The following is a 113,896-nucleotide window of genomic DNA, read 5'->3' as shown; positions in this document are numbered from 1 at the left end:
GACTTTATTATAATTTGTTTTAATTTAAGTGGTGCTATAATACTCCAGGTCCTATTTTTCATGTCTGCATCTTTGTTGAAGGTGCTTGAATTTTTCAAAAATAATATTTTTCATAAAGTGAAGTGGGTGTAAGCTCTTGACATACACAGTTGTGGTATTGAAGCCTGTGCCTCTGGGATAAATGCAAATCTCCTGTGTATATTTTGTGATTCCCAGGTTCAATCCTGTGAAATGTTAATTTATGTCTTATTATCAAAACAATGTTAGAGTATGTTTACATACAAATATTTTGTTCTTTCTGCTCAATGGTTTTAACTATTTTATTGACTCATACTGCACATCCTCAACAGTCTAAACTGGAGCATGAAGACAGTGGATGAAGGGAAAGCAGGCCCACTTCCAGCAGGTTAAAGTCAGAGCAGACTAAACCTTTGTTATAAGTCACCTAGATCCCAACGAAAACACTTTCAATCACCCTTTTTCTCCTCTGTGCTTTAGTAAAAGGCTTAATCAACATAATGCACCCAGTGGAGGAGGTGCCTATCTGATCTTGTCCAACTCACTTGAGCCCATTTCCTACCTGACCTTGACATCCAGCTGGCATCAAGCTGACATCTGTCCTGCTCAAGGACAAAACATGGCACCATGATTAAATGCAGTGTAAACAGGCTAAGTTGGGACCCGGCAGAATGTGATTTAACTATAAAAAAGTAATTCATACTTCAAATTAAGGAAATTAATATGGGGAAATAAAATGTGTTTAAGATTATTTGTGTGAAGCTATTATTATATACTATTATTATGGCTATGTTACTGAATTGAATAATATAAATTTACCCACATCGCCCACTTTATGTCTGTTTGGACCAAGATGAGTGTTTGTGGATGTTTGCAGGACGGCAGTCATTGTTATGTTGTATCTATTGTTTGAATAAAAGTGACACTGTTCACAGTAACACAGGTTCAGATGGCATATCAAATAGCACAGAATATGCGTCTGGGAATTAGTGTTCGTGATGTTATTTCCAGGGTTTTAGGTAGAGGCGGTGGTCTAGTGGCAGAAACTTGGACTATGTGCAGAGAAGGTCTCTGGTTCGTCTCTGGTTCGACTCCACGGATAGACAACAAAGGACGAACCTGGATTGATCTGTCCAAAAAATCCAAGAGTCTCCCTACCCTGTCTAGTACCCCTGAGCAAGGCACCTTACTCCCCCAACATCTGCTCCCCGAGCGCCGTACATGGTCACTCACTGCTCTGTGTGTCCTGCACCAGATGGGTCAAAAGCAGAGATTAAATTTCCCTAACTGCATGAGTGTGCCTTTGCATGTCTGTACATGTGTTTGGGACTAATAAATACATCTTAATCACTAAATTTTTCAAAATTTAAAATAGTTTTTTTCATTTGTCAGACCTCTGTGCTAATTGAGATTTTTGAGTTATATTTTTGTTTAATGTAAAGTATATTTTAATATATAGATAAAATGATAATCATTGTTTATCACTATGAGACAATTAAAAATCATAGCCAGCACTAAAACACCAGAGGTTTGAGTAACCAAGTGTGTGGTCACAACCAAACTAAGCTAATAAAAGAAACACAGTTGAGCCAAGTATACACAAACATTTATTGGCTATGTAAACTCTCTTAAGATGATATGACAAGAAATAATAGTGTGGATGGGAAAGTAGGTACAATTAATTAAATAAAAGTAAAGAGGAGTAATACATACATGCTTAATAAATACTAATATAACTTGTGTATTATAGGGCACATGATAGGGCTGCAACTATCGACTTTTTCTTTATTGATTAATCTCATAATTATTTTTTATTACTCAATTAATATAGTTGACAAGTAAAATAAAGTAAATACAATTCAATAGTATTTAACAATGTTTATTATCAATTTTCACACTGAACTGAAGTAATAAAATAATAAATAATAAAATAGATATTATTTTATTATTTAAACTAAGATAACAAATAAAGGGCTTTTGAAAAAGGAATCTTTTTTCTAAGTATATATATACATTTCAAATAGAAAACAATCTCGACAAACATAAACATCTAAGAAGCATTAACTTTCCCCTTTGTTCACAAATTTTCTTGTTCAGTGAAATAAACTCTACCGTGCATTGCCAGGAACGTAAAGACGGAAAAAAAGTGCATAGCTGAGTCTATGCCTTGACTGTGCACAGCCATCTTCCTTACGACACGTCAATGCACGTTTATTTCTTTGTTTAATTGCATTTTATTACAAAAAACGAAAAGCACATTTATTCATAAATGTGATTTTACAGGGATAAATGACAAATATTAACCATATATGCTGTTTATAGTGCTTGTAATTGGGATAAAGTTAACATCTGTTAAGTATTTTTACATATTTTGATGTAGCTGTATTGATTGAAAGACCGAATAATGCGGTGGGTCCACCAGACCCACGAACATTGGCTGAGTGACCAAAACACAAACACCACACAAGGGTTAAAGAAAGGAAACCCACAAAAGTGATAATAAATACAAATTTACAAAAAAATTTACCTATGAAAATCAGACATTGCTTATGAATTGTGGTTCAAGAGAATCATTTAAAAAAACAAACCAATGAAAATGGTCTGGACAAAAATGATGGTACCCCTGGAAAAATTAGTTTGGCCATATGGACATGTTAAACTAAGGTGTGCCCTCTAATTAGCATCGCAGGTGTCTTCATACTTGTTATCAGTTAGTCTGCCTATATAAACGGTGAAAAGTAGTCACTTTGCTGTTTGATATCATGGTGTGTAACACACTTAACATGTCATGGACCACAGAAAGCTAAGGAGTGACTTGTGTCAGGAGATTAGGACTGTAGCCAACCTCCCTGGACGTGGCCGCATGAGGAAAATTTATGACAAAATGAAGAGACTGATAATACGAATGGTTACCTAAGAGCCCAGAACAACTTCCAAAGAGATTAGAGGTGAACTCCAAGGTCAAGGTCGTCAGTGTCAGATCGCAGCATCTGTCGCTGTTGGACTTCATGGAAGATGACCAAGGAGGACACAACTGTAGAAAACAAATAATAAAAAACGAGACTGGAATTTGCCAGAATGCATATTGAAAAGCCACAAACCTTCTGCGAGAATGTCCTTTGGACAGATGAGACAAAACTGGAGCTTTTTGGCAAGTCACATCAGCTCTATGTTCACAGATGCAAAAATTAAGCATACAAAGAAAAGAACACTGTAACCACTGCGATACATGGAGGAGGCTCGGTTATGTTCTTGGGCTAATTTGCTGCATCTGGCACAGGGTGTCTTGAATCTGTGCAGGGTACAATGAAATATCATGACTATCAAGGTATTCTGGAGCAAAATGTGCTGCCCAGTGTCAGAAAGCTTTGTCTCGGTCGCAGGTCATGGGTCCTCGAACAGGATAGTGAACCAAAACACACATGTATCCTTCAAACTTGAGACAGCTGGAGCCGTTTGCTCACAAGGAGTGGGCCAAAATGCCTGTTGACAGGTGCAGAAGTCTCATTGAGAGTTACAGAAACCGCCAGAGGTGGGACCAAGTCATTTTTTTGCAAGTCCCAAGTAAGTCTCAAGTCTTTGCCCTCAAGTCCCGAGTCAAGTCCCAAGTCAAGACAGGCAAGTCCCGAGTCAAGTCCAAAGTCAAGACTGACAAGTCTCAAGTCAAGTCCAAGTCCTGCAGTTTGAGTTTCGAGTCTTTTCGAGTCCTTTTGATCACTGAGTAATAATATATTTACACAGATCATGTATGCTTTTAAAATCTGTATTTATTTATTTATTAAAACAAGTGCAATTGAAATTACAGAAAAAAATTGTGCCAACATTGCACTTCCCTATTGCACTATTAACCAGTCATTTTTAACATTTAACTCATATTTTGCTAGAATATTCTTCATTTTAAACCACTCCTACAGAATGAACACATTTGAAAAAACAAGTGCAACTGTAATTATTTGTACAAAAGTGCTAACATTGTATTTTGCATTTTAACTAGTTCCACAGCAGTTTCTGTCCTGTCCTGTGTTTATCTCATCTCATTTATCTCACCTCATATTGTCTGTGTGTGTGTGCACATGTGAGAAACATAACAAATACATGAACATGAACATTTCTGTCCTGTCCTGTGTTTATCTCATCTCATTTATCTTACCTCATATTGTCTGTGTGTATGTGTACATGTGAGAAACATAACAAATACTTGAACATAACAATGAACAGGGTTGTGCTTTTAATATGTCAGGGCCCTATGCTGACTTGCATTTGCAAAAGACCAAATTGGCCAAAAGTCTGTCAGTCATTTGTGCACGATGTGGACGTAGTATGATTCCACCCAGTGCCGCTGCGAGCCATTTTGGTGCCCTAAGCATAACTCCTCTATGATTACATTAAATAATCATCAATAAGTACAAACAAGAATAGTCAATCTTCTTTAACTTTTTTTGAGCAATTTAATATATCTCTTGTTCTGCCTTTTTTGTGATATACATGGCTAAAAGGTACCTAATATTTCTATACTGAAATAATATCGGCATTATAATTGTAAGCTTATTTATTTAATGACGTTATTGTTGAGGGTTGATTTGTATTTCCGGTTTTAAGTGGGTTGTTGGTAGTGACTCTTATTTTGAAAGGGGGTTTTAAAGGAAGTGGGTGCTGTGATGAGTGAAGTTGTAAAATGAACGGAGAATAAACGGGTGTGCTGTCCCGAGCGCATGACCTGCTCTCGTGTCCTTTGTCGGCTGAAGCCGGACTTATGATACAACCAAAAGCTCGGCTACATAATTATAATAACTATGATAATTTTTCAGTTACTTTTTTTTGGTGCCCCCTCAGGACTTGGTGCCCGACGCACAGCGCGTAGTGGGCGTTTTGGGAGCGGCGGCGCTGCACACACAGACGCACACAAACACGATGACAGATACAGAGCGCTCCTTAATAACATACTTTTTAATCTTTGTGTTTGGGAAAGGAGCAAGTCTTATCAAGTCAAACGGCTCAAGTCCAAGTGAAGTCACGAGTCATTGATTTTGAAGTCCAAGTCGAGTTGCAAGTCTCTTTACATTTTGTCAAGTCAAGTCTAAAGTCATCAAATTCATGACTCGAGTCTGACTCGAGTCCAAGTCATGTGACTCGAGTCCACACCTCTGGAAACCGCTTGATTGCAGTGACTGCCTCAAAAGGTTAAAGGTGACATAATATTAAAAGGTGACATACTATGCCAATTTTACCACAGTTGATATGGCTCCTTGGGGTCTTAATGAGGGGTCTGTAACATTTTTTGATCAAAATACGACAAGGATCATTTAAAACAGCTCCTTTTTACCCTGTCTAAAACAGCCCTCCTCAGATCGACCTGTTTTGAGTGACCCCCCCCCCCTCTCACCGCTCCTCTCACCAACAACCTCCCCACCCTTCTCTCCGCCCCGCCCCCGCCACACACACACACACACACATACACATACACACATACACTAGGGATGGGCATTCGATTAAATTTACTTTTGATTAATCATTAATATTTTTATATTAAAATTCACTATTTATAGGCTATATAAAAATTCAGTGAAATTCGAAAAAACACAGCGTGTTTCCTCATTGAGATCTTTATAACAAGATGAACAACTCTTGTGGCAGTTAAACGTGATCCGTTCAATGGTTACACTTGAAAATATGCGCTGCTTTACTCTCTAGCCCCGATGAGAGACCAGCTAGCCGCTGAGAGCTAGCTCGATTTGACGGTTCTCGGCGTCTCAGTCAGGTTGTCCGTGTGAGGACATGAAGCCGAGCGAGCAGCGGAGGCTTAACTCCGGGCTGCTTCGTTCAGCTGCTAACGTCCTTGCTGTGCTGCGTTAAGGGCAACTCGGATATCCCGACATCCTGCCACATAGCGAACATGCAATAGTTTTCATCGATGAAAAAATAATGTCATCGACGAAATTCTTAATGATCAATTCATTGATCATCGATTGATTATGATTATGATAAAGATTAGGATTAAGATGCATTTATTTGTCCCAAACACATGGATAGACATGCACAGGCACACTCATGCAGGTAGGGAACACGTTTCGGTGCTATTTTCTAACAAAGCTCCACCAAAACAGCTGTTTTCTATTTATGGGTGCAACATATCCCTGCAATACTTGCAACCATTCCAGAAAGTGCTGCAACTTTAAACACAAACTAGCATTAAGCTAGCGTTAGCTCCCAACAAAGCTGTTTTCTATTTATATCTGCAGCTTCTACTGGGGCGACACAAACACACAGAGGCAACGACTCGGGTTAGCCTCTGAGAGCATTGTTTCTCCACACCGGAACCAAAATGAGATCTCCTCCCCCACCTCCAAGTCAGATGCTTCCCAGTTGGGGTGCCAACTATCCCTGCAATACTGCTGTAAATACGTGCACAAGCAACCATTCCAGAAAGTGCTGCAACTTTAAACACAAACTAGCAGCAAGCTAGCGTTAGCTCCCCACAAACAGCTGTTTTCTATTTATACCTGCTGCTTCTACCAGGGCGACACACCAACACACAAGCTAACGTCAGCTCGCTGATACAAGCACCAAATTTGGCATGGTGGTTCCAAAGGGTCTACTTAACCAATCTACCTTACTTGCCATTCAAAAATCCAAGATGGCGGCCATTTTTCAAGATGGACGCCGAATGCACCATGAGTCTGAGACTCCATTGTCAATAATTTCCAACTTATAAGGGACATTGGTGCATCTATGTAATCTGCGATGATGTCGTTCAGATGGGCTGTGACTACCGGGTATAAACCTAGGGGCTCCCAGCCTCCCCACCAATCATGTCAGGAATTCAACCTCCTATTAATATTTGTATTTGACTTATCATAGTTTTGCATTTACTAATCCATTTGTCATTTCAGAACTCAGCCACTCCCCTCCTGCTCTGCACTTCCTGTCACAGATCCCTTTACCGGCCCCACCCTCAGACACACCTGCCTTCCATCAACTCATTAGTCTCCCCAGTATATCTACCTGCCTGTTTCCTTTGTCCTCGGCCAGAGGGTTTAGTGTGTTTGTACCTAGCCTTCCAGCATTTTCCCTCCTGACTTATCTTTTGCCTGATCTCCATTGTGACCTGCCTGCTATTTCCCTGGGCTTCCCTGCTCCTTGTCGGACTTGTTTGCAACAGGACTGGCTGCCTGGCTCCTGACCCCTGCTACGTTTGATCCTGGACTTCCCTTTTGCCTGCTCCTTGTCCGATTTGTTTGTAACTGGACTCACTGCCTGGCTCCTGACCCCTGCTACGTTTAATAAACCAAGAACTTTGCTCATTCCCACTCTGCTTTAGTTTCATTGCTTTTGGGTTCACGCCTGCCATTCTGCCAGCCCTGACAAATCGTCATCCTTGGCTCGTGAGGAGCAATGGGTCTATGGCGAGCTGGCCAGGGAGGCTTTGGTTCCCAACACTCCTTCACCTGGTTCAAGGTCAACCATGGGCCCTGCATATCAGGGCAGACCTCATCTCACAGGCAGAAGGTATGATATGGCACACAATGATTAGACATCCTGCAGCTTTGGGCTTGGCCCCTTCTCAGTACCTCTCTCAGGGGTTAGATGAGGCTGCCCTGAGGACCATAGACAAGGCCCAGGCTCCCTCTACTCAGGCTGACTATGGCCAAAAGTGGAGGGGGTTTTCTACATGGTGTCACAACACACAGGCCAGCACCATTAAGGTGCTGGGCGAGGATGTGAGGCGGTGGAGCCTTCTGTTCTTAGCAATCTTGAGGGCATCATTAAAGGTAAAGATCGTGGTGACGGGCAACATTCGGTCTCATAGATCCATAGTTATAGTCATGACTTACGTTCTGAGTTCAGTGAGGCAGTCGGCAGGCCAAAAAAAGGAGAGTGACGCCGGGTTCACACCGGACATCGAGGAGCGGCGCCACGCAGTGCCAAGGAAAGCTGTGCGCCTCATTTCCGCCCCCATGTTACTCAATTGGGCTGTTTACATCTGCTGCAATGCCCCACGCTGTGTAGAGAGCAGCTGATGCTCTGCACAGATGGTTTCGACGTCTTGTCTATTTTGTCTGCTTGCTGCAAGCATATCGCGCCAGCAAACACCCTGAAAATGTACTTTAAACTTTATAAATGATATACTATATAACGATGATATAAATTAGTGGCTACGGAGGCAGCTGCCCTCAAACAGTGTGGCAACAGATCGCGGCAACTGCCTTAACAAATCAGTGTCAGATTCTGTGGCCACTGGAAATGCCTCTTCCAGCTGCCACTTCCACGATTTGAGCTAGCCTTTACTTTCCAGGTATGGATACACTGTGATATTTTCCATTACCTGGCATAGTAAGTTATTGCTTGTGACGTGGATAAGGTGATGTGGCAAGACACTAGCACATGATGCGACACCTCAACCACCACCCCATCACTTCAATATAATGTTAAAGTATTCGTGTCAAAACTGTAATGGCAAAAATAAAGCTGCATATATTTTTGAGTAGATTTACTGCACTGGAATAATCTGTAACAGAAGCCTGTATGAGTAATGATTAATTCAAATGGTGCATATATGTATGATTTTGTTGCAAAAAAGGATTGTTGGGTTTTGATTACAGACTTTAATTTTGACATAAAAGTGAGAGGTTCAGCTTCAAGTGACTTATTTGGCATGTATATATGAAAAAACATAAAAGACACAGACAGATAACTGCCAGTTATATTACACAGTCATAAAACTCTATTCCCCCTCAGTGGGTTAAGGTCATGTGACCTGGTCAGATGGCTATTATCCATAAATGTAAGGTGTTAAAAACCAAGCCTCTTTATAAAACTATCTTTAAAAACTATATGCATAATTTTAACTACACATATATGTTTGTGTGAATATATAATGGGCCCTTAGTTTATAACCACTGAAGTTCATAGCAGTTGGTTTCTCTTTGTTTCTGTTTTGTTATTTCATGTGTTCCTTATTTTGTATTTCTAAGGTGGCGATTATGAGATAAGAAAAATGTCCTCACCATTTATCTCAAAAGACGATGTGACGTATGTCCACCCCTATAACCGCCGGCAGATCACGTCGGCGTAAAAAGTCAGACACAGACCAAGTCGAACACACCATCAAGTGACCCGATCGTCATCTGCCACATGTATTGTGGAACATGTAGTTTCTCGCACTGTTTTACTCTGTATTGGCAATGCATATGTACTCTCCAATAGAACTACAAGTCCCAGAGTTCAGTGCGAGGTAGAGCGTGATCTACGCGTGTAGGCAATCCACGGTGTGGTACAGTTCTGTGACAGGCTAGCATCAGAAAATATCCCCGGACAGACGCGTCTGCGCACTGATATCTGCTGCCAGCGACTGCAGGCGACTCAGAAAGATGGGGTCCCGAATAAAGTAAGAACGTCCATCCCTTACTCTCCACGAGGTTGTCAGCATCCTTCTGCTATTGTAGCTTTGTTGTCGGACGTCAGTGGGGAAGATGCAGTCCAATGCAAGGCCTTGACTTGTTGCGACACCCTCTAAAAACGCTGGTGGCACTATCTTATTCTGTCTAGATCAGAAAAACAATGCATGTGAAATGTCCCCGTTGGTTTGAGCTCCGCTAGTCATTCAAAACTGTAACGTGCCAGTGAGATACGCGTTAAGATAGTCGTGAGTTATGACCATTCAGCTCGGGTAAACATAGAAACAGTCACGTTTTAACACTGAACCTCCTAATATTTCTCAGGGCTGAAGTGCAGAACAGATGTATCTATATGTATCTGTGCTTGTCTGTAGCCGAAAGTCAGTCCACTGATTGACGTTGATACGAAAGGGCCCAGGCTTAACAGTCACTACCTGGTCATGGGAGATACGTTATGTGTTATTAAAATGAAATTAAATGGTGAATGGTCTATATTTTTATAGCGCTTTTCTAGTCTTGATGACCACTCAAAGCGCTTTACTGTACAGTTTTTTTGCCATTCACCCAATCACACCTATTCATAGAATGCATCTATGGGAAGCACTGTATGAAAGAATGAGGTACAATTTGGGATTCAATATCTTTTCCAGGACACTTAGGAAAGGCTAAACTGCCAACCTTTTAGTTAGATGATGACCGCTCTACCCGCTCAACCCCACCACTATGCTGCTTCAATGTCACCTGTGTCCCACCAGAGTTATATAATACAGAGAAGATTATTCGGTTTTTATGAGGCTGTGAATTTGGCTACTTCATCTCACTGCTGAGGGATAGAAGCACTGCACAAGAACTGACTGAACTGAGTTAAAGAAAGTACACACTCTTCAGACAATGACATGCTTTCCGAGTCAGCACGTTGTCCCAGTTATATTAGAGGGCCTGCTGTAAGAATCCCAAATTTGTGTGAGACATTTTGTTCATTAAAAATGGGATTCATCAAACCACTTACAAAGTAATATCAGACTGAACCCCATATTGAAAATTGGCTCCTGATGACTGGACAGATGTGGTGCGAAAACAAAAAAGAAATATGCGGTGAAAAACCCAATCTCATGGATAAAAGCAACGCATTTTATACAAAGACCGTTATTCAGCTTAGTAAAGTGCAATAACAGGTGCAGCCAGGGTCAGGTTAGGGACAAAGAGGATGACAGCTTTACCTCCAGCCAAAGCCGCCACAATAATATGATATTAAAGAGTTTTGGAGTTAATATCATCGCACAATAGGCTCCGAATTTTTTGAAAAACTAAAGCAAACTGAATTTTGGGTTGTTGGCTTTGATGGACCAATAGACCTATCAAGAATGGAGCAGGAAATTGTTTGTAATGTATCAGGGCCTTGTAGGGGTGTAACTGAACCGCAGATTTCCGGTACGGACCTTTTGGTTCGTTATACACGTTTAACGAATGGAGCGAGTCCACGTGCGGAATTTATTTTTGTGTGTCTCTAATTCCGAGGGAGAACTTTACGAAAGGACCGGATGTGCTAAATGCTCTTGGTAATGGAGAAGACCCTCCCTCATCATCAACGTCCACTATGCGGGACCACTTCAGTGCCACAGCCACTGTAAAGACGACGGACAAAGACAAGCGGATCGTACAAAAGACAACATTGCGCAGCTGCTATCAGATATGTAGCTGGTAGCAAATTCAACATCCCGACTCGTTGGAAACAGCATCACCAGAGTGATGTCCAATAACATTTGGGAATAACACTCGCATTAGTTGGACGAGTACTAAACGAGTTCTCTGCAAACACAGCTCCACGCAACATTAAAGTGGCCGCTTGCAAATAATTCAGACCGTGCCAAACAAAATAATGAGTGATATATGTGTTTTTATAGCAGCAGACATGCAACTGCTTTCTGTTGTTGAGAAACACAGGGTTCAAACTTACACTGAAAGCAGTGTTAATTTTGGCAGCTATTTTTGATTTAGTCTTAGTGTTTTGACGAAAATGCATATTAGTTTTAGTAACATTTAGTCATTTTTATCCTTCTTAGTACATTTGAGTCTAGTTTTAGTCGACGAAAACAAATTACATTTTAGTCTAGTTTTAGTCACATTTAGTAGCCACATTAAACACTTTTCTTCCCTTCTCAGGCCCAGGGACCCTGTGTTCTGTCTACAACTGCATAATAGTCTACCTTGTAGTACTTAGGTTGTCCATTAGATATCCCTCCTAGCATAGGTCTATAGCAGGGGTCGGCAACCTTTACTTTCAAAAGAGTAATTTTGCCCCCTCTTCCCCCAAATAAAATTTGTCTGGAGCCACAAAACGTATTTGATAACAAAGCCAATAAAGTTTAATATAAAGTTATACTATACTAAACTATAGTTTGTTGCATTTACGAAATTAAAGAACGACAATAAAGAAAACTCTTGACATTTTATTGCTATTTGTACCTGTTACAATAAAGGAAAACACTGAACACTTATGAAGGGAAGAAAATACACAGGCAAATGTGAGCCTACTTTGAAATAAATTAAACACAGACCTTTGTAGGGCTATTTGAGTCCTCCCCGTATTTGTGGGAAATGTATGAAATAAGAAGTACCCTATTTTGAAATTAATAAAAACGTATAGCTGCAGCCTAATAGCTTAAAAAGATATATTTAGTTTTAAATGTGAAAACAAAAAGTGAGAGCAGGTCAGACTTGAGGCGAACACAGAAACTGTAGCTCGGTAGAAACCACCTGCCGCTTCTGCTCTGATCAAGAAGCTGCTGCCCTGATCTCTAAGCAGCTGCTTGATCAGAGAAACTCTGTTTTCAATGTTTCCACTGTTAAGAAGCAGCTGGTGAGTCAGCTAGCGGCTGCATCACGTGAACGAGCTCTGATCTTGTGTCTCTGAGCGAGTGAGCGGGGGGCAGGGGGCGGAGCCTCAGGACCGGTGCGCTATCTGGGGCACATACACACACATACACACACACACACACATACAAACACTCGCCCACTCCTGATACTTCATGGCGGCCTGATACGATGATGTTTTAAAAAATTATTGTGACTTAGTCAACCACCAACATTTTCGTCTCGTCTCGTCAACGAAGGTTAAAATAGAAATGGGAAAAAGTTTGTTAACGAATACTTTTCTTCATAGTTTTCGTCAACGAAATTAACTGACTGAAAGTAATCGAGCCCTGTTACAAAGTATCCTCTCCATCCGCATTTCAGGCTTAAAGTCACAACAGCCCTTTATAAACCTCTGTCCCTCGAGTGAGAGTTCTCCAAAGCAGAGACATGTTAGTACTAGTAGGGCATCAAATCTTTGCAAACAATTTGAACAAGTATATATTTTTTTATGAAAAGAAAAATGTAAATACATATATTGAATAATGACAAGCATTAGGGATGGGCATTCGATTAAATTGTCTTAATCGATCGTCAGGAGAATTAACGATTGATTTTCGATTAATCATTATTTTTATATTAAAATTCACTATAGGCTATATTAAAATGCAGTGAAAATAGAAAAAACACAGCGTGTTTCCTCATTGAGATCTTTATTACAAGATGAACAACTCTTGTGGCAGTTAAACTTGAAAATATGTGCTGCTTTAGTCTCAAGACCCAATGAGAGAGCAGCAACTAGCCGCTGGGAGCTAACTGGATTTGACGGTTCTCGACCTCTCAGTCCGGTTGTTGTAACGTCTTCACTCCCGGAACCCCTCACCCAGACCCGGGTCTGTCCGGGTTCCCTTCCCCGTGGACTGAGGGTCCGTGTGCGGACATGAAGCCGAGCATGCAGCGGAGGCTAGCTTCGGGCTTCTTCCTCCAGCTACTAACATCCTCACTGTACTGCGTTCAGTGCAACTCGGATATTCCGACCTCCTGCCACATAACAAAATCCATTTTTTTCGTCGATGAAAAAATAATGTCATTGACGAAATTCTTAATGATCAATAATCATTCGTCGATTAATTATGCCCATCCCTAATAAGCATCCAATCAATTAGTTAATTTAATTGCTTCACCAGGATATTTATCTGACTATTTCTATTTATTAAGTTAATAGAGAGAATGTTTATTTTGTTATTTTTCTTAAGTGAAATTTACTTAGGTTAATGACAGCTATAATTCACCAAGGTTGAATAAAAAGAAGAAACAATATTTTCTCTTCCTTGTAGGGTTTGGCGATAGGGTTCAGCCGAATACTTGGATGAAAGGAGTATCCGGTACAGATAATGTACTTTTACGAGCATGAGTACCATCCACGTAAATTGTGTCAATATGTGTATTGGTGATGAATGAAAATCTTCATTGGATAGCTGTTTCCACATCATTCCTTGATTAAGGATATAGATAATTAAGTTGGTTGAACAGATACTGATAATAGTGTACTTACTCATCCATAGTGGGCAATAAATGACATATGCTTGATGTATCGCGGTTTTTACCACGTGCAATGTATAAAATTACTGTATCGCGACCATCAAGTATAAATTGTCACGAGAACGTTTTAAGCCGTCGGCATGAAAGCTCTAGTTTCTTGTGTGTACTGTAGCAAAAAACTTTCCAAATTGTGAACTTGAATAACCGAGTTACGTACTAAATCATGATTTTTTTTTTTCTTTTGCAGTTTAGAGTTTTCCAAAAACATGAATCATTAATTCAGATATGAATTGAGCAGCACAGGACATCGTGGATGATGTTTCACATTTGTGGCCCATTATATTACCTATGGATGTCATCCAGCTAGACATTTCAACTTAACAGCATATTTATAATTTTTTTTACTGTACGGCCTACTGCTTGTTATATCCTTATGGAATATAATAATCTTTTCATGAACATGGCTCTGACTCATCTGTGTCACACACATTGAACTTCTTCTGAATCTCTGCTGACCTGGTTGTTCCTGTGCTGATTGTGGTACATTTTTTAAGCAGACTAACTTTGCAGCCAGCAGAGCACCAGTCCTTAAACCTGTCCCCAATGCTGTTAACAAACTGACAATTAGTATATTCCAGGATGAAATTAGGACCTAATCTTCAGCTTTCCTGCATTGAATAGAGAAATTTAGTGCCAGATTTTAGGTATATTTCCATAATTTGTGACTGATCAAAGCAATGGAAGGCTATTGTGTGCACAAGTAAGACCATCTAAGTCTAAATCAGCAAGTGTGGAGTAAAACAAGTCTTGAACCGTGTAAAATATTCACCGGGCCTGATGTGAGCCTTCATTCTGTTTGGAAATTAATTGAGTCAGATTTAATTAAAAAAATGTTAAAGGTTCTTTGCCGACTAAGTGACTCAATATCTGGGAAAATAAAATCACTCTAATTACAGGTGTTTGTAAAACTGTTACAAATTGTAACTGGTCTGTATTGATGTAGCACATATTAAGTTCTCTATGAGAAGGTGCAACTTTGGGGTCAGTATGTTGCCCAAGGACCCTTCGGCATGCACATAAAACTGTCCATTGACTGGCAGAAGGCAACATCGGGTTGCAATCTGGCTGCCATATATTAGGACACCTGCCCATTAGAGAAATTGGCTAAATAAAATCACAAAAGCATTTTTTTTTATGGAAGACTTTACTAAACAATAAATTTGTCTTTAATTTGCAAACAACATAATGATGAAATGTGTTCCTCTATTCCAGGGAGAGCCCAGAGTCCACCTTTGAGGTGTATTTAGAGGTAGCCCATCCAGGCTCACACAGCTCAGGTAAGTTTGATCAAGGCTTGAGCCTCAACTAATCTTTGAACATATGCATATTTTAAACAAGTCTCAAAATACAGTCAAGGATTAGCTTATGTATCATGCCTCATTTCAACCTTCAGTCTTTTGTCCAATAAAAAACAGTTGAACAAGGATGTTAGTTGACAGGAGGTTTGTGTACCTGATGATCAGTGTTTGCCATTAAAAACCTTGTCTATGATGGCCGACCATAATATGAACTTTATTTGTATAGCACTTATCTAGAAGGTTACATGGAACATATTAAAGTCAAGACCTAAAATGTATAGAGAACCCCCAAAGTTCCCACACACACACACACAGACACACACACACACACACACACACACACACACACACACACACACACACACACACACACACACACACACATCCGGACACTTAAGGAAGTCCAATCTTAGTTGGTTATTTTCAGGGCTGATATAGATTATTAGAAATTAAGTAAAATCATCTGTACTGCACACAGTTTTCCATTAGGCATTTGCATAAAACAGAGAAATATTGAGATTATTATGACAAGTGTAAAATATTAAACTGGTGGGACAACTGAGACTATGTAAGCCGATTTCAAGCTTTGATGGTGGTGAAACCTCATGTTCTATATTTTTTTATGCTACTATAAGCATATGTATAAATTAACCGTTTGTCAGTCACCTCCAGTCAAGCAGGTGAAGATAAAAATACAGGTTGCAAATGGGAAGACTCAATTATAAAGAAATTAAATGTAGCTGTCATCAGGGGTGTTTTTTTTACATTTGCAGCCGTGAAACTATTCAGAAAGCTCATGTGAACTCTGAAACAGTGTTAATTTTGGCAGCTATTTTTGATTTAGTCTTAGTCTTTTGACGAAAATGCAAATTAGTTTTAGTCACATTTAGTCATTTTTAACCTTCTTAGTTTTAGTCTTGTTTTCGTAGACGAAAACTAATTCCATTTTAGTCTAGTTTTAGTCGACGAAAAATAATTTCCTTTTTAGTCTAGTTTTAGTCAGCTACGGACCGGTGCGCCATCTGGGAGCGCACAGGCACACACACACAAACACACACAGACACACACATAGACTCACTCACACATAGACTCACTCGCCCGCTCCTGATACTTCATGACGGCCTGATACGATGATGTTTTAAAAATTATTGTGACTTAGTCAACCACCAACTTTTTCGCCTCGTCAACGAAGGTTAAAATGGATTTAGTCATAGTTTTTATTTTCAAAGATTAGTTTTCGTTAAGTCTTCGTCTCGTCTTCGTCATGGAAAAAAGTTCGTTAACGAATATTTTTCGTTATAGTAACGAAATTAACACTGCTCTGAAAGAGTAACTAGTAGGGATGAGCGAGTACAGCATTATCTGTATCTGTTAACCATATGAATTATCTGTATCCGTAGCCGTACTCGGAGTGGGCGGGGCCTGACCCGGAAGTGGGTGTGATTTAACCCGGGAGTGTGTGAGTGAGTGAGTGTGTGTATGAGTGTGTAGCTTAATTTGTAATATTTTTTATACCACTACTACCTAGAATGTGTCAGACACTCAGTGCGTGAAGTAAAATAAAGCTGGTTAGAGCCAACTGACGGTTTAAAAAAAAAGAAAATGAGAGAGAGAGAGAGAGACGCTTTCTACCAGTCCCACGTTTAACAGAACTCTACTGGTTAATAAGTAAGTACAAACTGAAATAAAAACAGACTTCAAGCTCAAGAAACCCTAAACGTTAACGGAAAAGACCCGCGAACCTGAGTGACTGAAAGACAGAGAGCTGTTCTGTGAGTGAGCAGAGCGGTGTGTGAAGGGGAGGAGCGCTGTGACGCTGTGTGAGGAATTTCATTCAGTCCGAGCACAGATATTGACTCGTATTACTCGTATAATACTCGTGCTCGGCAAAAGTGCTTTATCCGTACCGGATACTCGTTTCAGCCGAGTATCCGGCTCATCTCTAGTAACTAATTCAAATGCAACATTTACTATGGAGACGTAGTAAAACTACGACTAAAGGTTTATGCCTGTTAAAACGTTTGTAAACTTGATTTCAACTGCGAAAAAAATTGCAAGCTGATCTACTAACAGTGCACATTGAGGTTTGTGTGCAGAATAACTTGCGCTGTCTATTTCGTACGTTTGCCTTAATGAATATGCAATATCAGGCGTTTTCTACCAGAGTGCAATAAATATTAGGCGGCTTAGATGCATATACTTTAATGGAGCACACGCTATGTGATTTACAAAGCCTGAACATCATGCAGTGGTTATGACTTCACCTATATTTAAATACGTTTGAAAGCTAGCTGCTAATCAGCACAGCGTTGCGCACAGATGGCTGCTCAATATTGGTCAGAGAAATCTCTTCCACGGGCCCACAACCTGTTATATTGGCCTTTTCTTAAGAGAAGAAGTCCTGCCATCTTCTCTTAATTTCATCGGTTGTCCTTTCTGTTTTACCCACAACATTTAGTTTCTTGCAGATACTCTCCCATATCGCGTTTCTTTGAGTTATATAATAATAATAATAATACATTTTATTTCACAGCGCCTTTCATGTCACTCAAGGACGCTTTACAATTTAAAACAGGAGCAAACAAATAACAAAACAATTAAAATTAAAAGTGCAAGTAAAAACAGCAGATTTTACTAGAGAGATGTCACTAGAACCGATACTTACGATACCCTTGGATGCTAAAATAACAAAACGCAGACGAAGCCCATTTTTTTGAAGCAACGTTAGCACCTTGAGCGCCGATGCCAGCTGTTAGCATATATACGTTCAACATATATGGCTGCACTGTTATATCCACTGTTTTGTTTTGCACTGTTGTTGTTTTTGCACAGTACCTTTTGAAAAGATGCCACAAAGTCTGGAATGTGTCTGGGGACACTCGTTGTTGCACTGTGACCATTCATTGCACTTTATTATGTTGTGCTATGCTCTATTGCACATGTTTTGTTTGTCTTATGACATTTTTCAGTTTTTCAAATATTTTAATAAAGAAGTTCATGTTTCAAGTTCAAGTACATGGTGCTGTGCAATAGTAGGAGTAGAATTGACGTTGGCTAATTATTAATAATCATGAAATATGATTATTAAAATAACAATTATTTATTAAAAATAATCTAAAATGATAAAGCTATTAATTAAGAACAGTAACACATTTAATTAGAAATGATACGGTTATCCATTAATAATAGTTAAAATAATTAATGAAAACAATAAAATTATCAATTAAGAATAATACAAATCTGTAATCATTGCTTATTGTCGCGGGGCACCACCCTGGTTACAGGGACCAACGAGTCAATCTATAAAATATCAGTCTCATAATGATAAATGTCAAATCAATAATCTCAATATTTAATATTAATAATTATTGAATTAACAGTGAAGGCTTCTAAGTTCGAGCACAGGCAATCATAATCCAGCTGTAATCACATACATATGCACAAATAATCACAGACTAGAGGTACTTTCATTACAAAAGCGTTTATTAAAGGGGAAATAAAGTTATAATGTTATTCAATGATTCATCATTTTAACAAGCTCCGATATTTCAAAGATAAACATAGCAGCAGCACTTCACAATTCAGAAAATACATGTAAAACCGGCGGTCTACCTATGTATGTCTGTCTCGGTGTGTGTGTGTGTCTGTGTCAAGTGTCTCTCTGTGTGTGTGTCTATATGTGTGCATGTGAAATACAGTTAGTGTTATTTAATGATTCATCATTTTAACAAACTCCCATATTTCAAAGATAACAACAGCAGCCGCGTATCACAATTTAGAGGAGAGGGAGAGAGGAGGCGTGGCAATAATAGCCTCAAAATGGTGGTTTAACTTGCTTTATTCAAAATGGAGTCTGTTAATGACACCATGTGGCCGGCACGGACGTAATTTGGGGGGGGGACACAGGGGACATGTCCCCTGCACTTTTTCAAAAGGCCGTTCTGGTCCCCTGCAGTTTTCACCGTCCGGAAACCATGTTACGCTATGAATCGGTGTGTGTGTAAATGCAAACATGGTATTTACTTAAAAATAGTAAATTGACTTAAATCAGTTTTATCAAAATGCTATTAACACTCGCTTTTAGTAAGTTACTTGTAATTTGTGGTTGGAAAATCTCACCAGCTCAGTCTGCTTGAGCTGGATTGATTTAGAAAAAGTATGTTTTTGATAACTGTGCTTATTTTCTGTGTTGGAATGTAGCTAAGTACATTTACTCAATACTGCACTACAGTACAAAGTACTTTAAGTACTTGAGTTTTTTTTCATATTACTTTCTACTTTTACTCCACTACATTTCAGAGGGAAACATTATATGTTTTACATCACTGCATATGTTATGATATACGTGATATATAATAATAATCACAAGAGCCATTTTCCTCTATTGAGTATGCTACTTTTTACTTTTAATATTTCAAGTATTTATTTTTGTGGTCATATGTTTTTACTTAATTGAAATTTTCACTCCAGGACATGTACTTGTTTTGTAACAGAATAATTTCACGGAGTAGTATTAGTACTTTTGCTTTGTTATGGTTTGAAAACTTCGCCCGCTTTTAATTTTTTTTTTCGATCTATCGGCATGCGCAAATCCGTCCTCTCTACCGTTGACGGTACATGCCCGCAACGGACGACGTGTACCTGAGCTGTATGGCGCCGGACCGGTTGAGCTGGACCGTATTGAGCTGCAACGGCACTCGTGCTTTATCAGCCTTCGTGTGCTTGGCACACTCATTTGGTGAGTAATATTTTACCCTTGTTTTGAACGTTTTCTTTCTGTAAGTAACCGCCATGTTTTTCGTGCTTGCTAGTAGCCTAATGATGTGTATAGTAATGTCGGCTAACGCTAGCTGAACTAGCGTTAGCTAGTTCGGCTAACGCTAGTTCAGCTAGTTGAGGAGAAACTTTTTAGTGTAACGGTCGCGGGCGTGCTCGTCACATGCACGAGCACACGTGGTTTTTTTTTTCTGAGGCAAATGATTTATCGATTACTGACTCACGATGAGAGAATGATTCCGGCGGTTTGTGAGTTTCCATGAACAGGAGGGCATTCACATGGCAGAACATCAGAGCAAGTCTTGATGTATCATTTTAGTTTAAGCTAGGCTGCTAAGTTTGGTACTATGCTAACTTAGCTAAATTTAGCCACCAACAATAACAGTCTGTGCTTGTCAAAGACAGGTGTGTGACTGGGGATATCACCGCAGTCAACTAACTTAATGTTATTTTATTGAACCTGCTCACTTAACACTAGTCAATATTTGTAGCTGTGTCGTTTCCATGGTTACCACGTGTAGCGCGCCCACTGTCAGTCGCTCAGTCTGATTCACGAGGGAACGCAGTGAGAGCCCACAGATCAGACTTGGTACAGACAAAAGTGTCTCCCTATCTGAAAAGATCTTAACACCCAGTTTATCATAGGCAAACTATTTGCTGGCATACTCAGTGGCCTAAGTTATTCTTTATGTACATTATAATACAGTCTTTGTGGGTAATAGGCCGATAATACAGTTTTTACTTGTACTGCACTCAAGATGTTTGTGAGTTGTGGTGAGCTTTGGTTGTGTTAAATTGTTGTATTCTTTTTAACTGTCCCCTTACAGGCTCAGGCAGATAGTGGTCAATCCACAGTTCCCTTGATGTCTAGCCACAAAGGTGAGTTGTTTATCATTTACCTTTTGGTAGCTGTTCTTGTCTTAAAGAAGTTCAATGATTAAAAGCTTGACATTTAGATACATTTTTTGCAAGGATTTTTTTTCTATAGCTCTGGTATTTCAAATCTGATACTGCATGTTAGTGTTTTTTTCTTTCTATTTTGCTGGCCTTGGTGCTAAACTTATCTTTTCCTCCCTTTCAGATTTTTAAGAAGACAAAAAAACTTCCTATGCAGTGGACGTGTAAGTACTGCACATTCATCTCACAAATGATGGACCAATCATTCCCACTACGCAGACAAGAAATTGTAAAAAAGGAGCCTGCTGTACACAACATGGTTGAACGATGGCCAGCACTCTTCACAGAGAGACAGGTAAGATATTTTTGTTCTCAACCAATAAAATAATGCCAGTCAAAAATAAATTTAAGGTGTGTGGCTAGAACTCCAAACACACTTGTTGGAATGTTAACACCTCTGCCGTCTCTCCATCTCTCTACTTTTTAAGGTGTTTGCCGAGTTTAATAGAATCGCCAGTAAGAATCTTGAGGGAGACTTCTTTGAGGCTCTGGACCAGTACACTCATCGAAATTTTCAGAACAAAAAAGGGAACTGTTGGCCGGAAACTCAGTGAGCTGATGCAGCACATGAGCTGGATGGTAAGTAGGTTCATTTTGCTTTTGATCTGTATGATAGTTTATCAATCAAGTTCTAAATGAGATGATTCAGACCAACCTGTTCTATTTTCTGTCTGACCTGTTCTTGTGCCAAATAACTCTGTTAACTGGTCTTTTCTCTCTCTCTGTATCATTAGACATCAGACGTGACAGTACTTCGCTCTGTTGTCCTCAAAGGCATTCCAATTTTACTTGTTGACGACTCCAGTGAATTCTTCAAGACATGCTCTGTAAGTACTTGCACATAAGGAAAAGTTTGGTGTGCATTAATATTATATATATTTAATATTAATATACCTGTGCTGACAGAAGATGTAATCCTATCTGCACAATATACAACATACATTTTGTACTCCACTGCTAATATGAGAGGTATTTAAATAGCCCGTACATAAAAATGTACATTAATTCATTTTAAATCTAAGGAGCAGAAGTCTAGTTTGAAAGGTCGGTGTCACTGTTCAAGAATATATGGACCTTGTGGACCATAGCTTCAGTTTAACCATACCAAATTTATTTTGTTGGACAATCCATGTGAACACATATTTAAAACCATATTCTCTAACAAATGCTTTCAACACTAAAAATGTATGTTTTAGAAAAGCATAAATTGCCAATACTGAAGAATGTGTGTGTGTGTGTGTGTGCGTGTAGGATACAGCAAGAGACGAGGCCCTAGAATGGATCACTGTTGGTGTGCTGACAGTTGTCAGTGAAGATAGTCCTCACGAGTGTCCAAGTTCAGTGGACCTCCAGCCCATCTCCACTGCCATCATTCTGGAGGGAATCCATTCAAGTACCATGTTATGCTGTTATGCTAATAGTGGAAATAGTGCCAAGTTGTGTTACAAAGAGTTGTTGTTAGATAATGTTGTCAACAGTGAACCTAGCAAGGTTGACCTGTTTAAATTTTGTTTTGGGAAAAGTTTTAATACTTGTTATGTAGTAAAATACAAACCCCAAGGATTGATGTTTTTAACCTTGTTTAAACCTTGGACTGATGCCCGCTTTGGGACACAAAAGCATTTGTTGTACTTTCAGTTTTGATCAGAAATGCATTCATTTTCATGCACTGAAGTCCTGTAGTTATCAGGTGTTTACCTGTTTAATATTGTGAGACTGTTACATGCATAGAATTAGTTCACAAAAATGTGGGTTTATTTTTGACTTGTCCATGTCATGGTACACAGTCGTATCAAACCACAAGTTTGTTGTTTAGCTGCTGTTTTGTATTTGAATGTACAAGAAAGTGATACTTGGGAACAGAACACTTGAGGCTGAATAATAGATGTAATGCACATTGTTATTACAATAGCTTAACATAGATCACACTATGAGCAATTTTACAATTAGCTTTAAAATACATTGAATATGACAAGAGGATGGAGAACAGTAATTTTATTGATTATTGTAAGGTTATTACATGAGTAATAATGATTCCATGGAGAATTGGAATCAAAAGTAATAACAGTATCAAATGTTTATTGTTCAGCCTAGATCTGTAAATGATGCAATTTATTTTTATTTTTAATAAATGTTGTAATGCAGCTGAATCAACCCGGTGAGTGTTCTTTTAAAGTATATTTTTGTGGTGTTTTTGCCTTTATTAGGTAACAACAGCTAAAAATAGATAAGAAATAGGGGTGAGAGAGAGAAAAAGGACAAGGACCCATTCAAGGTAATTAGTTTGTTTAATTTAAGTGAACTTGAAAAATTAGTGAGTAGTAAGTTGTAGGTATTTAGTAATTCTAAGTGGGGTTAAATTTGTATCAAGCAGTCCACACAAAATGAAAAAATTGACTTAACACTAAGCATGGTTATTAAGTTACATGAACTTAATTTTTTTGTTTCTGTTTTACTACTTGATTTAGTACTGCACACTTAAAATTAACAAGCTTTTGTAACTCACTAATCTTAAGATTACTTTGCTTAATTTTTTTGAGGCAACGAGTTTGCATACTTTTTTTAAGTAAGGTCAACTAATTAGACTTTACAGAGTGTAGGCGCAGCCAGGATGTCTAAAAAAATGTGTTTGGAAGCTTCATGTAGCTGAGAAGCCGCAAATATACTAACTGAGGCTGGTGGATCTGTTAAACTCGCCACTGTGTGAAAGAAACAAAGAGATAACAAATACAGTGTTATCAGACAAACCGTGTAATTATAAATATACACCCTTTCACACCTTAATTGCCACGATCATCTTGTAAGGCTTAACAAGACAAGAAACTACTATAACTGCCTAAAATGACAGCGGTTCTGTGCTACATTAATTTTAAATAAATTTGATCACTTGTCTACTTACACTGAATTATGGACATTTTATTCAATTTCTCCCCACCTGTGATATTCCTGCCAGTTTGACCTGCCCACCACTGGGTAGTGCTATGTAAATGAGGTCTGTTTACCATATATTCCAAAAATAAGTGTAAAATTGGTGCTACTGAGATGGAGTGAAGTTGACTAACAAGGTGAAACACAGAATTGGGTGATAATGTTTTGCTACATGCTTTACAACCAGACAAACCAAAAAAGGGAACAGTAAACTTAAAAGTAGCAACAGAAAACTAGAAGAACTACTAGAAAACACAGTGAACTGAAGAGTTTTATAAAAAATATTTGTGTCCCCCCCACCTCTGAAATCAAAGTTTCGTCACTGGTGGCCGGAGCTCACACTGGTGGTCGTCACATGAATTACACCAAGGGATTTTCAGACAAAGATAATTCTTTGTCTCTGCTTTAGCGTTCGGCCGCATGGCTTCCAGATGTGTCCAGCCTCTCTGAATATAGATTTAACTATGTTACATGAACTGTATTCTAAATACAGGTCGGATGTGTGTATAGGTCGGTTTAGAAGGAGAGAGAGGGAGAGAGAGAGAGAGAGAGAGAATACAAGGAGAGAGCAAAGCTCTTAAAAGCACCGTCAGAGACAAGTTACATTTACTTTACCACTCAGCACCCAAGCGGCGTGTGTGCTGAGGTTTGACCGGTAAAGTATCTTTAAAGTTGTTCAAACGGTCACAATGAGCTGGAGACGCTGCTCACGGCGCTTAAAAAACTATGGCACAAGGCCGTAACCGGAAACCGGAAGTGGTGAATCGCCGCTAAAACACTGGAGACTCGGCGGTCTCATACAAAACAAATACATTCAAGTATTAAAACAATACGCTACGTATTAGATTAACATCTGCCCAGACAATAAAGCCTCTTACTTTACCACCCTCGCAGTGTGCGTGCGCGTCGGGCCAGTGAATCACGTGGTCTCTCAAGCGTTCTTCGGCCGCTGGACCGGACAAGCAGCGGATTTTCTCGTGCTGCCTCGACGGGATGAACGTCGTCCTTCTTCTTCAGGGATGTGGAGCTCGTGCTCCTCAGCGGAATGAAACTCGCGCTTCTGCAGGGGACGGCTGTGGAAGCCGTTTGTAGATCGTTGGGAAAAGAAAAGTAAAGTCCGTGGGGAAAGTGAAACAGTCTGAGATTGTTCCGCGTGCAATTTCCTGTTTGGTCTTTTCAAGTTAAAAGAGCAAAAGTCCTTTTGAAAATAAAAACGTCGACTGAGATAAAAGACAATGAAAGAAATGAAAGAAAATAACTCTGGTTGCCCCCTTTAGCAACTAAATCATCTGGAAAGACCCGGAGGGGTCTGTTGACGTCTTCAGAGCAGGGAAAATGGCAGCGATTATTGATGTCTCAGTGGTTTTATTCTACCTGAGAGGTCCTGCCTCCTTGAGGTGCTGGTCATGGGATGATGCTGGCTTTAAGCCAATTGAGTGTCAGAGGTCAAAGGAGAGTGGGAGCGGCCAGGAGCAGAGCAGGGGTTTCTGGGTTTTCTTAAGTTAACACCAGAAGATACACTCTCCATGCTGGATCTTAGAGGGAGACTTTAGCTGGCTTCATCTTGGCTCAAAGGCCACACTTTTACGACCCATTGTGTGTGGATCCCACCACATGGTTAGTTCTGTAGGGAATCTTGCCCAACAATGGTATCTTAGAAAATCATTTTTTTTACCGTGGTATCGAAATTGGCATCGAGAATCGTGTTATTTTACTGGTATTGGAACAGACTACTGAATTTTTTGGTATCGTGACATCCCTAATATTAACACTTCTTTGCTGTAGCTCAACAACATGTTTGTTTGCCTCAACCACTAACACCTCCAATTCTATGGCATTCAATTTCGCTTTGTGCTTGCGGCCACTCTGCTCTCCGTAATGCTCTTGCAAAACACTCCTCATTTAAATACTGCTGCCTCTACCAAGTTTGCACCTGTTATCATTTATACAATTATTGTAATTTAGCACACTTTATTCAGGATCTTTCTAGATAATGCCCAAAGTGCTATATTTCTGGCTTTATATACCAAAACAGGTGCAAACATAACAACGTTCAAACTGACATATTCAAACGACAATTATTTATGATAAAATTAAATTGTTTTTTTTTTCCTTTTATTTCTTTTTAGCAATGCCACTTCTCAAACAGTTTCAGACTACAGTGAGGCAGAGGGCTGAACATCAGAGGATTTATATTTTCATGCTGTGAGGTTTCTCTTTTTTCCCACTTGATAGCAGTATTGGCACATCTTCTAGTCTTTTGTGGCTCTCACACTTGTACCTGTGACGACTGTGGCTTAGGGGTAGAGGGTTCGTCCTCCAACCTGAAGGGGGAAAGAAGAAAAAGACCTGTGTATATATAATATTTTCTAGTTTATGAAACAACATCGACTTATCAGGAGAGGGAGGGTTGTCCAGCAACCGGCAACGTAGGATAGTAGCGTGACGGAGAACGGCTTCTTGTCACTTCCTGGATTCCGTGACAAGAGGTGTGGGACTATGGCTCTGGACCAATAAGGGAGAACCAAAGTGATTTGCGGTGGCTCTCCTCCAATATTTTAAACCAATCACATTAAATCTACTGTTATAATTATATCTAGCCTCTTCTGTTCGGGGTCATTATTGACTACCTATTGCTAACTGATTTAGCCTAGGCTGTGCTAATTGTCCATAGCTATGTTTTTCATCTTTAATTGCGTCTCAATAAATACTTGAATTGGACCAGTCCGGCTCATCTCTTATTTACGATAAACCAACACGCCTGTCACTAGTTAATGAAAGCTCCCTAATTGGCGAAATGCAAGGGGCTGTACTGACATAAAAAAATCATATCCTTATCCACCAGTCAAAAGAGGAGTTTTATCATTTGAACGCGAGTTGCACGTACGCTTCCGAGTATAAAAGTAACCGCAGGCATTGTCAGCATTGCCTAGCACAGCCTTATTCATTATTCGTGTGCAAGTCGCTCAGAGCCACACATACAAACGCACTCACAAGATCACAATGTTGCAATTAGAACTTAACTAACTTCAATCACACTGTATCAGCAAACAAACACAGCTATGGACAAGTTTCTGATTCGTTAAAGTCAGGCAACCGATGCGCAAGCTGCGAAGAAGCCAAAGCTTCGCAAATATGACGAGCTATTTGCAGTTGGGTGTCACCGTCACTGGCACGACGGTGACTAGTAACGTCCTCAGTGTGTTTTTTGTCCCGAGGTGCTGGCAAATGAGAACATGAAACCATGCTTTCGAGTCAGTGCTTCACCGGGCTGTGAAAATAATTAACCATATTAAAGCTTGTCAACTTAACTCCCTTTTGTGTGGGGTCCTCTGCCAGGAGATGGGTTCATGGCACGAACAGCTGTTGCTGCACACTGAAGTTCACTGGCTCTCCAGGGGGCGGGTGTTACAATGCAGTATGAGCTGCGAGAGGAGGTAAAGTTGTTTTTGACTGAAAGTCAAACAGATCTGGCGAAGCACCTGGATGATGCCATGTGGCTTGCCTCTCTCTCCTATTTAGTGGATATTTTTGACCGGCTGAATAACCTTAACCTGTCTTTGCAAGGCCGCAAATCTAACGTTCTGCTCCTCGCTGATAGAGTGAATGCCTTCACACAAAAATTGCTCTCTGGCATGGTCGCATCAGTTCTGGAAACTGCGACATGTTTCCCAGCCTTGCAGACTTCATAGCGATGATTGTGGCACTGATTTCTCCTCTCTCCTCCAATCAGCTGCTGATCACCTTTCAGCACTTAAGAATCAATCAATCATTCAAATTTTATTTGTATAGCCCAGATTCACAAATTACAATAAGTCTCATAGGGCTTTAACAGGGTGTGACATCCTCTGTCCTTAACCCTCAGCAAGAGTAAGGAAAAACTACTAAAAACCCTTTTTAACAGGGTAGAATTACATAGAAACCTCAGACAGAGCCACATATGAGGGATCCCTCTCCCAGGACGGACAGAAGTGCAATAGATGCCACGTGTAGGAAAACATCATCCAGATTAAAGTTTTTAGCAGAATTGATGAGGGTAAACATCCCGAAGGACAACCCCAACATGACATGTCAAGCAGTCCCGCTGCAATCAAAGTCCCTGGTCAGCAACCAGCAGGACCACAATCCACCATCCAGACCAGGCGCCACTCCAGTCCTCAGTCACCGTCCGCTGCCGCCCACCACGAGCCTCGGTCCTGGTCCATCGCCCGTACCCAATGCCAACGCGACACAGGTTCCGCCACCACGATCAGCCAACATGACACAGAATCCGCCACACTGGATCAACCACCGCGACCCTCGATGCGCGATCCAAAAACCGCAGCAGAGGGGCTTGATGGCTAAAAGGTCTGGCTCCTACTCTACTTTTAGGGTTAGGGTTAGGGTTAGTCTTTAGGGATGACAAGTAGGCCTGAATTCTGGGATCAGAGTGCTCTAGTGGGTTTATAAGGTACTAACAGCTCTTTAAGGTAAAAAGACGCTATATTATTAAGGGCCTTAAAGGTGAGGAGGAGAATTTTAAATTCTATTCTAGATTTAACTGGAGCCAGTTTAGCGATGCTAATACTGGAGAAATGGGCTCTCTTTTCTTTGTTCTCGTCAGGACACGTGCTGGACAAGCTGTAGAGTCTTTAACGACTTCCTGCTGGAGCCTGATAATAATAAATGACAATAGTCCAGTCTCGATGTAAAAAAGGCGTGGACTAGTTTTTCTGCATCTTTTTGCGAAAAGACAGGTCTGATTTTTTAGATATTACGCAAGTGGAAAAAGGCGGTCCTAAAGATTTGTTTTAAGTGACTTTTAAAGGATAAATCAGGATCGAAGATCACTCCTAAGTTCCTGACTGTTTTGTTGGAAGCAAGGGCAATGTCATCTAGCGCAGCTATATCATTAAATAATATATCTCTAAGGTGTTTGGGGCCAAGTATTATAACCTCTGTTTTGTCTGAGTTTAATAAGAGAAAATTGCGGGTCATCCAGGTTTTTATGTCCTTGAGACATGTTTGAAGTTTAGTTAATTGATTACTTTGTTCAGGTTTTATTGACAAGTATAACTGGGTGTCATCCGCATAGCAGTGGAAATTTACCAAGTGTGTCCTGATAATGTTTCCTAGTGGAAGCATATATAATGAGAATAAAATTGGGCCGAGCACAGAGCCCTGTGGAACACCATGGTTAACTTTGGTGCGCACAGATGACTCATCATTAATTTGCACAAATTGGGAGCGATCAGAAAAATACGATTTAAACCAGTTAAGGGTGGTTCCATTAATGTTAATTAACTGTTTGAGTTTTTGTAATACAATTTGATGATCAATTGTGTCGAATGCTGCACTGAGATTTAACAGAATGAGGACAGACACAAGTCCCTGATCTGAGGCCATTAAAAGGTCATTCGTGACTTTTGCCAAGGCTGTCTCTGTACTGTGATTGGCTCTAAACCCTACTGAAAGTCTACATATATATTATTTTCCTGGAGAAACTCACACAGCTGATTGGCTACAACTTTTTCTAAGATTTGAGACATGAAGGGGAGATTAGATATTGGTCTGTAATTGGCTAAAACCTCTGGGTGACTGTAACAAACTATTAATTAGGGGCAGAATTTCTTTAAGTAATTTTGTAGGAATGTGATCTAAGATACAGGTTGTTGGTTTAGAACCTGAGATTATTTTGGTTAATTGATCACGGGTGATCAAAGAGAAGCTTTCTAAGTAATGGGTAGGATTCTCAGCCGTTTGTGAGATCTCTGTTGCAGGGAGGGTATTAGTGCCAATTGAGGGCAGGAGATGGTTGATTTTATTTCTAATAGTTAGAATTTTATCATTAAAAAAGGTCATAAAGATATTGCTATTTAGGGATTGAGGAATACTGGGTTCGGTGGAGGTGTGACTCTCTGTCAGCCTGGCTACACTGCTGAAGAGAAACGTGGGGTTGTTTTTATTCTCTTCTATTAGTTTTGAATAGTAGGCAGCTCTTGCTCTGTGGAGAGCCTTTTTATATTCTCTAACACTACTCTTCCAGTCTATGAGGTTGCGCTGAGCGCCACTTCCTTTCTAGTTTTCTTGATAATTGTTTTAACTCATTGGTCTGGGAATTATACCTCGGAGCTTATTTACTATGTTTGACATGCTTCTTTTTTAGAGGGGCTTTTGAATCTAATGTTAATCATAATGAGTCTGCAGAGCTATCGAGTAGGTGGTCGATCTCAATGGAGCTTGGGTTTTTTAAGAATTTGTTCTTCATATCTACGGATAATACGGGTTTAAATGTAATTGGAATTATTTCCTTAAATTTAGCTACAGCACTATCAGGTAGACATCTAGAAAATTTGTTTTTTATTAGTGACATATATTCACGGTATTCAAGGTTATTAAATTATGGTCTTATAGAACTGGATTGCGCGGAAGTACTGTTAACTGTTCAATTCTGACACTGTACGATAATAAGTGAAGTGTGTGGTTACAACAGTGAGTAGGTTGGTGTACACACTGACTGAAACCAATTGAGTCTAGTATCGAAATAAATGCTACGCTAAGGCAATCTTTTTTACTGTCAACATGAATATTAAAGTCACCAACAATAATCATTTTAACGGTCTTTAGGACTAAGTTTGATAAAAACTCAGGGAATTCCGTTAAAAATGCAGTATAAGCCCTGGGAGCACGCTTAACTACAGCAAATATGATTGGCTGTTGGTGTTTCCTTGATTGGCGTGGATAATTAAGAACCAGACATTCAAATGATTTGTAGCTGAGTTTAGGTTTAGGATTAATTGATAGACTGGAGTTAAAAATAGTAGCAACTCCACCTCCTCGCCCAAATTCTCCGGGAACCTGTGAATTTATATGACTGGGGGGAGTAGATTCAGTTAGACTGACATATTCATCAGGATGCAGAGACGTCTCAGTGAGGGATAATAAATCTATATGGTAATCTGAGACTAGTTCATTAACTAAAATAGCCTTAGTTGACAGTGATCTAATGTTTAAAAGACCACATTTAAAAGTCTTAGTTCCCTATGTTGTTTCAGAGGTTGTTTTAATTTGTATTAGATTTTTGTGTGGAGTTCTCACTCTGTTATTGTTTAATTTCAATAATTGAATTGGACGGTGGACAGACACAATCTCTATGGGGCTTTGTGACTGATTCAGAGGGAGTGCAGAGAAGTGTTTAGCACTGCAGCTCTGCTTCCTGGTCCCAACTATGTGTTGTCATGTAATAGACTGTGTAATATTCCTAGGTAAGAGAGCTGCTCCATCTCAAGTGGGATGAATGCCATCTCTCCTAACAAGACCAGGTTTTCTAAAAAAGTTAGACGATTATCTACAAAGCCCACACTGTTTACAGTGGCATCAAACTTATATGCCATGCCACGCACTGCATGAAAAGAAGAATTTGTGTCAGTCAGTCGCTGCAAATTTCAGGTTAATGGCTGTTTACAGGAATCCTCAGGCAGCACAGAAAATTGCCACAAACTGCCGGGAATTGACTCAGGGTTATCCCACTGCTCTTAGGCCTAGTGGAGGCTTTCACATGTAAATGACAATGCTGTGAGCTTTACAAATGCAAATCAGATGCAACGGTAACACTTTTTTCTAAAAGGAACTAACTAAGGTACCAACTAAAATATCTGATGTAAGTACACCAGACTTAAAGTAAATATAAAATATGAAATCGTAGCTTATATAGTTTTTCTGTATGTAAGTAATTTGGCTATAATGAATTACATTGCATAGCATAAGCAAAGGTGAATGTATGAAAACAATTTGAAAAAGTGCAATTTATTTCAGCATTTGACTGTCAAGCTCATCCAAGATAATATGTTTGAATGGAGAGAGTGGCACCACCGCACAGTTTTCTGCTGACACCAAAACACTGTGCTTCACATAAAGCGTGTCAGTTGTGTCATTGCGTGTCAAAGTTCAAACCATTTGGCCTCCCAAAATACTGCCGCGGGCCCAGTATGGATGAGTCGAAGTGGATAAGACGGGCGCACAATCCCCAAATTACGGTAAGAGCTAAGCTACAGAGAGAAGCCACTGCTAACTGCTAAATTAACTCTTAGATCTGAATAGCATGTTAACAACTGAGGGATTAGCGAGAGAGTTGCTAAAAGAGAGAGGGCATTGAGAGCTTGAGTAGAACTAGTGCATATTTAAGCATGTATGAACTTGTTTTTTCATTGACGTAACTTTTTGTCCTGATGTATTTTATAGGAAACTGACCGTCTATTCACACCTCTGAGGCAAACAACTGGCGCCACGAACCGGAGTGAGGGTAAGATTAAAGAAGAGATGCACTGTGCTGTATAAAATACACTGTATACGTTTATATACATACACACACAGACAGACACACAACAAGGCAGTCATTGCACTTCTGTCCATCCTGGGAGAGGGATCCCTCACATTTGGCTCTCTCTGAGGTTTCTACGTATTTTACCCTGTTAAAAGAGTTTTTAGTAGTTTTTCCTTACTCTTGCTGAGGGTTAAAGACAGAGGATGTCACACCATGTTAAAGCCCTATGAGAGGAATTGTGATTTGTGAATATGGGCCATACAAATAAAATTGATTGATTGACTGCAGAGACTCTGGCTGCCAGTCCGGATTTGCAGTGTGGAAAATGAGGTCATTGAATGTAAGTAACTTTTTAGTAATTGTGTTTTTTTGCTGTGGATCGTCCAACGGAGGCTAATTCCGTTTATTAATAATATACTTATTTTACGCATGTTATTTTCCAGCGGCGTATACTATGACGTACTATGGGCCAGAATGAAGGAACTTCCTGTAAATCCAGCCGGACTTGGCAGTTCTTGCAGTAGCATTGAGAAGTTCAGGAGTCGACAGAGAAGAAAGAGGGTAAGATTAGATTCATTAGCTTATTTTTCATTTACATGTACAGGTGTATGTTGTCATTGAGCTGTGGTGATTGTACTGATTGTGTTTACAGCGGATTGAAGCGGAACAAATGACATGGTGCCATCCTTCCACAGCCAGGAGCTCACCGACCTGTTTGCCACTCTTCAAATAAGACTTATTTAAGATAAGCTATACTGAATCTTACAGCTACACCACAGATGTCGACACAAAGAACTTATGACCCAGAGGCGGCAAAGAGACATTTCAATCTTCAGCTGATTAGGTTTTCACTGGCTAGACCATTTGTGTTTTTACAATATTTTTTGCTGAATGTAAATAAAGCTTTGACTCAAATGTTTGTTAATGTTTTTTTCCCTCTAAAATATGTTCAACATATAACATCAAGCCTCACTTGAATGAATGTAAAGTCTTCAGTAACTGCAATGCTTTTGGTAAAGGCTTACAAATAATTAATAATATATATTAATTTATAATATATTTAACATATTTATTAATATATAAATTATTAGTAATAACTATATATTTATTATTAATATAGTGTGGGAGAGGTTTAGCCATGTGTCACTTATAATGACACAGGGTGACCAATAGCAACAGATCTACAAGCCAATCACAAGTGACCCTTGATTTCAATGGTCTGTGGTTTCATCCAATGGTGAAGTGAGATAAGTTCTCACAAGCGATTTGACTGCAATTCATATACTAATTAGATCACATCTTCGCTTCGCGACTCCAGGGCAGCACTCCCCCATCCCCAGCCCCCACCACTGTGATACCGGGGGTATCTTTCTGTCCGTTTGTGTCACCGGTGATTGCGGAATTCGCATCCGGTAAATATAGTTGGCAGGCGTTTGCAGTGGCGAAAGTTCAGCTTTTTTCATACAGTGACATTTTTTTCTGTCCGGTCATAATACACGTGTGTACCAAATTTCTAGAAGATTGGTTAAACCAGATGGAATTGTGTTTTAAGAGACGCTGTTATTTTACCACGCCCATTTCAATTTTTTTCAGAATATGCCTAAAAGTCAAATGAAAAGCAACAGGGCCTTCTGACTGTGGGTGGAGGTTAAGATCCTCGACGTGTGAGGTTATCGGTCCTATTGCTCTAAATATTTAAATTCTGCCATGACACTCTGGCATTATGCACGCCAATGGAAGGATGAGAAGAAAAGGAGGGTTTAGCGATCACAAAGGTTTTTTCCTATGACGATGAGTGATCAGCTGATATAGATTCTGAGTCGAATATCACACGGACTGCCCGATGGAACCGAACCATCCCAGTACAAACACAAGCATTTCAATTTAATTCTGTTAAATTTGATAGATTGGGGACATCACAGCTACTCTTTATTTAATAATCCCGCAGTTTTGGAGTATTCAAATATGAACAAGTGATAGAACAAGGTACCTCACATTCAGACACTGTGAAGGGTTTATACAGTGTGAAGCCTCCACCTTTCAATTATATATGTTTTTTCAGGCTCCGTTCTCTCTATCGCACTTACTTTCACTCACTGTATTAACAGCAGTGACGCTGTTGTATTTTCTTTATCATGACCACTGCTGTCCCATAAAAGTTTTGCTTCCTCTTCTCATCGTTTGATGCGTTGACTCTCTGTGGAAATTGGTCAGCAGCATGATTTAATATTAATGAGGTGCTGCATAATAGTGAGATTTATTTATTTTATTAACAATAATTAATAACTCCACCCATGTGGAGAGTGGGTCACCAAAATCAATACACACATAATTATGCTTCTTTATTCGTTGCACTGTATGTATTTACTTTGCAGTCTTTTTCAGGATTATTTTTTACCAATCCAAAGTGAAAAACCCTAACATGTGGGAATGCCTTATTTTGTGCCATAGGTAGAGTTCATACAACATGACTGACAGGCAAATGGGGTCTGTAAGAATGCCCGAGCGGCCGGGGGTCCAGAGAGGAAAAACATACGCTATTTTGTTCACACTTGATAAGCATCGACACAAATCCTCAGACGTTGTAGTACTTCATCTTATTGGTATCTTGTATGCCACAGATTATTTATTAGAACCTCAAGAAAAAATGGCAAATTGTGGAAAAGGGGCATAATATATTTCATTTAAATTGCCAGGTAGTCCTGATTTGTCAATAGATGTTTTACAGCCTGATAATGAATTGAGGCTATATCAGGCTCGTTTATTAATGGTTAGAACTTCCAACCTGCTTGTCTAGATATGAATTTTGTATATATTTGTCAGAGATATAATGAATGTGCTCCATTCTGTGCTGATCACTGCTACATAACCTTTTCATATTTTTACAACAGGGCCAAAAGTGCGAAGGCAGTTCCCTGAGGTCTACACAGACCAGGTTTGAAAGAAGTTATTTTTCTTGCCCTCTTCACAACTATCTTCCCTACTGTAGTTCTTGCTATGTACACCAAATCACTGTTGTATGCTGTGTTTGATTTACACATATGGAAAACCTAAGCAACCTGGATGTGATTCCATTAAATTATATATATCATTTTCCTTTGTTTGTCTTATCCATAACATAAATTTACATCACAACATTTATTACAATAGCTGATACCTGAGGTAGCTGTGCCTGAGGGGGAAGAGCGGTTGTCGTCTAACCAGAGGGTCCCAGTCTACCACATTCCGCATGCCGAATGTCCTTTGCAGTAAACTGAACTCCAAAATTGCCCCTTCTCATAAGTAAATGTTAAAATGGTCTGTATTTATATATCGCTTTTCTAATCTTGATGACCACTCAAAGCACTTTACAGTTTGCCATTATCTCATCCCACACACACTCGTACAGTGCATCTATGGGCAGCACTTTTCTTTTTCTATGAGGGGTTAAGCGTCTTGCCCAAGGACAATTCATCATGCAGATGGGGAAGACTGGAATCAAACGGCGACCTTCTGGTTGGAAGACGACCGAATTTTTTTTATGAAAGGTGAATGGCAAAAGCTCTACTGTAAAGCCTCACACACACCATTTACCATTCACCCTTTAAGTGTATGCCTCCACACTGGCGACAGCCAGTGGCCGGAGCCATTATGTTTTGAGATTGTTTCTGTCCCATTGTCGTGAATGTGATAAGTCAAGAATAACATCAGGGAATTTCTTCAATTCTTTTGCAAATATTCACTTGGACTCAAGGATTAACTAAAGGTCAAGGTCATGGTAGCCTCACAAACTAAGCTCATAAAGCACATTTCTGCTTACTGAAGCTGATATCTCACCTGATATGAATGCCTTTCACATTTGTGACAAACATTCACTTGACCCAGAGGTCAAGCATCAAGCTCAAACTGACCTCATGTTTGTTTCTATGAAATTGATTTATCAACACTGCCCATAAGAAATTTCATAAAACCTGGCACAATTCACTTGGACTCAAAAATGAAATGATTACATGTCAGTGTTGAAACGAAAAGGTCACCATGACCTTATATGAATCTGGAAAAAATGTCTTACATTATTAATAAATACATTTAACTTCTTTCATCGGTATGTCACAGGAAACTCTTCAGACCTTGCCCAAGTTCTGCTTCCCCTTCGGCATGGACAGGTACGCACACACATACAAACACACACCCCTTGACAATACAGCAATTTTTTTTATTGTAGGGCAAATTTTATAAGACAATTGGGTGTTAACCACTTTTACGATAACTGCAATTTCAGAACATCACGATTTCAGAACTGTAAGAATTGTAAAACTACAATATCTTACTATGGTGTCCTGCCTCTATTTCTCCCAATGCGGGCCAAAAAACTCCCGTAGAGAACATCACCGCGTTGGGAGAAATGTAATGTCTGAAAGTGTGTAACATCCAGCAGCGTAGTTGCAAATTGCCCCAACAGCCCCCAGTTCTATCTCTGAGCCATCTCCATGCCTACACGCTTATGTTATCTTAACATAAAGAAAGAACGGCATAATTAAGAAAGTAGCAGTCAGACACAGTGATGTATCTTTCATATTCCTTAAGGCTTAACTGTAGTTTTAGAGAAATCACCACCAACAGATCTTCCATTTACAGGCTGTGCACATATGCTAAAGTTAGCTTATGGTAAGTAGCCTGTGTTTATCACTCCTACCCGTGGCAAATCAGAACATTCTTGTGTGGTCGCAAGATGAGTGTAAAGGGAACTCGAGACCGTAAATCTTGCTCTGCATTATAATCAATGAAGCTTTATTGGCAGACGTGATCATAATGTTGGACAGCAAACAGACTAATCAACAAGTAGACTAATATTGATATAATAATAGTAACACAAATTACAATGGTAATAAAAAATATAAATCTTTTTTCTATTGTCAAACAGAATGCAATGGTGTATGATGGCGCCGACGACGGCTGCTGTGACGCAAGCTTCCCACAGCTCTGTTTTTTTTTCAGTTTTTTGGTATTTATTCTGCACTGTGCACAATGACAATTTCTTTACATTAGGTCGATGGTTGAAAATACTTTTTCACCGCCACCAGCAAACAAATGGTAATACCTATGGCTACGTTTCCCTTTTACTCCAGGAGAACGGAAGCGACAAAGGAAACAAGTCCGCAAATTTTAACAACACCAGGATTAGGAAAGTCTATCGAGATACCTTCAACACATCAGCTGTCCTAAGCGTGGTGACAACACACTCGACCATGTTAACACTTGCTTCCGGGATGCATATAAGACCCTCCCTCACCCCCCTTCGGCAAATCAGACCATCTCAGTTCTTTTGCTGCCTTCCTATAGGCAGAAACTAAAACGTGACAGACCGGTAATCGGACCATTCAGCGGTGTTCTGACCAGTCAGACCTGGCACTTCGGAACTGCTTCAGTACTACAGAGTGGTGCATGTTCTAGGACAACAACATCAACACATACTAGGACGAGGTCATCTGCTACATCAGCAAATGCATCGATGACGTCGTACCTAGGATTACTGCAAGAACATTACTAAACAAAACTTCTGGAATAATTGTGATGTCCATGCAAAACTTCAAGCATTGGCCACACCTAATATTCAGGTGATCAGGAGTACAGGAAGTCGAGGTCTAGCTCCTGAGTGCTATTAAAAGTGCCAATAGACAGTACAGGGACACTCCCCAAAGAAAATGGCTTAATGATAACATCCCGACTCCGCTGTACATCTGGAGCAGCTAACATGCTATAGAGCGGACAGAGCCCTCGTCAACGGAGGTAAACAAAGTGGTGGAGGAGTTTGTGTTTACACACGTGATGCGTGGTGCCAGGACGCTGTGGTAGTATGCAGACACTGTTCACCACTGGCGGAGTTCATGATCATAAAGTGCCGTCCTTTCTATCTGCCGAGGGAATTCACTGCGGTTTTAATAATCGCGGTATATATCCCTCCAACCTCCAGCTGCAGTGACAGGGATGCGGCACTTTGTGAACTTTATCAGGCTATAAGCGAACAACAGACTGCACACCCAGATGGATTTATAATCATCGCTGGAGATTTTAATCATGCTGATCTTAAAACCATCTTACCAAAACTTCATCAGCATGTTAATTTTCCAACAAGGGAGAAAAACATCTTGGACCTGGTTTATACCGCACACAAAGGAGCATACAATGCCTCCCCCCTCCCCCACATCGGACTTTCCGACCACATCACTGTCATGCTAATGCCAGCATATATGCCCAGAGTGAAAGTGGAAAGACCGGTCCGGAAAGAGATTACAGTGTGGCCGGATGGATCAAGGTGTACTCTCCAGGACTGTCTTGCGACAACAGACTGGGATATGTTCAAGCAAGCAGCTACATACAACAACCACATAGACAATGAGGAGCTTACAGACACTGTTCTCTCCTACATCCGCAAATCCACAGATGATGTGACCCACACAAAGACCATCATCACTCGGGCTAACAAGAGGCCATGGCTGACAGGAGCTGTCCATCGGCTGCTGAGGGCCAGAGACAAAGCCTTCAGAGCCCGGGATAGAATTGGCTTGAGAACAGCGAGAGCCAGCCTGTCCCGTGGCATCAGAAGAGCAAAACAGGACTACTCCAAAAAGATAACCAGCCACTTCAAAGACAGCAGAGACACGCGCAGCCTGTGGCAGGGCATCCAGACCATCACAGAATACAAACCTGCATCACAGACGACGACGCGACGACAACATCTCTCTGCTTAACGACCTCAACAGCTTCTTTGCACAGTTCGAAGCAACAAACAACACAAGCCCACAAACCCCCCCCCCCCGACCAGGTTCTGTGCCTGTCTGCCGAAAGTGTGAAGAGGGCACTCTCCACTATCAACCACAGGAAAGCAACAGGCCCAGACAACATTCCAGGCCGTGTACTGAGGGACTGCGCAGAGGAGCTTAAAGACATCTTCACGGATATCTTCAACACTTCTCTGAGTCAGGCTGCTGTTCCATCACATCTCAAGACCTCCATCATCATACCTGTGCCAAAGAAACCGGCTCCATCCTGCTTCAATGACTATCGCCCTGTAGCATTGACCCCCATCGTTATGAAGTGCTTTGAACGGCTAGTCATGTCTCACATCAAGTCCATCCTCCCCCCCACCCTGGACCCCTTTCAGTTCGCATATCGGGCTAAACGTTCTACAGAGGACGCAATCTGCTCTGCTCTCCACCCAGCCCTCACACACCTGGAAAAAGCAGACTCACATGTTAGAATGCTTTTCATAGACTTTAGGTCAGCGTTTAACACCATAATCCCACAACAACTCATCTCTAAACTGGACCAGCTGGGGCTCAACACCTCCTAGCAATTGGATTCTGGACTTCCTCAGTGAGAGGCCACAAGCAGTACGGGTCGGCAACAACACCTCGAGCAGCATCACACTCAGCACAGGGGCCCCACAAGGATGTGTGCTCAGTCCCCTGCTCTTCACCCTGCTGACTCACGACTGCACATCAACCTACAGCACAAATCACATGGTAAAGTTTGCGGATGACACAACTCTGGTGGGTCTCATCACCAAGAACGATGAGACCCACTACAGGAAGGAGGTCAACCTCTTGACCACCTGGTGCAGAGACCACAACCTCCTGCTGAATGTCAGCAAGACAAAGGAGATGGTGGTCGACTTCAGGAAAAGCCTCACTGAGCACCCCCCACTGACCATCGATGGTGCTGCTGTGGAGCGAGTGAGCAGCACCAAATTCCTGGGGGTGCACATCAGCGAGGACCTCTCCTGGGCCACCAACTCTGCATCACTGGTGAAGAAAGCCCAGCGACGCCTCTACTTCCTCCGCAAACTCAAGAAAGCGAGAGCTCCCATACCCATCCTGAAAACATTCTACCGGGGCACCATTGAAAGCATCCTGTCCAGCTGCATCACTGTGTGGGGCAGTAGCTGCACTGCACACAGCAGGAAGAGACTGCAACGCATAGTCACCACAGCTGGTAAGATCATTTGTGCCCCACTCCCTTCCGTGCAAGACACTTACACCACCCGCCTCACCCGGAAAGCCACCTCGATCGTGAGTGACACCAGCCACCCCGCACACGGTCTCCGTTGCCGCACCACCAGACTCGGAAATAGTTTCATACACCAAGCTGTCAGGAAGCTAAATTCTCTCCCCTCACTCCCCCCAGTCATATCCTCTAGTCTGACTGGAGGCTTAAATCCCCCCCACTAAACTAAAAACACTCAGGACTCTGCAGCAAACTGTCTCTTGTACTTATTGTACTGTTTGCACTTTATCACTTAAATCACTACGTTTACACTTTTAGAGAACCTTATGCTGCTGTACTTAAAAATTCTGTATGTTTACTTCTGCAACAAACTGTCTCTTGTACTGTTTGCACTTTATCACTTAAATCACTACGTTTACACTTTTAGAGAACCTTATGCTGCTGTACTTAAAAATTCTGTATGTTTACTTCTGCAACAAACTGTCTCTTGTACTGTTTGCACTTTATCACTTTAATCACTACGTTTACACTTTTAGAGAACCTTATGCTGCTGTACTTAAAAAATTCTGTATGTTTACTTAGTATTAGGAAATGTCTTGTGTCTTCTGTTGTGCCTGTGCACTTTATATGTCTCACTGTGGGAGAGTGGGAAACGTTGTATCGATTCCTTGTATGTTCTGAACATGTTAAGAAATTGACAATAAAGCTACTTTAACTTTAACTCAACTACACCATCATGAAGTGTTTTGTGCTATTAGTCAAATCCTTCATCACCTCTTCCCTCCCTGACCCACTGGACCCACTTGAGTTTGCCTACAGGCCAAATATGTAGACTGCCATCTCCCTCAGCCCACACACTTCCCTCTCCCACCTGAACCAGAGGGACACATATGTGAGAATGCTGTTCATTGACTACAGCTCAGCGTTCAATACCATCGTGCCCCTAAAGCTTGTGACCAAGCTCAGAGACTTGGGCTCAAAATCGCCCCCTGTGATGGATCCTGAACTTCCTGATTGGCAGACTCCAGGCTGTGTCAATAGGCAGCACCACTTCCTCCACCCTGACTCAACACTGGTGCCCCCTAGGGCTGCATGCTCAGTCCTCTCCTGTATTCCCTGTTCATGCATGAATGCGTGGCCTACCATAGCTCCAACTCCATCATCAAATTTGCTGATGACACGACCATCATAGGCCTGATCACCAGCCAGAGAGGAAGTCAGAGCACTTCAGGTTCCTCGAGGTTCACATCAGTGATGACCTGACCTGGACTTACCACACAGGCTCCAACAGGAAGACTGCCAGATAGCAGCTCTTCTTCCTCCGCTGGCTGCAGATGCTCAATATGGATGCCAGGATTCTCTGCAACTTCTACAGGTGCACCATAGAGAGTATCCTTACTGGCTGCATCACAGCCTGGTATAGCAGCTCCACCGCCCTGAACCGTAGGGCTTTATAGAGGGTGATGAAGTCTGCTCAGCACAACATGGGAACAGAGTTGCTATCCATGGAGGAACTCTACACCCAGCGGTGTAAGAACAACAACCGGATCATTAAAGACCCATATCATGTCCATGAGCCATAAACGGTTCATTCCTGCCGCTGCCTTCAAAAATCGTAAACTCTCCCAGGTACCTTACTAAAAATAACAAAAAAAATAACAAGTTATGTTAGACAGAACTAAAAACTAAAAGAACAAACTGTAGGTTTTAGACCCTAAAGAAAACAGTAAATATCTGTAGCCCTCACTCAATGTTATTATTCTGATACCTTATTAAGCCAATTTATAAGTTTAAATGAAATTCTGGGTTCTTAAATTACATTTATTGAGGCCTACAACAAGTCTTAAAAAGCATTAAATTTGACTGTAAGAACAGTGGTTTAAGCCGAAGACCAAAGTTAAGTCAGAGTCAGATAGGGTATTCATTGTAGGGTCTCCTAGAGAAATTATCATATTCTGACTAGCTGTATCAGGTGGTCGAAGAGACAAAATCTGAGAAAGCAGGCACAGCTGATGGGCCAGGCGATTCTGCCTGGTACTCTGGGGTCATAGTCGCAGCTTGACATGGTATGAGCTTTGTGGGAAAAGACTCAAAGTCTGGCTGGAGTTTTGACAAGGCATTAGTCATCTCAGTGAGTTGTTTTACATTGACATTGAAAGTCAGGACCTTAAAATTATTTAAAGAGAAACCCACAGCTCCCACAATGAGTAAGCACTTTGGCGACTGTGGAGAGAAAAATAACTCCCTCATGAACTGGAAGATGCCTCTAGCAGAACCATACTCAATGAGGGGGGCCATCTGCCTCGACCTCGAGGTGGAACTCAAAATCAATGCAAATGACCAGATCAAGGTGCATTACAGAAAGTGAATTACCAAGGAAAGGCTCTCTGTTTGATTCAAGGTTTAGTTGGAAGAGATCCGATTTTAGTTTGCTGAGGAAGATTTGTAGAATTTCGGCTATCCTGATGTCTTTGGGAAGCGCATTCCACCATTTAGGAGCAAGGACAGCAACAGTAGTGATTTTGTTGAGTGTTTAGCTCGTAGTGAGGGAGGAACAAGCCGATTGGCAGATGCAGAGCTGAGTGAACTGGCTGGGGTGTAAGGTCAGACCATATCCCGGATGTAGACCTCACCCGATCCGTTTGCAGCATGGGGCGGAGTAGTGTGAGTGAATTTAGGTAGGTTAAAGACCAGTCGAGCTGCTGCATTCTGGATGAGCTACAGAGGTCGGATGGCACTAACAGGTAGACCACCCAAGAGGGTGTTACAAGTCTAGGCATGAGATAACCAGGGCCTGAACCAGAACCTGTGCCGGCTTCTGAGTGAGAAGGGTTGATTCTCCTGATGTTGTGCGCATGTATCTACAGGAACGTGTTGTTGCAGTAATGTTGACAGTAAGGGAGAGTTGACTCTCGAGCGTCACACCCAATTTCCTAGCAGTCTGGGCGGGGGCTAACACAGAGTTGTCGAAGGTAAAAGTCAGGTCGTGGGTGGGAGAGCCTTTCCCTGTAAGGAAAAGTAGTTCAGTCTTGTCAAGTGGTGAGCAAGAATCCACTGAGAGATGTCAGTGAGAAAGGCAGAGCTTCATGCTGCTACCTGTGTTTCAGATTGGGGAAAAGAGAGGATTAGTTGGGTCTTCAACATAGCTTTGGTAAGAAAAGCCATGTGAGTGATTGACAGAGCCATGAGAGTTGGTTTACAGAGAGAAGAGGAGGGGACCCACGACGGCCCCTTGAGGGACCCCAGTAGTGAGAGGACAAGGTTCAGACACAGGTCCTCTCCAAGTTACCCGGTAAGAGCGGTCGTTGAGTTAGGATGAGAGCAGGGAGAGAGCAGAGCCTCAGACACCCAGGTCCTGAAGGGAGGAAATAAGGATCTGGTGGTTCACTGTGTCAAATGCAGCAGAAAGGCCAAGAAGGATACGGACAGATGAGGGACAGGCTGCTATAGAAGTGTGAAGTTGCTCAGAGAAAAAAAGGAGGGCAGTCTCAGTTGAGTGGCCTGCCTTGAAACTAGACTGGTGAGGATGGTACATAAATCCACGTACCCACATTCCCAGTTTGACTGTTATTTATAAAGTGAACATTACCTTCAGGTAAGCGTGCGCACAGTTTTAGAAATGTTTTTGGTCTACTCCATTTTTGGCTTTTGTGTGCAATGATGCTTTAAATATGAATCCTTAGCACTGTTTGAAAATGAGGTGCCAGTCCGTATGTTTCTGCGTTCAACTGGAACTTACTTCCTAGTTCAGAAGGATGGAAAAAGTAGAACAAGATCATGAAAATAAAACAGAGACACCACCTATTTATCTTGGAGAGAGAGGCCAGGATCACCACAATGAACAAACTGAACAGCAAGTTCTCATTTATAAAAACACATTATCTTTGAATGAAGAATTTAGTTTTACAGCACAACTATCTTCCAACTACATTGATTTATTTAAATGTTTTTTTACTCTCTTTCTCCCTCTGTCTGCCGACTGATCCTCTCTCACTCTGCAGCCCAACGGTCACCCAGGTTGGCCAGAACTTCACATTTGTATTGACTGACATTGAGAGCAAACAGAGATTTGGCTTCTGTCGACTGTCCTCAGGTGCACACACCTGCTACTGCATTCTCAGGTGAGTGTGTGTCTGTGTGTTCATTTGTCAGTGTAAATGGTGTGTGTATTGTGTGTTTATATAGCTATTTACTAGTCTTGATTACCACACTAAGCGCTTTACAGTATAGTTTGCCATTCACCCGTTCACACAGTACATCTATTAGCAGCACTTTATTGTTCTATGAGTGGCCCAAGGACACTCTGCATGCAGATGGGGAAGACTGCTGATCGAACTGCCGACCTTCTGGTTGAGGGACGACCGCTCTACCCCTCAGCCACAGCCACGTCTGTGTTTGTGTTTATTTACAGCCGGTAGTCCAGTGGTATCCAGAAGTAAGGATCTTTATAGAAGAAAAAATGTGAAAGAGCTACTTAAGTTCCTTGTTTTAGAGAAAATCAAACATATTAGTCCATGTATTTTAAACAATAAACTACAAAAGTGGTTATAGTTTTTTTGAATCGAGACGCAATGCTTTGATTATGTCACTGATGATATCACTATCCAGTTTTGTGGGGATCTGTTGATCTTGAGAATCAAAAAAAGACAAATATTGAGGGACAGTTGGGTAGGGCTCATAGAGGATCATCTGTTGTGTGGGAGTATTTTAGACAGAGAACCAAGCTTTACAGAGTCAAAAACAATTTATCACAGCTAGGGCTGGGTATTGGAATTGGCATTGGGACCTATATAGAACCACCGGACTGAATCACAACACAGATTTTGTGAGAAAACAGCAGGGGATCCTTGATTGATTAAGTGGACGTATTAATGACGTTTGTAACATAGAACAGATGTAAAAATAAAATTAACAAGCAAAAAATAACATCCCATGATGAAACAGCAGTGGCATACACATACAAAACTCAGATGAATATGTAAAGAAATATTTGGACATTGACACAATTTTCATTATTTTGGCTCTGTACACCACCACAATGGATTTGAAATGCAACAATCAAGATGTGCTTTAAGGGCAGACTTTCAGCTTTAATTTGAGGGTGTTAACATCCAAATCAAGTGAACGGTGTAGGAATTACAACACATTTTATATGTGGCACCCCCCTTTTTAAGGGACAAAAATAATTGGACAATTGGCTGCTCAGCTGTTCCATGGCCAGGTGTGTGTTATTTCCTCGTTATTTCATTGACAAGGAGCAAATAAAAGGTCTAGAATTAATTTCAAGTGAGGTATTTGTGTTTTGGAATCTGTTGCCTTCACCTCTAATTATGAAGTCCAAAGAGCTGTCACTATCAGTGAAGCAAGCCATCATTAGGCTAAATAATCAAAACAAACCTATCAGAGAGATATCGGAAACATTAGGTGTGGCCAAATCAACTGTTTGGTACATTTATAAAAAGAAAAAAATGCACTAGTGAGCTCAGCAACACCAAAAGACCCGGAAGACCACGGAAAACAACTTTGGTGGATGACAGAAGAATTATTTCCCTGGTGAAGAAAAACCCCTTCACAACAGTTGGCCAGATCAAGAACACTCTCCAGGAGGTAGGCGTATCTGTGTCAAAGACAACAATCAAGAGAAGACTTCACCAGAGTAAATACAGAGGGTTCACCTCAAGATTTAAACCATTGGTGAGCCTCAAAAACAGGAAGACCAGATTGGAGTTTGCCAAACGACATTTAAAAGAGCCTGTACAGTTCTGGAACACATCCTATGAACAGATGAGACAAAGATCAACTTGTACAAGAGTGATGGGAAGAGAAGAGTATGGAGAAGGGAAGGAACTGCTAATGATCCAAAGCATACCATCTCATCAGTGAAGCATGGTGGACATAGTGTTATGGCGCGGGCATGTATGGCTGCCAATGGTACTGGTTCCCTTGTATTTATTGAGGATGTGACTGCTGACAAAAGCAGTAGGATGAATTCTGAAGTGTTTTGTGCAATATTATCTGCTCATAATCAGCCAAATGCTTCAGAACTCATTGGACCGCACTTTACAGTGAAGATGGACAATGACCCGAAGCATACTGCAAAAGAAACCAAAGAATATTTAAGGCAAAGAAGTGGAATGTTCTGCTATGGCCAAGTCAATCACTTTGCCTGAATCCAATTGAGCATGCATTTCACTTGCTGAAGACAAAACTAAAGGGAAAATGCCCCAAGAACAAGTAGGACCTAAAGACAGTTGCAGTAGAGGCCTGGCAGAATACACCAGGGACGAAACCCTTTGTCTGGTGATTTCTATGGGTTCCAGACTTCAGGTTGTCATTGACTGCAAAGGATTTGCAACCAAGTATTAAAAGTGACAATAACATTTATGATTATGTTAGTTTGTCCAATTACTTTTGGTCCCTTAAAAAGGGAGGGCCACATATAAAATGTGTTGTAATTCCTACACCGTTCACCTGATTTGGATGTAAACACCCTCAAATTAAAGCTGAAAGTCTGCACTTAACGTTCATCTGGATTGTTGAATTTCAAATCCATTGTGGTGGTGTACAGAGCCAAAATAATGAAAATTGTGTCAATGTCCAAATATTTATGGACCTAACTGTATATATTTTTCGATTTCAGTGTCCTTATGCTAATGAGAAAGGTCCCGAGCAGGATTGGTCAACTGAGCTACACACACACACACACAGGTCCCGGGGCTCCGCCACACACTCGCTCAGAGACACAAGCAGGGAGATCTGAGCTTGTCACCGTGAAGCAGCCGCTCAGTGACTTTGTAAAACAGTGGAAACAGAGTTTCTCTGGTCACATCTGCTCAGAGATCAGCTGCTTCATGGGCAGAGCAGAAGCTGCAGGTAGTTTGTACCGAGCTGGAGTTTCTGTTTCCTCCTCCTCTTGGCTCGCTCATTGTGCTCAGTAGACACGAGACGTGGCGCTCACAGTCAGGACTACTGACACCTGAATCATCCCAATAAAAAATAACTTTAACTAACCCTCAGAACTTGAACTAGTTAATTTTAAGTGTGAACTGGCTCAACGCTGCAAACAGCTACTGGACACCAGTCAGCATTGAGAGGCAGAAGTAGTAGGGCAGGATCATTACACTCCTGTGACCAATCCTGCGGTTAGGCCCGCCTTCTCATTAGCATAAGGACACTGAAATCTAAAAATAAATCAGGAAATAAATAAATAAATGTGGAAATATATTTAAGACATTTATTTCTGTTGTTATTAACGTATTTATTTATTTATTTCTGTATTAATTAATTAATTTCCTTTTTTATTTATACGTTTATTTAATTATTTATTTATACTTAAGTCATGTATGGTCCTCCATAGGAATGATGGTGTAATGGATGATTTATGTTCATGAACAAAACCCTACTCAATATCTCTCCATGCCAAACAATAAATACAGCAACTAAAGTCCGAACCGTTGCTTACATATTAATGCATCCTCTAGTTTAAGAAGTAATTCTTCAGGCCTTCCTTTGGTCCTGTTCACAAAAAATAGAATTAAATACAGAACAATACACCGCTTCTATTAATTTAAACAAGCTACTTACAGGTTCTGTGTTATGGTTCTATCTGCTTGGTAACAATATCTCTTGGTCTGTTAAGTCAGATATAAATTAAATAGGGATGCACTGTGTTTAAACATTCTCTAATCATATAAGACAAACAGACAAAAATACTGGTGTCGCAGCATGGTCTCAAACAAAGGGATAAGAAAAGGACAAACCCAGCCCTAATATAGCTTCCCCTTCACTAGTTTCCTCCCTTCTGACAGGTCTCATAGAATAGACATTTTGGCTTGAGATTCTTGAACAGCAGTGTAATACATCAGACACACGATAAAACTCTTTAAGAGGATGTTATTTCAATTTAGTGGTTATTTTGGAGGATAACAAATTGTGGAGCTGTTGAACTGAACTGGATTGTAGTACTTTTGGTTGACAAAATTTTAAAACGTCACTCAGTATGTGAGGTTCAACAGTTCAACAAATTACTATTTAAATGAATTGACACCCCTTTCGAACAGCCACAATGAAAACTAAACATTTTAATCAAAATGAAGGAGTACTTAAGGCAAGACTGCATTCGTTTTATGTAGGTTTGGCTAAGATAGAAGGCATGTTAGTATATGTGTCACTGCAATCTTTTTGAATTTGCAGTCCAGGATTTACTGATCAGGTATCTTAATATTATAATTTATGTCATAAGCAGTGACTGGGTAATTTTTGTAAACACTGATTTATTCATTGTTATGACCCGGCTCAAGGGAAGCAACATAGAGGAGTCAAACAACAACTAAGCTATGCAAAAACTAATGTTCTGTAACATAAAGTTAACAACAAGCATAGAGTGGTGGCTAATAGCAATGCTGCTGATCCTGGCTACAAAGACAGACAGAGAGAGAGAGAGGGAGAGAGAGCACTGGAAGCTTCTCAGGATTTTTAAAGGCCAGTCAGCAGGTGCCAGGTAACGAGGGCAGACAAGGGAAGGAGGAGCTCCAGGTCAAGTTTATTAACAACAAAGTTGTTTTAAATGGGCACTGCACTGGTTTGCTTATAATACATAAAATTCAGTTAAAAACAATAAACCAAAATATAAGAATGATGCAGAACACTGACCGTATCAGCATTATATTTAATAGTTATTAATTTGCTATAACTCCTCTCAAGCATAGTGTTGATTATATTAAGCAAATGTAGCCATTACAATTCAGGGATCTTAAAATTGTTAATAGTAACTAAGTAATTTAGATTGTTAAATATAACCCAGTGATACCCTTCTCCATTACAACATATTAAACAGGTACATTCTGATGTTGCCTCACTGAGTTAATCTTAAAATAGATTGTGAGTATTAAAGATTTAAGATTGACAAATTAAAAACCTGTAAGATATGTGATTAGTCAAGTGTTTAGTAGTAGTTTAGTAGTTTTTCCTCACTCTTGTTGAGGTTTAAGGGCAGAGTGTTTCAAACCTTGTTAAAGCCCTATCAGAGAAATTGTGAATATGGGCCATACAAATATGTATTGATTGATTGATTTAAGTGTAGAAGTGTAATGCTCAGCTTTGTAACATGTACAACACATTTTTTCTTTCAGCTACCTGCCCTGGTTTGAAGTGTTCTACAAGCTACTGAATATCCTTGCAGATTACACAATCAAAGGCCAGGTAAATTGTGACAGGTGTCTCATTGCAAAACATGTGATTTTGAACAGGTCAGTTCTGAACAGTTTTTCTAGTCAGTTTCGTTATTTTGATTAGCTCCAGTATTTGGCCTGATTTGTCATGTTGGCTTAAGATATGGAAAACTTGATAATAGATTTTCAAATTTTGTACAACATTGAATAAACAACACTAACTCCTATCAGTCTTTGAATGTATCTATGGAAGTTAACATAATAAAGTGACCCAGCATTATAATCAATCAGCCTTTTGTCTGATGAAGACATGACCAAGAGATTTGGAATGAATTATAATGTGGATTTCTACAAATTTTTCTGTGCATACTTTGTAACTTGTGTTCTTACTAGGGCTGGGCAACGATAAAAAGTTTTAATCACGATTAATCCCATGATTTCCCTGATTAATCACAATTAATCGCATTTGTATACGCAAAATCCAATAGTGAATTCAAAAGTATTGAATAGTGCACTTTTATTTTAAATGTTCTGTCGTATGAACGAAAGTGCCATAACATTTGTTGTGCAATCACTTTTAACATCAGCATTTTAATACAGTAGCAGTTGAATGAAATATTCAGTGTAAATCTCAACTTAAACAATGTTATCAAAGCAAATACAAAATTAAAGCTCATTGCAACTGACAGGGCATTAATGTTATCCTGTTCCTTATGAAAAAGAGAAAAACTGGCCACAAAATCCTGAGCCACAATCATATCATTAAAACAGGCAATTTCTGAGGTAACAGCACGTTGTAAAGTTGTCGCTTTTGCAGGCCTCTCCTTTTCATACAACTCGTGTATTCTTCGTGTGATGGTGCATCTTGAGGCCATCTCAAGACGTCATTTGCCATCATTTGTTGCGTTTCTCAAAATGTTGCTCAGACCGACGTCTTCCACAACACTAACCGGCCTGCAGTCTGTAGCTATGCACTTTGCTATGGCATTTGTTAGCTTCTCTTGCCGTTGTTTACAAATAACCTTGGTTCTGTTGACTCCAACGTCTGGAAGAACTTTAAAATGAAAATGGCCATGTAAAAGCTCCGTACCCTTCTCCATGTTTGTTTATTCGCCAATTCTTTTCTTTTCCGGTTCCGCAGCAGTCAGCAACAGACTTTCACAAAATAAAATTCGGACTTTCACAATAATGCAATAAATAATAAAACCTGCGTTAATTCGCGATAAAATAATTGTCGGCGTTAAATAATCGATTACCCAGCCGTGGTTTTGAGTTATTTACTTGATGTTGAAGTTGGGTTATTGTGTCCTGCATGACAATGTGACCATGCTAGGATTGTGGATCTACAATATGTTTCAGGAAAGCCAATGGCAAGAGCTCCTGGTATCACTTCATGTGCTACCCATTCCTGAGCCAGGGGTCCCTGTTCATCTCGGTGTGGTGAGTCTGGCTCATTTTAAACTAGAAACACTGCAGGTATTGATCTTAATTTTTTCCAAAGAAAAACAATTCTACTAATAGTTCGGCTTAAGAACCTTCAGGGATGGCCTAAAACAAATATCATAATACAAAAAACTCCTAATAGTCCACAGGAAGTTGCTAAGCTAGCGGACATTATAATTACGGACGGGCCCTGAATGCACCTCTTCGGAAGATATCAGCAGATATTAGGGCTTAAAACACAATGTATATATAATATAATCTAATATAAATGTTGGGGCTTGCCTTCAGATCATTGAACAGCTATGGATCATATTGGAAACTGTGTTTTTTAATTGTTTGTTTCCACTGTTCTTCAACAAAGTCACTGACCTGCTGCTTCACATGAACACATCTCACAACACACACATACAGACACATAAAAAAGCATCTTATTTTGCTGGAGTGAACGGCCATTCATGTTCATCATTTGTAAATTCATAAACTCGCTGTGATAATTAGGGCCCGAGCACCGAATGGTGAGAGGCCCTATTGAAATTGTAAGAATTATTCTGAGCGTTTTTCAACGTGATCAAAAAGTTTTAAAGTTTGCAGAAATTCAGAAAGTGGTGAAAATGTACGTATTCTGGAGTATTTGGAAATGGGCGTGGCAAAATGGCTCCACAGCGCCACCTACGGAAAAGTAGGTCAAAGTTTGATGAAACGCCATCAAAACATGAGCTTCTGTATCTCAGACATATTTGGTCCAATCGACTCCAAACTAGACATGTAAGACAAGAGTCGCGACCTAAAGACATCTACACCGAAATCGTGTCTTAAAATCCCAGCGCCGCTTTGTGGTAGCAGGAAATGTCTTGTTTTTGGTACGTCTTACACTTGGATGTAATTCTCCTCATCCACTTTGCGAAACCATGTCAAACCCAGTCAAATGGGTCTCAAGACATTGATAATGTAGCCATAAGATTACTGTGACTTTCCATCATGCTGATTATTAATGGCGTGTAATCAAAGTTCATCAGCTCGCCATGACACGAAATCCCTAAAACTTCGATGTTCAATGTTCAACCTCCCTCAAACTACATGTGTGTATCAACAGTCCCCTCCCTTGAAGATATTCAGATGGTTTAAGGAATAGGTGTGGCAAAATAACTGACTAGTGCCCGCTAAAGGGCAGACCCGGCACCACGATTGGTCTACATCTACAAATTGATAGATACATGTGTCTTTTCATGACAAAGAAATAAGTCTCTTGGATAGATATGCTAGACCAAACATGAAGCCCACAATTTTGGATTTAGTGGCCATTTTGGCCATATTCCACATTTTTACTTTGAACTACTTGTCCCAGGGCTTTCATCAGATCAACTTTAAATACAGATGAGTGTCATCACAACAAGATGGAGATAAAAATTGATTTAGAGATTGAATTTTCGTCACACCGTTTGACAGTGGCGTGGCGCCAAAGTTTGATTAAACAGCATCAAAACACGAGCTTCTGTATCTCAGACATACACCGTCCAATCGAGACCAAAACTAGACATGTAAGAAAGGGGTCCCGGCCTGATGACATCTACACAGAAATTATGACTTGTAATCACAGCGCCCCATAGTGGCTACAGGAAGTGACATGTTTTATACTTTGATGAATGTTCCTGGCTGCTTTACAATATACAGCTCAAAAAAGCTCAAACAAGTCATTAGATCAAGGTCAGAATTGTGACATTTCCTCAAACCGTGTAAACATTGATGTGCGGCGAAGGATTTTCCTGCGCCAAAGAACACGATGTTTTCATAACTCCACTGTGGATTGTCCTATCACTACTAAACTTCTGTCACATGATAAGAGTACAAGCTTGAACAGGTCTATCTGTCAATATTTCCTCAGTGTCATAGCACCACCTACTGATTCGCCATGAAACAGGAAGTACTTTGTTAATCCACTCTGCATTATCTAACCGGCTCCAAACTACTGACCTATGGTCACAATTGTGCTCCATACATGAATATTATTTCAGGGTCATGGCGCCACATGCTGATCAGTGTGAAAATTAAATTGTGTTAACATTGTCCAATTGACACAAAATTGCTCACGCTACATCAGAGCGCCTACTTCCATAGATCTATGTTTGTGCGTAATAATAGTGCTGGCGCTACTTATTGGCAAAAGGAAGTAAGCTTTGTTTTACAACTATAATTCGATTTACATAACATTTTTCAGTTTGATGTGCAAGTGATAGTGTGGAATATAATGAGCAATTAGTAGGCAAGGATCGACATCACTTGACGGAAGCAGGAAGTGAAGCGTTTATCTTTCCGCAGTGCGCAAAATGCATGCAACGCAGAGACTTGCGCTTGGTCATCGATCGCTCTCTCCACCAATCGCAACAGGCTTCAACGTGCGGGTGCTCGGGCCCGCCAGTTCTACAACGAAGCCCTAGTTCACTTTTGCTATCTCATGCTCTCTGAGTTTCTTCCCTCCTGATACAAATAGTTAACTCCCTTGCCCATTCAGAATTATCTGGGAGTGAACTGTCGGCTGTGAGAGGGGCATGAGAAGAGAGAAGCAAGAGAAGCGAAACTCAAAGGGAATTTTTTGCTACTTAAAGGGGACATATTATGAAAAATCCACTTTTGTAGTGCTTCTACATGTTAATGTGGGTATCTGGCATGTCAACCGTCCCAAAAATTCTGGAAAAAAACAACTTCCCGCGATTTGTTGTGGCTCCTCTATGTAAGAAACTATACGATAGAGTGCGTCGAATGGGAATACGACCAGAATTGACGTCATAGTCGGTCTACATGCATAGCCCCCCCCCCCCCCCCCCGGAGGCGGAGATCTGGTGGAGGAGGAGACCGGGGTTACAAGCCTAGCACGGGTGTTACCTGGGAAGCTATCCGAGGGGGGACGCTTACCAGCCGGTGAGCAGGGTGAGAGGCGGAGATCTGGCCGAGCAGAGTCGGGGTAAGTCACGAGCCCAAGCCCCCTCAGCCCGGGCTCGCTATGTGATGTCGGGTTGCTGGCTCCATGTCAGCAGCTTGCTTCTGGTGGACCTGTCGGTTTGTTTTTACGGTTAGCAGCAGGGAGCTAACGCTAGCTTGCTGTTAGTTTGTGTTTATAGTTGCAGCACTTTCTGGAATGGCTGCTTGTTTAGTTTTTACAGCAGTATTGCATGTGGCAGCCCACCCGGGAGGCAGCGGAGATCTGGCCGAGAAGCAGAGCCTGTGGTCAGGGTAAGTCACATGCCCAAGCCCCCTCAGCCCGGGCTCATTATGTGATGTCGGGGGTTGCTGGCTCCATGTCAGCAGCTCGCTTCTGGTGGACCTGTCAGTTTGTTTACGGTTAGCAGCAGCTGCCTGACTGATCTCCCATCGGACAGGGGAGTGTTGACAGTGCGTGTTTCGTGTCGCAGTGAGTGTCTTCAACTAGAAAAGCTGATGTTTTGTTTCGGTAATTGACGGTGACAAGGTGACATGTAAGCTAGCTGGCGTTAACCTCATAGCAATCAGTGCCCGGGTTGCCGGCCAGCTTCGGCGGCAGCCGGCTGCTCGGTGGCGGGTTGGATCCCGGCTGTACCCGGGCGGCTCACTGCGAGGCTGGCGATGCTCCCGCTGACTTCACACACCTAAGAGCCGGACACGTCTCACCAGCTCAGGGTCCCCCACGTCTGCAGGGTATGTCTCATTTTCATCATTGATCATTATCGATCTGTGACAAATCTCCAGCCTGTGTGTCCCCTGTGTGTGTCCCGCTATGGTTAGCAGCAGCGGGCTAACGCTAGCTTGCTGTTAGTTTGTGTTTAAAGTTGCAGCACTTTCTGTAATGGCTGTATGTGAACATATTTACAGCAGTATTGCATGTGGAACCCCGGCTGGGAAGCATAGGACTGGGAGGTGGGGGGAGAGATCTGTTGCTTCTGTGTATGTGTTTCGGCCCGGTAGACGCAGCACCTATTAATAGAAAACAATTCACTCGGAGGCTAACCCGAGTCGTTGCTTCTGTGTGTGTCGCCCGGTTGAAACAGCAGGTATAACTTAAAACAGCTGTTTGTTGAGCTTTGTTAGAAAATAGCACCGGAACGTGTTTTGCGCGTCTACTTGTGGCTTTACGGTAAAACAGCATGGTTGGGTGAAACGGCTTTACCGCTTTACCGTATGAGGCACTAGTAGACGCGCAACAAAAACCCGAGTGGCGACTAGCTTCCCAGATGACGGCTCACTTTACTGCAGTCCCGGTCTCCGGCTGCATTGTAGCCGTGCTTTGGCGCTCGCTCAGCGGACAACCTCTCCTGTGATGCCAGGGCGGCGAAGAAGAAGAGGAGGAGGAGGAGGGGGGGGAGAGAGCTGCGCCTTATAACTTTTGTGGCCGGTACAGATTTGCTCCACGCACCCCGAGCTGCACGCACCGGTGCCGGTCACCATTAGCTCGTTGCCATCTCCGTTGCTCAATAAACTCATACCCGGGGTTTTAAGTGCATTTCTCCGCAAAAGTTGCAGCAGTGTTAGCCTAATGAGCTGTAGCCCCTCCAAGATCCGTGTGTGTGTGTGCGCTCAGAATATATGCCCTCTATGAATAAGTATACACATACAATTATATAGTGTATACACACATATCTAATGCATGTATTTAAATAATGTACATCTTTATCAGAAGGTGTAGTAGTTTAAAAGTTGTAGCTTCAATGAAGAAACACAACAAACAGATACAGAAATATATGTGTAGGACAGTGACTTAAAACTATTTTAACAACCTTAAAAATGCTAAGGGTAGATTTAAGACGTGAAACTGGATGTGTTTGCGTGTGTGTGTGCGCTCAGAATATATGCCCTGTATGAAGAAATGTACACATATAATTATAGTGTATACACACATATCTAATGCATGTATTTAAATAATGTACATCTTTATCAGAAGGTGTAGTATTTAGAAAATTGTAGCTTCAATGAAGAAACACAACAAACAGACACAGAAATATATGTGTAGGACAGTGACTTAATTTTTTTTTAAGAACCTTAAATATGTTAAGGAGAGATTTAAGGTGTGTGTGCAGGTCAATCTGAGGTAGGCTGTTTTAGAGAGGGTAAAAAGGGTGCTGTTTTAAATGATCCTTGTGTTTTTTTGACCAAAAAATGTTAAAGACATTTCATTAAGACCCCAAGGAGCCATATCAACTGTGTTGAAATGGACATAATATCTACCCTTTAAAACATTCACGTTACAATTTATACTTGAGGGTCACGATATAGTCAATTTATACATCGCAAGTGGTTAAAGCATTGAGTATATAGATAAAGTTGAGTGATTCTTGAGAGTGTATTGCTGCATATTTCCAGACAGTTTCCATTGCATGTTATTAATACTGTTTACACTTAATCTTTCTCCAGCATTCCTTCTTTACTGTGCCTGACACGAGGGAACTCCCAAGCATACCTGAGAATGTAAGTGTTGTTTTTTTTTTTAATATTTCTTTGTGAGGCTAAATCCATACAATTACATTTTCATTTGAAAAACATAAATTCTGCTGTGGATAACCCTGGTATGCACACTCCTGTCATTCATTAGATCCTGAGGGAAATCACAATCCTACCTCTAAGCCAAATTAGTATTTTTATAATTACAACAGCAAAATAATTGGAAGAGTAGTACATTAGGAAAACATCACAACTTATGTGTACATTTCAAGTTCAGCGACAAAAGCATGTTCACATTGAGGACAAAACACCAAGGCACTAACAGAACAATGTGCTTCATGCAGTCCAATACAACTAGGATGCACAGACGACCTGCCTGTTTAACATAATGACTCAACACAGGCACAGACCTAAATGCCTGAAACCTTGCATTAGTCAGTTAGAACTGAAGAGGTGAAATGTCTTCAAGAAACACAAGCAAGTCCATGTACACTTGTACAGCTTCTGGAGATAAGTGGTAGCCATTTACGAAGTCCAGATCTTTGCTTTCATGGCTTTACCATCCATGGTTGGGATGCTATCACATGCCTATGTGGTGGCTACACACAGACAAGTAGTAATTACTGCTGTGCTACATCAAATACCACTGCCCTTTAAGATCAAACACTCACTCACTCACTCATCACTCATCGTCATCCGCTTATCCGGGGTCGGGTCGCGGGGGGGAGCAGCTCAAGCAGGGGGCCCCACACTTCCCTTTCCCGGGCCACATTGACCAGCTCTGACGGGGGGATCCCGAGGCGTTCCCAGGCCAGTGTTGAGATATAATCTCTCCACCTAGTCCTGGGTCTTCCCCGAGGTCTCCTCCCCACTGGACGTGCCTGAAAAACCTCCCAAGGGAGGCGCCCAGTGGGCATCCTTACCAGATGCCCGAACCACCTCAGCTGACTCCTTTCTAAGTAAAGGAGCAGCGGCTCTAATCCGAGTTCCTCACGAATGACTGAGCTTCTCACCCTATCCCTAAGGGAGACGCCAGCCACCCTTCTGAGAAAACTCATCTCGGCCGCTTGTACCCGCGATCTCGTCCTTTCGGTCATCACCCAGCCCTCATGACCATAGGTGAGGATAGGAACGAAGATCGACCGGTAGATCGAGAGCTTTGCCTTGTGGCTCAGCTCTCTTTTCGTTACAACGGTGCGGTAAAGCGAACGCAATACCGCCCCCGCTGCTCCGATTCTCCGGCCAATCTCACGCTCCATAGTACCCTCACTCGCGAACAAGACCCCAAGGTACTTGAACTCCTTCACTTGGGCTAAGGACTCATTTACTACCCGGAGTAAGCAATCCATCGGTTTCCTGCTAAGAGTCATGGCCTCAGATTTAGCGGTGCTGATCCTCATCCCAGCCGCTTCACACTCGGCCGCCAGCCGATCCAGTGAGTGCTGAAGGTCACAAGCCGATGATCCAATGAGGACCACATCATCCGCAAAAAGCAGTGACGAGATCCTCAGACCACCGAACTGCAACCCCTCCCCACCACGACTACGCCTCGATATCCTGTCCATGTATATCACAAACAGGATTGGTGACAAGGCGCAGCCCTGGCGGAGACCAGCACCCACTGAGAACGAAACTGACTGGCTGCCGAGGACCCGAACACAGCTCTTGCTTTGGGAGTACAGAGATTGGATGGCCCTGAGGAGAGACCCCCTTACCCCATACTCCCGCAGCACCTCCCACAGTTTCTCCCGGGGGACCCGGTCATACGCCTTCTCCGGATCCACAAAACACAAGTGGACCGGATGGGCATACTCCCAGGCCCCCTCCAGGATCCCTGCGAGAGTGAAGAGCTGGTCCGTAGTTCCACGTCCGGGGCGAAAACCGCATTGTTCCTCTTCAATCTGAGGTTCGACGATCGGCCGAACCCTCCTTTCCAGCACCTTGGAGTAGACTTTACCAGGGAGGCTGAGAAGTGTGATACCCCGGTAATTGGTACACACTCTCTGGTCCCCCTTTTTGAACAGGGGAACCACCACCCCGGTTTGCCACTCCTTTGGCACTGTACCCGACTCCCACGCGATGTTGAATAGGCGTGTCAACCATGACAGCCCCTCAACACCCAGAGCCTTTAGCATTTCTGGCTGGATCTCATCAATCCCTGGGGCTTTGCCACTGTGGAGATGTTTGACTACCTCAGTGACCTCCACCAGGGAAATTGACGACGAAACACCATCAACCTCGAGCTCTGCCTCCAACATAGAGGGCGTGTTATTCGGATTCAGGAGTTCCTCAAAGTGTTCCTTCCAACGTCCGACGACCTCCTCAGTTGAGGTCAACAGAGTCCCATCCTTACTGTACACAGCTTGGATGGTTCCCCGTTTCCCCCTCCTGAGGTGCCGGATAGTCTTCCAGAAACACTTTGGTGCCGACCGAAAGTCCTTCTCCATGGCCTCTCCGAACTTCTCCCACACCCGCTGCTTAGCCTCCGACACGGCAGCAGCTGCAGCCCTTCGGGCCTGTCGGTACCCTGCAACCGAGTCCGGAGTCCTCCAGGATATCATATCCCGGAAGGCCTCCTTCTTCAATCGGACGGCTTCCCTGACCACCGGTGTCCACCACGGTGTCCGAGGGTTACCGCCCCTTGAGGAGCCTAAGACCCTGAGGCCACAGCTAGCCACCGCAGCTTCAGCAATGGAGGCTTTGAACACCGCCCACTCTGGCTCAATGCCCCCAACCTCCACAGGAATGCCAGAAAAACTCCGCCGGAGGTGTGAGTTGAAGATACCTAGGACGGGGGCCTCCTCCAGACGTTCCCAGTTCACCCGCACTACTCGTTTGGGCTTACCAGGTCTATCCGGAAATTTCCTCCATTCCCTGATCCAACTCACAACCAGATGGTGGTCGGTTGACAGTTCCGCCCCTCTCTTTACCCGAGTGTCCAAAACATGCGGCCTCAGATCAGATGACACAATCACAAAATCGATCATCGATCTGAGGCCTAGGGTACTCTGGTACCAGGTACACTTATGAGCACCCTTATGTTCGAACATGGTGTTTGTTATGGATAATCCATGACTAGCACAGAAGTCCAATAACAAATGACCGCTCGGGTTTAGATCAGGAAGGCCGTCCCTCCCCACCACGCCTCTCCAGGTGTCTCCATCGTTGCCCACGTGGGCGTTGAAGTCACCCAGCAGAACTACGGAGTCCCCTACTGGAGCCCCATACAGGACTCCATTCAGGGTCTCCAAGAAGGCCGAGTACTCTGAGCTGCTGTTTGGTGCATACGCACAAACAACAGTCAGAGTTTTCCCCCCTACAACCCTTAGGCGCAGGGAGGCGACCCTCTCGTCTACCGGGGTAAACTCCAACACCGCGGCGCTCAGCCGGGAATTTATGAGTATCCCCACACCCGCCCGGCGCCTCACGCCCTCGGCAACTCCGGAGAAGAATAGAGTCCAACCCTTATCCAGGAGTACGGTACCAGAGCTGAGACTGTGCGTGGAGGTAAGCCCCACCAGATCTAACTGATAGCGCTCCACCTCCCTCACAAGCTCCGGTTCCTTTCCCCACAGCGAGGTGACGTTCCACGTCCCCAGAGCCAGCTTCTGCCGCCCGGGTCTGGTCCGTCGAGACCCCTGATCTTCGCTGCCACCCATGTGGCTGCGCACCCGACCCCAACGGGTCTTCCCACAGGTGGTGGGCCCATGGGATGAAGAGAGGGGGGGTGCCACGTAGTTTGTTCGGGCTATGCCCGACCGGGCTCCGTGGCAAACCCGGCCACCAGGCGCTCGCCATCGAGCCCTCCGTCTGGGCCTAGCTCCAGACGGGGGCCCCGGGCTTCCTCCGGGCTGGGTCACATCTCCTCTCCTTCCGTTATTCATTGAGGTTTTTTGAACCATTCTTAGTCTGGCCCCTCACCTGAGACCACTCTGCCATGAGAGACCCTACCAGGAGCACAAGGCTCCAGACAACTCAGCCCTCAGGTTCATAGGGACACGCAAACCTCTCCACCACGATAAGGTGACGGTTCCAGGAGAGAAGATCAAACACAGCTAACTATTTTCTAAATAAGACCCACATTCTCACACATGTTGGAGGAGGAGGAATGGATGTGACAATGTCAAATGGTACATACCATGAACACTTTTTGAGTGTAAGGGGTAAACAGCGTTGCGGCCGAATCCAATACAAGAAGTAATAATAACAATAATTCATTTCATTTATAGAGGCTTATCATAAACGGAACAAAAAAAAACAACAATGTATTAAAAAGACCAATAAAATAAACTAGGGCTGAAGGGTTTGGGAAAATAATCTAATGCGATTTCCCACCCCCAAATATTGCGATTTAATATTCGATTTTTTTATTTTATCCTCTTTTCCCCCCAAAAAAACCCATAATGAATGATTTAAATATGACCAACACAATATTAGATACATTTACTGTACAATATTATTTCCACGGCTTGCTTTTCCGGGGAGCGATCAAGTCCAAAATATGTCCTTCAGACTGCGTGTTAAGGCAAAAAGTTAAAGTCCGTAGTTAGAGCTTTGTTGATATTGTCCATATTTATATTAATATATCATTTGTATTGGATTTAGCTAGAAAGCTGTTTACCCCTTAAACTCCAAACGTGCTTTGTGGACTCAAACATTCGCCCACCCTTTTATCAGCATAGTGTTGAGTAGATAATGAGTGAATTTTTGTTTTTGGATGAACTATCCCTTTAAATTTGTTGGTCTTTACCTTCTAAACTAACTATCAATATGTTTGTTTTTCTCTCCTTGCAGAGAAACCTAACAGAGTACTTTGTAGCAGTAGATGTCAATAACATGCTTCATCTGTATGCTAGTATGATTTATGAACGTCGAATCCTCATCTGCTGTAGCAAACTAAGCACTGTAAGTAGTGTCAACTTCCTGTTTCCTCTCTCTTTTACAACTTTGAATATTTCTATTTCTAAGGTCTATGACTGAAAACAACAAAAGTCTTTGTGTGTATATATTCTGTTAGTTTTTATGCCATTTTAGTTTTGTGTAATTCATATCATTTTGAATTTATTTGTTTCTTAACATCAGGAAGAATATATCAGATAATTTGGTCCACTTTTATAACTGAGTGAAACGTGGAGTTAATCCCAGTGTCCAGTCGTAACGTGAGAAATGTAAATCTATAGATTGCATTTATATTGTTACCTTTCTGAAAGGACTTTAAGATTTACTTGTACTGCAATTTTGAGACTGTTAGGTCAGGGTATGGGGTTGGAAATGTTATCCTTATTCAAAGCAAGTTGGCATCAACCACTTTGGTTAGCTGTTGAAATCGAGCCTTTCCACACAGTACATCAGTTGATTCCTAAGACAAATATTCCCCAAAATGTGTGCAGATTTTAAGGTTTCATTACTAACTAGTAACCTACCTCACAATGTTAGGGAAAGTTATGTCAAATTCATGTATGTGCCTCTTGTCTTAGATATCAGTCCCCTATAGTGCTTTTTCTATCAGGATCCATGCATTATTTCCTGGGAAATTTACAAAAATGTAAAAAAGAATGCTTGCAGTGTAAAAGAAAGTTTAACAAAGACATCTTCAAACTGCCCCTTAGTTTTAAAATTGGATGTTTTTTTTTTCTTGGCCTATGTCCCATCCTTCCAGCAAGCTCTATGGAAATCTGAAATAGTTTTTGCGTAGTTCTGCAACGAACAACAAAGACAATTGTGATTATATGATATGATGACATTACAATGTTTCTATCACCACAACTCGGTAGAAAATATGATAGTAAATAACCATTCTGATAGTTAATAGGAAATAATGAGTAAAGAAATATGAGATTTTACATGTCTTTACAATCCAATGGCCCAGTGATGTGGTGGGATTTATCCCAGTGCTATTGATTTTAGACAAGTACAGTAGTTATCATTTTGTATTTTTATATCGCTCTGATTGAAACAGTAGTATGATCTTACTGATGCTGAGCTCATTGGGCATCTGTCTCCACTAGCAACCCTACTGTTGTGGTTCAATGTCCCTGCTCTCATAATAATTTATTCAGATCCTACTCAGACATAGTCACATAAGAGTGAATGTTGGATTTTCACGCTATGTCAGCATGTTGGTCCATGTGCACCTAATAGCAGACAAAGCTGGCCAGTAGTGTAGATACTACATTCCATTAAGGCTGATATAATCAATTTTAATTTAGTTTGTTTGACAGTTCACAGTAAAAGAACTGTATATAAAGAGCAGCAATTTAACATAACCAATGATACATTTAATCTGTGTTCTTGGCTACAGTTAACAGCTTGTGTCCATGGGTCTGCAGCCTTGCTATATCCCATGCACTGGCAACATGTTTACATTCCTGTCCTGCCTCAACATCTCTTAGACTACTGCTGGTGAGTATACTGCTTATTATCTCTCCAAAACTGTTGGCGTGTGTACTTTCAAAGATTAACTCACATTGACAACAAGAACAGGACCATACTCATCAGTACACACACCGATAAAGCCTCTCTCTTACACAGATGGTAAGACATCTTCTCATTTAATGATTTGTATCTTTTTTTGCTGTTAATGTGAAGTCAACTCTTATTCTGTGTAAATTAAGAGTGAGAGTGTTCTCATTGGGATACACTGTTGGTGCCAGCAGGGCTTAAAACTAGGGTGTTCAATGAACAGCAACTTAAGAAAACACATGCAAGTTGACAAAACACAAGCAAAGTAAGAAAACATCTTCATCAATTTCAACACAACCCATTACAGAAACACGCAGCAAATAGACAAACGCTGCCAGTATATAGGCTCCAGGTGTGTGTGATCAATCTAATTTTCCGATCTCCACTGAGCAGTTAAAACTTGGGTTTCTGCGATTGAAGATACAATTTAGAGACCAATCACAAGACAAAGAAGCATCTAATTCCGCTGCCTGTTGCGGATGAGAGATGGAATTCGGCTCCTCTCAGGGCTGGAAACAAAACACCATACAGGCTGGCATCTTGGGCCCTTGGTATCGATCCCTCGTCATTGATCCGTCCCCGCCTATATTGTATGAGGCTTGGTAGCCTGGACCAGTCCCCTTTTCTCCCCCCTCCTTCCTGATTTTGAGAAGGTGGTCCAGGAACAGCTACAAAATCCTTACCAGGACACTCGCCTCTCACAAGATGTCTAGATGCTTTCTGACACTAGAAATCGTAAGACCATCTGCTGTGGTCAGCTGCCTCAGGTGGATCAGGCAGTAGCAGCACTGACTTTTTCCTCTTTTCAAAACTGCCCACGGACTACAGTTGAAAATATGCCGATGCTAAACTGGCTCATTGACACAATTGTTTATTAATGAACCGTGTCCCTGTAATTTTAAACCAAATAAATAAAAGAAAGATGAATGCAGGATGATTACTTCCATGCAAGCCATAATGCACAGGGCCTTGGCTGTCCAGGTGCAGCTAGAAAAAACAGGCAAGATCATCTCACTGTATCAGTGTTAGCTAATGCAGGACATGGGTGAAGGCTACAGCCCCAAGCGTAGCGAGGAGCTGAGGGAAAATGCTTACCTGCTCCCTAGGCTGATTCAGAAGCAGGCAAAAGCGGCTGGCAAGGCTATGGCTGTACTGTGGATGGTGAGACACTTTTTCTAGTTGTGCCAGTCCAGTCTGCAGCAGGAAGACCAAGCCTGTCTAATGAAGCTACCTATAGATCCATCCGCAATGTTTGGCCAGGAGGCTGGGGCTATACTACAGTGTGCGCAGGAGGCCCATCATTACACTTTGGTAGTGTCCGGTAGCTTCGGCTGCCGTTCTCAGATCTACTTTCACAGTCCCAGGGGTTCTGTTGCACTCTTTCCTCAGGGGGTTGAGTTGTCTGCTTGGCCACTGAAACATCCAGTGGCCAAGCATGTTGAACATACGGAAGGCTTTACTGACCCTTAAAGGCATTGTGGCTCTGATGGAACCAGCCTGTGTGGAGTGGTGCAGAATTTCTGAGGTGCACCCAGTGAGCTTGTGTTAGAACCCCAGCAGGTCCACCCTGCAATCTGGCGTTGATCCTGGAGACTCTGCAGCAGAACCTTCTTGACTCCCCTCAAGCCTGAAATGGCTATCACTCAAGACAGCATTTCTGTTGGCAGTGACATCTGCTAGGAGAGTTGAAGAAATGGAAGCTCTACAACTTTAGGCCGCATGATGGGAGAGTTGTGCTGCATCCCAACCTGGCTTTCCTCCCTAAAGTTCTCCTAGATTCACAACTTAGTCAGGTGATCAAGCTTTATACCCTCTTTTCCAGACAAGCAAGGGGGGACAGTCGGTCCCCACTTTGCCCTGTCAGGCTCTGCAGTTGTTCAGAGCAACACAGGCCCACAAGATAAACAACTAACTTTGCATGTAATACAAACTGGAGTGTCTAGGTAGACTATCATCAAGCACTTGACTGTCTTGATGGATAGCAGTGTTGATCCTGCAGATATTAAACATGAAAGAGGTATCAGTGTCACTGGCAGTGTGATAACAATCTAACCAGGTAGTTGCAACCTCCTGGATTCTGCGGAGAAAGGCCTCTCTTGCAGATATCTGCGCAGTTGTGACTTGGTCAACTTCATCTACATTCAGCTGGTTCTACCAATCAAATGTGGCTGCACCCTCTCCCTATGAGAAGTTGTTTTTCGCATGCTTCTCAGTGGTACAGTGCATCCGTAAAATATTTACAGCAGTTCACTCTTTCCACATTTTGTTATGTTACAGCCTTGTACCAACTGGATTAAATTAATTTTGTGAAATTTTGGCATATTTATAAAAAAAAAAAAGAAATGATAAAATCACATGTACATAAGTATTCACAGCCTCAAACTCAAAGCTCAGGTGCACCCTGTATCCACTGGTAATCCTTGAGATGCTTCTACAACTTGATTGGAGTCCACCTGTGGTAAATTCAGTTGATTAGACATAATTTGGAAAGGAACAAACCTGTCTTCATAAGGTCCCATAGTTGACAGTGCATGTCAGAGCCCAAGCCAAGCCATGAAGTCCAAGGAATTGTCTCTAGACCTCCGAATCAGGATTCTATCGGGCACAGATCTGGGGAAGGTTGCAGAAAATGTCTGCAGCATTGAAGTTCCCAATGAGCACAGTGGCCTCCATCATCCGTAAATCCGACAGAGCTCCTCAGTAAAAGGCACATGACAGCCGGACTGGAGTTTTCCAAAAGCCATCACAAGGACTCTCAGACCATGAGAAACTAAATTCTCTGGTCTGATGACACAAAGATTGAACTCTTTGGCCTGCAGGAAACCAGGCACTGCTCATCACCTGGCCAATACCATCCCTACAGTGAAGCATGGTTGTGGCATAATCATGCTGTGGGAATGTTTTTCAGTGGCAGGAACTGGGAGACTAGACAGGATCGAGGGAAAGATGAATGCAGCAATGTACAGGGACGTCCTAGATGAAAACCAGCTCCAGAGCACTCTGGACCTCAGACCTCGGCGAAGGTTCATCTTCCAACAGGACAACGACCCTAAGCACACAGCCGAGATAACAGAAAGTGGCTTTGGGACTACTCTGTGAATGTCCTGGAGTGGCCCAGCAAGAGCCAAGACTTGAACCCATTTGAACATCTCTGGAGGGATCTGAAAATGGCTGTGCAACGACGCTCCCCATCCAACCTCCAAGAGGTCCTACAAAAAAGAAACTGCCAAAAAATAGGTGTGCCAAGCTTTTAGCATCATACTCAAAAATACTTTTGACTGTGAATACTTATGTACGTGTTATATTTTGGTTGTTTATGATCCCCCAACAGATCTGGTGGCCCAATTGTCAGTGGCTTGGGTTGGGGTGCCACCTAAAACCTTTGACTAGCCTTGCGTCTAGCTTGTGCAGCCCGGGACTGTGATCGTGTGATACAGTTTTGAGGCTGACAGACAATGCACAGATGAGTTATAATGAATCCCTCTATTTTGGTGATTCATCAAAATTTGACGCCACGGTCACATCGTGTGACTTACACACAAAAAAAGAGGTAGTTTTAATCTCCATGTTGTTGAGATGAAACTCACTGTATTTTAATTTTTTTTTTTTTTTTCTTCATTGTTTTTATTGCAGTTTTTTGTTTCCATTCAACAAACAAACAGTGTCTACAAAACTAGACACAAAACAAACACAAAACATACATGAAAGCTCTTACATGAAGGATGAACATGTGGCATGATATAAGAGGTGGTGAATCTCACAGTACACGAATGACGTTCAAGTCCACAGCAGTCCTTTTAATAGGGTTGAGGAAAGGTCTGAACCGATATAGTCCAAAAATGGGCGCCACACTCTGTAGAACTGATCTACACTGTGATGTATGACGTTGGTAAGATATTCTAAAGGGATCAGTTCAAAAATTATTTTGCGCCAACCACAGACAGAAGGGACCTTGTCACTGATCCACTGCAAAAGAATATTTTTCCTAGCTGCAAACGTCAAAATATTATACAATCTTTTGTTGACTGCTGTTTTCAAACAGTCACTTGGGAGACCTAGAATCAGGGATATGGGGTCCATTCTTATATTAATATGAAAAATTCTCTCTGTTTCACTTATAACTTCAACCCAATAACTTTGAAGTTTATGTCAAGACCAGAAACAATGAGTTAAAGTTCCCACATCAGTTTTACACTTGAGACACAGAGGGGAGAGAGAGCGGTGAAGAAATGCCTGCGGTGAGGTGAAATATGTAATCTGTGTAAAATCTTAAGTTGTATTTCTCTTGTCCGAGTGCAAATTGAAATCTTTTTTGCAAGAGATCAAATGGTATCCCACTTGTCTTCATCTATGGTCACAGACAACTCCCTCTCCCACACACCTTTGACCCCCTGCGCACCAGTAGTAAAAAAAACATTAAGTACATGGTAAAATGAGCTCACAGACACTTTCAATTGTTGATAAAACAGAATCCTCTCAACAGCAGATATTTCAGGATGATCAATAAGGGTTGTGCTATGAGTGATATAATGCCTTATTTGCAAAAAGGGAAATAAATCTTGTTTGGACAATTTGTAGTTGTTAGTAAGCTTTTCAAATGACATAAGCTTATCATCTGACAATAGGTCACTGAGGGATTTAATATTCTTATTAGACCATTGTCGAAAACCAGGGTCCGAAGAACCTGGGGGAAAAGCAGGATTATTAATTACTGGGGTGAAAATGGATGTTATATTTGATCTTCTCTCAAGACGGCGGACAAGCCACCATGCTTTTAGAGTGTTGATTGTTACAGGGTTTGCACAGAAAGCTTTGATTTCTTTAAAAGTATTAAAAAATAATAGATCACTTAGTCTGCACTGAGATAATGCTGTCTCAATATCCATCCGAATGAAGTTTTACCCTTAACCCAGTCATTTACAAATCTTAAATGGGCACAAAGTTGGTACATTTTAATATTAGGTAAGTCCAGGCCACCCATCGAACTTGGTAGATGTAATACTGCCATCTTCCAGATAAAAGAGCTGAGCCACCCATTTATATCCTTCAACACCCTTTTAGAGAACAAAACAGGAATCATTTGGATAGGATACAATAACCTAGACAGCACATTCATTTTGACCAGGGCAATGCGTCCTAGCCAGGAAACAGGAAGTGACATCCATCGCTCTAGGTCCTGCTTAATTTTACAAAATAAGGGTGCAAAGTTGGCTTTATATAATTGATCAAAGGATGGTGTGATGAAGATTCCTAAGTATACAAACCCATTGGGAGACCATTTGAAAGGAAATGAAGGTACAGTAGTTGGTATTGTTGAAAGGGTACCAAGGGGAATAGCCTCTGATTTAGCCAGGTTGATCTTATAACCAGAAAAACAACTGAATCTGTCAATCACATCAATAAGACCTGGTACAGATATTTCAGGTTCGGTCAGAAGAATTAGAACATCATCAGCGTATAAGGTTATTTTTTGACACAGCTGTCCAATCACTAAACTGCGTATTATGGGTGTCACCCTTATGGCCTCAGCAAGTGGCTCTATGGCCAAAGCGAATAAGAGGGGCGATAGAGGGCAGCCCTGCATCACCCCTCTGTGAGTATTGAAATATTCAGACCTAAGTCCATTAGTCAAGACTGCTGCCTGTGGTCTAGTATAGATAATCTTGACCCATTTAATAAAGTTTTCCCCCAAACCAAATTTACCCAGTGTATACAGTAAGAAGGACCATTCAATTCGGTCGAATGCCTTCTTTGCATCGAGAGAAAGCACCAGACCATTAATAGACTCCTGCTTAAAAGCTATGATAGCACTCAACAAGCGTCTAACATGGTAGCTAAATTCCGACCCCTTACAAAACCTGTCAGAACACTTCCCCTTCTTTAAAATTAAGGATATATTGGCCTCCTTCAGTGTCTGTGGAAATTCTCCTGTAGTGAAGGAGTGATTGAACATATCAAGAAGAGGATCTACAAGAATATTTTGGAACTGTTTATAAAATTCACAAGAGAAGCTGTCAGGTCCTGGTGACTTTCCATTTTGTAATTTATTAATAGCTTTAAGCACTTCAGTTTTAGTTATGGAACTATTAAGGGCAGTCTTATGCTCTTCTGATAAATTTGGCAACGTCAATTGAGCAAAGAAATTGTCCATTAGTTGCTCTCCCTCTGGAGCTTGTTCGGAATAGTATAGGTTTTTATAAAAATTCTTAAAACAGTTATTTATCAGTTTATTTTCGTATACCTTATGGCCATCTTTATCAGATACAGCTGCAATAGTTTGGGACTCTGCACGTTTCTTAACAAAATAGGCAAGACATTTGCCTGGTTTATCTCCGTGCTCATAAAACCTCTGTCTAGTATATTTCAATTTCTTCTCTGCATCCCTGGTAAGAAGGCAATTTAGAGCTGTTCTGATTGCCGTGATTTCTTGCCACAATGGTGGTGATGGAGAGGCAATATATCCTTTTTCCTTATCCGTCAATTCACTCTCTAAAGATTTTTGTTTCTCCTGTCTTTGGCGCTTTTTTGTTGCAGAGTACGAAATAATTAAACCTCTGGCATAAGCTTTGCATGTTTCCCATAAGACGGAGGCATTGCTGGCCGATGAAGTGTTGATTTAAAGGAAATGCTTTAAGTTCAGTGGAGAAGTTGGAAGTAAATTCCTCATCTTTAAGGATAATGGTATTAAGTCTCCAGTGACGAGACTGATGTAATGCTGTTTTGAGATTAAAGTCTATAGTTACTCTTGCGTGGTCGGAAATAATATACTGGTTATGTCGCATGATAAAACTGAATATAAGTCAGTTCTTGGCGGAAAAAAATAATCAATCCTGGTTTGACACTTATGTGGGGCCGAGAAAAATGTATATTGTTTATCAGAGGGGTGGGTGCATCTCCAAACATCAATAAGGTCAAACTCCTCACATAGAGCATGGAGCGTGTTGGCCGGAGGAGAGGGGGGCGCGTTACTATGTGGAAATTTGTCAATAAGCGGATTTAATATTAAATTAAAATCACCACCAACAATAACAGTGGAATTAGAAAGGAATGGAGATAAGTCCAAAAACATTTTGGTAAGGAAGGTGACTGGGTGGGCAGGTGGAAAGTACACGTTCATCATTACAATATTCTGACCTTGCAAAATTCCTTTGATTATCACATAGCGACCATTAACATCCCTAACACAGTCAGATACTATAAAAGGTAGGTTTTTCCGGAGATCAATGTCTCGGCATCACCGACCCGCTTTGCCAAAGCCTGGATCTGAGATGTTTGTTCGCGTATATTAGCGAGCACAGTGTTAACTTTAACATCCAATGACTTTGTAATGTTGTCAGTTATTTTGCTCAAAGCCAGAAGAATACTTGGGTTAACAGCGCTCCCGGGCTCCTCGACCTCGGAAGCGCCATCCACCTCGTTAGCATCTTCGGGTTCGTCCGCAGCAGGCTCCATAGCGTCGCTAGCGTGCTCCTCCGAAGCAGTATTTTTCTTGGGTTTGGACCGAGGCATTCTCAGAAAATATTCATCCAGGCTCATAATAGACCTACTCCTACACTCGCTTATAACGTTTCACCAAGTGAACATGTATTTTTGACGGATATTTCAGTGAACCTCACCGGAGCTCAACAGGCAGGTGTTCACACTACGACGCCATCTTGCCAACCCACTGTATTTAAAGTGAATAGATGAAAGTTCAAGGAGGATCACAATCATTTTCTTTTACTAATACTTTTATCATTTAGTCAAATTGTAACCACATGCAACAATAACTAATCAACTAACAGTTTAACACCATTCATACGCTTTTAAATAGGCATGGTCATATTTGAAACCTAAAAATTATAAAAAAAACTGTAGACAAGCCTAATGTAAACAGGCATCCAGACCTTGTGGCATAACCCAGTTGATCCCCCAGCATTAACACTGTCTTTAGCGAGCTGCAAACAGAGGAAAATGTCCGGGGTCATTTCATGTCATGATCTTCATGACTGCCTGTCCAAAGATGATCGTTTTGTCAACTTTACATGACTGCTATGACTAGCGGCAGTTCAAGTCCAGTCTTCCTCATCTACATGCCAAAGTGTGCTTGGGCAAAATACTGAACCCTGAATTGCCCCACATACAATGCACTGTATGAATGTGTGAATGGCAATAACCTGTACTGTAAAGCGCTTTGAGTGGTTAGTGCTTTATATACTGTTTATAGACCAATTACTTCCTGGGACGCCTGCCTCACGATGGGTGGGGAATTTAAGTGCTCCCCACCCATGGTATGACAGAGAAGTTTATGTTCCGTTTATTTATTTATATTCCTTTTTCTATATTTTTCTGCGACCTGACAAAAGGTCTTTAAAAATGTGACTGTTAAATTAGTTCATCCTTGAGTTATTTATACAAATTTGGCACCAATGTTCACTTGGACTCACGGATGAACTGATGAAGATTAATATGTGCTCGTCAAAGTCAGTATGAACTCAAAAAAACATGTTTGGCCATGTCTCAAAAATAATTAGTTGGTCCATTGCCAATAAACAATAATAATAAAAAAAAAATTACATTATGGATTTCAGTTTAGGCAAGGGAGGTGATGAGACAGATCTGGGAGATTTCAGGGAGCATTTAAAGGGAACGAACCGTAATCCTTGATTTAATATCACCAGACAAATCATGACACACTTTGTAGAACTTCCATTTGTTATATTTGTCTTTCATGTTATAACAATGTCTCTGGCTCTTTTTTTAGTGCCCCAATGCCATACCTCATTGGAGTGCATTCCAGCATGATGGAGGTAACTGCATCTATCCATCTGTATCACAAGGAAAATAACAAAATTTCTGTTGAATCTGTTAATACAAAATATGTCCTGCCTTCTTATAGAGAGTTCGAGTGTTGGCTCTGGATGATGTGGTGGTCCTAAATGTAGACACAAACACATTGGATACTCCCTATAATGACCTAGAAAGCCTGCCCAATGATGTGGTGAGGAATAGTACACAACTTATTTCAAAAATAAGAAACAAGGTTTTTCATTGGGGATATAACCTTTCTCAGATAATACTGTATTCTAATGTCTGTGAGTTATTGCCCCACAGGTTGTGTCTTTAAAAAGTCGTTTGAAGAAGGTTTCAACAACAACAGGGGATGGAGTGGCTCTAGCCTTCCTCAAGAGTCAGGCAGCTCTGTTTGGCAGCTACAGAAACGCTCTGCACATTGAGTTGGTCGGTACATGGTGTACAAATGTAACATGAGTGATGCATGTTCATAGTCATGATGACATTGGTTCTTTCATGTGGGTTTGGTTTAATGGGAAACTTTATGTCACATTGACATGCCTAAATCAATTTAGCTTTATTTGTACAATATAAAATCCTAATATACATTATCTAATGTATTACGGGCACAATAACAATGGTGATTATAGGCAAATGATAATAATAATAACAGTGGATTATTCTGATCTAGATCATTCAGCAAATCATCATAGAGCAGTCTAGATTAGTGGCAGCATAACAAAGGGATGGTTCAAAGCTCACCAGAGCCACCACTAACTAAACGTTTTATAAAGAGGAAACATTTAAATGAAAACCTAAATGAGGAGAAGCCTTCTGAATCCAAATTGGGATTTGATTCCACAGGAGAGGGGCCTGGTAGCTGATGGCTCTTCCTAATATTATTTTGAATATACCATGGAGATTTTTATATAAGGAGAATTATTTTTGAATTATATTCTGGACTGATCGTTGTAGAGAAGCTAACAGAGGAGCAATGTGTCCTGGTCAAATTTTAAAAAACTCCAATGCTGGTTATGGTGGAACTATAGGCCAAGGTAATGCAATCCAAAGTAACTTCCCGCTCTGATTTTTGGTATGAGATTTCAATCAATCAATCAAATTTTATTTGTATTGCCCATATTCACAAATCACAATTTTTCTAGTAGGGCTTTAACATGGTGTGACATCCTCTGTCCTTAACCCTCAACACGAGTAAGGAAAAACTACAGAAACCATTTTAACAGGGTAACAAGAACGTAGAAACCTCAGAGAGAACAACATGTGAGAGATTCCTCTCCCAGGACGGACAGAAGTTTAATAGATGTCAAGTGTTCTATATATCAAGCAGTCCTGCTGCAATCATAGTCTATGGCCAGCAGCCAGCAGCCAGCAAGATCATGATCCACCATCAATATCGGATGCCACTATAGATGTATGTATGTAGGCTTCTTAAAGTCACAAAGTGCAGTTCAAGGCATCCAGGGAGTAACTTAAAAACATTCCTGAAGTCCTAAAGAGTTTTATCTGGCTCCATAGATGAATAAAGCAGGCTGTCATTTGCATGCAAATGGTCATGCATGTGGTGTATTATGATAACATTGCTTAAAAGCATATATACATTATAATGAAAAGTATCTCTCCAATTCCAAAACCTTGAGAACTTCCATGAATGGCATATGTGCATGGAAGAGTCACCAAGAGGGTGGTTGGGTCATCCATGATATGTTTTTTCATTGTCCTCCTCTCCAGAGATGTGACTTTGTTTATTTTTAGGGAGAGCCAATAACTTTCAATGAAGAAACATTTGTGAATCATCGTACCAGTGCCATGAGACAGTTCCTTCACAACGCTATTCAGCTGCAGCTCTTCAAACAGGTATACACACAGCTGATCATATTTTATAGTCATGAGGGCCTTCTCTGATGTAATACATTCCCCATTCTCTAAGGTCACAAGTGAAATTTAATTGATAATGGGTGCAATAACAGCATCATTGTTCACATTCTTGCTGGTTTACTTGTTTGTAAACCAGCATGTTTTCTGTACCAGGTTCTCTAGTTTTGAAGGTCCTTGTGAAGCTTATGTAATATATAAACAGAAACCATGGTGACCTATGAAGACATTACAAAATTGCTTATCTTGGCAAAGGAAACATCAGTGATTACAAACCTCACTTTAGAATGGGGGAACATGTTCTGAGTAAGAAATACTTAACTTAGAGTTATATTACCACTATAAACACTTGCAGTTTTGTGTTCTTTTAGATGTGAATAGAACATATTTATTAAGTGTTATAGAGGGAGAATGAAATCTCGGGTAACTACCACCTTATAAGGCCCATACTGAGCAAAGCATATAAAGATTGTAATTAACAACCTCTTTACTTACCATCATTAAGCAGTAATTAGGAGATTATTTAGAGGAAACTGTAAGTTAATGGCCTAGTAGTTGTCCCATCCAAATCTTACACTAACCTAAACCCTTAAAGAAAGTATTAGCCTTCTAACTGTCCTTAGATGTATTAAGGTCCAGGCCAAATATCCTTATAGTTAAGAAATATTCTCACGATATAAAATTGATTTTAAACCTAAAATCATCATCATAAAGACACACACAAACACTTTAATTTCACCATTTGTTTAACACCCTTCAATGTCATTGTTCCTCTCCAGTTCATTGATGGGCGTCTAGACTTGTTGAACTCAGGCGAGGGTTTCAGTGACATCTTTGAGGAGGAGATCAACTTGGGCGAATATGCAGGTGAGCCAGTTATGATGTGTTTGTGTCAAACGTCTCAAACAGTCCTACAGACAATAGAGCACTGAGTGCACCCATCATTTTTGTTGATGATACCACCCACACCACTATCTACTATCAGATCAAAAATACCTTATTTGAAGTAGAATTATGTACATCGTTAACTAGCTTCCATTGTTGGTGTTATCCCTTCTTTCTGCATCACTCCAAAATGTTACGCTCTGTAGATGTACATGTTACCCTTCCTCTCAATCTTCATCCCAACTGTGCCCTTTATCTTTTCAAGGATATCGCTTAGATCTGAGCACTCAGTTCACTTATGTGGTAAGGGGTTAAATAATGAGAGACATCTGAAAACACTGCTAACATGTGGCAGCATAACTTTACCACCTCATCCCCAGACTGAGACTCTTTCACGCATGTCATATGTGCTCAGTTTGGACCTGATCTCATCTGTGAAGAGAACGGGGTGCTGGTGGCAGCCCTGCCAATTCTGGTCTTCTCTGGCAAATCCCAATCGAGCTGAACAGTGCTGGAATCTATTTGACAGTTTGGTCAGAAACTTGCACACCAGTAGCATGCTGGAGGTCATCATGTAGTGGTCTGGCAGTGCTCGTCCTAAACCCCCTCACACAGAGGAGCAGATGTCCTGCTGCTGGATTGATGCCCTTCTACGGCCCTGTCCAGCTTTCCTTGTGTAACCGCCGGTCTCCTGGTGTCTCCTCCATGCTCTTAAAACTGTGCTAGGAGACACAGCAAACCTTTTTGCGACCATTTGTATGGATGTACCTTCCTGGAGCACCTGGATTACCTGTGCAACCTAATTAGACCGCAGGTACTGCCTCATGCTACCAGTAGTCACAAGGACAGTATCAGAACACAAAGTTAGAGAAGAATCAGTCAGGAAGGATAAGGAGAGAGCAATTGTCTGTTGCCATCTCTCTTGCCAGTTTGAATATGCGATATGTTTAATATTAATACGATTTTCTATCGAGTGAAAAAAAAGAAGATATGTCATCTTCCACGACACAAATAATAAAATAGCGACAGTATATTGTTGGCTTGTTGTGCTCACTAATGCCGAAACAATTCTGAAGATGTTTATGCAGCATTTCAAGGAAAAAGTCATTCTTAAAATTATAATACACATATTATTCACGATATCGAAAATGGAGATTAGAAATCAGCTCAGAAATCTCAGTTGCTTTCACACCAGCAGCAACAACAACTTATTCTTCAGTTTGCGGTTCTGTGTACTGTTATGAGCTTCAGTCAACTTTGAATAAACATCTCTTTGTGCAGCAGTGGTTGCGCAGCTTCAAGGTTCTGCAGACTATGGCCCAATCCCATTTCACCCCTTCTCCCTAGCCCTTAGCCCTTTCCAGTTGTGTGTAGGGGAAGGCTGTCCTGATCCTTGTTGGGATCAAGGGGAGGGTGATGTGTTAGGGCTGTGAAGCCCTCGTAACAGAGATTTTTCAGACCCACACTTCAAACAAGGGCTATGAGAATTTCACAGAAGCCAGACTGGCCAACAAAACAACACATTCCAAATAGGTGCGTTTAGAACAGACAGTGCACTAGTAAGATCAAAAGAACAACACTGCAACCAACACAAAGGCTGACTGCTAATATAGCAGTGGCTTTACAACAGATTACTGTTTTGAATGCTAGACTTTCTCAGTTTGTGCCCAGCATGCTCATTAGTTAATGTTATGTTGTTTCTCCTTTCTCCCACAGGAAGTGACAAGACCTACCACCAGTGGCTGTTCACTGTAAAGGTGAGCTAGTCTGATAGCTTTTACCCACACAGACAGCACATCATTACACCCATTTATGCCATTTAGTTTGCCCTTTATGAAAGCAAGGAATAAGGATGTAAGTAAGGGCATACTGTATGTTAGACATCTATCTACACAACACATATTTCCAGAAAAACATTGGCAACATCTGTTGTTCAGATTCTCACAAATTTCACAGTAGACATTTTTTGTTTTTTCTTCAGGAAATTACTCCTAATGATTATGTTGACTTACTGACCTTGACCACTATACCTAAGTGGAATTTTAATGTATTGAACCCCAAAATAGTCAAAAAGAAGGAAAATCTTACTTCCCTGTCCTGGAATAACTCAATGTTGTTACCAAACTGATTCTCCATACCTGAGGTAACTAATTTTTTTTGTCTTATATACCATTTATAAACCAAAAATATACGAAAAAGGATTACCTTAATGATTATATCAGGATCATAGGTTTCAGAAAAGCACACCTAATATAATTATTGGGTCAAAGCTGAATTACGATGCAACCTTGACTCTGGCGGGTCATAATTTTGTTGCACGTTTAATGTTCAAAATACAAATTGTTTGAAAGTAGATGGTCTTTGTGACTTTACAGGTAAACACAAAGTCATGGGAGTGTAAAGTATCCCCCAAAAAAATTCATCATATACATTAACAACAGTGGCCTAGAACCTTGACTCTCTGCTTACTTAATTGCATACACCCATTTAAACTACTCACTCATCATCATCACTCACTCATCGTCATCCGCTTATCTGGGGTCGGGTCGCGGGGGGAGCAGCTCAAGCAGGGGGCCCCAGACTTCCCTTTCCCGCTCCACCTAGTCCTGGGTCTTCCCCGAGGTCTCCTCCCCACTGGACGTGCCTGAAAAACCTCCCAAGAGAGGCGCCCAGTGGGCATCATTACCAGATGCCCGAACCACCTCAGCTGACTCCTTTCTAAGTAAAGGAGCAGCGGCTCTAATCCGAGTTCCTCACGGATGACTGAGCTTCTCACCCTATCCCTAAGGGAGACGCCAGCCACCCTTCTGAGAAAACTCATCTCGGCCGCTTGTACCCGCGATCTCGTCCTTTCGGTCATCACCCAGCCCTCATGACCATAGGTGAGGATAGAAACGAAGATCGACCGGTAGATCGAGAGCTTTGCCTTGCCGCTCAGCTCTCTTTTCGTTACAACGGTGCGGTAAAGCGAACGCAATACCGCCCCCGCTGCTCCGATTCTCCGGCCAATCTCACGCTCCATAGTACCTTCACTCGCGAACAAGAGCCCGAGGTACTTGAACTCCTTCACTTGGGCTAAGGACTCATTTCCTACCCGGAGTAAGCAATCCATCGGTTTCCTGCTAAGAGTCATGGCCTCAGATTTAGCGGTGCTGATCCTCATCCCAGCTGCTTCACACTCGGCTGCCAGCCGATCCAGTGAGTGCTGAAGGTCACAAGCCGATTATCCAATGAGGACCACATCATCCGCAAAAAGCAGTGACGAGATCCTCAGACCACCGAACTGCAACCCCTCCCCACCAAGACTACGCCTCGATATCCTGTCCATGTATATCACAAACAGGATTGGTGACAAGGCGCAGCCCTGGCGGAGACCAGCACCCACTGAAAACGAAACTGACTGGCTGCCGAGGACCCGAACACAGCTCTCGCTTTGGGAGTACAGGGATTGGATGGCCCTGAGGAGAGACCCCCTTACCCCATACTCCCGCAGCACCTCCCACAGTTTCTCCCGGGGGACCCGGTCATACGCCTTCTCCAGATCCACAAAACACAAGTGGAACGGATGGGCATACTCCCAGGCCCCCTCCAGGATCCTTGCGAGAGTGAAGAGCTGGTCCGTAGTTCCACGTCCGGGGTGAAAACCGCATTGTTCCTCTTCAATCTGAGGTTCGACGATCGGCCGAACCCTCCTTTCCAGCACCTTGGAGTAGACTTTACCAGGGAGGCTGAGAAGTGTGATACCCCGGTAATTGGTACACACTCTCTGGTCCCCCTTTTTGAACAGGGGAACCACCACCCCGGTTTGCCACTCCTTTGGCACTGTACCCGACTCCCACGCGATGTTGAATAGGCGTGTCAACCATGACAGCCCCTCAACACCCAGAGCCTTTAGCATTTCTGGCTGGATCTCATCAATCCCTTGGGCTTTGCCACTGCGGATATGTTTGACTACCTCAGTGACCTCCACCAGGGAAATTGACGACGAAACACCATCAACCTCGAGCTCTGCCTCCAACATAGAGGGCGTGTTATTCGGATTCAGGAGTTCCTCAAAGTGTTCCTTCCAACGTCCGACGACCTCCTCAGTTGAGGTCAACAGAGTCCCATCCTTACTGTACACAGCTTGGATGGTTCCCCGTTTCCCCCTCCTGAGGTGCCGGATAGTCTTCCAGAAACACTTTGGTGCCGACCGAAAGTCCTTCTCCATGGCCTCTCCGAACTTCTCCCACACCCGCTGCTTAGCCTCCGACACGGCAGCAGCTGCAGCCCTTCGGGCCTGTCGGTACCCTGCAACCAAGTCCGGAGTCCTCCAGTATATCATATCCCGGAAGGCCTCCTTCTTCAATCGGACGGCTTCCCTGACCACCGGTGTCCACCACGGTGTCCGAGGGTTACCGCCCCTTGAGGAGCCTAAGACCCTGAGGCCACAGCTAGCAACCGCAGCTTCAGCAATGGAGGCTTTGAACACCGCCCACTCTGGCTCAATGCCCCCAACCTCCACAGGAATGCCAGAAAAAATCCGCCGGAGGTGTGAGTTGAAGATACCTAGGACGGGGGCCTCCTCCAGACGTTCCCAGTTCACCCGCACTACTCGTTTGGGCTTACCAGGTCTATCCTGAAATTTCCCCCATTCCCTGATCCAACTCACAACCAGATGGTGGTCGGTTGACAGTTCCGCCCCTCTCTTTACCCGAGTGTCCAAAACATGCGGCCTCAGATCAGATGACACAATCACAAAATCGATCATTGATCTTCGGCCTAGGGTACTCTGGTACCAGGTACACTTATGAGCACCCTAATGTTCGAACATGGTGTTTGTTATGGATAATCCATGACTAGCACAGAAGTCCAATAACAAACGACCGCTCGGGTTTAGATCAGGGAGGCCATTCCTCCCCACCACGCCTCTCCAGGTGTCTCCATCGTTGCCCACGTGGGCGTTGAAGTCACCCAGCAGTACTACGGAGTCCCCTACTGGAGCCCCATACAGGACTCCATTCAGGGTCTCCAAGAAGGCCGAGTACTCTGAGCTGCTGTTTGGTGCATACGCACAAACAACAGTCAGAGTTTCCCCCCCTACAACCCTTAGGCGCAGGGAGGCGACCCTCTCGTCTACCGGGGTAAACTCCAACACCGCGGTGCTCAGCCGGGGATTTATGAGTATCCCCACACCCGCCCGGCGCCTCACGCCCTCGGCAACTCCGGAGAAGAATAGAGTCCAACCCTTATCCAGGAGTACGGTACCAGAGCTGAGACTGTGCGTGGAGGTAAGCCCCACCAGATCTAACTGATAGCGCTCCACCTCCCTCACAAGCTCCGGTTCCTTTCCCCACAGTGAGGTGACGTTCCACGTCCCCAGAGCCAGCTTCTGCCGCCCGGGTCTGGTCCGTCGAGACCCCTGACCTTCGCTGCCACCCATGTGGCTGCGCACCCGACCCCAACGGGTCTTCCCACAGGTGGTGGGCCCATGGGATGAAGAGAGGGGGGGTGCCACGTAGTTTGTTCGGGCTATGCCCGACCGGGCTCCGTGGCAAACCCGGCCACCAGGCGCTCGCCATCGAGCCCTCCGTCTGGGCCTAGCTCCAGACGGGGGCCCCGGGCTTCCTCCGGGCCGGGTCACATCTCCTCTTTTTCCGTTATTCATTGAGGTTGTTTGAACCATTCTTAGTCTGGCCCCTCACCTGAGACCACTCTGCCATGAGAGACCCTACCAGGAGCACAAGGCTCCAGACAACACAGCCCTCAGGTTCATAGGGACACGCAAACCTCTCCACCACGATAAGGTGACGGTTCCAGGAGTTTAAACACCCATTTAAACTAATGAATTCCAATATAACAACTCTGCCTCTTACTCTACTTTGGCAAAGCTTGTAATGTCCCGTTTTGTTAACATTTTGTGAGAAAGGTTAATTAAAAAATGGTTTGTTCGAGACTGCATTACAATATTTCTCCTCAGATACTCGAGCATTACAGACAGTAATCCATCAATTCATTGACCTTCCAGTATGCTACAAAGTGTTTATTCTAATCAATGCTGTAAATACCCTTATGTTTCTGAGTTCTCCATTACATGTGGCATCTTTTGCAGTTCTGTCCGTCCTGGGAAATGGATCCCTCAAATGTGGCTCTTTCTGAGGTTTCTACGTTCTTTTTACGCAACAGGTTAAGAAGCAGATGTGATTTGCCCAGAGGTCCAGCAATTTGTTATGGTTCCCCTGAGTCAGAAACGTCATGCTTGAGTGACTAAGAATGCGCTTCCGTATCCCTCTCTCGTCACAAGCGAAATGGGAGTCTCTCTTCCATGATCCTTGTGCTACTTTGACCAAAATATGTTACAGATATTTCATTAAGAACCCAAAGAACCATATCAACTTGTGGTAAAATGGGCATAATATGTCCCCTTTAAGTTAATCAGACTTAGGGTGTAAGGGCATGGCCTGTCAAAATTAGACTTTTTGATGCCTAATTACAATGCCACCATGGAGTTGATCATGTTTTACAGAACGTCGATGCACATCAATTCCAGTTATTGTGAAGTTCTGTGTTTCTAGCTCTTTCCATCTCACTTGAATTTGAGCCGAGGCGGCAGACACCAAATTAAAAAAACAATAGGGTTCTGGCCCTTCAGGCCTCAAACTCTAATAATAACAAACCGGAGTAAAAACAATTGATTTTGGCCCTTCAGGCCTCAAATCCTTATATCAAACTTGATTCAAAACAATAGGGTTCTGGACCTTCAGGCCTTAACACCTAGTAATAGGGGAGAAAAACGGAGTAAAAACAATAGGGTAGTGGCCCTTTAGGCCTGGAATCAATCAATCAACCAAATTGTATATGTATAGCGAGTATTCACTAATCACAATTTGTCTCATAGGGCTTTAACAAGGTATGACATCCTCTGCCCTTAACCCTCAACAAGAGTAAGGAAAACAACAACAAAAAATTTTGTACAGGGTTATAAGAACGTAGAAACCTCAGAGAGGGACACATGTAATGTGAGGGAATCCCTCTCTCAGGACGGACAGAAGTTCAATAGATCTCAAGTGTAATGGAGAACATCAGAAAGATAATGGTTCTTGCAGCATCGATTAGAATAAAAACTTTGTAGCATACTGGAAGGTAAAATAATTGATTGATTATTGTCAGTAATGGTCGGGTATCTGAGTAGGAATATTGTATATCAAGCAGTCTTGTTGTAATCATAGTTCATGGTCAGCAGTCACCACGATCAGGAACCACCATCATGATCGGATCCACCATAGTCCACAGTCATGATCCACTGCCGACATCAGGATCCACCATCAGCTGCCACCTCGATCATGGTCCACCACCACTATCAGATGCCAGCACGATACAGGATCCGCCATTATGAACCATAATAATAAATGAATACCTATCTTGGATTGTCAATCACATTTTACAGATTTATCTATGAAATAGGTCACTGAGTATTCTTAATTGTAATACAACTAATAAATGTAATATGCTAAATTTTTTAATAGTATACATCTGCTGAGCAGCACTCCAAATAATAGAAAAAACTGTCAAATTGAATATAATTCAACAGCAAAACAAAGTACATCGTTCAGAATGATTATACATTTTAAACTTCTCTTCAACAACAGTTAACATCAAATGTAACATTAAACCCTCACGAAGTTCACATAACTGTTGTATTAGCAAGATGTACCTAAATACTCATCCTATTGTAGATGTAGTTCATTCTATTCAAAAGTTGTTTTGTTTATAAGGAATACCACATACTCTAGCTGCGCCTTGTTGATCGTAAGACCTTTACTATTGCTCTCATACAGTATGTTTATTTGCCATTTGAAAACAGACTTTTCATCATACTCAATCACAATGTTATACATATCATGCATATCATTTATTATGGCCTAGTCATTAAATTTTTGTTGAATGTTTTTCTTCCAGAGAGGGGGTGGTGCTATCTTCAATACAGTGAAGACAAAGGCAAACCCAGCCATGAGGACTGTTTACAAGTTTGTAAGCATATCCTTGGATTCTGTTTAAAGCCTAAAAATGTGTTGTTTGGTAGAAATACAAATGGCAGTGATCTGGCTTTATTTATGTTTGTTTGACAGGCCAAAGACCATGCAAAAATGCGTATTAAAGAAGTCAAGAGCCGGCTAAAGCAGAAGGTAAGTAGCTTTATCACCACCTAGATGCACTAATCAAGATCATGTTTTGTTCTGTAACATTGGTTTGACAGCAGCAAAGGTGACAGTGCTTGATCTTTGCCTCACAAAAAAAAATATTTTATCACCACCCAAACTCACCTTAACTACCTTAACTGAATCTCATCACCACAGCTACAGCGTGCCACGTCCCTCCACCTTCTCTTGCATTGCCATCACTTCTTTCAACCATGTCAACTTCCACCTTCCTGTGTCCCCTCTCTTTAGGAGCAAGCAGAAAATGGCTTCTCTACAGGAGTGTCATCAGTCATCAATGATGAAAGCGCAACAAGTATTGTCTCCCCCCCAAGTGGAGTCCGGACGGAGGGTGGACAGCAAACCTGGGACGACCACAGGGCAATCACTGTGCACTTTGGACAGGTTGGCAGAATTTAGGAGGAATGTGGTAAAGTGAAAATCTGGAGAGAAAGAATTTTAAAGAGCTGAAATATATGAATCAGGTGTTTGAACAAAGTTTGGGCAATATAATCAGTGTAATACCATGATATCTGTAATACCTAATACCAAGTTTTCTCAAGTTTATCTGTTAAATTAAAACACCCTTTAACTACTATAGTGATATTATAGACCAGGAGTATCCTAAATCCGACAGGGATTGACGGGGCAATAGGGCTGCAATAATTGTAAATGCATTTGCTGTAGTTTTCAGTAATGTTCCCTAGAAAACACTATACCTGCAATGAAAGTCTGTCTCAAACAACAAAGCTATTCAGTTAGCAATAATATGTATTTTAGGCTGCTATGCACTGTGTTGACTTTTTTCAGACTTACAGAAGTGTTGTGAAAGGGAAGGGGTTAAGGTGAAGCTGTGTAAGGCTTTGTTAAGCTGCATTTTTAATACAAATAACTCACTTTTGCTCTGCCACACACACACACACACACACGTCTCTCTAGTTTTGAGGACACTTAGTGACATAATACATTCCCTAGCCTCTTACCATAACCTTAACCATCACAACTAAATGTCTAAGCCTTACTCTGAACTTAATTTTAACCCTAGAACCAATTCTTAACCCTCTAACAGCCCATCAGACTGTGGACTGTCTTAATTCACTAAGCAGACTCTCTTTGGCAACATTGAAAATAGTTTTTTGTATAAGTGAGGATCTTTCCTGATTTGTCAGATGTTGAAATAATGCATTAACACTTTCACATTGTTGCAGTATTAATATAACAATGGGACTCTCTGATGAGTTAGTATGTGTACTGTTCTTTGCCCGCTAAGGTTTTGACATCATTTATTTGCTTCCACAGGATCAGCCACCTGTGTTGTTGAAAAGACCAAAAAGCAATCTGAGTCTGGAAACCAGCCTTGAACAGTAAGCCTACTTCCATTTTGTCCCCCTGATCATGACGTAGCTAAGATCAAGCTTGAAGAAACACCATTTAAATATTTGGAAAGACAGTGCATAGATAAAAAAAAAAAAAGGCTGAGTGTGTTGTGGCTGTGGCTGAGGGGTAGAGTGGTCGTCCTCCAACCTAAAGGTCGGCAGTTCGATCCCCAGTCTGACCCATCTGCATGCCAAAGTGTCCTTGGTCAAGATGCTGAACCCCGAATGGCCCCCCATAGAATAACAAAGTGCTTCGTATAGATGCACTTTATGAATGGGTGAATGTAAAACTGTACTATAAAGCGCTGGTCATCAAGACTGGAAAAGTGCAATATAAATACAAAACCATTTTCAATTTACCATATTATGTTGAGCTTTTATACAAACACATACCAATCATTTTTAAAGGTTGTCTTCAGTTTAATGATAAAGAAATGTGTTACCAAGCAAATATGTTTACCTAAATGCCAGTAAATCTACAGTCCCAAAGACCGTGAAGAAATACAGGAATGTGAGAAAGTAGAACGTGTTGAGCAGCCATATGCAACCAGAACAACTTCATTGCACCTAGAGGTTGTTTTTAAGATTCTTAGATTTTATAAAAATTGTCTTTATTCAGTGTTTGGTTAATGTTTTTAATTTCGTAACCTGGGACATTTTTGGGTTTCGCTAGCTCTTGAACTTTAAAAACCTGTAAGCATCAAAGTTGAATGACTTTCCATGAAAACAGATAGTTGTTGTATCTCAAACATACAAGGTCGAATCTACTCCAAAATAGGAAAAGTCTTGATTTTTACATGTCTTACACTTCGATATAGTCCTCTTATTCGGTTGACTATAACCAAGTCAGATTTTGTGAGCTGGGCCTCAAGACATTGATGGGGTCTTGGTATCTCCTCCATTCTGCAGTCCATGCATTTATCTTATGGTTTGGTGCAGTGCTTGCCCTTGGATTCCTAGAACTGTGAGCAACCTGATGGTGAAACTTGCAATCAAACCCTTGCAGCCAACTTCCACAGGGCAAACTATTATTTTCCAGTAACTTTGTTCTGCTTCCGTTTCCATCTCTGCATACTCTCCTCTTCCTCTCATTTTCGTCATAAACAGCATCCTCCTAGGGCACTGTTGATTCTACGCTGTAAACTTGCGCAGGGTGTTGAAACAGAGTACCAGGTCTGTTCTTAAGGTGGTGGTGACAATGTGTGCTAGGACTAAAAGCCCCTGGCAGCATTTCCAAGTCTTGGGTTTGTACTAAGCGGTAAGGATGTGTCTGAGGGTAGCTGGAGTTGAGCATAGTGGACAGTATGGATCGTCGTTAAGCCACAGCTGGAGGTTTTGAGTGAAGGAAGGAGGTTGCTCTACTCAGGTAGCTAATTTTGCATCCATTTTCCAGAGGTCCTTCCTGTTAAAATTCCTTCTAAAAAAACAACAACACTAAACTGGTTTGTGGAGGAATCCTACCACGGTGTGGTATTTCTAGTCCCTATTTTCATGTTCTTAACTGTTATTTTTTTATGTATTTAATGTATATACATTTGATGAAATATGACTTTCCTGTTTTCTTTCCTCTTCTCACCATAGCTCTATCCGTCCTACTCGTCACTACACAGTCTTTCTCTCTGAAGATTCATCTGGAGATGAGCTCCAGTTCGACAATAACTCCATCTCTGGGTTTCCTGACAGCTTTCTCTTCTCTGTTCCTTTTGAGTGGTCACCTCTGTACGCATCTTTCTATTTGGCTTTGCACTGTTATCTGATGAATAAGCTTTTCTCAAGTAATCTCTCTTTTCTGTTGATGTACATGTGTTTCAAAGCTTCACAATGAGCTATTATGGCCATGGTATAGGGATACATTGCATCAGCTTTTGATTATAGGGTTAAGAGTAGAACTCATTCATATCTGTGCTTGTGATAAAGGTCTTAATAAGGTCAAAAACCCTACCTGAAAGTCAATCTCGCAATTGTGTATGAAGGCCGGAGGTGGCAGAAGTAGTCACATTATTTACTTAAGTAGAAGCACAGATCCTTGTGTAAAAAAAAGACTGGTAAAAGTAGAAGTACTGATTCAACACCTTTACTTAAGTAAAAGAAATAAAGTACAGGCTCTGAAATATAGAACAAAAGTAAAAAAATATTTTCAACTTCAATGATACACAATATCATTTTATAACTCGACAAAACAAACATTCTTTAACAACGTGCTTATTGCTGGTACAGAGAAAAAGTCTAGTTTTGCTGCAAGTCAAATTTCAGACAGAATAATAAAAGCGGAACTGTACCGAGGTCCTGCATGAGCACCTGGATAATTTTTGATAAATGGATGGGGATTGTCCTTGCGGACGCTTAGGGTTTCACCCAAATATTCACTTGTACTCTAGGATGAACTGATTCAAATTGTGGTGGTCAAATGTCAAGGTCAAGGTGACCTCTCAAAACACATTTGTCACCTTGTGCAGTTGATATCTCAACCTGACAGTCGATCTCTCAATTTTGCATGAAAGCCACTGTCTTTTGTACAGAACTGACAGTACAGTTGTGTGAATGAGGAAACACATATACCACTAGAGATGATAAATAAATAAATTTAGTTTTGTCTAGCTATGCCTTTAAAGGTATATAGATAGAAAAAATATATATATTAAATGCCTTCATTCTGTTCCTGTGGTATCATCCAAGTGTCCGTAAGCCACTACATTCAAATTTGACTAAAAGCAACATCCTGCTGCTACCCGAGGTAGCAATATTAGCTAAATTAATGATGCTACCTCGCACCATGCACATACTCTTGGGCAAGAGTTTTTGTGCAGTATGTGTAGTGTGTGCGGAGGATATTATATTTCGCCAAAATTATGGCCTGGATATTCCAGGAAAACGAGTAATGGTTCCCGGATCTTTTTTGGGTTGATTTTTCGACCCATGGAGCCTCTAGTGTGTGTAACCATAATCAATCACTGTCCTTGCAGGCCACAGCCATACCGCTCCCTGAAGGAAGGAGAGTTGAGAGAAGCTGATGATCCTAGTATTGGGGCTGAGAGTCACACTGCTCCTCCCAGCCCAGTCAATGAGAAGTTCTCCAATGTCAACTTGCTTGGGGATATATTCAGCTGCCAAGATGAGCCTGACATCCAACCAATTACCTTAGCCAAAAGTCTTGAGGACCTGAGGATTCCCAAAGACCCTGGGGAGCTACAAGCTACATTTACTTACCAGGTCAGTGGCAAGTTTGTTCTGCAGCCAAGAATGGCTTAAAATCATTTTGTTATGTTAATTCCTGAAATAATAACAAGAACTTTCGGATAAAACATCTTTCTTATTACCAAGAACAAAATACCAACTAATGTTTCTACGTGTCAATTCTTGGGGCATTTTTCTCCACAGTGATAAAACAGACAGGAAACGGGAGAGATAGGAGTATAGAGAAGGGGTATGACAACAAAGGTCCATGGCTAGAATCAAACCATGAACCTTATCATCTTATCCACCTCCTGGATGTCTATCAAATGTTTTGGGGATGTTTCATGGTCCTGAGAAGATGATTTCTTATGGTTGTTGTTGACCAAAAAGCATTCATCCGACATCAGTGCAATATAAATTTATAACAAAGTATGATCTTGAAATCTCAATGAATTCTGAAAGTTTTCATCAATCAGCATTAGTAGAGCGCTTTGCCACTTTATTTCTGAAAGTTTTACTTTTCCTTCATTAGCAATTGTTGTCTGAATTACGTTTTCTGTTTGCAGCGGATGGACCTGTGTGTCGATGAAAACTCTCAAACATTTCCAGGCCTCAAGCTCTCTAAGCCTTATAATAAGCTATGGAGTATAGGGCCTAATGAACCGACCTTGCCCATTTTTGCACCTCCTGCCTGTGATGCGGGTGCATTTATACAACTTCCTATGCAGACAGAAGCCCACTCCCCAAGCCATGAAAGCTCTGAACTGGGTTCTGACCCTTTCACGCCTTCCACCCCTGGCAACATTACCATCCCACGTCCCCATGGAAGAAAGACACCGGAGCTTGGTTCTGTCCTTGCACCCCCCATGGCCCAGTCACGCTCTAAAGCAGTAGAAACTGGTGAAGCAAGTACTGCATTTGGGGGGAAAGAGTTTAGGCAAGCTCTGAGCATGACCACAGATGGAGAACTGCTGGAGTCCACCAACATAGCTGAGGGCAGTATAGATCTGATAAGCCTGCTTGACCCCCTTAATAGCTCAGCAAATAGTGACTCCACTTCACTTAAATATGGGGAATGCATTGGCATTTCGCCATCTTCCTGCAAACCAACACTTCCACCAAGGTCTTACCCACAGGGCTTACCTATTTTCCCAATGCATCCTCACATGTCACTTAACCCTTTTGTCCAGTCTCTGCAACCAACCTCCCCTCAAATGCATTATTCACTAACTGCAAGAAGGAATCCCTTCAGTACAGTGTGTGGGCCTCCAGTAGGCTCTTACTTACACTCTTCAACCCAGCCACAGTCCATTTCTACACTATCAGGGCTTTACAGACATCATTCACCAGGCAGTTCAACTCTGCCACACAGCTATGGACCGCTCCAGTCAACCTTCTCCTCCTCAGAAACCTCACTGCTTCACTCCTCTGCCAGCAATCATGCCCTTTCCAACCTGGCAGACTCAATGTCTGTCCCCAGTACAGCTATGAACTTGGTGGTAAAGCCTCTTTCTTCAGAGGCAGACAGCCAGAAGAGTCGGGATCCTTTTGGGGACCTGATGACTATGGTCAAGCCAGCTACACCCCCAAAAAAGAAGGTGGAGGACCTTCGGAGGAGGTGGGAAACGTTTGACTAAAGTCTGTTAAGGTGCCCTCTCTGTAACTACACAAACTTCCCTCACTATTGGATCCAAACCTATTGCATTTACTGACACATTAGCCATAATACACTCTGTTCTGCTTACGCAACTCACTATCATAGAAGGATTATAGCTTTACCTGGCATGTAACACTTGCTGTGGAATGCAACTTTAAAGTTCTGTAAGAATTGTCTCATCCTCAATTCTTAAATGTTTGTTTTGTAATCAATGTGAACTCATGCTGGGTAAAGAAAAAAAAAGAGTAGATGACATATGTGCGTTATGCCAGTTTAACGTTTATGATTTGTAAAGTAATGTCTACCAGAAATGGTAAATACAATACTTATAGGAATCAAAAGCTAGATGAAACTTGTCAGGATTAATAAAGCTAACTGTAACATTGAAGGGAAATTCAGGTAGCAAGTAGTTGCTGTTGCCAACTTTATTAGACTGATTTGGCAAAGGGAGACAGGGTGTATATGGCTCTTATGAACATGTATGTTTTTTTTCCAGTGCAATCTGAGTTGATGGTGCCTGAACATCTTTCTTCTGATGCTGTCCATTTGGCCATGGCAACCAGAGAAGCAACACAGAGGAAAACTATGTTAATTTTAATATCTAAGTTACTGAAGAAGTGTAAACATTCTCAGGGTTCATTATGAAACTGTAGCGGGTCAAACACGGTAAATACATGGTCATTCATTGTCGTCCAAGACCCGTTCACATTGACACTGCTAAAGAAATGTGGACACAAAAGTCCCAGTCCTCCTTAAAATGGTCTGAATTATAGGATATTGTTTCCCTTGTGAATGTGAGCATATACTTGTCCTCAGTGCATCTTGGGTATGTTTGCCTGTACTTAGAGCTCTCCATTGTGATCAGATCACTCAGGACAGATGTTAATTCCAGGTCTTAATGCGATCTCTGTTTGCAGCCAGTCAGTAGTTGCTATGTCAGAGCAACCCCTTGGTGCATCCATCTGAAGTATATCAGCAATATTTGAGCAACCGCCATTTAATTTCGGTTCTTTAATTATCTCTTAATGTAGAAGTTTTACTTATTATTCGGAATCTGCCTTTACTTATGTGAAATTAATATTGTACAAACAAAAAAGGGATTCACGGGAAACTACAGATCCACTGGACATGATGCACTCATTAGTGCAGTTTTACCATGTGAAATGACTTTGTTAAATGACTAAATATAGCATACCAAAATGAAATGTCTCAGCACTGTCGTTGCATAATGTACATTAATTTGCCCCTAATGATTAATAAAGACATAATCTTATACAGACCTCTTTGTCCTATATAATGGTAAGTGGTCTGTATTTATTTAGTTATTTTCTAGTTTGATGAACTCAAAGCAATTTACAGTCCATGTTTCCCACCTTTTCACACACAAATTTACACAATGCATCTATGTGAAGCTCTCTTTACCACGCATCACTGGTACACTGCTGGCACAGCTGTCAGTGGCATTTTGGGGTAGAATATTTTACCCAGGGACATTCGGAACGGGGGAGACAGGGATCAAACTGCTGTTAATGGATAACCTGAGCCCCAGCTTCCCTCTGATTAATATGCTCCACTATTAAAACATCATGCCATTAAATCAACCCTTACATCTAGAAAATTCACAATCAGATTCTTGACAAATTCTACCAAAATCTAAAAATAGATAAAGTCTTAGAATATAATGTATTACAATTTTGCTAATTGGTAGACACATTTATAATGAAAACATTTACTGTCAGTTTAACAGTGATTCGTGACTTTTGCTGCAGACTGTGATTTCATGATTTTCGTCTTGTGTGGCTAAAGTGTACAAATGTGCATTAAAATCAGAGTTGATGAATCATTAACTGCAACAGAAGGCCTTTAGTTACGTTGGGAGGAGCTGTCGTGATAAAACACAACACACACAAATATACACACAGCTTTCGCTCCACTAAGATCAACAGAAAAAAGAAATGTGTGTCTGCTGAACACTGCTGAATTTTGATATTTTGTGTAGTTTCAATTTCCAGGCAACCTTTTGCACACAAAGATAACCTTGCTTTAAGATGTTCAGATGCCACCACAATTCATTGCACAGCACCCTCCCATGTCATCTGTCTTTAATGCAACCACTTTCGCATAGTGCTTAATATAGTATCAGTATAGATTTCTGATTCAAAATAGCACACATTACCTACTGAGATACACTCACAACAACATTTTTCTTAGTTAAGTTGTACAATTACCATGTCTTAGTAATCTGCTGTAGTAATTTTACTTCGTAATGTTATTAGGATACCGGGTCAAAATGTGGTACATCTCATCTTCTGCATTTAATCACCTTATGATGTTTTGGTAAATTTATGCACAGTTCTGTTGTTTTTTGTCCTCCTTACATTTTTACAAAGAAACATTTTAAGTCTTCAAACCTACAATTGACTGTAATGTCTGCCAAATTATTTAAATCTTTAGGGATGCTTTCATCTATGTTGCTGATAATATATGCACATATCTGCCTCAGTCAATTCTTACTCTGTTTGATGATAATGATGTTTAATGAGTTACAGACTCCTTACACATTGTGATGTCCATTATAATTTTGCCACCAGTTTCTAGTTCAGCTCATTTTGACTTTAACAAGAGAAATCATGTAGCTGTCACACCTTGTCAACCTTTACTGGTTTTCTAGGTGATTCTGGGACATATGTGTGATGAATGCCAAAATCACTTAAAAGCTTCTGAACAGGTATACTTGCTGTTGTATCAGTATAGAGATGACATCTATTCTAAGACTGATTAAAGAGTGGCGACTACTATCCTATAAGACCTAAGTTGCTTAAAATAGAAATCTTTCTCATAATATATCAACTTAAATTTTACAACTGACTCGACACAACGCATATCATTTCCCTGCTAGACTTAATTCTTGTTAGGACAATGCCCATAAGTTTGAGTCCATAGATGGAAGTGCATCAGGAAAATGTTCAAACCTTTTACAAATTTTCCACATTTTGTTGTTAAGACTCAAATGGATTCACTTAATTTTTTTCATCATGAATCTTCAACTGTGATTCCACAATGACAAAGCAGAAACTGTTTTTTGGAGTGTTTGTAAATTTATTAAAAATAAAAGAGTGAAATATTCTATTTACATAAGCATTCAGACCCTTTCTTACTGCACTTGCAACTGAGCTCCGGTGCATTCTACTACTATCAATAACTCAATCAAATTTTATTTGTATAGCCCATATATCAGACATGTCCTTTCGCAAAAAGATGCAGAAAAACAAGTCCACGCCTTTGTTACATTGATACAGGACTATTGTAATCCATTATTATCAGGCTCCTGCAGTAAGTCGTTAAAGACTCTACAGCTTGTCCAAAATGCCGCAGCACGTGTCCTGACGAGAACAAAGAAAAAAGAGCACATTTCTCCTGTGTTAGCATCGCTACACTGGCTTCCAGTTAAATCTAGAATAGAATTTAAAATTCTCCTCTGTGGCCGCACCATGGATTGCGGTTTGTTGATCGCGCACAGGGGGGTCGCGGTGGTGGATCCAGTGTGGCGGATTCTGTGTCGTGTGGGCTGATCTCGGTGGTGGTGGCGGACCGTGTGTGGCGGATTCTGTGTCGTGTGGGCTGATCGTGGTGGTGGTTGTGGCGGACCCTGTGTCGCGTTGGCATCGGGTACGGGCATTGGACCAGGACCGCGGCGGCGGCTCGTGGTGGGCGGCGGTGGACGATGACTGAGGACTGGAGTGGCGTTCTGGTCTGGATGGTGGATCGTGGTCCTGCTGGTTGCTGACCATGGACTGTGATTGCAGCGGGACTGCTTGGCATGTCATGTTGGGGTTGTCCTTCGGGATGCTTACCCTCATCAAATGCTGCTATAGACTTTAATCATTAATCTTGAAGACTTTAATATTGACCCTGTTAAAGCCCAATGAGATGAATTGTAATTTGTGAATATGGGCTATACAAATAAAATTTGATTGATTGATTGATATTCACAAATTACAATTCGTCTCATAGGGCTTTAACACTGTGTGACATCCTCTGTCCTTAACCCTCAGCAAGAGAAAGGAAAAACTAAAAAAAAACCTTTTTAACAGGATAAAAATACGTTGACACCTCAGAGAGAGCCACATGTGAGGTATCCCTCTCACAGGACGGACAGAAGTGCAATAGATGCCACGTGTAGGAAAACATCAATCAATCAATCAATCAATCAATCAAATTTTATTTGTATAGCCCATATTCACAAATTACAATTCATCTCATAGGGCTTTAACAGGGTGTGACATCCTCTGTCCTTAACCCTCAGCAAGAGTAAGGAAAAACTACAAAAAAACCCTTTTAACAGGGTAAAAATATGTAGAAACCTCAGAGAGAGCCACATGTGAGGGATCCCTCTCCCAGGACGGACAGAAGTGCAATAGATGCCACGTGCAGGACAACATCATCAATAATCAAAGTCTCTAGCAGCATTGATGAGGGTAGACATCCCGAAGGACAACCCCAACATGACATGCCAAGCAGTCCCACTGCAAGCACAGTCCATGCTCAGCAACCATCTAGACCACGATCCACCATCCAGACCAGACGCCACTCCAGTCCTCAGTCACTGTCCATCGCCGCCCACCAGGAGGACCCATCACAAGCCACCACCGCGGTCCTGGTCCACCGCCCGTGCCCAATGCCAACGCGACACAGGGTCCGCCACCAGCACCACGATCAGCCCACATGACTCAGAATCCGCCACACTGGATCCAACACCGCGACCCCCGGTGCGCGATCCACAAACCGTAATCCATGGTGCGGCCATAGAGGCCCTGGAACTGCGGGTGATAAAGCAAAGGGATTCCGGGGAAGGGGGATAGGGATGGAGAAGAGGAAGGAGAAGCTGGAAAGAGAAGCTCCGTGTGTCATGTGTCACAAAATAGAACAAGTAACGTTCTGGCGCACTAATTAGCTCTAACTATAAGCTTTATCAAAAAGGAAGGTTTTGAGCCTACTTTTAAACGAAAAGATGGTGACTGCCTCCCGAACTGAAGGTGGTAGATTATTCCACAGCCGAGGGGCTTGATGGCTAAAAGCTCTGGCTCCTACTCTACTTTTAGAGAATTTAGGGACGACAAGTAGGCTTGAATTCTGGGAGCGGAGTGCTCTAGTGGGTTTATAAGGTTTTAACAGCTCTTTAAGGTATAAAGGCGCTATATTATTAAGGGCCTTGAAGGTGAGGAGGAGAATTTTAAATTCTATTCTAGATTTAACTGGAAGCCAGTGTAGCGATGCTAATATTGGAGAAATGTGCTCTCTTCTCTTTGTTCTCGTCAGGACACGTGCTGCGGCATTTTGGACAAGCTGTAGAGTCTCTAACGACTTCCTGCTGGAGCCTGATAATAATGAATTACAATAGTCCAGTCTCGATGTAACAAAGGCGTGGACTAGTTTTTCTGCATCTTTTTGTGAAAGGACATGTCTAATTTTTGAAATATTACGCAAGTGGAAAAAAGCGGTCCTAGAAATTTGTTTTAAGTGACTATTAAAGGATAAATCAGGATCGAAGATCACTCCCAAGTTCCTGACTGTTTCATTGGAAGCAAGGGCAATGTCGTCTAGCGCAGCCATATCATTAGATAATGCATCTCTAAGGTGTTTGGGGCCAAGTATTATAACCTCTGTTTTAATAGTTTAATAAGAGAAAATTGCGGGTCATCCAGGTTTTGATGTCCTTGAGACATGTTCGAAGTTTAGTTAATTGATTACTTTGTTTCAGGTTTTATTGACAAATATAACTGGGTGTCATCCGCATAGCAGTGGAAATTTACCGAGTGTGTCCTGGTAATGTTTCCCAGTGGAAGCATGTATAATGAGAATAAAATTGGGCCGAGCACAGAGCCCTGTGGAACACCATGATTAACTTCGGTGCGCACAGATGATTCATCATTAATTTGCACAAATTGGGAGCGATCAGAAAAATACAATTTAAACTAGTTAAGGGCAGTTCCATTAATGTTAATTAACTGTTTGAGTCTTTGTAATAAAATTTGATGGTCAATTGTGTCGAATGCTGCACTGAGATCTAACAGAACGAGGACAGACACAAGTCCCTGATCTGAGGCTATTAAAAGGTCATTAGTGACTTTTGCCAAGGCTGTCTCTGTACTGTGATTGGCTTTAAACCCCGATTGAAAGTCTTCATATATATTATTTTCCTGGAGAAACTCACACAGCTGATTGGCTACCACTTTTTCTAAGATTTTAGAAATGAAGGGGAGATTAGATATTGGTCTGTAATTGGCTAAAACCTCTGGTTCTAGGGTGGGTTTTTTTGAGTAGGGGTTTGATGACAGCTATTTTAAAAGACTGTGGTACATAACCTGATGATAATGACTGATTAATAATGTTAAGTAACGAACTATCAATTAGGGGCAGAATTTCTTCAAATAATTTGGTAGGAATGGGATCTAAGATACAGGTTGTTGGTTTAGAACCTGAGATTAATTTGGTAAACTGATCACGGGTGATCAGAGAGAAGCTGTCTAAGTAATGGGTAGGATTCTCAGCCATTTCTGAGATCTCTGTTGTTGGGAGGGTATTAGTGCCAATTGAGGGCAGGAGATGGTTGATTTTATTTCTAATGGTTTGAATTTTATCATTAAAAAAGGTCATAAAGATATTGCTATTTAGGTATCGAGGAATACTGGGTTCGGTGGAGGTGTGACTCTCTGTCAGCCTGGTTACAGTGCTGAAGAGAAACCTGGGGTTGTTTTTATTCTCTTCTATTATTTTTGAATAGTAGGCGGCTCTTGCTTTGTGGAGAGCCTTTTTATATTCTTTAACACTATTCTTCTAGTCTATTAGATTTTCAACATTGTTGCTGGAGCGCCACTTCCTTTCTAGTTTTCTTGATAATTGTTTTAACTCATTGTCTGGGAATTATACCACGGAGCTAATTTACTATGTTTGACATTTTTCTGTTTTAGAGGCGCTATTGAGTCTAATGTTAATCGTAATGAGTCTGCAGAGCTATCGACGAGGTGGTCGATCTCAGTGGAGCTCAGGGGTTCAAAGAATTTGTTGTTAATATCTACGGCTAATACGGGTTAAAATGTAATTGGGATTATTTCCTTAAATTTAGCTACAGCACTATCAGGTAGACATCTAGAAAATGAATTTTTTATTAGTGGCATATATTCAGTTATTGAAAAATCAAAGGTTATTAAATTATGGTCTGATAGAACTGGATTGCGCGGAAGTACTGTTAAATTTTCAATTGCGACACCGTACGATAATACAAGGTCAAGTGTGTGGTTACCACAATGAGTAGGTTTGTGCACACACTGACTGAAACCAATAGAGTCTAGTATTGAAATAAATGCTACGCTAAGGCAATCTTTATTATTATCAACATGAATATTAAAGTCACCAACAATAATAATTTTATCGGTCTTTAGGACTAAGTTTGATAAAAACTCAGGGAATTCCTAAAATTCAGTATAAGCCCTGGGAGCACGGTAAACTACGGCAAATATTACATTACATTACATTACATTACATGTCATTTAGCTGACGCTTTTATCCAAAGCGACTTACATTTTTAGAACACTCAGCATTTATGAGGGGCCGTTTAGGGGTTCAGTATCTTGCCAAGGACACTTAGGCATGCAGATGGGATAGAGTGGGATTCAAACCGGCAACCTTCTTGTTGCAGCGCACCCGCTCTATCCCCTAGGCCACACTCTCCCTCTTGGCAAATATGATTGGCTGTTGGTGGTTCCTGGATTGGCGTGGAGCCTAAGAACCAGACATTCAAATGACTTGTAGCTGAGTTTAGGATTAATTGATAGACTGGAGTTAAAAATAGCAGTAACTCCAACTCCTCGCCCAATTTCTCTAGGAACCTGTGAATTGATATGACTGGGGGGAGTAGATTCATTTAGACTGACAAAATCATCAGGATGCAGCCACGTCTCAGTGAGGGACAATAAATCTATGTTGTAATCAGAGACTATTTCATTAACTAAAAGAGCCTTTTTTGCCAGTGATCTAATGTTTAAAAGACCACATTTAAAAGTCTGGGTTTCCTGTATTGTTTCAGAGGTTGTTTTAATTTGTATTAAATTTTTGTGTGGAGTTCTCGCTTTGTTATTGTTTCATTTCAATAATTTAATCGGACGGTGAACAGACACAATCTCTATGGGGTTTTGTGACTGATCCAGAGGGAGCGCAGAGAAGTGTTTAGCACTGCAGCTCTGCTTCCTGGTCCCGACTATGGGTTGTCATGTTATAGACTGAGTAATATTCCTAGATAAGAGAGCTGCTCCATCCCAAGTGGGATGAACGTCGTCTCTCCTAACAAGACCAGATTTTCTCAAAAAAGTTAGCCAATTATCTATAAAGCCCACACCGTTTACAGGACACCACCTCGACAGCCAGCTGTTAAAAGACAACATGCGGCTAAACATGTCATCACCTGTTGTATTAGGGAGCAGTCCAGAGAAAACTACTGTGGTGATATCGTTTTAGCAAAAGCACACAACGACTCAACATTCAATTTAGTGACCTCCGACATACGAAGCCGGGAGTCGTTGCTGCCGACGTGAATTACGATTTTATTGTATTGACCTTTTTTAGTTTTAGCCATTAACTTAAGTTTAGATTCGATGTCGCCGGCTCTGACCCCTGGGATACAATTAACTATAGTCGCTGGTGTCGCTAACCTGACTTTTCTCAGAACCGAGTCGCCAATAATCAGAGTTTGTTTATCAGCAGGTGCCTCGCTGAGAGGAGCGAATCTATTTGAAACGTGAGCTGGTGGCTCTTTAATCGTGGGCTTTTTAAGTCTAGCACTATGCCCCCTCTGGAACGTCACCCATCTGCCCTGGGCTCCCGGCTGCACGGGACTAGTCTGGGGACTGCTCGTTAAGGCTAAGCTACGTGCTAAACAACGTGGCTCCGCGGCTAGCAGGAGCCGGCTAACTACAGCTAACGGAGTTTCTAAGCTGCTGAGCCGAGGTTCTAAGTCGCTAAGCCGAGCCTCCATCGCTATCAACACACTACATTTATTACATGTACCACTACTGTTAAGGGAGGCAGAGGAGTAGGTAAACATTAGACACTCGGAACAAGAGAGAGCAGTGGACCAACAGGGAGAGAGAGAAGACATCGCTGCTATAGAGCTACGAGGGTGAGCTCAGACAGAACACAGAATCACTGAGCACGATAGAATAAGGGTTGGTATGTGCGAGTGTTTAACTACAGACCGGTGATTTTAGCTGTAGTGCTACAGAGAAACAGTTGTGTTTAGCAGCGGAGCTAATTCGCAGAGCGACCACCACCAGTGGCAAGAAAACAGGAAATGACCCGTGACGTTAAGACACGTGCTGCGGCATTTTGGACAAGCTGTAGAGTCTTTTTTAAAAAAAGAACCCAATAGTCACTATGAATGAGATCCAGAGTTCCTTTATGTTGATGGGAGAACCTTACAGAAGGACAACAATCAGTGCAGCCCTCCATCAATCAGGCCTTTATAGTAGAGTGGCAAGACTGAAGCCATCCTCACTAAAAGGTACATGACGGCTGGGAGTTTGCCAAAAAGCACCTAAATGACTCTTGTCAAGTTATGGTTATAATGAGGTTCGTACAACGACATATTCGAAGTCGGTCTTTATTTTCTTATTGACAGCAGAACACCCGTGTGCCTGTTACCGGTCTGTAAATCAGCCTCCCCCAGGTCTTCCTTCACATCCTGTTACTACAAAATAAAAGCGTCCCTTACACTATTATTCCATCATGCCACATCTCCCTTTCTTTGAGAACAAAGGGTGGACTCCCTATGTCTCTGAAGGTCTTAAGGGGTTTATTGTGCCCTTTTGCTGGAAGACCTGTCCCTGATCTGTCCCTGTATCAAGCATGTAAAATAGAAATAAGTCACTTACACTTTACCATACTATGAACTGTTACTTTAGCAGGCTGTGTTCTTCAAAACGTAAACTCTCAGGTTTCAGGTAAATGTAAGCAGGTAAATGTAAAAGCAGAACAATATCACAATCACATTTCACTCCTTTTTTTTTTTTTTTTTTTTTTGAAAACAAATCAATACATCACCAATCAAGTCTCTGTGGCTCTCTAACCTCTCTCCCACACCTGGTCCGCACAGTCTCTGTGGCGGGGCCCTCTCTGCTGGGAGATGTTGTCACTGGTGGAGCTGGCTCTGGTGTGAGTGAATCTTCTCCCCCCGGTGACTCATCAGCGTCGACTACCCCACTGTTGGTCTGCAGTGGCACCAAGTGATGCCGGTTCCTCCTCAATGTGCCATGAGGCACCTGGACAATATAAGAGCGAGGGGTGTTGTGTGTAGATAGCACTGTGCCCTGGACTCGTGCATCGGTGATCCACACATCTTCCCCAGGAACGAGTGGCTCCAGGTTTCTCGCTCTGTGTCTCTTGTCGAAGGATCTTGCGTCGTTCCTCCTCTTCTCCCTTTCTTTGGTCTCCAGTGCGTTGTAGTCAGGCAAAACTGGATTCAGCAGGGTCGGAAGGGCAGGAACTGTAGTGCGGAGGCGGCGCCCCATCAACAGCTCAGCTGGGCTATAGCCATTCTGTAGACTTGCCTTTCAGCGTGAACAGGTCAGCTCCCAAGGTTTGCCAGGGTCTGTCTGGCATCTCCGTTGGCAACAGTGGCTCTTTGACGTTCCGTCTCTCTTGAATGCAGGTTCTACATTTCAGCACCATGTCATTCAGCTGGCTGCTGAGTCCTGGCCACCATACTGTCTGTTTGGCCTGGCACCTGCAATTTGTAACCCCCAGGTGTCCCTCATGTAGTCTCTGCAGCACATCACCTTGTAAGGCTGATGGAATGACGAGCCTCGTGCCCCGCAGCAGCAGTCCATCGTGCACAGTCAGCACTGTTCTATCAGCCCAGTAATGTCTCAGCTCTCCCTGTAGTTGGCTTTTGTCTGGCCAGCCGTCCGTGCAGTACTGTATCAGAGCAGAGCATGTGCTGTCTACCTTCAGGTGCTCACGTAGGCTACTTAGATAATCTCCACTGACAGGAATGTTGCTGATGACAGAGTCTACAAAGATGTTGGTGTCCTCTAGTAGGCTTGCATCTGTGTGTGCTCTTGCGGCTCTCATAGGAGCACAAATAAGGTGTCGGCTGTCCACAGGCTTTTGCCAGGGACATGGTTGACTGTATAGTTGTACCTCATGAGTCGCATCCTAAATCTTTGAATTCTTGGTGGGAGGTCATCCAAAGCTTTCCCTCCCAGCAGACTCAGCAACGGCTTATGATCAGTTTCCAGCTCGAATGGTCTGCCCAGAATGAAACAGCTGAACCTTTCACAAGCCCATGTTGCAGCCAATGCCTCCTTCTCTACTTGAGCATAGCGCTGCTCTGTTGGTGACATTGACCTGGACGCATATGCCACAGGAGACCACATGGAATAGCTCTTCTGCAGCAGGACTGCCCCCAGGCCAAAGGAAGAGGCATCAGCAGAGATTTTTAGTGCACTGTTTGGGTTGTATAGTGCGAGCACCGGTGTGGATGACAGCTCTGTTTTTAACTGATCAAAGGCGGCCTGCTGCTCTGTCCCCCAGTACCAGTGGTTCTTCTTGGACAGCAGGTCTCGTAGCACTTTGTCTTTTTCAGCCAAGTTAGGCAAAAAGCGGCCCAGCTGATTGACCATACCCAGGAAACTCCTGAGTTCGCTGACGTTTTTGGGTGCATCCATCTCTTGGACTGCTCTCGTCTTCTCAGGATCTGGTTTCACTCCATCTGCTGAAATCACATGACCCAGGAATCTGACTGTGTGGCGTGAGAGCTCACATTTGTCCATGTTGAGCGTAATGCCGGCCTTTTGTGCCTTCTTTAGCACCGCATGCAGCCCATATCGTGCTCGTTCTGTGTCTGTCCCCAGACCAGGATGTCATCCATGTGACACAGTACCCCCTGCAGGCCACCGGTCACTTCTGTTATCATCATCCTTTGAAAGTGCTCTGGGGCTGAAGCTATGCCGAAGGATAGCCGGTTAAAATAGTAGCGCCCAAAAGGCGTGATGAAGGTGGTGTATTTGGCAGACTCTGTTGTCAATGGTACTTGAAAAGCCCATGTTAGCATCTAATTTGAAAAGCCCATGTTAGCATCTAATTTGCTAAAAACTGTTGCCCCAGCTAGCATGCCCAGAGTGTGCTCGACAGAAGGCAGGATAAACTTTTCTCTGCATACTGATTCATTCATCCTTGTGAAATCCACACAAATGCGGACATTGCCTGCTTTTTTAGGCACCACCGCCATCCCGGCGCACCAATCAGTCGGCTCCTCTAGCTTGGTGATTACGCCCATCTTCTCAATACGGTCTATCTCCTCCCTCACTTTTCCCATAAGCGGCAGAGGAACTCTGCGTGGTGTGTGGACAGAGAAGGGCACAGCCTCTGGCTTTAATTTAATTGCATATGGCCTCCGAACAAGACCCAAGCCGCTACACAGTTTCGGATACAGATGTTTCACTGAGTCCATGGTGATGCCGTCAACCCTGCACACAAGCTGGAGCTGTTCTATGGCAGGCCTTCCCAACAGTGCAGTGTGCAGGTCTTTTACCACATAAATGTCCTCTGTGGCTGTCTTTTTGCCTCTGCGTAGTGTTTCTCTGGCAACACCTAGGACAGAGAGCACATTGCCACCTGGCCCAACCAATGGGCTTGTCGGCACTGCCAGACGCCTCACATCATGCCCCCCTGTAAGGTCATGGTACACCTTGGCTGGCAGGGCGGTGACATCAGCACCAGTATCTATTTTAAAGCACACGTTTGTTTGTCGTACTTGTAGCTGCACTGTCCACGGTTCTTTTCCAGTATCCACGGCTCCCAGGAAAAAGCTCTCTTCTCCCTCTGTAGTGACAGCATTCAGAGATGTTGCACTGCTTCTGCACACTTTGCCATAATGTCCCTTTTTGCCACAGTTGTGACACACAGCATCTGTAGCAGGGCATTCTGATTGTCTATGTAAGGGCATTTTTCCGCATCTATAACATGCTTTTGGTCCTGGCTGTGGCCATGCATTAGCTTTATAGCTGCTTGGTGTTTGTGCTTGTGGCTGAGGCTTAAAGGGAAATTTGGGCTTTCTGTAGCTTTTAGCATGCACTGCGTCAACATTTGAACACTGGCTAGCACCACCATTTTCTCCTCTTAAGTCAGACTGCTGCCTTCTAACTTCTTCTTACTGTCTTGTCTTTGTTATAGCAGTTTCAAGTGTTAGGTCTCTGTCTAGCTGTAGCTTTTCTGACAATGAGACGTTTCTCAGCCCGACCACTAACCTGTCGCGGATCAGCTCTTTCTGTAACAGTCCATAGTTGCAGTGTTCAGCTAATCCGTATAGTGCAGTGATGAAGGAATCCACCGTTTCTCCCGGCAGTTGCACACGCAGATTGAACTTGGCTCTTACGTATAATGTATATGACATTCTTTTTAGGCACAAAAAATGTATCAAAGCCCGCCTTGACATCCGTGTATTTATTCCTCTCATCTGCAGTTAGCATTAGCCCCCTTAGCACCTCTTCAGCTTCATCGCCCATGCAATACACTAACGTGTTTACCTGGTTTTCCTCCGACGTCGCGTTTAAATTGCTTGCAAGCCGAAAGCGGTCGAATCTCCTAATCCAACGCTCCCATTCTTGAGGCTTGGTAAAGTCGAATGGCTCTGGAGGTTGTATTGTGAACGTAGCAGTTGGTGTAGGTTGCGCCATATCTGCCGGGTCGTCTCCTATTCCTCCGCCAAAACGATACTTTCTCCTCACCTTCTTTTCTTCTTTTTTTTTTTGCTTACAAGTCGCCCAGTTCTGACACCATGTCAAGTTATGGTTATAATGAGGTTCGTACAACGACGTATTCGAAGTCGGTCTTTATTTTCTTATTGACAGCAGAACACCCGTGTGCCTGTTACCGGTCTGTAAATCAGCCTCCCCCAGGTCTTCCTTCACATCCTGTTACTACAAAATAAAAGCGTCCCTTACACTATTATTCCATCATGCCACAACTCTCAGACCATAAGAAGCCGAATCCTCTCGTCTGATGAAACCAAAATCTAGCTACTTGACCACAAGTCCCAAAGGCCTTTGGAGCCAGAGTCTAGACATGAACCCAATAGAGCATATCTGGAGAGACCTGAAAATGGATTTGTGATTGTGGAGTATTGTGTGAAAAATAATGTGATTAAGAATGAATTGAATTATTTTAAGATGAGTCTGAACGTGGAAAACTGAAAAGGTCTGAAAAATGTAGGGATGCACTGGTATCTTACCCAATGTTCATATTCCAAAGATATTTTATATGAATATTCATGGTCCCTGCAGAATATTTCTTGAATATTATAACTTGTTAATCACTGTCAAATATTTATTAATTATTGAAAAATGTAGATACACAATTTTCACCAATCACCAAGCACGGATAACTAAAAATGAAACCCTGTCTGTGAACAAGAGTTAAATAGTAGGGAAGACAATAATAAGTAGCTGAATTAGAGAGAGCCAAAGAGAAAACAAAAAATAAAGGGGAAATAAATAAAATATGTATTTAGACATCATTTTATTACCCCCAACAAATGTTGGAGGTAATAGACAAAATCCAAACACAATATGATGATAAAGAGAAAAACAGAGGCAAAATGTAAATGCACTGATGTACAAAAAGAGTACAATAATGAGTATTCAGCAGTATTATGCACAAAGAATTTTCTCAGTATTGTGTATAATACGTTATTGTTTAAACGAGTAGAGTGATCAACTGCAATTTACAAAAGAGAAAATATAATAATAATCCACAGCTGCTGTCTAGATAGTTAACAACAGAAGGTTTGTAAGTGGTAAAGACTTTACTTGAACAGCAGTTGAACATAATGTATAATTCAGAAGATTTGAAGCATCAAGGAGACTAGAAGGTGTAACAAAATACAAACGCGATTAAACTTTTTCACAGATATTCAGCAAAAAACTCTATCCTCACTTCAGCTCATCCAAAATGCAGCTGCCAGGATTTTAACCTGAACACATCACAACAATTCTTGCCTCTTTTCACTAGCTCCCAGTTAGATTTAAAGTTGATACTGTTACTTACTTATCACTTTTAGAGCCCACTCTTGCTCTCTTAATAGTTTATGTACTTATTTATTTTGCTTACTTAAAATGTTTAACTTGTTATATTCCTCTATTGATACTCTTATTATGATTACACTTTTATGATTCCTGTTGTTTTATCATAGAAAGCACCTTATAAACCTTGTTTTTGAAAGGTTCTATATAGATACCGTTTCTAATTATTACACCCTGACAAAAGTGTGTTATTATGCCAAATGGATGATGATATATTATATTAACAATCAAAAGACTATTATTTCCTACAATGCGCCATATGGATAGTGTATTACAAATGATAGTACATGATTCCGCCATTTTCTTTCTTTATGTTGGAAAAAGTCAGATCTTCTATTCTGATTCGAGAGAATAAAGCATTTTTTTTAAAGAGCGCCAAGGTGTAACCGAAGATGTGTACAAACTACAAAGTGCCAAAGGTAAGTGCCATTTAAGTGCTACTAAATATTTAGTTTAAAAAACAAAGTAAGATCCAAACGGGCCATACTTTGCCCATGTCTGATCTAGGTTCATATTTGTCTTATGTAGTGGCATGAGTATTGATTTTGACCAGTTTATTTTAAAACCGGAGAAGGACATGAATTTGTGAAAAATATTCAAAACGTGAGGCAATGAGCTCTTTACTACTGAGAGATATGATAAAACGTTAAACAAGCTTAAAGGGAGATATATAATGTGATGTACGATAACTTATGATGGGAGATATGGCATGGTTCTCTAACGGCGTGGTCTACTGGTTCCGATGGGAAAGCAGAGAGACTTGCGGAAGGCGGGCATTCGCCTAGTTCCTTTTGATAGAAAGTCAAGTTGGCCAGGGTGACCAGTTTGAACATCTGCAATGGGAAAGCATAAAGTGTAGAGAACATTTTTATAAGGAAAGGCCTAAAACCAAAGCATTGCAAAACTGCCCAAAATAGGTCCATTCCAATAGATCAAGCGCCTTTTCTGTATCTTACAATAAGATTGCCCAGGGATTCAAATTGGAGGAATTATATGTAATAAACAGCTGATCTTGCAGTGGATAACACTTTTTACCTATCCTAAGTATAATCTGAGTTCAAATCAAGGACATGGAAATACGAGCTCTCTGACTATGCTGAGATACATTTTTGTGTATTTTTACTGCAGAATAACCGAGAAAATTAAAGGGCAAATCTGTAAAATAGGAGCAATGAATAAATGATGTTACCATATTTGGAAGCTGATTAAAAATATTCCTTAAGCTTTCACAGATTTGGCCTTTAATTTTTTCTCAATTATTCTGCAGTAAAAATATAATAAAATTTATCTCAGCATAGTCAGAGACACCACTAAAAGGAATCCACTCGAAGTCAATTGTAACCTCTCAAGGTATATTTTTAATCAGCTTCCAAATATGGTTACATTATTTATACATTGCTCCTTTTTTGCAGATTTGCCCTTTAATTTTCTCAGTTATTCTGCAGTAAAAATTCACACAAATGTATCTCAGCATAGTCAGAGACACCATTGGCAGTTTCAGCCAACCATGCTGTTTTACCGTAAAGCCCCAAGTAGATGCACAAAAAAAACCTCGGTGGCGGGTGGCTTCCTACATGACGGCTCACTTTACTGCAGTGATGGGCAGAGGGGGACATTTAATAATGTCATTGGTTAAAATCAAAACTCCAGGACAACAGAAGGGGAATTCAAAGTATGGGATGCATATTTCATCATTTATATCATATAAAATGTCATCAATATCGTTTAAAATCATTTTTAAGTGTGTTTCCTGGCGCGATACGCTCGCGTCAATCACAAAAAAATAGACTCGACGCAGAAACGATCGCTTCATGGCGCTAGGCAGCCTTGGCGCATTGTGTGTTTTAGCCTCCGGTGTGACACGCACAAAGGTTTAACATGGGAGTGGATGCGAGCCAGCTGTTATTTAAGGCTTGGCTGCGCTAACGCGTTGCTTTCCTCTTTCAAAGTGAATGCGCTGTCGATGTCTTCTAAAACAGACTCAATGGCAGCATCTACACAGCTCAGCTCTCCTGCAGCAGGCATGTTTGTTGAAAGAAATTCAACCCAAGAGCTCTTTGGTGACGTGGTTGATTATGTTACTGTTGATCATCTGTCCATCATCGTATAAAGCCCGCCCTGACAATTTGATTGGTCCATACAGCTCTTGTTCGGGCACAGTTTCTTCCCAACGGAGCAATGCCAGACCGAACTTCCAGACCTCAAATGTTGTGGGCGGGGCTAAGTTCGTCTGGCATCCAGGCTACGGGTTGAACATTGTGGTGGATGAACTCACTTATTACCATTTTAGTCAGGTTTGTTAGAAAATCCCTATTTTGAGAGTACTATCAAATCACCATTTATTGATTTTGGGTGAACCAAAAACATTTTCCTAAGAGAAAGGCCTCACCATCCTCACACATTACTGTATGTGCCACTATATATCATGTATATTGTATATCACAATTTATATCTGTAGAGTAGTTTAGAGCCAGTCAAATTCCACAGATACTCCCTTCTCTCTCTAAGCAGTACCAAGGTCAGGTTATAGCTTAAGATCCAACATACAGTATATTGTAGTGTCTACGTTGAGGGACTTTCATATCTAATTCAGATGCTCCAGACAGAGAGGCACCAACTTCAACTCTCACCAACTTCAGCTCTTTTGTGTATTTCACCAGTGGCAAGAGGTAAAGACACAATGTGATTTAGTTATGCATACTTTAGGCTTAACTATCCAATAGGATGCGAACACCTACATGTAAGATCGAGAGTGACAGCACTTCTAGCCATTCATGGATGTGCTGTTAGAATGGCTGAGACAAGTAGAGGATACATGGGGAGGCTGTGGGAGACATCTTCAGACTTGGAGGTGACAATTGCTCATGTTACTCTGTTGGTGTTTGTATATTGTTCCTCCTTCTGGTGTCCTTGATGCATCAAGTCTACATTAAAATCTTCTGCATAAGACATCAGCTGCTGCCTGAGTTCTCCTTTCACCAGCTTCCACAAAACATCCATAACAGTAACAGGAATGTAATGCCGCCAAAGAAATCAAGGAAAATGACTGAAGTTATTAAGGCTTTGGTCTATCAGCGGACGGAGAGACAGAAAGAAGACAAGCAGCGCAAGAGAGTGCCATGGATAGTGATCCATGCAGGTGAGACACGCTGAGTTGACGGCTCTAATACGCTCGATAATTAGAGATTAGTTAGCAGAAAACTTCAGCTACAGTTGAAGAATTAAAGGTAGGCCTTGACTCCTGTTGTCAGAAGCTCAAGTAGATGGAGGAGTGGCTGGTCAGTATAGTGTAGATTGTCGAGTGGCCAAGCTGAAATTTACAATGCAAATCTAACAAAGGAAAACCAAGAGCTTAAAGAAAAAATAGAGCCGATGGACATGCACAGTGGAAGGTTAAATCTACCTGTGTATTGACTAAAAAGTGATATTGAAAAGAGTGATCTACCTTAAGTGTTCCCATTCCGATTACTGAAATTGTTTTCTATATTGACAAAACATGATTAAATTGATCTCGCTTTGTAAAATGTAACCTGAATTCAATACGAATAGTCATTGTTATGTTATTGTGTGAGGGGCTAATAGGCCACCATGGTGTAGGTATGATTCATGATTCAAAGGATCATCATGACTTGATGATCCTTTGAAATCAAAATCCAATTTCCTTTGAACCGCAGCCAATTCAATTGCGGTTCCAGTCTGTAGTATTGAGAAATGTACTTGTTCTCAGGCTATGAAGCTAGCAATAGTTATTCCGCTCTCAAAGAATCCAGTTAAACCATTTCATGGGACAAATTTCACCCTATACGTTAGTTACCAGTGTTACGAACAGTGTTCTTTATGTCCTGTATGTGTACATGTATTGTGTTCTGTTTTTTGTTGTTTTGTCTCCTCCTCCTGGGTGAGTGGTGATGCTTGCAGGGACCTGAAGGGGGAGCTCTCAGCAGGAAGCATCATTGAAGTGGAAACAGAGGAAGAAGCGTCATGGCCGCTAAACTCACCTCGGTCCAATAACAAATCACCACACCTGGTCCAGATCTACAATCAACCCTTACCCTTTAAATAGTTCTTTGTGGTTTGTTAGCAGGGGAAGGCATGAGCTGTGGCAGAGCTCTGTTTTGGTTTGTTTGGTTGAGCTTAGATATTTGATGATGCATTGATTTAGTTTTGCCTTTATTATTTGAGTTGTTAGCCGCCTACTTTTGTTTTGTCTTTGTGAATGTTTGTTTGTTGTGCGCACAGGGACAACGAGAACAGGTAAGCTACTCCGGGGTCTACATATAACACACAAGTAGGGTTACTTCTTGTTAATAAGAAGTAACCCTACTTGTGCTAGACGACATTGCCCTTGCTTCCAATGAAACAGTCAGGAACTTGGGAGTGATCTTCGATCCTGATTTATCCTTTAATAGTCACTTAAAACAAATTTCTAGGACCGCTTTTTTCCACTTGCGTAATATTTCAAAAATTAGACATGTCCTTTCACAAAAAGATGCAGAAAAACTAGTCCACGCCTTTGTTACATCGAGACTGGACTATTGTAATTCATTATTATCAGGCTCCAGCAGGAAGTCGTTAAAGACTCTACAGCTTGTCCAAAATGCTGCAGCACGTGTCCTGACGAGAACAAAGAGAAGAGAGCACATTTCTCCAATATTAGCATCGCTACACTGGCTTCCAGTTAAATCTAGAATAGAATTTAAAATTCTCCTCCTCACCTTCAAGGCCCTTAATAATAAAGCGCCTTTATACCTTAAAGAGCTGTTAATACCTTATAAACCCACTAGAGCACTCCGCTCCCAGAATTCAAGCCTACTTGTCGTCCCTAAATTCTCTAAAAGTAGAGTAGGAGCCAGAGCTTTTAGCCATCAAGCCCCTCGGCTGTGGAATAATCTACCACTTTCAGTTCGGGAGGCAGTCACCATCTGTTCGTTTAAAAGTAGGCTCAAAACCTTTCTTTTTGATAAAGCTTATAGTTAGAGCTAATTAGTGCGCCAGAACGTTACTTGTTCTATTTTATGACACATGACACACGGAGCTTCTCTTTCCAGCTTCTCCTTCCTCTTCTCCATCCCTATCCCCCTTCCCCGGAATCCCTTTGCTTTATCACCCGCTGTGGCCGCACCATGGATTACGGTTTGTGGATCGCGCACCGGGGGTCGCGGTGTTGGATCCAGTGTGGCGGATTCTGAGTCATGTGGGCTGATCGTGGTGCTGGTGGCGGACCCTGTGTCGCGTTGGCATTGGGCACGGGCGGTGGACCAGGACCGCAGTGGTGGCTTGTGATGGGTCCTCCTGGTGGGCGGCGGTGGACGGTGACTGAGGACTGAAGTGGCGTCTGGTCTGGATGGTGGATCGTGGTCTAGATGGTTGCTGAGCATGGACTGTGCTTCATCAATGCTGCTAGAGACTTTGATTATTGATGATGTTCTCCTGCACGTGGCATCTATTGCACTTCTGTCCGTCCTGGGAGAGGGATCCCTCACATGTGGCTCTCTCTGAGGTTTCTACATATTTTTACCCTGTTAAAAGGGTTTTTTGTAGTTTTTCCTTACTCTTGCTGAGGGTTAAGGACAGAGGATGTCACACCCTGTTAAAGCCCTATGAGATGAATTGTAATTTGTGAATATGGGCTATACAAATAAAATTTGATTGAAATTTGATTGATTGATGATAATACCCCAGGTTAGAGTGAGCACCACCCGCTGTACTTTTGGGTGCTAAGCACCTGTAAAGGGGGAGTGGGTTTCTTTGTGTTCTTTTCTTTGGTGCCACTGATAGTCCTTGTTGATCCCTGTGTTGCTTTGTTTAAATAAATACTTTCTTTTTTCTTATATCGTGTCACGGATTTTGTGTGACTGCACCCTCACTTCCCTTGACCTGGTGCATTTATGCTATGCCCCACTCCGAGCCACCAGGGGGTGTAACAACCAGTTTTTGGAAAGGTAATGGAGAGGATTATATAAATAAAAACCTATTTTGAAACTCAATACCTTACACCGCTTATCAAAACACTTATAGGCCTAGTCATTCTACATGCACAGCTTGATACAAATGAAAGATGATTGGCAAAGTGAACAAGATAGAGGCAAGTTAGTGGGTGCAGTTTTACTTGATTTCAGTTTCAGTGTGTGTTATTGATCACTTTGTTGTTTGATAAGATGAAACAGCATGGCTTCACTTTACTGCATTAAAGTGGATGGAGAGCCATCCGACAAATTAGTGGGAGACAGTTTTCTTTAATGGCAGATATAGATTAGATACTGTCATGTCTGGAGTTCAACAAGGGAGCTGTTTAGGGCTAGCCTGGATGCCAGACGAACTTAGCCCCGCCCACAACATTTGAGGTCGGGAAGTTCGGTCTGGAGTCGCTCCGTTGGGGAGATATTGGGTTGAATTCGTTTTCAACAAAAATGGCTGCCGCTGGAGAGCTGAGATGTGTAGATGCTGCCATTGAGTCTGTTTTAGAAGACATCGACAGCGCATTCATTTTGATAGAGGAACAGAGAACGTGGAGGCGACGCCAAAGCACCGCGCTAATCCCTATCACGCCGGCGTTTGGCTGTTCGCACCGGACACTGAAGCGACGCTGAACCGCCGGGCAGCGCTAATAATATCACCCGTTGATTCATTAGATTCGATGCAGCCTTGGCGCAGGGCGGCGTTTCAGCATCCGGTGTGACCCGCACAAAGTTTTAACATTGGAGTGGCTGGGAGCCAGCTGTTATTTAAGGCTTGACGCTGCGCTGAAGGGTCGCTTCGGCATCACTTCAGCGTCCGGCGTGAACCCGGCGTTAGTAAATAACTCACAATGTGTTGCTTAACATACGTCACATACTACGTTGCTCTGATTGGTTGTAGGTCTATCCAATTGAGCGAAGAGGAATTTTATTTCCTGGTCAGTTGAAACACGCCCCATAATCACAGCCCAATGGAGCGGTCTCAGACTCACATTCTGACTAGAATTGTGAGTCTGCCAACGTCAGGCTAGTTTAGGGCCGCTATCATTGAAAATAATTTTCCGTTAACTTAAAAAAGGGCTCAAATTGTCTTTTATCCGGGTGACTCCACAACGTATGCTGCTGCATCATTGTGCAATAGTGCTTAAAAAGTGATACCGTAGAATGGTCTTCAATAAAAGCATTAATATTTAAAATATAATCAGATCATAACTTTAGTTGGTTAAAGTTCTCGCGGGGCACCACCCTTCAAAGAAGGGAAAAGAGAGCCAATTCATTGATTAAGATCAGTCTCCTTTTGATCTAGTTCACTTAGAAATCTCTATTTTCCTATTAAAGATCATATAATGAACAGTGAAGGTTATGGAGTTCTTTACAGTGTAACGGTTGGCAAAATTCACTTATGCAACATTAATGACAGAACATTTGTGAAAGAAAACATTTATTATGAACATAATTAAGTATAAAAACAGGTTGCTTAAACGTACTGACTAACAAGGATGTGTGTATGTGTGTAAATTAGGGGGGGTTCTTAAAATGGTGGTTGACCAAAAGAGTAACAACGTCCTGTGGGCTTTTAAGATGCCCCCTAAAATAGCAACCCCACCTTCTTCTGAAGTGGGGGAGGAGAGTTTAACTAGGGGGAGTGGTATGCGTGTCTGTGTGTAGGTTAATCAGATGTGAGTCAGAGAGAAAGTCTTTGAAAAGCATATCTAACACTTTACTTTCAAATAAATTATAACACAATATCAGAAACAAATATCAACTTTATAAACACAATCGAATAAACAGTCTTGCTTAGCGTAGTATAATTATTAGCCCAGATTATGTTACCAGTCCGAGGGAAAAAGGAAAGAAGTTGCAGTCCAGTGCGCAATTCTGTGACGTCTCCTGGCTTTGTTGTCATGGAGTTCTGCATTCGCGATTCTGTCCAGCCATGTGCTCAGATGCTGGTTCGAAGTCCTTACCGCCAGGACACCGAGTGGCTGCGAGGAGTTTATAGAAGCTTGATTTGAGAGGAGGTTTCCCTGAGAAGATGAGTTGGAAAGCTGCACCTTTGACCTCCATTTTTTGGTGGGAAGAGAAAATGTGCTGGAGCAATCAGGTTTCTCACTCTCGCCAATGCAGGAGGAGAAGCCGGCAGTCTCACTCCTGGAAGAGTTGTGGAAAGAGAGCTGGAGCAGCCTTCTGACCTCAGAGGGATTGGAGAAAGAGTTTGGGGCAGAAGTCCCCTTATATTGGCCCGGTTACCCACAGGTCATGTGGCCATATTGACCAATAGGAGGTGAGCATTTTGGCTCTAGACCCCTTTGTGTGACATTGTGCAGACCTCAGGAAATGCAGCATCTTGGGGGACTTAGTTCTTTGGCTTTCTCGAGACAAAGAGAACATATTGCACTTTGGGGGATTGAGTCCACTCCAGAACATGCGGCGTGCTCGTTTAAAGCTTTGACCAAAGGAGGCCTGTGGTTTGCACAAAAAACATGTCCCAACATCATCAATAGGAATCTTGATTAATATTATAAGGATTTAAAGTTAGTGGTAGAATGGGTGACCCTGATAAAGTGATGCTCAACTGGCATATGCACACATACACATCAAAGAAGGCTTGAGCCTGCCATTTTTCTTCCTTGAGAGAAATTGTGCTCTGTGCACAGCTTCCCTGTCAAACAAATATTGATATTTAAATTGAATAAAATATCAATATCAGGTCGAGAGATTGAATTTATTCTCAACTATCCCTCCATGTCTCCTGCACAGTGTTAAGCATACATATTCCCAGTCATAGACAGGCTAAACCTCCGACCTCCCAGCTCCTGTCCCGGCTGTGGTGGTTTTTTTTCTCTTGTGTGGAGCTGAGTGGTGATGAACCAAAGTCTAAGCTACTAGTGCTTCCAGTTCATGGCTAATTAGCTAAAACACAGAACCAATATTGATAACTAAGCTTATATAATAAGTTAGGGCACTCAGGCTACAGAATACTGAATACAGTCAACTTTGTGTCTAATGTCATCACAATCGCCACATTAATATGCAATTGAGGTGTTAGCTAGAACCGTTTAAAATAACAAAATTTTAAAAATCTTATCACCGCAGAACTTCCCCAGTTTATGAATTACATCCAGACAGTATTGACATATGACATTTTATGTTCAAATATGCAGATAAGTTTGCTTTCCCTTAGAGTGAAAGAAGACATGGAGGCAAAATAGACCAAAGTCTCAAATTGGACCTCTACATAATAAAATGTGGCGACGCCTTCGAGCTAGTTCTGGCAGGAAACTTGAGCTGCGTTGCGCCAATCATGTTTCATACATAATGTGACATACCTCACTCTCCACAACCCTCTTTAATACACACCCACCTTATCAGGTGGTCTGTTTAACCAGAGAGATATTTCCCATCAACCCCTCTTCCTCGCAGTGCTGCTGCAGTATTGCCACCAATTGCTTCAGCCCCGCTACCACCCCAGCATCCACCTGTAGGCTCCAATGGGGGGGTTACAAGTATTTGCTCATCACTCCCGTCATTCCTGTGTAATCATTTGGGGGAGTGTTTAAGTTGGAGCCTAGACGCTGTGATGGCAGATTTTGTATTTAGATATGTTTAATGAAAGAAATAACAAGTATTAATTATGAAGTGTTTTCTGTGTGGTTTAGACTTTGTAATACTGAGATGTGACCTTCTCAAATGTGTATTCGTTGGAGATTCCTCTGTGCCTCAGCTGAGACAAAAGGTTTTCACACCTAGAGTCTTTTAGGGGTCTGAGAGAAACAGGTTTCCAAACTTGGGAGACTGAGCAGATGCCTGATGTCATGTGTTGTGATTTCAAAGGGGTCCTCATTCAGTTTGAAGGTGACCAAATCTAAGCCTGATCACAACAAAGTAGAGAGCTGATTGGATAAACATTCTGCCACTGTGTGAGGAGGGGACTAACTTGTATAAATGAAAGGGATTTTCCATTGTTCAGAGCTCTTGCTTGACTCTTTCAGTGGTACAAGCAAGTTGCCCTCAGCCGCAGCTGAGTAAGAATTATTAAACCAGAAGATAATAGTTTGTTGTGTTTATGTATTAAAAATCCCAATACAACGCCTAAACACTAAATCTGTTGTAATGCTGCAATAAATGTTTGAACATGAGATGTCTGACTGAACTATGTTTTTGCATGTAGTGTCCTGCTTTAAACAGTTGCTGCATAATTTTAGTTGTAGGCTCTTCATCTAATAACTATTCATTCTACTAGGTTGTTGTTTGCTGATATATCTTAGGCAGCCT

At 41.8% G+C, this 113,896-nt stretch overlaps 1 protein-coding gene and 1 long non-coding RNA gene across 5 annotated transcripts; both read left to right on the top strand.

Annotated features, from left to right (window-relative positions):
* The first annotated feature begins 9,280 nt into the window (after nt 1-9,280).
* Nucleotides 9,281-89,803, top strand: dennd1a (DENN/MADD domain containing 1A). Of its 4 annotated transcripts, XM_062413228.1 has the most exons (24): nt 9,281-9,403; nt 15,081-15,145; nt 35,021-35,064; nt 36,225-36,274; nt 44,117-44,236; nt 49,247-49,316; nt 50,645-50,725; nt 56,108-56,161; nt 60,929-61,039; nt 62,436-62,536; nt 71,340-71,385; nt 71,475-71,576; nt 71,690-71,815; nt 73,142-73,243; nt 74,041-74,128; nt 75,863-75,903; nt 82,085-82,156; nt 82,255-82,311; nt 82,576-82,728; nt 83,623-83,687; nt 85,281-85,418; nt 86,663-86,909; nt 87,440-88,491; nt 89,027-89,803. In XM_062413228.1, exons 1-24 carry the CDS (start codon nt 9,387-9,389, stop codon nt 89,034-89,036), a joined length of 3,012 nt encoding a protein of 1,003 aa, XP_062269212.1. In that variant the 5' UTR covers nt 9,281-9,386; the 3' UTR covers nt 89,037-89,803. The 4 variants fall into 4 exon arrangements, with proteins under 4 accessions (XP_062269212.1, XP_062269211.1, XP_062269213.1 ...); XM_062413227.1 differs by having other exon boundaries at nt 87,440-89,803; XM_062413230.1 differs by lacking the exon at nt 9,281-9,403 and adding an exon at nt 35,280-35,656 and having other exon boundaries at nt 87,440-89,803.
* On the top strand, nt 15,162-33,048 carry LOC133975307 (uncharacterized). The gene is made up of 9 exons (XR_009924751.1): nt 15,162-19,904; nt 20,770-20,821; nt 21,024-21,194; nt 21,328-21,478; nt 21,634-21,726; nt 22,151-32,108; nt 32,418-32,469; nt 32,573-32,690; nt 32,782-33,048. It is a non-coding gene; the product is annotated as an uncharacterized LOC133975307 (long non-coding RNA).
* Nucleotides 89,804-113,896: the final 24,093 nt, after the last annotated feature.

This window comes from Platichthys flesus, chromosome 19 (genome assembly GCF_949316205.1).
Source record: "Platichthys flesus chromosome 19, fPlaFle2.1, whole genome shotgun sequence".
Taxonomy (NCBI): Eukaryota; Metazoa; Chordata; class Actinopteri; order Pleuronectiformes; family Pleuronectidae; genus Platichthys; species Platichthys flesus.
The sequence above is the reverse complement of the archived record's forward strand: the minus strand, read 5'-3'. Positions and strand labels throughout refer to the sequence as shown.

Bases quoted from the DNA above. Each gene is read 5' to 3' on its own strand.
- dennd1a (XM_062413227.1), top strand. The intron at 15,146-35,020 runs GTAAGTTTGATC...TTTTTACAACAG, and splicing joins TCCAGGCTCACACAGCTCAG to GGCCAAAAGTGCGAAGGCAG. The intron at 56,162-60,928 runs GTAAGTGTTGTT...CTCTCCTTGCAG, and splicing joins TCCCAAGCATACCTGAGAAT to AGAAACCTAACAGAGTACTT.